The following is a 119507-nucleotide window of genomic DNA, read 5'->3' on the forward strand; positions in this document are numbered from 1 at the left end:
AACATTCAGGGTAACTATTGAGAGATATGAATTTAGTGCCATTGTATTGCCTGTAAGGTGACTGTTACTGTACATGGTCTCTGTTCCTTTCTCATCTACCACTTGTAGGCTCTCTCTTTGCTTAGAGGACCCCTTTCAATATTTCCTGTAGAGCTGGTTTGGTATTTGAAAATTCTTTCAGTTTTTGTTTGTCCTGGAAGCTTTTAATCTCTCCTTCTATTTTCAATGATAGCCTAGCTGAATATAGTATTCTTGGCTGCATGTTTTTCTCCTTTAGTGCTCTGAAAATATCATGCCAGCTCTTTTTGGCCTGCCAGGTCTCTGTGGATAAGTCAGCTGCCAATCTAATATTTTTATGATTGTATGTTACAGACTTCTTTTCCCGGGCTGCTTTCAGGATTTTTCTCTTTGTCACTAAGACTTGTAAATTTTACTATTAGGTGACGGGGTGTGGGCCTATTCTTATTGATTTTGAGGGGCGTTCTCTGAACCTCCTGAATTTTGATGCTCATTCCCTTTGCCATATTGGGGAAATTCTCCCCAATAATTCTCTCCAGTATACCTTCTGCTCCCCTCTCTCTTTCTTCTTCTTCTGGAATCCCAAGTATTCTAATGTTGTTTCGTCTTATGGTGTCACTTATCTCTCGAATTCTCTCCTCGTGGTCCAGTAGCTGTTTGTCCCTCTTTTGCTCAGCTTCTTTATTCTTTGTCATTTGGTCTTCTATATCACTAATTCTTTCTTCTGCCTCATTTATCCTAGCAGTGAGAGCCTCCATTTTTGATTGCACCTCATTAATAGCTTTTTTAAATTTCAACTTGGTTAGATTTTAGTTCTTTTATTTCTCCAGAAAGGGTTTTTATATCTCTCGAGAGGGTTTCTCTAATATCTTCCATGCCTTTTTCGAGCCCGGCTAGAACCTTGAGAATTGTCATTCTGAACTCTAGATCTGACATATTACCGATGTCTGTATTGATTAGGTCCCTAGCCTTCGGTACTGCCTCTTGTTCTTTTTTTTGTGTTGAATTTTTACATCTTGTCATTTTGTCCAGATAAGAGTAAATGAAGGGGCAAGTAAAATACTAAAAGGGTGGCAACAACCCCAGGAAAATATGCTTTAACCAAATTAGAAGAGATCCAAAATCGTGAGTGGGGAGAAAGGGGATAAAAAGAGGTTCAAAAAGGAAGAAAGAAAAAAAAAGAAAAAAGAAAAGAAAAGAATTTTAAAAAAAGAAAACACCTAAGAAAAATGTAAAAAAGAAAAAATATATATATTAGATAAACTAGTAAAAAAGCGTTAAAAAAGAAAAAGGTAACAGTTAAAAAAAAAAAAATTTTAACCGAACGCGAGAAGAAAAAAAAAAAAAAAACAAAAAATGAAAAAGAAAAAATTAAATTAACTGCAAGACTAAAAAAAATTTTAAAAAAATAGCCATGAGTTCCGTGCTTCGCTTTCTCCTCCTCTGGAATTCTGCTGCTCTCCTTGGTATTGAAACCGCACTATTGGTAGGTGAACTTGGTCTCGGCTGGATTTCTTGTTGATCTTCTGGGGGAGGGGCCTGTTGTAGTGATTCTCAAGTGTCTTTTCCCCAGGCGGAATACACCGCCCTTACATGGTGCCGGGGTGAGTAATCCGCTTGGGTTTGCTTTCAGGAGCTTTTGTTCCCTGGGCGCTTTCCGTAGAGTTCCGGAGGATGGGAATACAAATGGCAGCCTCCTGGTCTCCAGCCCAGAGGAGCCGAGAGCTGAGGGCCCCACTCCTCAGTGCGCCCTCAGAGAACAGCGCCCAGTCACTCCCGTCTGCCTGACCTCCGGCCGGGCTCCGAGCTCACCGAGCCTGCGACCGGTTCAAGGTAACACGGAGCTGTGAGCTTACTGTCGGCTCTGTCTCTGTAGCCGGCTTTCTCGTTCCAATACCCGCAAGCTCTGCGACACTCAGACACCCCCGATCCTTCTGTGACCCTGCGGGACCTGAGGCCACGCTGACCCCGCGTGGGCTTCGCCCCGGTTTAGCCTCTGGAGTGATGTCCCTCAGTGGAACAGACTTTTAAAAGTCCTGATTTTGTGCGCGGTTGCTCCGCTGCTTGCCGGGAGCCGGCCCTTCCCCCCGGGGTCTATCTTCCCGTCCCTTTGGATTCACTTCTCCGCCGGTCCTACCTTTCAGAAAGTGGTTGTTTTTCTGTTTCCAGAATTGCTGTTCTTCTTCTCTTCGATCTGCCGATGGATTTTCAGGTGTTTGCAATTTTTAGATAAGCTATCTAGCTGATCTCCGTCTAGCTGAAGCAGTCTCAGCTTGCTACTTCTCTGCCATCTTGACCCCTTTTGGCTCATTTTTAATCAGGATTTTCCCCCATTGTTGAGTTTTAAGGGGTCTTTGTGTATTTTTTATTAACAGTCCTTTGCCAGATGTGTATTTTGCAAATTTTTTCTCATAGTCTGTGCTTTGCCTTTTCATTCTCTTGGCATTGTGTTTCACAGAGTAGACATTTTTAAATTCAGTGCTTGTGCTTTTGTAGCTAAAGTTATTGCCAAAACCAAGGTCATTTAAATTTCCTTCTATATTTCCTTCTACATGTTTCATGTTTAGGTTTATAATCTGATCTGAGTTAATTTTTGTGAAGAGTGTATGATATCTGCCTGGATTTATTTTATTATTTTATTTTATTTTTATTTTATATTTTTACATTTAGCTTCACCATTACTCCAGAACCATTTGTTTAAAAGATTGTATTTTGCCCTCTGGTATTGCTTTTACTTTTATATTATATATAAAATATAATTGATAATATATATTTTGTTCCTTTAATCTAGTCTTTCTGTGATATTACAATATCTTGCTTACAATTATTATGGTAAACTTTTTTTTAAGATTTTATTTATTTATTTGACAGAGAGAGAGATCACAAATAGGCAGAGACACAGACAGAGAGAGAGATGAGGAGAGGCAGGCTCCCTGCTGAGCAGAGAGCCCAATGCAGGACTCGATCCCAGGCCCCTGGGATCATGACCTGAGCCGAAGGCAGAGGCTTAACCCACTGAGCCACCCAGGCGCCCCATCGTTATGGTAAACTTTGAAGTCAGTCCTCAGACTTTGTTCTCCTTCAACACTATGTTGACTATTGTGAGTCTTTGCCTCTCCATATAAACTTTAAAATAAGTTTGTTAATATTAAAAAAAAAGAACTTGCTGGAATGCATTAATTGTATGGATAAACTTGGAAACCAGTGACCTCTTGAGCTTAGCAAGAGATAGAACATGGACATCAGTTGTCACAGTGGTGCCTCTGGCAGAACCTATTGCAAATCCCTAGGCAAAATGAGACCTCAAGGATCTGAGAGAATGTCTAAGAAGTACTTGATACATCCCTTGAGTATGGTTTATTGAAGTGTCCACCTGTCTGAAAGCTGGGGAATCTAGAAAAGAGACGGAAAATTAGTTATGATAAAAGATATCAGAAACATCAATAAATTTTGTAAAACTAATTGTCATGGCTCATATACAATATGACCAACAGAGGGACCATCAGAAGGAAAGCATCAGTTATGTTATTGTAAATTTTTTATTCAAAATAAAGAAATGTGAGGGGAAGATACAATGAGAAAATTACCATTTTTAAGTGGTAAACTTCTTACAAAATGGAATAGGTTTTATATTCTAAGAAGTATATTGAAAAGTAAAACATTAAAAAATAAAATTTTAATTTAAAAAATTATGTAATTTTAAAAAAAGGTTAAAATAGCAGAACCATTTTTCTTATAACTGGAAAATACATTGTATATATATATCTATCAAAAATAACTTGTCGTGGGGGCGCCTGGGTAGCTCAGTGGGTTAAAGCCTCTGCCTTTGGCTCAGGTCATGATCCCAGGATCCTGGGATCGAGTCCCACATTGGGCTCTCAGCTCAGCAGGGAGCCTGCTTCCTCCTATCTCTCTGCCTGACTCTGCCTACTTGTGATCTCTGTCAAATAAATAAATAAAATCTTTTATAAAAAATTAAAAAAAAATAACTTGTCATGTCTGGAATCAGGAGCATATGGAAAAAAATAATATCTGAGGACAATACTTCTGCCATGTTTTGTGCCTTGTTAATATTATTAAACAGTCAGGCAACTTTTAGCTTTATTGAAATACCTGCTAAGATACCAGCAGTGACTTTTGGAACCCTATGACTATAAAAATTAATTGCAAATATTCAAAATGTTTACTATGGTGTCACTATTTAGGGCCACCACCAAGTATGTTTCAGAAGTAAGCATAACTGTTACTCTTCCGTAAGGCAAAAGGGCATGCTTTCAGGAGTTCCATCTGCTGTACCAGGAGGTGAATCAGGTAATGATTTTTGTCTATAAAATAATTCAGTTTTCAATCTAAAATTCCTCATTCCACCTTATAATAATAAAAAGTAGGAGGAGACTAAAACAAACAAACAACTACAACTACAACAACCAGCTTTTCCTTTAGTGGAAAAGTAAATATAACCTTATGAGTAGCCTGAAATTTATTTTTAAATATTTTTAAGATAAACGTTTTTGTTAGAAAACCATATATTTTATATTACTAAGAAATAACAGGCGAAGTTTTATTAACTTCTACAAAGTCTAGTTACTTTTATTTATCTATGAACTCATCTCTTTATGAAGTAGAACATGATCACATCTATTGTATCTACCCAAGTTTGTTATTTGTTATTTGATGTTTGCTATTTCCTTCCTTAATTTTTACAATATTTGATACATAATAGTATCTTTAAGTCCATCTATGGTTTAACAGAATTTGTTTGAACTTCATAAAAATGTACCATACTTTTTGTACTGTCCTTGTTTTCCTTCTCTATTAACTTTCCAAGATTTATTCACTTTAGAGTGTATAGCTATCGTTTATTTTTATTCCTCCATAATGCTATGTTTACAAATTTGTATTTATCTGTACTTTTAAAAATATCTTAATTATATACCATTTCTCATCTCATGTAACACTCATGTTACTTCTGCACTTATCAGATATTATGTAACTAAAAACCACAACTCAGCAACAATATAACACCATTTTTCTAAATTAAATGGCTTACCAGAATTCTTTAATTCTATCCTTTATTTGTATTAGATGACCCTTTATTCTGGTATTTGGCATTGTTCATATGGAGGAAAGCTTATAGGTTGATATTCCATAAATAGAAGGATTTATTATGATTGATTAATTATTTTCATTTAGAATGCATAGAATATGGTTGATTTAATATTTCTATCTTACTCTCTGCCTGGAACATAGTGCTATCTATGTAATAGCCACTAAAATATTAAGTTAATTACCTAGACTTTAAACTGCATATTAATAGGCATAACATACAGAATTCTTCTCGGATTGGGACACCTGGGTGGCTCAGTCAGTTAAATGCCTGAGCCTTTAGCTCAGGTCATAATCTTAGGGTCCTGGGACTGAGTTCTGCAACAGATTACCTGCTTAGCCGGAAGTTTGCTTCTCCCTCACCCTGATGCTTCCCCTGCTTGTGCTCTCTCTCACTCTCTCTTACAAATAAATAAAATTTAAAAAACAAATTCTTCTCAGATAGCTAATATAGAATATCATCTTTGTATTCATCAAAGGGAAAGTGCCATATGATAATGAAATTCAGACCACTTCAAATTCATTTTTTAACCAGTAAGAAAGTACTGAAAACAAGCTAAAAATGTGTTCAATAAATTAAAGAAATAGACTGATTTTCAATATCTTAATGTTTCTAAAATAAATTGCAAGATTTTTATACTAGATATCAGGGTAAATATTCATTATGCAAGGATATTCTAAAAATAAACCTGAGAAAACTACTTGCCATATATGATGACAAAAACGAGTTTGACAAAGTCAGTTTGGGTAAAACTTACAACAGCTACCACCTGAAACTCTTGTTCTTTAATTTAATTATTTTAATTTACAAAAATACAAAAATAATATATCAGAGTAAGTATATTGATAGCTTTGAAGGTATGTGCTGGTTGTGCACTGTTTACTATTTAAAGGGGAACGGAATATGTGATGCTTATGGTGTGACTATATTAAAATTCAACAAGTTCAGAAGCATACAAGGAATAGAATAAAGACAAAAGATGACCCCTACTTATCCTAAAGATAGACAATGGTATATATGTGCTAGTTGGGGAGAGAATCCAGTCAGTAGATGGAGGATGTGGTAGTGGAAAAAAAAAAAAAAGACACAACGTTTTGGTTGAAACTTTAGCACTATATTTAACAAAGTGAAATTGTGTGTTAATAGCCTTGAATAAAATCCAAAAAATATTTTCAATTCATTGAAGATTATTTAGGAAACACTTGAAAAATACAACTTGATAAGGATTCCAATAAAAGATTCATAAGCAATATAAGTTTCAGAATTTTCAGTATATTTTCCCTAAAAAGCCATTTGATTAAAATTAAAAAGAATTCTATTTTCCTGCCACTTAAATAAGAGGAAATTATTGGGTTTTGTAATAAGTCAATAAAATAAAGTAACATATCTTTAGAAAACAGACATGCACACTGATTTAAAAATAATAGTGCTTAATCTGTTCAGCAAACATTTGTAAAATTCCTTGCCAACAACTAGCTCTGGAGTTCTGCTAGGTGAGTAAGGCCATGTATGTTACTGCTCAGAGTACTGACGCGAAGCAATTGTCCCCTTCACATCCATTTTTTGCTGTTGATATGTCATGCTATGTTGTTTAGAGATCCATAGATGGCCCTACATGAAGGCTTTTTTGTGTGTGTATATGGGTGACTGTTACTTAACTTTCAAATAAGATGGCTCCTGATTTACAATGATTCAACTTATGATATATTTTGCAGGATGTGAAATTGAAAGTGATTCAGTAGAAACTGTACTTTGAATTTTGAATTTGGGTCTTTATATGGGCCAGTGACATGTGGTTATGGTGCCGTCTTGTGATGCTGGGCAGGGGCAGTGAGCCACAGCTCCCAGTCAGCTAGAAGATGACAGGGGTGAACACTTGATATACTTAGAACCATTCTATATATAACCATTCTTCTTTTTTTTAGTGTAATATTTAATAAATTGCATGTGATATTTGATACTTTGTTATAAAATAGGCTTTGCTTAAGATGATTTTGCCCAAATGCAGGCAAATGTAAGTGTTCTGAGTATGTTTAAATAAGCTTAAGGTAAGCTATGATATTTGATAGTTTAGGGGTATTAAATGCATTTTCAATTTTTTATGTATTTCTCTGTACATAGCCCCCTTGTAAGCTGAGGAACATCTCTATATCAATATGTAGCCTTGGTATGGCTTACATATTATTGGCATGAAACATCTAGAACAGTACGTGTGCCATATAATTGTCTACAACATCAAACAAGTTTCTTGAAAACTTGTGCCAAAGGGGTTATATCTTTATGGATTCTTATTTCAGAAGGGTTCTCTCTTTTCAGAAGTTAAGTGAAAATCTGACCAAACTAAACATTTTTCCATTTTCCTTAGTGAGCAAAGAGAGCTAAAATCTATCTGCCATTTTCAACACTGTACTCAATGATTGTAATTCTAATTTAAGAACAGATTATTTATATCAAAACCACATGTTGGCCTAATCTTATACAATATTCATAAATCTCACTCAGAGCCTTGGATACTTTTATTTGTTGAGTCTATATGGTACTACGGACATTCATCTTTTTTGACCTCATAGCTTCATGTATGTCTATACTTTTGAAAATATATGCATCATAGTTCCATTGTAAAATGTCTGGGTTATAAAATGTGCTATGCTATCAAAATGGTAATAAGAACATACAAATGACCTGATGTAATGAACTGGACCAGATTGCCGGATATCACATTTCATACCAGAAAGATTCAGTGGTAAGTTTTAAAATGGCCAGCTATACTTCGACTGAATTATAACTCATTTAACTTCTTTCTTTGTGTACAGTATTATACATTAGTCAGTGTTATAGTAAATAAGTACTTTGGACAGATGTAAATATGCTGTAATAAAAATTTTTTTCTTCTTTCTTTTAGTCCTTTTAACTTGTAAAATTAGCCACAAATACCATGCCTCCCCCAAAATAATTTGCAATCCAAATTTATCTCTAAATAAATTTATTGCACAGAAAAAAATATATATATATAAATACACATTTACAGTAGACATGTTCAAAAATAGTTACACAACAACAGGGCCTTAAATGTAAGCAGTATAGTTGTTTTGTTTTGTTTTGTTTTTTTCTTTAAAAAAAAGAGGTTATGTGAAATATTGGAATTTTATTTCCAGGCCTAGTATTTCAAGACAGTTAACTACACTTATGGTGTCAACAGCCTCTTGTTGGCAGTATTATTATATTGGCTCCATGGAATAACAGCAAGAATTTACCATTGCTTCTTTCTTTTATGACACACACAGAAAAAAGAATTGACACATTTGCTCAAGACCAACCAGAATCATTTTAACCTATCAAAATTGATGGGAGGCCTTCACTGCCAAAGTCACTGCTGGGTTTTCACAATTCATTGCAGACAGTCTGATACTCCCATTATGATAAAGGAGAGAAGAGTCATAATCAGGGAAGAAAGCTAGATTAATACTTGTAATTATCATTGAATTATTTAGCCTGCTATAGGATTATTATTATTAGTGTCATTTGATGATTTTCTCTCATTTTATTAAACACAACTATGAGTAATTACCCTATCTAATATTTCTCTGTATTGGCTGACTAGCTAGCAAACATTCATGAAAATATGCATTAGCCACACATATAAAATGCTGCATTATGATGCTGTTGAATCAGAACATACAACTACCTGATCCTGTAGCTCTTTGAGGATTTGCAAATCAACTAATTATATGTTTCTTGGATTCTTCCCATACAATTAGAAAATTTATAATAGAGTCCATGAACATTATTAGTTTTACCATTTTAAACCAGCAATCACACTTTGATTTTTACAACAAAAGCAGAAATATAAACACACACATTTGTATCAGTTTTCTGTTAGTCTGTCCGGACTTCAAAATCCTATTCCTCAAGATAATGCCACCAAATTCTAGAGTAAACAAGAAATCAGATGGCACCTGAACACTCGGTTTAATATTCTCAAAAGGACTATGCAACTTATTTCTTACATTATGACATTGTTTTACAAACATCCACACTTTTATAATGTTAGTATTTTTAATAATCAATAAAGTCAATTAATCATGATTAAAAATCAAACATTAAAATGTCTACTTATTGCTTTTGCCCCCTCCATTTGGAACTTATCTATAGCCTGATAATTCAAAGGTCCCTATGTTTATGAAAATCTGGACAGAAATAGCTCTAAGATCCCATTCAGAACTTGATATTAATCTAAGTCTTTTGGCTCCATTTATCCTGAGAGCAAAGAGTAGGACAAAGGATTTGAGTACTGTTAGTTTATCTGGGAGATTATCCAAGGTAGAAAAGAATGGGAAAGTGAGACAGTGAAGAAGCAACTTTGTCAAAAAGGTATATTGTTGATATAATTGTTGTGGATAGAAAATGAAGGCTTGCTTTTACTGAAAGTTCCTGAGAAACTTCTTTAAGTTGTCCTCATGAAGACCTGAAAACTGACAATTTTATCTATGGTTCTTATTTCCACTTCACTGAGAGCTGTCCTCAGAGGACATTAACTCTCCTACACTTTTGGGTTGTGTTAGAGGCATTCTAAAATGAGAGATAGAACATGAGATGCTATCAGTGTTAAGTAACTGTAATTTCCCATGGAACTATCCACCACAGGTGTGGCTATAATCAGGTGTTGGGCCTTGATATCAGAGGTATTTGAGGCAGTATCATTTTAGGTTAATCACTATATCTGAAATTTCCAAAAACTTCAACTGATGAAACTTTGATTACAAATCTATAAATATAACAATAAATCTACTGTATTCAAATTATTTTTCATAGAAATTTACAAAGCATCAATTGATTAATATTTAAATGTTACAAAATACTGAACTGAAAGAATTTGGTCATGTAAAAAGTAGAACTTAGGTTTAGGTTAGAACTCAGGATGCATTTGAGACTCAGTTAAGAAATTGAATGGAGGGACGCCTGGGTGGCTCAGTGGGTTAAGCCGCTGTCTTCGACTCAGTCATGATCCCAGGGTCCTGGGATCGAGCCCCAAATCGGGCTCTCTGCTCAGCAGGGAGCCTGCTTCCTCCTCTCTCTCTGCCTGCCTCTCTGCCTGCTTGTCATCTCTCTCTGCCAAATAAATAAGAAAAATCTTAAAAAAAAAAAAAGAAATTGAATGGATGTCTGACTATCTTATACGTTTGCTAAAAATCAGTGACTTTGTGTTCACGTGTGGCTATGCAGGAATTTTTAACTTTCTCTAAGAAGTTATTAGATTTGATTATATAATGGCAGTAAAGGATGGGGAAACACAAAGTACAAACCCCATAAAGACAAAGACACAGAGTATGAGAAAAGAGTAATAGATAAGAAGTATCAATGCATTTGAGGAAAATGGGAATTGAAATACACAATGATTGTTGATTTTTTTTAGATGGAGAAAACAAAACTAGCTTGCAAGAAGGAAATAACAGAAGACATGTTGTATTGTGATACAGAATCCTGGAAAAGGCAGTAACGTGGAATAAAGGAGTAGGGAGAGCATCTCAGGTCATTTGGATAGGAAGGAGTTAGGAGATAATTGCTTGATAAATTTTATATGGCCCACTTAAACGCACAGATTTCTCTTCTTTAATTTATATGGAGAACAGGGTGTCCTTTCTCTTCCCTCTCAGAGCACCAGAGGTGTACTCTTTCAGACTGAAAGCCTCAAAAGCTCAGGAATCAGTTGCTTAAGCACAGCTGAGAGGACATATTTCAATTAAGGTTTACATTTTGCTGTATGTAGTAGACTGTCAAAAGTGGTTTAACCATATTTTTTCATTTAACAAGAAGACTACAGAGAGTGTTTTCTGGTGTTGGTTCAGAGTCTTAAGAAAGTCAAGTGAACTATCTTAGAGGTTTTCATGGCTTTTTATTCACGGTTGCAAAAATTGCTGTTGGAGTTCTCACTATTAAGCCCACATTTCTGGCAGAAAGATAGAGGTAAAAGAGAATGATATCTTGTAAGGCTGATACTTTGTCATATGGTTACAATGTAGCTAGAAAAGAGACAATAAAATATTTGATGTTGTTTTAAGTTTCCTTGTTGTCAATCCCTCAGTGCTTTCTGATATGAAAGGAAAAAGTAGATGGATATTGACCTGGCAACTATCAACACCTGTCAGTCTCTCTTGGATAACCAATATCTCTATAATCTCTTCTTCCCAGTAAAAAAAATAAAATATATTTATAACCCACACTGTGCCATCTCAAGTTACTGCACCAAGATAAAATTACAATGATTTTCAGTCATTCCAAATGGACAGAATACCCTTCCTTATGATATCATGTCTTATAAGATAGATAATTGGCTTGCTACCAATATACCCAGATGTGACTGTGGAAGAGACAGGAAAAAAATAATAATATTTATACATTCCTTGGGTTGACCCTGTTTACACAGATGCATTAGTATTAGAAAAGGTTGGTTTGGGACATTGGAATGAATTTACTTACTGGGTCTGTTTGTAATTGGGTTGGAGGAAATTTTTAATTTCTACAAAAATTATTAGAATTCTATCTTATTCTCTTTTGTTAATTTTCACATGGTAACAAAGCCAACGTTTTTGTCTAGCAGACAAGATCTTAAATCCTAAAAAAACTCAATTTTTTCCTTTTTTTTTTAAGTTTGAGAGCCTCATGTTCTTTCATGCTGCTTTAAATACAACTCCAAAAAAAGGAGCTAAATGAGGCAGTAAGACCAGAATTTTTATTTTATTTTATTTATCTTATTTTTAATTAAAAAATAAAGATTGTATTTATTTGAGAGAGAGAGAGAGCATGAGTGGGGCAGGGGGAGGTTGCTGCAGAGAGAGACTGAGAAGTATATTCCCTAATGAGCAGGAAGCCCGATATGGGGCTCGATCCCAGGATCCTGACTGAGATCATGACCAGAGACAAAGGCAGACATGTTCAGAAGCCCGATATGGGGCTCAATCCCAGGATCCTGACTGAGATCATGACCAGAGACAAAGGCAGATACATGTGCAAAATCCCCTTTTTCGGGGAAACAATACTTTACAAGAGATGTTTGAAAAAGTACTGGGGAATCAACTTTAATCGGAGATACAAAAATTTAATTGACTTTTGTAAAGCTACAGGGATCCAAATGATGGGAATACAGGCCCGTTTAGGTTGTGGAACACAGAGTATTCTTCTCTGTAATATTTTATTTTCTTCCATGTCTACTAACTCCAGTCCAAGTTCACTGATCTCTTTTTAGATAGTGCAAAACATGGCAAAGAATACCAAACAAGTGCCCAATATTCTACATTTATTATATCATTTCTAACATATAGAAGTGTCTTATCAAGGCTGGTTCTGTGAACGAACATAGTTATGCTAAAGTGTGTTTTGTTCTCCAAGAAATTAAATGCATGATTATCACACAATTATAAAATACTTGTGTCAAGAATTTTTATTCAAAAATTAATAAGAGAAGCAGATATTAAAACTAGTTCACATGGTAATTTGGGATATAAGCAGAGTTGTGCAGCAGAAGTTCTCTGGGCCCATAATTTGGGCTATAGAATTTATGTTTTTCTAATGAAAAATCATTAACTTGCATTATTGTTAACAAGAATCTTGTGCATTACCATCAGTTTTCTATATTATAACCTCTTGCTCTACAGTTTGTAAATAACTTTGTCAATAGCAAGCTAATAAACAGTGTGACTTAAATGGATTGAGATAATCTCCAGAGTTTCTGCTACATAATGCCCAGGACGCCATTGAAAGGACACCTAAGAATTTATTTTGCCCAAAAATTTGATCATTTTTTCCACTGTCCTTACCTGTTTTCCAAACCTAGTCCTTTTGCTTCACCTTTCAGTCTACGGACAACCCTGTATCTGACTGACTTGTTAATTCTGGGAATGTTTTGTAGATTAATTTGCTTGCCAGAGGTGGTTCCTCTAATTGATGTCTAAGAACCCTAATTAGTTAATAAAACTGTTTTTTAACATTTTCATTGCTATTTATTTTTATTATTATTATTATTATTGCTAATATCTCTATTATAAATAATTCACAAGGGCATCTTTCTGACAAAAGACAAAGAGCTGCTACTAGTAGAAAAAGTACATTTGACTCTGTCAGTGAAAATGGTAAAGGGATTTGAGAAAATAAGGCAAAGCACTGGAATTATGTGTTAAAACTTTAAATATTATAGACACATTTACTTAATTTCTAATACTGTTGTTGCTTATAATTAAATAAGACGTTGTCCATGAACCACGCATTACAGCAAATATATTGTTTATACAGATTAAATTTTCATCAAAAGGGACGCCTGGGTGGCTCAGTTGGTTAGCAGCTGCCTTTGGCTCAGGTCATGATCCCAGCGTCCTGGGATCGAGTCCCGCATTGGTCTCCTTGCTCGGCCAGGAGCGTGCTTCTCCCTTTGCCTCTGCCTGCCATTCTGTCTGCCTGTGCTTGCTCTCTCGCCCACTCTCTCTGATAGATAAATAAAATCTTAAAAATAAATAGATAAATAGATAGATAATAGACAAAGCAAAATAAAAGCAGATTATGAAAATAAATATAAAGATTTTGAAATGAAAACAAGTTCAAAATAAAATAGAGAAGGCCTACACAGCTAAAAGTTCATTCAGAAAATCTACTATTAAAGAAGTCAGTATGACACAATGTTAAGATATCAAAAGATTTGAGCATGTACTTTACAGAAAGGGTAATCCAAATGGCCACTCATATATAAAAACTGTTTATCTTTATTATGAATCTGGAATTAAATTAAATTAAATTAAAATTAAAACTCTAAGCAATAGAATGGCATACTATTACACACTTGCCATATTGGGCAACAGGAAAAATGTCTTGCAAGAATGTGAAAGAATGACAGTGCCCATAATAAATACATTTGAGGTAAGTTGGACAATATTTAGAAAACTTAAAATAAAAAAATAATTTGGCTCATTCCTAGAAATACAATATGGAACTAAATGAATATTTTCACCAGGATATGCAAACAGATGATTATAGTTATTTCATTCAGAATGGCAGATCAGTAGTGGTATATTTGCACAATGTTACATTAAATAAGAGAGAATATTAACAAACTGGGAGGAGGGGCTAGGTTGTTATCATAAAGAGATCTTCTATGGTGCTGATTTTGTTCTATTTCTCAAAATCTTGAAGTTAAAAAAGTTTTCAAATTTATATCTAGATAGATAGGTAGATAGATAGATGATAGATAGACAGATATACCAGAAGCTTCAATGCTAGGCTAAGACCAGGCTTTAAACGGCTTTTCTATACTCTACTAAATAATTTAAACCATTCATTATATCATAGCTCAGTGTTCAACTCTCCATTTGTTTCCTCAGTTTCCTAATATTTATCTTAAGGTGACCTGATCTAGACTTTTGATCACCTTTGTCTAAATATTTCTATTTTAACAAAGTCCTTTTAAACACTCAGAGACTAAAACTTAGAAAAATACTCTGTTATCTCACTAGAATGGAAAAATATATAGTTACCCATTAACTAATGATATCCATGTCTACATTAGATCCATGACATTTTTAATTCTTGGGAGCTTTTGGTTAAATGAATTTTTTAAGCTTCCTTTAAATGAAGCTTTAAGCCATCACCACATGAATAAAATTAAAGAACTAAATGAAAACAAGCCATGTATTTACAGAGGAATAGAATGTGCAGTGGAAAGAGTACAATTCTGAAATCATAAAGCCTAAATTAGTGTGATGCATCTTTACTATCCATGTAATCATAAACCAGTTATCTAAATGTGTTAGCCTCAGTTTTTTCACCCATGAAATGGTGATGATAATAGTTATTATGCAGAGTTGTTGTGTGGATGTAATGAAGCATGGAGCATGAGAGTCTCATATTCCATGCTAAAATGATAGCTATTTTTATACTTATAATAATTCTAATAATAGTAGTTAAATTGTTCAAAATGTTAATATTCATTTATATTGAGGCATTGTATTGACTATTCATAGACACATTTACCAAAATAAATTTCATTTTACTTTACCCCCTCTGAGGATATATATTCCATAATTCAATATGAATCTCACTATGAATAATAATTATCAGAATAAATATGCTGATTTTTCTTCGATATTTTTAGGGAAGCTTTACTGTTGAACATAAAGAAACTTAAGCAAGTCTGTCTTATTCAAAATTTGCATGCTGCTTTCTTATGAAACTAGATTATAGAGTTCTATGAAATAAATTCATGCAGTTAAGACATTTATGTTTGGAAAACTGGGTGGTCAGTTTAGTATTTCAAAAGAAGATTTTAAATTTAAACCTTAAAACTGAGCTCTTTCAGCCTTATTTATAGACCATCCTGCATGCTTCATAAGTATTCCTTCATTGTAAACTAAGTAATAGTTTTTGTCACAGTGTATATAACTAAAATGGATTTTATATTCTATTATTTCAGTTAGTTGCAGTTTCTACTTCCTTACTTCCTTTTTTGAAAAATAGATTAATTCTACAAAAAGTTTTTTCTAGCTTTATTGAAAAATAATCGACATATTATAATTTGTAAATTTAAGAAATAATTTCTTATAACATTGCAAACTTTTAACATTGTGTAAATTTTGTACAATTTGATAAATTGGTATACATCTGTATTGCAATATAATCTACATAAAAATGTTAATACATCTACTATCTCATATAGTTGCCACTGTTTTTTATGCATGTATCATAAGGAATTTTAAGATCTACTCTCTTAGCAACTTTTATGTATATAGGACAGTAGAGATAAACTTCAGAGGTCTTGTGGGTTTTGTTCCAGACCACCTCAATAAAGCGATTATCTCAATAAACTAAGTCAAATTATTACTATTATTATTTTTGGTTTCCCCGTGCATATAAAAAATTATGTTTCCCAGTGCATATAAAAAATAAACACTATACTGTACTGTTCAAAAGCATTATGTCTTTAAAGAAAAACAATATATATACCTTAAGTAAACTAGTTCTGAGTTTTCAGTGGGTCATAATTACTAATCACAGATCACCATAACAAATACAATAATAATGAAAAAACTTGAAATATTGCAAGAATTACCAACATGTGACAGAGAGACACAAAATGAACAAATGTTGTTAGAAAAATGGTGGCATCAGACCTATTTTATACAAGATTGCTATAAACTTTCAACTTGTAAGAATGTGATATATGCAAAGTTTAATAAAGGGAAGCACAATAAAAAAGTATGTATATATTATTAACTATGATCATCATGCTGTACATTAGATCCCCAGAACTTTTTCATATTATAGTTGCAAGTTTGTACCCTTTGACCACCTTACTCCACCCCAGGTTCACCCCTTGTCAACTCAACTCAACTAAGCTTCCATTAGTTTGCCTTTTCTTCAGATTCTGTATGTAAGGGATATCATAATACATAAATTTTAAAAAATATATAAAATCTTTGAAATATTTCACTTAGTACAATACCTTCAAGATCCATCCATGCTGTTGTAAATGGCAGTATTTCTTAATTTTTCATGGTTAAGTAGTATTCCATAGTATATATTAACCATATTTATTTTATTCATTCATCCATTAATGGATACTGAAGTTATTTCCATCTCTTGCTTAGAGTTAATAATTTTATAATGAACATAAGAGTGCAGATATGACTTCGAATAGTGACTTCGTTTCCTTTAGATATATACCTAGAAGTGGGATTACTGAATCATATGGTAATTTTACTTTTAATAATATGAATAATATCCATACTGCTTTCCATACAAATTTATATCCCTATCACAGTGCATAAGTTCCCCATTTTCCCCAATATTTACCAAAATTTGTTAGTTTTAATTTTTTGGTAGTATATATTCTAATAGGTAGTAATAGACGTAAATAACAACAACAACATAATGGCTTTGCCCTGAGTTTTTACATTGAGCACTTTTTAATACTCCTGTTGGTCATTTATATACTTTTTGGGGAAAAAAAGTCTATTGAAATCCTTTTGCTATTTTTTAAATTATATATTTTTTCTATTTGTATCTGTTGGTTATTAACCTCTTTTCAGATATAAGATTTGTAAGTATTTTCTTCCATTCTGTGGATTGTATTTTCATTCTCTCTCTCTCTCTCTCTCTCTCTCTTTTTTTTTTTTTTTGCAATGCAGAAACTTTAGTTTGATGTAATACCATTTATTTATTTTTGCTTTATTTGCTTGTGTTTTTGGTCTAGTATCCAAAAAACTATTGGCAAGACCTATGTCAAGGAGAATTTTTCCTATGTTTTCCTTTAGGAAATTTAGTTTCATGCATCACATTTAAGTCTTTAATCTACTTCAAGTTAAGATTTATGAGTGATATAAGGTTCCAGTTTCATACTCTTTTATGTGACTATTCAGTTTTAAATATCATTTATTGAACAGACTATCTTTACCCATTACATATGTTGGCCCCTGTCAAATATTAGGTGACTGTATGAAAGGATTTATTTCTGGACACTCAATTCTGTTCTACTTGTTTATTGGTCTGTTTTTATGCCAGTATACTTTATTGTTTTGAGCAAGAGGGCTTTGTAGTATAGTTTCAAATCAAGAAGTGTAATTTCTCTTCTTCATTCTTTCTCAGAACTGCTTTGATTATTTGTTGTCTTTTATGGTCTCATATAAATTTTAGGATTCTTTACTTACTTCTGTAAGAAATAATATTGGATTTTTTTAAAAAAGATTATTTATTTAATTATTTGACAGATTGAGAGAGATGACAAGCAGGCAGAGAGGCAGGCAGAGAGAGAGGAGGAAGCAGGCTCCCTGCTGAGCAGAGAGCCTGATGCGGAGCTCGATCCCAGGACCTTAGGATCATGACCTGAGCTGAAGGCAGCGGCTTAACCCACTGAGCCACCCAGGCGCCCCTAACATTGGATTTTTGATAGGAATTGAATTTACAGATGGTTTTCAGTAGTATGGACATTTTAACAATGTTAATTCTTACCTTTCATAAATATGGGCTATCTTTCCATTTGTGTCTCCTTCAATTTCTTTATCAATGTCATAGTTTATGGGGTACAGATCTTTCATCTTTTTAGTTAAATCTTTTCCTAAGTATTTTATTATTTTTGATGCTATTGTGAATTAGATTGTTTTCTTTATTTTTTCAGATAGTTCATCATTAGAGTGTTAAAATGCTCCTGTCTTGTGCTTACTTTGGCAGCACATATACTAAAATTGGAATGATGCAGAGAAGATTAGCGTGATCACTGAACAAGGATGACATAAAAAACTGGGAAGCATTCCATATTAAACAAAACAAAACAAAACAAAACAAAATTCTTGTCTTTTATATATTGATCTTGTATTTGGCAGCTTTACTAAATTTGTTTATTCAAATTTTTTTGTGAAGATTTTAGAATTATTTTACATGTAAGTTCATGTCATCCAAAAAAAGAAAATTTTTCTTCTTCCTTTTTTTTTTTTTTTTGGAGTCTTTTATTTCTTTGTGCTCCTTGTTTCTCTGGCTAGGACATCCAGTACTATGTCAAATGAGAGTAGTGAAAGTGGACACACTTGTCTTGTTTCTGATCTTTAAGGGGAAAACTTTCAAACTTTTTTGATTGAATATGAGATTAGCTCTGGGCTTGCAATATGTGTTTTTTTAATGGATTTTTAAAATTATTTTTTAATTTTTTTATAAACACATAATGTGTTTTTATCCCTAGGGGTACAGGTCTATGAATCACCAGGTTTACACATTTCACAGCACTCACTATAGCACATACCTTCCCCAATATCCATACCCACACCATCCTCTCCCAACACACCTCCCCCCAGCAACCCTCAGTCTGTTTTGTGAGATTCAGTCTTTTATGGTTTGTCTCCCTTCCAATCCCATCTTCTTTTATTTTTCTTTTCGTACCCACCAAACCGCCTATATTGCATCTCCACTTCATCATATCAGGGAGATCATATGATAGTTGTCTTTCTCAGATTGATTTATTTCGCCAAGCATAATACCCTCTAGTTCCATCCACGTCATCACAAATAGCAGGATTTTATTTCTTTTGATGACTGCATAGTAGTCCATTGTACATATATACCACATCTTATTTATTGATTCATCTGTTGAAGGACATTTAGGTTCTTTCCATAGTTTAACTATTGTGGACATTGCTGTTATAAACATTTGGGTGCATGTGCGACTTCAGAATGCCACGTTTGTATCATTAGGGTATATACCCAGTAATACAATCACTGGGTCATAGGGTAGTTCTATTTTCAGCTTTTTGAGGAACCTCCATGCTGTTTTCCAGAGTGGTTGAACCAGCTTGCATTCCCACGTACAGTGTAGGAGGGTTCCCCTTTCTCCACATCCTCGCCAGCATCTGTCATTGACTGACTTGTTCATTTTAGCCATTCTGAAAGGTGTGAGGTGGTATCTCATTTTGGTTTTGATTTGTATTTCCCTGATGTCGAGTGATGTGGAGCATTTTCTCATGTGTCTGTTGGCCATTTGGATGTATTCTTTGCAGAAATGTCTGTTCATGTCCTCTGCCCATTTCTTCATTGGATTATTTGTTCTTAGGGTGTTGAGTTTGATAAGCTCTTTACAGATTTGGACACTGGCCCTTTATCTGGTATGTCATTTGCAATATCTTCTCCCATTCTGACAGTTATCTTTTGGCTTTGTTAACTGCTTCCTTTGCCGTGCAAAAGCTTTTTGATCTGATGAAATCCCAATAGTTCATTTTTGCCCTTGCTTCCCTTGCCTTTGGCGATGTTCCTAGGAAGAAGTTACTGCTGCTGAGGCCAAAGAGGTTGCTACCTGTTCTCTCCTCAAGGATTTTGATGGATTCCTTTCTCACATTATGCTTCTTCATCCATTTCCAGTCTATTTTCATGTATGGCATAAGGAAATGGTCCAATTTCATTATTCTGCATGTGGCTGTTCAATTTCCCCAACACCATTTGTTGAAGAGGCTGTCTTTTTCCATTGGACATTCCTTCCTGCTTTGTTGAAGATTAGTTGACCATAGAGTTGAGGGTGTATTTCTGGGCTCTCTATTCTGTTCCATTGATCTATGTCTGTTTTTGTGACAGTTCCCTACTATCTTGATGATGACAACTTTGTAATAGCGCTTGAAGTCTGGAATTGTGATGCCAACAACTTTGGCTTTCTTTTTCAATATTCCTCTGGCTATTCGAGGTATTTTCTGGTTCCATATAAATTTTAGGATTATTTGTCCCATTTCTTTGAAAAAAATGGATGGGATTTTGATAGGGATTGCATTAAATGTGTAGATTGCTTTAGGTAGCATAGACATTTTCACAATATTTGTTCTTCCAATACAGGAGCATGGAACATTTTTCCATTTCTTTGTGTCTTCTTCATTTTCCTTCATGAGTACTTTAGAGTTTTCTGTGTATAGATTCTTTGTCTCTTTGGTTAGGTTTATTCCTAGGTATCTTAGGGTTTTGGGTACAATTGTAAATGGGATTCACTCCTTAATTTCTATTTCTTCTGTCTTGTTGGTATAAAAAAAATGCAACCAATTTCTGTGCACTGATTTTATATCCTGACACTTTACAGAATTCCTATACAAGTTATAGCAGATTTGGAGTGGAGTCCTTTAAGTTTTCCACATACAGTATCATATCATCTGCAAACAGTGATAGTTTGACTTCTCTTTTGCCAATTTGGCAAAATTTGGATGCCTTTAATTTCTTTTTGTTGTCTGATTGCTGAGGCTAGGACTTCTAGTACAATGTTGAATAGCAGTGGTGATAACGGACATCCCTGCCGTGTTCCTGACCTCAGCGGGAAAGTATTCAGTTTTTCTCCATTGAGAATGGTATTTGCAGTGCGTTTTTCATAGATGGCTTTGATAATATTGATAATATGTGCCCTCTATCCCTACACTTTGAAGAGTTTTAATCAAGAAGGGATACTGCACTTTGTCAAATGCTTTTTCAGCATCTATGGAGAGTATCATGTGGTTCATGTTCTTTCTTTTATTAATGTGTTGTATCACATTGATTGATTTGCAGATGTTGAACCAACCTTGTATCCCTGGAATAAATCCCACTTGGTCGTGGTGAATAATCCTTTTAATGTACTGTTGAATCCTATTGGCTAGTATTTTGGTGAGAATTTTTGCATCTGTGTTCATCAAGGATATTGGTCTGTAGTTCTCTTTTTTGATGGGCTCCTTGTCTGTTTTGGGGATCGAGGTGATGATGGCCTCAGAAAAAGAGTTTGGAAGTTTTCCTTCCATTTCTATTTTTTTGCAACAGTTTCAGGAGAATAGGAATTAATTCTTCTTTAAATGTTTGGTAGAATTCCCGTGGGAAGCCATCTGGCCCAGGGCTTTTGTTTGTTTGGAGATTTTTGATGACTGTTTCAATCTCCGTACCGGTTATGGGTCTGTTCAGGTTTTCTATTTCTTCCTGGTTCAGTTGTGGTAATTTATATGTCTCTAGGAATGTATCCACTTCTTCCAGATTGTTGAATTGGTTGGCGTAGAGTTGCTCATAGTATGTTCTTATAATTGTTTGTATTTCTTTGGTGTTGGTTGTGATCTTTCCTCTTTCATTCATGATTTTATTTATTTGTGTCCTTTCTCTTTTCTTTTTGATAAGTCTGGAAAGGGGTTTATCAATCTTATTAATTCTTTCAAAGAACCAGCTCCTAGTTTCGTTGATTTGTTCTATTGTTTTGTTGTTGTTGTTGTTGGTTTTATGTTTTTTTTTTTTTTGGTTTCTATTTCATTGATTTCTGCTCTGATTATTATTATTCCTCTTCTCCTGCTGGGTTTAGGCTTTCTTTGTTGTTCTATCTCCAACTCCTTTAGGTGTAGGGTTATGTTGTGTATTTGAGATCTTTCTTGTTTCTTGAGAAAGGCTCGTACAGCTTTATATTTTCCTCTCAGGACTGCCTTTGCTGTATCCCACAGATTTTGAACACTTTTGTTTTCATTATCATTTGTTTCCATGAATTTTTTCAGTTCTTCTTTAATTTCCTGCTTGACCAATTTATTTTTTAGAAGGATGCTGTTTAGTCTCCATGTATTTGTGTTCTTTCCAAATTTACTCTTGTGATTGAGTTCTATTTTCAGAGCATTGTGGTCTGAGAATATGCAGGGAATGATCCCAATCTTTTGATAATGGTTGAGATCTGATTTATGACCCAGGATGTGGTCTATTCTGGAGAATGTTTCATGTGCACTAGAGAAGAATGTGTATTCTGTTATTTTGGGATGGAATGTGTTGAATATACCTGTGATGTCCATCTTGTCCAGTGTGTCATTTAAGGCCTTTTTCCTTGTGTATCTGTTGCTTGGATGATCTGTCCATTTCAATTAGGAGAGTGTTAAATTCCCCTACTATTATTTTATTATTGTTGATGTGTTTCTTTGATTTTGTTATTAATTGGTTTATATAGTTGGCTGCTCCCATGTTAAGGACATAGATATTTAAAATTGTTGGGTCTTCTTGTTGGACAGACACTTTGAGTATGATATAGTGTCCTTCCTCATCTCTTATTATAGTCTTTGCCTTAAAATCTAATTGATCTGATATAAGGATTGCCACCCTAGCTTTCTTCTAATGTCCATTAGCATGGTAAATTGTTTTCCACCCCCTCTCTTTAAATCTGGGGGGTATCTTCGGGTCTATGATGAGTTTCTTGGGTAGCATATTGACGGGTTTTGCTTTTTATCCATTCTGATACCCTGTGTCTTTTGATTGGTGCATTTAGGCCATTGACATTCAGGGTAACTATTGAGAGATATGAATTTAGTGGCATTGTACTGCTTATAATGTGACTGTTACTGTATATTGTTTCTGTTCCTTTCTGATCTACTACTATTAGGCTCTCTCTTTGCTTAGAGGACCCCTTTCAATATTTCCTGGAGAGTTGGTTTGGTGTTTGCAAATTCTTTCAGCTTTTGTTTGTCCTGGTAGCTTTTTAATCTCTCCTTCTATTTTCAATGATAGCCTAGCTTGATATAGTATTCTTGGCTGCATGTTTTTTCATTTAACACTCTGAATATATCATGCCAGTTCTTTCTGGCCTGCCAGGTCTCTGTGGATAAGTCTGCTGCCAATCAAATGTTTTTACTCTTGTACAATACAGACTTCTTTTCCCAGGGTGCTTTCAGAATTTTCCCTTTGTCGTTAACAGTTGTAAATTTTACTATCAGGTTACGGGGTGTGGACCTATTTTTATTGATTTTGAGGGTCATTCTTTGCATATCCTGGATTTTGATGATTGTTCCCTTTGTCATATTAGGGAAATTCTCTACAAAAATTCTCTCCAACATACCTTCTGCTCCTCTCTCTCTTTCTTCTGCTTCTGGGATCCCAATTATTCTAATGTTGTGTCGTCTTATGGTTTCACTTATCTCTCAAATTCTCTCCTCGTGGTCCAGTATTTGTTTGTCTCTCTTTTGCTCAGCTTCTTTATTCTCCATCATTTGGTCTTCTATATCACTAATTCTTTTGCCTCATTTAACCTAGCAGTAAGAACTTCCATTTTTTTATTGCACCTCATTAATAGCTCTTTTGATTTCAACTTGGTTAGATTTTAGTTCTTTTATTTCTCCAGAAAGGGCTTTTATCTCTCTGGACGCGGTTTCTCTAATATCTTCCATGCCTTTTTCAAGCCCAGCTAGAACCTTGAGAGTTGTCATTCTGAACTCTAGTTCTGTCATATTACCAATGTCTGTTTTGATTAGGTCCCTAGCCTTTGGTACTGCCTCTTGTTCTTTTTCTTGTGGTGAGTTTTTCCACCTTGTCATTTTGAGCAGATAAGAATATATAAAGGAGCAAATAAAATGCTAAAAGGGTGTTAAAGACCCCGGGAATATGTGCTTTAACCAAATCAGAAGACCCCAAGTTGTGGGAGAAAAAAAGGGGATAAAAAAGAAGTTCGAGGGGAAAAAAAGAAAACAAGGGAAAAATATTAAAAAAGAAAAGTTATATATATATATATATATATATATATATATATATATATATATATATTAGACTTGTGATTAGAATTGGGTCACTCACTTAATTATGGGGGTATTTCGGTCTCTTAGAAGAAACTACCTCCCAAGATTTTAAAGGATGAAAAACATATAAGGGTAGGTACAATGAAGAGATGGAATAAACCTATAAAAACGAGGAAAAAAATTTAATTTCTAAAAAATAAGTGATAGAGCAAGTTGTTTGTGACAATAAAGAAAAATAAACTGGAGAGAATTTGCTTAGGCTGGACACTAAAACAATCCTGGAGCTAGATTAAGGGTATATTTTGATCTATTCGGAGAAGTTATACCCCAAATTTTTTAGAAGAAAAAACCCTATGTGTAAAAAAATATATATAGTTAGATACAATGGAGGATAAAATATGACTATAATTTTAGAATTATTTGTTCTATTTATTTTAAAAAGATTGATGGTACTTTGATAGGAATTGCATTAAATGTGTAGATTGCTTTAGGTAGCATAGACATTTTCACAATATTTATTCTTCCAATCCATGAGCATGGAAATTTTTCCATTTCTTTGTGTCTTCCTCAATTTCTTTCATGAGTACTTTATAGTTTTCTGTGTATAGATACTATGCCTCTTTGGTTAGGTTTATTCTAGGTATCTTATGGTTTGGGGTGCAATTGTAAATGGGGTTGACTGGTTAATTTCTCTTTCTTCTGTCTCGTCGTTGGTGTAGAGAAATGCAACTGATTTCTGTGCATTGATTTTATATCCTGACACTTTACTGAATTCCTGTACAAGTTCTAGCAGTTTTGGAGTGGAGTCTTTTGGGTTTTCCACATATAGTATCATATCATCTGCCTTTCTATGTCATTCACTTACAGTTAAAGTAATTATTGATAGGTAAGGACTTAACTTGCTGTGTTTTTAAGAGGTAAACAACTTCAGACAATCCCGTCACCACAACATAGCAATGAATAGAAATCATACATGCTCTGTAATGGACATATGGATGAGATAGAAGGGGATGGGTCTTAATATATGCAGAATCTTTATTAATTACATTGTAAAACATAATATGGAAAAACAGAATACAATTTTAGAAATACGCAGGTCACCATCATTGTTTTATTTTTGTATGTGTAGATAAGGAGTTTAGTAAACAATCCATGACTATTCAACTTCTTATATTTTGAAAATTTTAGCAAAAGTAACAAACCTAGCAACTAGAAAATTGTATCTATCTGCAAAATACAGCTTTACTGCATGGTAGAGGAAAAGCAAAACAAAATAAGTAAGAAAAGTTTAACATTTCACAAGAGATTTATTTTTATTTTTTTATTTATTATTTATTATTTTTCATTTAGTATTTACTTTTATTTTCTACTTTATTTTAATGAAAATGCCATAACCATAACATAAGAGCAGAATTAAACCAAGATGAGAAATTATTTTTTCATAAGTTATAATAAACTAGCTTGGTGATAAATTCAAAAATTATATTACAAACTTCAGTGTTCTTGCAGTAAGTATCACTTCATAAACAAATGAGTCAGAAGTCATAAACTAATAATGATTCTAAATGTTATTTAGAGAGACATTCTGTTCTTAATATATTTCAAATATTCTACACAAGGCAAAGTGGATCCAAGTAAACTGTAGGCAAAATAAGATTTTAAAGAACTATATATTTCCAACAGTATTTATAAAATATTACCTTTATGTAAGGCATCATCCTGGACTTTGTGGAAAATATACAAAGGAGTAAGAAGTGGCCCTTCCAGAAACATATACAATATCAAGGTTTAACATGAAGCAGCATGTCTTCTCTAAGTAAAAAAACATTGTACCAACTGACTTTACTGAAACTTTATATTTATTGCTCTCATTTTAGGTCATATTGTCCTTCTGCATGCAGGCTGCTTTAACAGACATGATATAGACTGAATAGCTTATAAAGAACAGGAATTTATTTCTCACAGTTCTAGAACTGAGAAGTTCAAGATTAAGGAATGGGCAGATCCAGGAAGAGCCCACTTCCTCATAGTTGGCTATCTACTCACTGTAAACTTACACGATGAATGAAGCAAGAGAACTCTCTGGGGTCTCCTTTAAAAGGACTGTAATTCGACTTATGACCTAATCACCTCCCACAGGCCCCTACATTTTAATACTATCATTTCCAGAGTTAGATTTCATAATATGATTTCGGGAGACACAAACATTCACACCATAGTATATATAAACAAAAAAAGACACAAAAACAACAAACAACAAAAATTATTTTAACTACCTATTATTTTCAACTATATAAAATTTTAATTGTTTCTATATAATATTAAATAAGTCATTTGAGTGATTCACTTATATCCAATGCATCTGAGTGCAATTAAATTTGCTTACCCAACATATCCAGCAGCATATTTCTTCAGACTATCCCATTCCCCACCTTACAGAATTTACCACAATTAGAAAATAGGGGATAGAGGATAGATAGATAGATGTATACATAAACACACTTGTACATACACATATGCATATTTTTCCTGTTAATGATACTCTTGCAAATAAAATTTAAGCTCAAGGAAACCTGTCTTGTTTTTTACTTAATATCCAGTTTTTAGTCAACATCCAAAAACAAATAATCCAATAAAAACATAGATAGAAGACATGAACAAGTGTTTCCCCAAAGAACACATTCAAATGTTCAGTAGATACATGAAAAGATGTCCATCATCATGTATCATCAGGAAATTGCAAAGCAAAACTAGAAAGAGATACCACCTCACACCTGTCAGAATGGCTAAAATCAACACTACAAGAAACAAAAGGTGTTGGAGAGGATGTGGAAAAGTAACACTTGTGGGGGCTGTCTGAGTGGATCAGTGGGTTAAGCCTCTTCCTTCAGCTCAGGTCATGATCTCAGGGTCCTGGGATCAAGTCGCACATTGGGCTCTCTGCCAGGCGGGGAGTCCGATCCATCCTCTCTCTCTCTACTTGTGATCTCTCTCTGTCAAATGAATAAAATTAAAAAAAAAAAAAAAGAAAAGAAAAAGTCACAATTGTGAACTGTTGGTGGTAATGCAAACTGATACAGCCATGCTGGAAAACAGTATGGAATTTCCATAAAATTTAAAAATAGAAGTCCTTTGTGATCCAACAATCCTGTTGGTGTATATTTACCCAATGAATATAAGAAAACTTATTCAAAGTGATACCAGCACCCCTATGTTTATAGCAGCATTATATATAAAGCGAAGATATGGAAAGACCCCAAGTATTCATCAATTGATGAATGAATAAAGAATAAGTGGTATGTATATACAATGGAATATTATTCAGCATTAAAAAGGACTGAAATCTTGCCATTTGCAATAACATTGATGGAACTAGACAGTATAATGCTAAAAGTGAAGTCAGTCAGAGAAAGACAAATACCTTTACTCATATATGGAATAAAGGAAACAAAACAAACAAGCAAAGGGGAAAATAATAAGACATAGAAAGAGAAACAAAGCAAGAAACAGACATTTCATTATGGAGAACAAACTGATGGTTACTTGAGGGGATCTGAAAGGAGTGATGGATTAAATAAGTGATGGGGGTTAATTAGGGCACTTGTCATGATGAGCACTAAATGATATATATTATATTGTACACATGAAACTAATACAACTGTATATGTTAACTAACTGGATTTCAAATAAAAACTTTTTTAAAATACCCAGGTTTTAGCTCACATTCTGGCATACAAAAGGGATTTAGTCAGGAATTTGGAGATTAGTTAATGAACAAATAAAGGGGTGAACAGGCAGTTGTTAGATAAGATTACTATCCTTTCTGGCATGATCTTATACCTTTTATCTAGAATTATTTTTAGCACTTTAGACTATTCCTATTTTATTTTGAGTCATTAAACAAAAATTTCCTCAAAGGACCTTAGACTCCATCCAATTTGAGCAACAGTGTGAGAGAGGAAATGGTATCCAGGAGGAAAAAAAAAAAGATGAAACTACTTTTGTTTACTAGTGAATGCATAGGTCTTCCACAGAAGAAGCTCTAAATGGTAATGGCTCCAGCTTTATATGTGTTAAGTTATATGTTCAGAAGTAGGTAACACTATCAAAAAATATAAAGCATCTGAGATTATTTTCCCTTATTTGAAAGCTGGTGTATGAGTCTGCCATGGTTTCTTGGGTGTTGATAGAAGATGCAGACTCATGGTTCAGAAATAATATAGTTTATTATTCACAGCAATAGAGGTAGCCAGAATATTAACAGTATTTGTGTGTGTGTGTGTGTGTGTGTGTGTGTGTGTGTGTGTAGGGGTGGGAGTTATATATCAGTTCTGAGCCTCAGTTCCCATAAGAAGAATCTAAAGAGAGGCCGATAATATTTGCAAACACAATAGGTTAAGTTAAAAAAAAAAGATACTATTTCTGTCTTCCAAGTCTATTCAATACAACCATCTTCAAAGGATGGTCTAGAACAAATAATAAATGCAGAAATGTAAGCAACCAATTGAAAAGTGTCTCCCAAGAAACACACTTTGAGAGTCTTCATTTGACAAAAATACTATAGGATATTACATGGATCAGGTGCATTGAATACTGGAAGGTTAAAATTACAAGAAACCAAATATTTTTGAGCAGTTCTGGCATCCAGTAGAGTTCAAATAGGTTTTATAAGATTGAGGAAAGAAGCCATCAAAACCTGGGCCCAGGGGTGCCTGGGTGGCTCAATGGGTTAAGCCTCTGCCTTTGTCGGCTCAGGCCATGATCTCAGGGTCCTGGGATTGAGCTCCACATCAGGCTCTCTGTTCAGCAGGGAGCCTGCTTCCCCCCTCTCTCTGCCTCTCTGCCTACTTGTGGTCTCTGTCTGTCAAATAAATAAATAAAATCTTAAAACAAAACAAAACCTGGGCCCAATTTTCCCAAAAGTATGATTCTGATTCTAGTCTCTATGATGTTATCCCTTGAAGACAATGTCTCTAATTGAGTTGAATTAGTTTACTAAAAGCATATCCCCATTTGTTGTAGGAGATGAACAATATGCAAGAGGCAAAATGCCACATGGAAGCCACCTGGTCTTCAGTGGAATATAAAATCAGTTCCTTTGGGATGAATTTGTTCCACATTTGACTTCCCACTTAAGGGAAAATAAGAGTGCCTTCTAATAGATTTTAAATAGGAGATGACAACGGAAGCTTATACAAGATTATAAAATGGGAAATTTCATTTAGATAAGCAATAATTTCAAAGTCATCTTCTTAATATTAGAGACTCTTCACATAATCATAATTTTATTTTAGTATTATATGGTAATTTCAAATATAGTAAATATAAAGAATTTACCTCTGTAATTATAGCGAGTCTGGTGGTAGTTTAATGGCAACAAAACTTCAATTTATTTATTTATTTATTTATTTTTAAAAGATTTTATTTATTTATTTGATAGAGAGAGATTACAAGTAGGCAGAGAGAGAGAGGTGGAAGCAGGCTCCCTGCTGGGCAGAGAGCCCGATGCGGGACTCGATCCCAGGACCCTGAGATCATGAGCAGAGCTGAAGGCAGCAGCTTGACCCACTGAGCCACCCAGGCGCCCACAAAACTTCAATTTAGAAGTGTGGTCTACCAATTATTAATACATTTGTAAATGGTGTGTCATCTTCACTCCACTTGTCTCACTAAAACAGTGAGCCAAAAAAGTAGGTCCAAGCTGTTTACTATGGTCAAAATGGGTTGCTTTTGCACTTGGTAAAAAAGCAGTCATATTTTGGAAGAAGAAACTGAGGCTATTAATATTTTCAACGTATTTTCAGAAAAGGAAAGAAAGGATAATCTAAGCTAAAGCCAAAATCTTACACAAGGCAGCAAGAGGATGATCTTTTCCCAATAAAGGGTTTTTCAACTTAGCCATGTTAGGAGGAAGAAGAGATGAGACATTGTGGACTTGACTAAGGTTTGTACACTGTTCAAAAAATTTTCAAAATAATGTGTATTATTTTTCTTCTTTTAGTTGAACAAAACAAACAAACAAAAAAACAAACAAAAAACCACTAATGAGCTTACTCTTTAAAGGAGGTAAACAAGAAACTAGCAAAGATTGAGTGTTAGGTATTGTCCCCATCCTTTTTTTTTTTTTTCATTATGTTATGTTAGTTACCATTAGTTTTTAAAGTAATGTTCCATGATTCATTGTTTGTGTAAAACACCCAGTGCCCCATGCAATATTTGCCCTCCTTAATACCCATCACCAGGCTCACCCATCCCCACACCCTTCTCATCTTTAAAACCCTCAGTTTGTTTCTTGGAGTCCATAGTTTTTCATGTTTCATTTCCCCCTCCAATTCCCCCACTTCATTTTTCCTTTCCTTCTCCTAATGTCCTCCATGCTATTTCTTAGGTTCCACAAAAAAGTGAAACCATAGGATGATTGACTTTCTCTGCTTGACTTATTTCACTTAGCATAATCTCCTCCAGTCCCATCCATGTTGATGCAAAAGTTGGGTATTCATCCTTTCTGATGGCTGAGTGATATGCCATTGTATACATAGATCACATCTTCTTTATCCGTTTGTTTGTTGAAGGGGATCTTGGGTCTTTCAACAGAATGGCTATTGTGGACATTGCTGCTATAAACACTGGGGTGCATATGGCGCTACTTTTCAGTAAAATAGAGCTAGCCTATGACCCAGCAATTGCACTACTGAGTATTGAGCTCAAAGATACATATGTAGTGAAAAGAATTAGGTATTGTTAAAGCACAAATGCAGGGGATAGAAGTTATGGTACAGAAGAGGGAAGGGCAACCATATGGCAGAGTAGAATAAAGCAGCTCAGGAAGAAATTAGTCATATCCAGATATTGTAAGGCATGTGGGGTTGGCAGGGAGAGCATGAGCAATCATGAGAGCAGAGAGAGAAAATGGACCAGGCAGGAGAGGTTTATAACATTTTAACATCTATGGTAAGCATATGCAAAGCAGAATAGGGAAAGAAATAAAAGTTTTTATAAGACTCAATACATAAGGAATAACGTGGAGGACACTGGGAGATGGAGAGAAGTGTGCTGGGGGAAATCGGAGGGAGAGACAAACCATGAGAGACTGTGGACTCTGAGAAGCAAACTGAGGGTTTTGAAGAGGAGGGTGGCAGGTGGTTGGGTGAGCCCAGTGGTGGGTATTAAGGAGGGAATTTATTGCATGAAGCACTGGGTGTGGTGCATAAACAATGAAGTTTGGATCACTGAAAATAAATTAAAAGAAAAAAAAAGACTGACTACAGATATGGACCTCAGTGTAACACAGATATGAAACTCACTGTAATACCAGCCACTTCCCACCGACACACACACACTATGATAATAATAAATAATAATGCAATTAAGAACATTGCCTGCCAAATAATTTTTCCTCTTTATTATTATTATTATTATTATTATTATTATTATTTTATTTTTAAAGTTTTTATTTAAATTCCAGTTAGGTAAAATAAGGTTAATATTAGTTTCAGGTGTACAATAGAGTGATCAACACTGCCATACAATGGCTTAAATAAAAAAATGAAAAAAAAATTTTTTAATGTTTTTATTTTTAAACAACCTCTACACCCAAGGTGGATTTCAAACGTACAACCTCAAGATCAAGAGTTACATGTTTTACTGACTGATCCAGACAGGCACCCCAACAAATAAAAATTTTATAAAATTGTTGAATTTGTGGGAGTCTCATTTGCTCAGTCAGTTAAGTGTCTGCCTTTGGCTCAGATCATGATTTCAAGAGTCCTGGGATCGAGCCCCATATTGCTCATGCTCTCTCTCTCTCTCTCGCTTTTGCTCTCAAATAAATAAATAAAATATTTAAAAAAAAATTGTTGAGTTTGTTTAACTAGTTTTAAACTAGTAGACAGTGATGAAGATAAAGTATGATGTCATGGCAGGGAAAAATACGACTTACACGTTTTAAAAATAAAATGTGCAATGCAAGTTACATCACTTCATTTATCACCACACTGGGACTTTCCCTACTGAGTTGTTGTAATGTAAGGACCTATTTTATATTTTTATATTTTAGCAAGAGGCTTTCATTGAGGTTAAACAAAAACGTTGTTTAACCTTTAAAGTGTCCTTGCTCCCCTTCCCCCAGGGGATTCACTTAAAAACAAGTCCTGGAAATCAGCTCCAGGTAACAAAGCCCATATACAAGGGTGGGTCAGGCCAGGTGGAGACATCAATCAGCGGGATGGGTGGGGGAGGTGTTGCATACTGTCTCCCTAGATACTAAGGCGTATGCCCCACTCCTCTGCCCTTTGGGAACCTTTTTTGGCACCAATCCTAATCAAGGTACAATAGGCTGGGTCAAATGTCTATACTAGGCTAAATTGTACCTCAATTGGTCACCTAGCATCACTATGGAGTTTCCTGTGTGTGTTAAAATCTCATTGGTCACCTGTGCGTGGCCAGGCCTGACCGCATGGCCTTTGCCCTTAAAAGTTAGACTGTGAAACAGAGAAGGGTTGCCTTCTCTCGTAAGTGGCCCCAAACGTTCGGTTAGATTCTTGATGCTTGGTGTCAAATAAAGCTTTGTTTGACCTTCGCTTTATATCAGTCTTGCTCCTTTAATCATAGACCCATTATTGGGGCATAACAGTATTAATCTTATAGTTATAAGTCCACAATGCATTCATCATCCACCCTACCCCTTAACATTCCCTTTTGGACAGACCCATGATCTAGAACAAGCCTTAATTTATAGTGCCTTGTAGGAGATTTTTGCTGCTGCCTAAATTGCCTACTTTCCTCTCACCATTACCACGGAAATTGGGTCCACTGAAACAAAGGGTTAACAACTTCCATAAATATCTTTAAATAATAAAGTATAAGATAGTGATACCTTTTTTATTCTGCCACATAACCAATTCTTGCAAGAATAAGGACATATAAGAGAATTTACCACACATACTAGCATTATCCTACTGGACCCAGATCATTTGTATGTTTCTCTGTCTCTGAGAAATGTAGTTATTTACATGACTGAAACCTACAAATTCTTTGATATGACTACTAATATCACCTACATTATTTTAAAGCCTGTTTAAGGCTTCTGAAATACATAGGTTTTGTAAACACTTATTAAGCATCTTGTATACATCAAACACTTTAAAAATCTCTGCTTAAAAAAAAAAAAAAAACTCTACCTCAATGGAACTTTGAGTCTGAAAAAGATACAGGCAATATACAAGGCAACAGATAGAATAATTACATATTTGATTATATACTCCGAGGATGTCACATTAAATTGATGTGAAAATGATGAGAAGGATCTGAATTTCTTGTCAAAATTTTTTGCCTTAAAAAGAAATTGATATTTAGGGAATGTTGTTACTGAAAGTGGTCCTGTGTCAACCAAAAATGTTAAACCATGATCTGACTAAATTTTCCAGTTGTGATCATTGCTTTGTTTAGCTGTCTTATATTAAGACTGAATTTAGTAATTCAGTCTCAGATTTCAGTAAGGTTTTTTTAAAGATTTTATTTATTTATTAGAGAGAGAGAGAGTGGGCGGGGAGGGGCAGTTGGAGAGGAAGAACCAGACTCCTTGTTGAGCAGGCAGCTGATGCAGGACTGGATCCTAGTACCCTGGCATCATGACCTAAGCTGAAGGAAGACACTTAACCAACTGAGCCACCCAGGCACTCTAGACTGTAAACTTCTTAAAGGTAAAAAAGTTTATTCTTCTAGTAGTTCCACAGACATTTCTAACATCCATAAGAAAGCATGTATTGATGTAAAATGCCAGCAAATCAGATTATTAAAAAAAAAGAAAGAAAAGATATGTCTGGATAAAGAGAAAAACAGAAAATCTAAGAATACATTGAATTATTAGAGCAAAGAGTGGAGGAAGAGAAAATAAATATGAAATAGAGATTTCCACTAAAAGAAAAAAATTGAATAAGGCAGGAGATTTAGAAAATTATTATGACCGACTTGAGAAAAAAATAAAATAGGAATTTTTAGAAAATAGCAATCAATGAAAAGGTAAATTGTTCCTACCTCTATAATATTAACTTTGTTGTTGTTAATTTACCTATTTAAGCTAATAAACAAAGAAAGGATTTAGGGATAAGGTTTCATTTAGGGATAAGGTTTCTATATATATATATTTTTTTCCATTTAGGTATAAGGTTTCAATATATATATATAGATATAGATATAGATATCTATATCTATATATATATATTTTTTAATTGTTAGAAAATGTGTCACAGAAAGTGTTTAAACTTTAAGATACAGATGCAGCATGTAACGAACTACATTGTTTGAATGTCTAATTTGGAAATGCTGTTAGAGGAAACTTGGTGGAAATGTCCTTATGTGGTTGTGTTTCTGGAACTAAGTATATTTATTAATAAGGAATAGTTTAAAATTATGAAATGACCAGGAGTGGACAATTTTCCTAATCCTATCAGCTCTTTGCAGCTCTCTTATTAGCCCCCTTTAGGAATATCAGCTTTATTTATCTAATTAAATTTTATATTAATGTGCTTTTGACTTTTGGCCTTTCTCTTCCTTCTGTTCTTTTTTTCCTCCCTAAATTACATGTTTTTGTTTATCAGCTACTATCAATTCTTTGATATGAATTCTCAACATCAATTTACTAACTCCAGAGATGAAGCAGCACCAATATTTAGAAGCGAAGAATACAAAGCCTTGGGCATCTGGATGGCTCAGTCAGTTAAGCATCTGCCTTTGACTCAGGTGGTGATCCCAGGGTCGTGGGATGGAACCCCAGGTTGAACTTTCTGCTCAGCTGGGAGCCTACTTCTCCCTCTCCCTCTGCCTGCAGCTCCCTTTGCTTGCGTTCTCCCTCTCTTTGTCAACTAAATAAAATAAAATAAAATAATGTAAATAATACATTTATTTATTTATTAAAATGCAATTATTACACAGTAATGTATATCAAAATTATGATGATGATTAAATAATTTATTGAATATTTATATTAAATATATCAATTTAATTAAATAAATATATTTTAGAATTTAAAATATTTCAAATTTAGATTATTATATATTAAATCATTAATTTAATAAATAAATATCTAAAAGTAATTAAATAAAATAATTTATTTATTAAAATGAATAAAATAATGTTGTCATTATCTGAGCATGTATTTTTAAATAGTCTAATTAAAAAAACCATCTAATAAAGTCTAAATACATTGAGTTCAGATAATTATACAAGTTAACCCAGACTCTCAACCCACAGACAGTTTCAAAACATTTGTTTTTATCTACTACTCAAAATACGATTGTATTGTATTAATTTATAACTTTGACATAGCAAGAAAACTTGGAGGAAAAGGAGACATTTGCTTTTAATATTTGAAAATTATTTTGTTGATTTAAACAAAATAAAAACCTTAACAGGAACATTTCTTCTTAAATAACACTGTGAAGTTTCTGAGTCGCATTCTTTTAAAAGTGCTGATAAAATGGCTTCAGTTACTCATTTAAATTATCAGCTGAATGGGTAACAAATGAAATAGGGAGCTTTTTAATTATTTATGAATGTATTGCTTGTGGATGGAGTGCCACATAGAGTCACCTCTCTTTTTGGCTTTGTTTTGTGAGCAGCTGTGGAATCCATGAATGAGATTAAACACAAGGACATTCACAGAAATTCTTAATGAACTTCTGGGGAAGGGCAGTAAGTGCAGGGAAAAACTGCAGCAAGACTAATTACAAATTTCAAGTGTTCATTGCTTAAGTATAGAAGCTTTTAAGTTCAAGTAATATATCTTTTTTATGAGCCTATCATATTGTATTAATTACCACAAACTGCACTCTTGAACACTTATCTTTTCACATATTTCTTATTCTTAGTACTTAAAGTTACCCTTATGATTGATAAGTAAATGGATTTTACTGACAATGCATTTATTTACATAAATAATAATGCTGTTTATATATATAAAAACAATTGAATATGTGTATGTCTTCAATGAAATATTTTTTCAAATTAACATCTTAATTCTATCACATTGGTTACAAATAGATACAGACTTTATAGATTCATCAAATATTTTGTTCTCAAATTTATATCTCCTTTGTGAAGTAAGTGAAACTGTATATATTAAATATAATCCTATCACATGTAACAGTTACTACTGCATCCCAGGACATACATAGGTCAGGTCCTACTCAAGGCATCACGGATAACTGGACTTAACTTTCTATCCTAGGAGTCTTCTATATATTTCTGTGGCTTTTATACTACAATCAGGAGGAAGAATTCTTTTGCTAAAAGCTTCCAAATGACTATGCGAGTAGATTATTTGTAGACCAGTGATATAATATTATAGTTTAATATGTAAAGCATGATAAAATAAAATGCTATTGCCATATTTAATTTGTTCAGTAAAGCATTCATTTAGTTATCAAGCATGCATTTTCTTTTTTTTTTAAGATTTTATTTATCTATTTGACAGACAGAGATAACAAGTAGACAGAGAGGCAGGCAGAGATAAAGGAAGGGAAGCAGGCTCCCTGCTGAGTAGAGAGCCTGATGTGGGGCTCTATCCCAGGACTCTGGGATCATGACCTGAGCAGAAGGCAGAGGCTTTAATGCACCGAGCCACCCAAGAGCCCCAAGCATTTATTTTCTTTATACAGAAGAGATAGAACAATATTATATAGTATAAAATACAGTAAATAATCTAGAAACCTTGATCATTTTGTTTTGGCAATTTTAGAATATAAAATTAGCTAAAGCGCAAGTGCAAGTTATATTTGTATCATAGGAGGAAAAAAGTTAATTAAAAGTTTGTTTATTACCGTAGTTAAACACTTCAACAAAATGATAACGAGCCAAAAATTAATGAATATATGAAGTATACAATAAAAACAATAATCTTGAGTGTATGTAACTCACTGTAGGTATTGATAGGTTAGAAGTCAAAGGGAAAGTATCTATAGGGTTTGTTCAGTTCCATGCTCATCAGATTAATAAGCTTTCTCATATTACTTCCTTCACCACATTAATTTGTCTAATGAAGTTTTCAAGAGTTAAAGACAGTGATAGGTTCATGGCTGGAGAGAAGGTACAGAATCTAAGATAGTTTAGCAGTGCTTATTATTTAAGAGAAAGACAGTGTGGGAGGTGAGGGGTGGAAGGAAAGGGATAAGAAGAGAGAATCTTAAGCAACCTCCTTGCCCAGCACAGAGCCTATAGGGGCTTGATCTCATCACCCTGAGATAACAACCTGAGCTGAAATCAAGAGTCAGATGCTTATCTAATTGAGTCACCCAAGTGCACCATTTTTTTTCCTGTATCTTTATTTTCATCTCCTCTGTAACTGAGTTTCCCTTCAAAATCAGGACTTGCATACACAACCTAAATAAGTATTTTGCGATTTGATCACATGGAAGAGGAGAGAATGAGAAGAGCTAAGTGGTCCAGGAGAAACATATATGTGTTCAGACTGAGTGGATTATGATTGTGGACAACTGAGCATCAATCCTAATGCACAGAATACATCTCAGAATTATTTTCCTGAAACAAGAAAGAATCTGTTTAACCCACTGGCTTCTGCATCCTATCCACAGTGGTTAAAATTCATCCCAGAAGTAATTAATGTCCCTGACTTTACTATTACTGGGCATGAGAGAGGAGCTGAGTGGGCTTGGTCAGTGTCCCACCTAATAAAAGGCAGAGCAGATTCAGGCAAAAAAAAATTATTAGTTCTTTCCAAATTAGATTTAATGGGATTCTATTTTTCATTTATGAATTCATTTTACATTTTATATTTTATAAATTTTTCTAAGCTTTGGCCAATATTCACCGCATTTTTGAATAGCTTTTATCTATTATTGTAAATCATTTTTTTGCTACATTTGTTTAGTCATGGTTATCCATTTCTTCTTCCAAGTTTTTCAGATATGTGATATCAATTTCCAAATAAATTATTTAAAATGTTTATTTTTTATACTAAACTTCTATGAAAAACATTGATATATGTATTCTGTCATATTGTTCCCCTTTTAACTTATTTTTTTTACAATCTCTAAAAATACAATATTTATTAAGAGAAGGTATTTGGTAGAAAAATTATTCCACAGAAAATAAAATGTTTTCAATTTTACAGGGAATTTTTGCTAAATTATCAAAGGGCAAGTACTCTAAAAGCTCTTTTTTTAAAATTAAATTTATTTATTTTCAGCATAACAGTATTCAGTATTTTTGCACCACACCCAGTGCTCCATGCAATCTGTGCCCTCTATAATACCCACCACCTGGTACCCCAACCTCCCACCCACCCACCACTTCATTCCCCTCAGATTGTTTTTCATAGTCCATAGTCTCTCATGGTTCACCTCCCCTTCCAATTCCCCCCAACTCCCTTATCCTCTCCAACTCCCCATGTCCTCCATGATATTTGTTATGCTCCACAAGTAAGTGAAACCATAAGATAATTGACTCTCTCTGCTTGACTTATTTCACTCAGCATAATCTTTTCCAGTCCCATCCATGTTGCTACAAAAGTTGGATATTCATCCTTTCTGATGGAGGCATAATACTCCATAGTGTATATGGATCACATTTTCCTTATCCATTTGTCTGTTGAAGGGCAGAAAGATTCCCTTCTTTTTTTTTTTTAATAAACATATATTTTTATCCCCAGGGGTACAGGTCTGTGAATCACCAGGTTTACACACTTCACAGCACTCACTAAAGCACATACCCTCCCCAATGTCCATAATCCCACCCCCTTCTCCCAAACCCCCTCCCCCCAGCAACCCTCAGTTTGTTTTGTGAGATTAAGAGTCACTTATGGTTTGTCTCCCTCCCATCCCATCTTGTTTCATTTATTCTTCTCCTACCCACTTAAGCCCCCTTTTAATTTATTTTTAAAAATGTGAATGTGCCTTGGCAAATACATATTGTTTCTTTTTATGTTTATGTAGATTCTTCATAATTTTCCCAAGTTCATTGGCTTATGGTTTATATTTTTTTAATAATTTTCCTACTGCCAATTAATAGATTTTTTTCCATTACATTGTCTAAGTTGCTATTGCCATTATAAGTAAAAAGCATCTGGAAATCTATATCCCTGTCCAGTTTCCTCAAATCACTCATTATTTTCAGGATCTAGTTGGATTTTCTTACGGGTTCCAGGTGGACAAGCTTTTGAACTGGTGCTAATTATTATTTCTGTTTCTGGCTTCCTGCATTTACCAGCTTCAGGGATCATTTTTAACAATTATGATGAAATGAGGCATCATATTCTTATTCTCAACTTCATTAATAATGATATTAGTGTAACATGTCCTACAAGATAATAATAGATACATGTAAAATAATTTCATTGACCAAAAAAGTGGTGGAAAATGTAAATAAAACACAGTGGCAACCAACTAGTCATTTCAAGTTGAGCTATTTTTTTCCCCCTTTATCTCCCTGTCTCTTTAATTTCCTATAGCACATTCCTACAAAGTATTTTAAGGTGTTTTATATGCACATACATAGAGATCATCATGGAGTCTAAATCTAATAATTCCTTGTCAGTTTTAAATATTTTAAGTATTGTTCATTCCTATGTCAGTTGTCTATTAACTTTTTCTCCACACTGTACTTAATTGTAAGGAAATATTTAATTTTAATATAAATTAATTAATCAAGTTAATAAATATTTTTACCTTATGGATTTATCTTTGATGCTTATTTCTTAATTTTTTTAACTTTTAAAGTTTTATTTATTGAGAGAGAGATAGAGAACAAGCACAAGCAGGGGAAGCTGCAGAGGGAGAGGGAAAAGAAGAAGCAGGTTCCCCACCAAGCAGGGAGTCAAGCTCAGTCTCAGGGCCTTGGGATCATGATCTGAGGTGAAGGCAGAGGCTTAGCTGACTGAGCCCTGAGTCTAATTGTTATCTTTGATATTTAAGGAAATACTTTATCATCTCTAATTGATCCCCTATGTCACAAATACAGTTTTCTCTATGGTGCTATTAATTTTATTGTCTTAAAATTAGACTCTTTTTCTAGAAGCATTTTTAATCAGTTTCTTAGGTCTATAATTTAGTTTTTATACATTTCATTTAGTATTTTATTTTATCTTCATCATCTCTGAGTATTCCTGACCAGTACTCATTGGTCAAATATTTTTTATTAACCTATTCCACAAACTTGTTTGTTTCTATAATATTTTGTTATTACTGTTGTCGTTCTTAGGTTATGCCTTTATATTCTTTTTGTTTTGTTTTGTTTTGTTTTTTGCTTTGGTGTTTTTGTTGTATTGTTTTGTTTTCTTTTGAATTAATAAAATTAAACCTTTAGATTTCCTTAATACCTTTAATTATTGTCACTTATTTTCACAAATGATATTACCATAGTACAGTAATTCTAAATATTTCTGAATTAGCTGTATTATTTCTTTTTAGGTATAAAGTTAACTTCCAGTTACATGGACTTAATATTTTGGTCATTATATTCTAGTTTTATTGCCTTATCATTGGAAAATATAGCCTGATGCTTAACTCTAGGGAATGATGTGGGAGAGCTAGTTTCTTCTCTTTGAGTCAAAGAAGGAATCTCGTGGGCAATGGAGAGTGAGTACGTGATAGAAGTTTATCAAGTGAATATATAGAAAAAGCTCTCACAACTAAGAGGGGTCCCCACACAGTTAACAATGAGTGCCTTCAGGGTTTATATTTTTATAAAAAGGTAACCAGGCAACTTTAATCCTTTTAACGTCTCTATCAATATCTCCTTCAATGGCTTACCTCCTTTTTAGGGTCTGATTATTCTTTTTTGGTTACAGGTGATTATCATAGAGACACCCACCCCACATGACCCACCCCATACACCTAGGGCAGGGTGGTCCTCCATCCCACATGCCTAGATCAGGGTGCTCTTCCCTGGGGTAGGGTGGTCCAATTTATCTCTTTACTCTGGTTTTCCCACACCACATTTTGGGGATTTCTGAGAGCCTGTTCACAAAGTTCCCTATGGATCTCTTCCTCCCTAGCCCCACCTGTCCGTTACTCATTTTGAGAGTTGATATTACCATTGTACTGTAATTCTAAAAATTTCTGAATTAGCTGTATTATTTCTTTATAGGTATGAAGTTAACTTCCAATTATATGAATTTAATATTTTGGTCATTGTTTTCAAATTTTATTGCCTTATTCTTGGAAAATATAGCCTGATATTTAACTCTAGGAATTTATTGGCATATACTTCTGGCCTAAATAATGGCCTGTTTGTGTAAATGTTCAACTTATGCTTATATACTTACTGAAGACTATTGTTTTGGGGTCAGGATGGCTACATTTATTAATAGATCAGGACTATTAAATTCTCTAAATTTTGATGTCTCTTATTTAATCTAATTAAATTATCAGTTAATGAAAGAGGTTAAATTTTTTACATACTACTGCATCTAAACTTATCAAAGTCTTTTGCCATAATTAGACAAGTATGTCATCCTGTTTTTATACCAAGTCTTACATTAAAAAGAAATCATACTATCTGAAATATTATATCTTTATTATTATTATTATTATTATTATTATTATTTTAAAGATTGTATTCATTGGGGTACCTGAGTGGCTCAGTCACTTAAGTGTCTACCTATAGCTCAGGTCATAATACCCGGGTCCTGAGATAGAGCCCCGCAGGGGGTTCCCTGCTCAGTGGGGTGCTTCTCCCTTTTTCTTTTCTCTCTCTCTCTCTCAAATAAATAAGTAAAATTTAAAGATTATCTCTCTCAAATAAATAAGTAAAAATTTTTTTCTCAATGGGAGGGAGAAGCAGACTCTCCACTGAGCAGGAAGTCTGATGCAGGGCTCAATACCAGGACCCTGGGATCATGACCTGAGCTGAAGGCAGATACTTGAACCGACTAAGTCACCCAGGCACTCCAGTTGTTTATTTATTTTTATTATGCATATGTTTTATCTCTCTTTTCTTCAAGTCTTTTTTTCTATATTTTTACTTTTTTCATAAGACTGAATTATTTCAAGATGACTTGGTCGTCCTCTTTTCCCCCACCCCATAGGTCATAGAGTACATTTTAATTGTTAAAATAATATTAGTATTTAAGTGCTGCCTACACAAATTAAGGCAAATTATCTGTGGTCTGTATTCCTAAAAATATTTTTTTTATTATGCCTTCCTATTCCAATGACATTTTATAAGGATCTAAAAGTTTACATCTGTGATTATTTTTTTCAAGATAATAAAGCTATTACTTCATTCTTTTTTATATCTGATGTTATTTAAAAATTTTCTGTCAGTCTGATTCTTGTTTCTTTATTAATGAATTATTTTTTTTCTCTCTAACACTTATGATTTTTTTTTTTGTCTTTGGTATGTATGCCCTACTTTGGTATTCATAGAGTCAACTATAGTTATGAATATTCTTTTCTTTTCTTGTATGTAAGTTTTAATCCAGTGTCTTGACTATTTTATGCTTGAGAAATAGATGTACATTAATATTCAATATTTCTTTCCTTTTTTCTTTTTTCATTTAAAAAAAAGTCATTTATTTTATTTTATTTAAAAATATTTATTTATTTATATTTATTTGGAGTAGAGAGAGAGAGAGGTCATGAAGAGTGGCTGATTATATACTTTCAATTTGGGAGGAGGTTAGGGATAGCATAAGCCTCCAAGGTATTTTATAAACAAGGTTTCCAGGACCTTGAGGGGGCTAGCTATTGTTAGGGAAAGGTCATTTATTACTATTTAGTAAAAACCCAGGGAAGAGACTCTTCTGATGTGTATCAGTGGGTATATGCTTGGGAGATGATTGCCAATGTATATCTTGAGGGCAGGGGTGGGGAGTAGAGATAAAGAAGTTTCCAAAGTAATTTTTACATGTGAAAGTAGATTTTCAGTATCCTGGGGGGTGGACTAAGAATGCTTTTTGCCCTGAGTGGACTTGTCCACATTGAAGCAGCTGAGTCCCCAGAGGAACTTCAAGGACTTGTCAACAGGCTATGAGTAGTAATGAAATCTAATTTTTTCTCTAGCTTTTGTTCCACACACATCACCTACATCTTACATCTCTTTTATATTGATAATTTTAATGCTTTGCTGGTATCCAGATGACTATATCCTTAAGTGACTTCTTATCTCTATTGAACCCATTACGTATTCTATCCATTGTATTCTTAATTCAACTAGATTACATATATTTAATCTATTAGTACCACTAGGTTCTTATTTTTGTTTTTATTTCAAAATCTTTCCTTATTTCCTTACACTATTTATTGGGTATATTTTAAATCCCTGATATACTCACTTATTATATATAAGCTGTCAACCTTATTCTTATTTTGAGGTAGTTATATCTTTTTGGGTTTTAGGACATCATACCAACTATGCCAAATAATTTTCAGACAACAGCAGGGTCTCCATGAATTCAACTAAATTCTGACACTATCTACCTGAACATAGCGTAAGATTTCATCAGTTAAGGGATCAGTTCTACAAGACTATCTCCAACCCCACCTCAGATGCCAGTCTCACTGTAAGCCCCAGGTTATTACCTGTGCTTGTGACTGAGCAACTATAGGTTGGAGGTCCCAGTGGCCTATTTCTTACAATCTTTTAATTTGCCTCAGGGACTCACAAAACTCAGAAAAATACTTAATTTATATTTGCCAGCTTATTAAAAGATATAATAGAGGATTTAAACCAATAGCTAGATAAAGAAGTACACAGGGCAAGGTATGGAGAATGGGCACAGAGCTTCTATTACCTTCTGTAATACTGCTACCCTTCCTGCCTTTTCATACATTTAACAAACTAAAAGCTTTCTGAACCCAGTCCTTTCAGGTTTTCTGTGGAGGCTTCATGACATAGTCATGACTGACTAAATCATTGTCATTTGCTGATCTAATCTCCAGCTCCTCTTCCCTCCTCAGATAATCCTGAATTGGGGGAAGGGGAGGCATGTTGGGCAAAATGTTATAAAGGCTTTCACCAAGTGGTTGGTCCTTCAGGCAAACAGCCCTTGCCCTTGAGTGAGGTCTGAAGGTCACTTCATTAACATAACAAAACACACCTCCCTCACCCTTATCACAGGAAACTCCAAGAGTTTTAGGAGCTGTGAGTCAGTAGCCATGGTTGAAAACCAAATATTCAGATGACCAAAATATATTTCTTGTAAACCACAATATTACACTACATGCTTGAGTATTTAATCATGTGATCTTTTAAACTAATACTTTTCTAAGAGTATAAACTGTTCTGTCAGTAATCTGGATTGGGGAGTGATGTATTGCCAAATTTCTGTCCTTTTAGTCCAGGAAGTCAAAGAAAAACAACAGGAGAGCCCCTTAGGGCAGGAAGTTCCAAGTAACAATGTTGACTACTACTCCCTTTTCTTGATTTTTTTTTAAACAAGCAAATAATCTCTTCAGAGTTGCAGTTAAAGCCAAGAACATGCGGAATTGGGAGAAAAATATAGTTAAATTTGGAGACTTGCAGAGGTAGAATCAGAGTAGTGAAAGCCATTACAGTAACTGAACTAACTGAGGTCAGTCTTTGGTGAATCACAGAAACAGGTGGAGTTGTCAAACAAAGGAATCTTTGTTTACAACATACAAGGAGATCACAGGGAATAAGTTCCAAAGCCTTGACTGTTTGAACAGGAGAGGGATTTTTATTTAGTATTTAAGATGAATATTCAGAAGGGAGAGTTTTATTATCCCGTGTATGGTTGGTCATAAGGTTGTGAATGCATGCACATCCACATATTTATTTGTTCAATATGTATTGCATGCTCACCTGAATGAAGCTTGTATTCCACCGAGGGCAGAAACTTCAACGTCAGAATAAAGCAGAGGTAACTGTTGGACAAGGGAAAGGGACTCTGCAGGCTTCAAGAGCAGATATAAACTAGATGGGGTCTTGGGCTCATTTTCTGGGACAAGGAATGCAAGGCCTTGATTACTTTTGAAATAGCACTAGGAGTTTTTCCACTGATTTATTGTCTCAATAGCTTAGGCTATTTCCTGGTCTGGTGGTGACTGTTAGTTTTCCCATTGCCTTATTCCCTCAAAATCCTTAACTAGTGAGATTTTTGCATTTCTTTGTAAGAACCTCCCAGGAAGTTTTGGAAGAAGTGTGCTTGGGCAAGTACACAGGTGGGGTATAGATCATTAAAAATAGCTGAGGACAAAAAATGACTTTTCTTATGTCAGGAAAACTATATCTCATCTTTAATTTTCTGGGAACCTCTAACTTTTCTGCTGATGTTACCAGCAGGCATCTGAGATATTACTGATTGTTCTCTTGAACCTAAGGAAAAGGAAATGTAGAAAGCAAAAGACAAAACTTTAAAATCTATCCTGCAACTCATCAATTCACTGTAGCCACCTCTCTGTCTTTCTCTTTCTCTTTTCCTCTCTTTCTCTTTCTCTCTCATATACGCAAAACACACGCAAATCAACTTAAAACAATTTTTAATTTTCCGTATTCCGTTTTAATACACATGAGGCATGATAATTTTTCTTAGTAAATACAAGGAAAAAAATCTAGGATTCCATCATTCTGTGTGATTAAAGTATTGAGGAATTTACTTCCAATAGCACTTATAAAAACATTTTATTTAAGTAATATTATATAATCAGGTGCCTGCATTTTTCTTATTCTCCAACTACTGTTATTTGGCAATTAATATTTTGTCAATCAATATTCCCCTATATCTGAATGTGTGGGCAGTGAGAGATGAGTTAGAGGCAAGGATGGTGAAAAATGGGTTACACATTAGAAGACTGAGGGCACAACCTCCCGACTTTGTGACTTCTGAGATCCTGGGCCTAACAAACCAGGAGACACTGGTACTGAAAATATTATCTCCCCTTATACCTCTACCCCAGAGTAACCCCTAGATCTATCATAATGCATTTGCATTGCCATCCCCATGGAAAAGAGTTGCCATGATGGTTCCAGAACAAACCTTTTAAGGTAAAAAACAACTCTTTCCACCAGGCTCCCTCAAAAAAACTGAAAACTCCAGAATAAACCAGCTCTCTTTACACCTTAAAGACCTGGAGAATAAACAACAAATTAAGCCAAACCCACATGCAAGAAGGGAAATAATCAAGATTAAAGCAGAGATCAATGAGATAGAAATTAGAGATACAGTAGAACACATCAATGAAACTAGAAGCTGAATTTTGAAAGAATCAATAAGATTGATAAACTACTGGACAAACTAATCCAAAAGAAAAGAGAGAATACCCAAATTAATAAAATTATGAATGAAAAGGAAAAGATCATGACTAATAGCAAGGAAATAGAAACAATCATCATAAATGATTATTAACAGTTGTAACAGTTATATGACAGTAAGTTAAGCAACCTAGACAAAATAGATGCATTCCTAAGAACCTATAAACTTCCAAAACTGAATCAGGAAGAAATTGACAACCTGAATAGACCAATATCTAGTTAGGAGATCGAAGCAGTCATCAAAGACCTCCCAAAAAACAAGAGCCCAGGACCTGGTGAATTCCCTGGAGAATTCTACTAAACTTTCAAAGAAGAAATAACACCTATTCTTCTGAAGCTGCTTCCAAAAATAGAAACAGAAGAAAAACTTCCAGACTCTTTCTATGAATCCAGCATTACTCTGATCCACAAACCAGGCAAAGACACCATCCAAAAGGAGAATTTCAGACCAATACCCCTGATGAATATGGATGCCAGATTCTCAACAAGATCCTAGCTAAAAGGATCCAACTGTACACTGAAAAGATTATCCACCATGACCAGGTGGGATTTATGCATGGGATGCAAGGGTAGTTCAACACTCACAAATCAGTCAATGTGATAGAACAAATCAATAAAAGAAGAGAGAATAACCACATGGTCCTCTCAATTGATGCAGAAAAAGCATTTGGTAAGATACAGCATCCACTCCTGATTAAAACACTTCAAAGTACAGGGATAGAGGGAACATTCCTCAACTTCATAAAATCTATCTATGAAAAACCCACAGCGAATATCATCCTCAAATGGGAATAGCTGACAGCCTACCAATTGAAATCAGGAACACGACAAGGATGTCCAAAACCCTGTTATTCAACACAGTACTAAAAGTCCTAGAAACAACAATCAGACAAGACAAAAAAATAAAAGGTATTATAATTGGCAAAAAATAAGTCAAATTCTCTCTCTTTGCTGATGACATGATACTTTATATAGAAAACCCAAAAGACTCCACCCCCCCAACTACTAGAAGTCATAACAGCAATTCAGTAATGTGGCAGGATACAAAATTAATGTACAGAAATCAGTTGGTTTCTGTAGAAAGGGAAATTAGAGAATTGATTCCACTTCCTATAGCACCAAGAACCATAAAATACCTTGGAATAAACGTAACCAAAGAGGTAAAGGATCTGTACTTGAGGAACTACAGAACAATCATGAAAGAAACTGAAGAAGACACAAAAAGAATGAAGATCATTCCACGTGCATGGATTGGAAGAATAAACATTGTGAAAATGTCTATACTGCCTAGAGCCATCTATACTTTCAGTGCTATCCTGATCAAAATTCCACTGGAACTTTTCAAAGAGCTGGAACAAACAACAACAAACAATTCCAAACAATTTGTATAGAACCAGAAGAGACCCTGAAATGCTAAGGGAATGTTGAAAAAGAAAAAGCAAAACTGGGGGCATGATGTTGCCTAATTTCAAGCTTTACTACAAAGCTTTGTTCACCAAGACAGCATGCTACTGGCATAAAAACAGACATGTAGACCAGTGGAACAGAGTAGAGTGCCCAGATATGGACCATCAACTCTATGGTCAAAAAATCTTTGACAAAGCAGAGAAAATTATCTAGTGGAAAAAAGACAGCCTCTTCAATCAATGGTGCTGGAAAAATTGGACAGCTATGTATGGAAGAATGACACTCAACCATTCTCTTATACCATACATAAAGATAAATTCGAAATGGACAAAAGACCTCAACGTGAGGCAGGAATCTATCAAAATCCTAGAGGAGAACATAGGCAGTAACCTCTTGGACACTGGCCACAGCAAATTCTTTCAAGACATGTCCCCAAAGACAAAGGAAACAAAAGCAAAAATGAACTTTTGGGACTTCATCAAGATCAAAAGTTTCTGCACAGCAAAGGAAACAGTCAACAAAATGAAGAGACAACCCACGGAATGGGAGAAGATTTTCACAAATGACATTACAGATAAAGGGCTGATATCCAAGATCTATAAAGAACTCCTCAAACTCAACACACACAAAACAGATAATCATGTCAAAAAATGGGCAGAAGACATGAACAGACACTTCTCCAAAGAAGACATACAAATGGCAAACAGATGCATGAAAAAATGTTCATCATCATTAGCCATCAGGGAGATTCAAATCAAAAGCACACTGGGATACCACCTTACACAGTTAGAATGGCCAAAATTAACAAGGCAATAAACAACAAGGGTTGGAGAGGATGTGGAGAATGGGGAACCCTCTTACACTATTGGTGAGAATGCCAGTTGGTGCAGCTACTTTGGGATACAGTGTAGAGACTCCTTAAGAAATTAAAATTGGAGCTATCCTACGACCCTGCAATTGCACTACTGAGTATTTACCCCTAAGATACAGATGCAGTGAAAAGAAAGGACATCTGTACCCTAATGTTTATAGCAGCAATGGCCACAGTCATTAAACTTTGGAAAGAACCAAGATGACCTTCAATGGATGAACGGATAAAGAAGATATGATCCGTTTTTACAATGGAGTACTATGCTTCCTTCTGAAAGGAAGGATACCCAACTTTTGTATCAACATGGACGGGACTGGAGGAGATTATCCTGAGTGAAATAAGTCAAGCAGAGATTGTCAATTTTCATATGGTTTCACTTAATTGTGGAGCATAAAGAATAACACGGAAGACACTGGGTGATCAAGAGGAGAAGTGAGTGGGGGGAAATTGGAGGGGAAAACAAACCATGAGAGACTGTGGACTCTGAGAAACAAACTGAGAGTTTTGAGGGGAGGGGGCAGAGGTTTGGGTAAGCCTGTTAATGGGAGTTATGGAGGGCACATATTGCATGGAGCACTGGATATGGTGCATAAACAATGAATTTTGGAACCCTGAAAAAAATAAAATAAAAGTGACAACAACAACTCCTCTTCCCAACCTGTGGTAGGAGTCCCCCAAATGATTGGAAGCAGCCCCCATTAGAGATCACTCCACTGCATGTTGAAGCTCCTCCCACTTCAAAAAGACCAAGAAATATCCAATCCCAAAACAAAGTAAGGGCCAGCTCCACCTCATGGAATACCACCTGCTCTCCCTTAGATAGTGTGCTGTTGCTTTAATAAACCTGCCTTCTGCTTTCACTTTGGGCATTGGTCTCTAATACTTTATTGTGTGGTTGTCAAGAGCCAAGATACAATGCTTTTAGCACTGACACATACCTCATTTTATTAAAACTTCAAAGTTATTTAAATTTCCAGATGTAAATCCAGTTAATTTTTGAGCAATGTGGGGGTTAAGAGAACCCATATCCCACATAGTCAAAAATTTACATACAGCTTTTGACTCCCACCAAATCTTAACTACTAATAGTCTACTGCTGGTCAGAAGCTTTACCAATAACATAGTGTATTAACACATATTTTCTATATGTGTTATATACTGTATTCTTATAATAAAATAAGCTAGAAAATATTATTATTAAATTGTAAGAAAAAAAAAACATTTGCAGTACTGTATTTGTAACAAAAAAAAAAAAATCCACCTATTAGAGGATCCATGCAGTTCATATCCAAATTGTTCAAAGGTCAACTGTAATTTCTTCAAGGGTCTTCACAAAGCCTCTGTAGATGTCCTTGTTCCTGTATATTTTCATTCTGATCAGTCAGTGTTTAAAGATTGCAACTTACTGGTAGCAAAGGCTTAACTGTAATAAACAAAGAAACAAACAAAAAATAAGAGAAATATGTTTTCTCTCCTAATAGGATTTTTAAAAAGTGAAATTGATGGGTTGTTTAATATAAAGAATGCTGAAAATATTATGGAAGCTGCAAGATCAAATTTGGACCCTGTTAGATAACACTAGACCATCATTTTAGTTTTTTCAAAGGAAGTTTTGTCAATGATTTATATTTATTATTAATTTATTATTAAGTAAATATTAGTAAATATTAAGTAAGTAAATATTAGTAAATATTAAGTAAATGTATGTGTTTAATAAGAAGAATAATGTGTTTTATAAGTTGGAACAAACAGGCAACTTCTGCCACTGATTATTACATAATTAATACATAATTTGATACGTTTATGCTAATATAAGCAAACAATATTGATATATATTAAGATTGAATAACAAGCATAAGAACAGTGAATTAATTTGGAGTATATTATAAAAATAAACCATTTCCATGTCACAAAAATATCCTAACAAGTTTAGGCTTTCTTTTTATTAATTCATATGAATTGGTATTATTCTTCAAGTGTTATTTTTTTCTAAGCTCTTTCAGAGAACTTTTTAATAAAATGTTATCACCTAAAAATATATATGCTGCAATTGATCTGAATGCTGAATCTATTTGAATTTGTTTCTAGTCCAGAGTCCATGAATAATAAGCTATATCTCTAAAACAATTTTTTAAAAGAAAACTGGATCTCACTATAGATTTTCTTCAACATCAAAGAGAATAAAATTGCACATATCTTAGCAGGAAAATAGAAGTTGCTAGACAGCTATATAATATCAAATTTAGTACATTTACACATAAATCATTTAGCTTAGATGTAATAATAAACTAAATCAGAATGCTAGTAGTCTGTGGTTGAGTATCAAATATAATAAATGTATGTCTAGTAAAGAATGAAAAATAAATTCATTAATTAATAAAGTATCTCTCTCCTCACACATTTTACCATTGACCTTTCTGAAGTGTTGTTTATGTAGCTTCTTTTTGAATTTTAAAATATTAATTTCTTTCTATGGGGCACCTGTGTGGCTCAGTTGGTTAAGCCGCTGCCTTCGGCTCAGGTCATGATCTCAGGGTCCTGGGATCGAGTCCCGCATCAGACTCTCTGCTCAGCAGGGAGCCTGCTTCCCTCTCTCTCTCTCTTTCTGCCTGCCTCTCTATCTGCTTGTGATATTTCTCTGTCAAATAAATAAATAAAATCTTTAAAAAGTAGATTAATTTCTTTCTAAATGTATAATATGCTGATAAATCTCTATCAAAATTCATTTGAAAGATTAAAATACAATTGAATCACTTGTGTGGTTGATTTTTTAAATAATTTTAGATCATTTTGCTGAGGACAATAAAATATTTTAAAGATTTCATATTGTTTATGTACCAAGTTAACCCAAACCTAAAGGCTTGAAACAGCACATACTTATTACCATACAGTTCTGCAGATCAGAAGCCACAGTGCATCTCACCAGCTACATTTATCTTTGAAACCTCTAAGGGAGAATCCATTTTCTTGTCTTTTCCAGCTTCAGAAAGAATTTCTAGGTTTGTGGCCTTTTTCTTGAAAATTGAACCCAGCAAAGGTCAGTGGGTTCTTATGATGCCAGCTCTATTACCCACTCTTCCTCTCTTGTCTTCTGGGTTTAGGTGTATTCAGATAATCCATATAACCTCTTTACTTTGAAATTGTTTGTTTAACATCCCTGGTTCAAAGAGTTACCTTAATTTCCCTTTTCTTTTTTCTATTCACTTATTGTTGGGTTTTATTTTATTTTATTCTATTTTATTTCATTTTTAAAAATTTATTTAAACTTAACAACAACAACAACAAAAATTCATTCTTCCTCTACATCTCCCTTCCTCTAAGTCCTTCTCTGGCAACCACCAGTCTGTTCTCTGTATACACAGCTTGAGCTTGGTTGCCTGCCTGCCTGCCTGCCTGCCTGCCTTCGTTCCTACTTTCCTTCCTTCCTGCCTGCCTTGTCTCCCTCCTTCTTCCTTACCTCCCTTCCTCTGTACTTTCTTCCTTCCTTCCTTCCTTACTTTTATTCTCATTCCACATACAAGCATTACTCAGAGGTGTTGCAGGTTTAGTTTCAAACCACCACAATAAAGTGAATATTACAGTAATGAGAGTCAAATATTTTTTTAATTTTCCAGTGCATATAAAAGTTATATTTATACTATACTGTACTAAGTGTGAAATAATGTTATATCTAAAAGTGTAGGTATCTTAATTAAAATACTTTTTTGGGTAAAAAACTGCTGTCATCTGAGCTTTCAGTGACTCAGTCTTTTGCTGGTGGAGGTCTTGCTTCCTCATTGATGATTGCTAACTAATTAGAGTGGTGGCTACTAAAGGCTTGGATGGTTAGGGCTATTTCTCAAATGAAGAAAATAATGAACTTTGCATCATGGAATGACTCTTCCTTTTGTAAATGATTTTTCTGTAGAACATCTTTCAAAACTGGGTTTAATTTTCTCAAACCCTGCAACTGCTTTATCACCTGTTTATGCAATATTCAAAATGCTTTGTTGATATTTAAACAATCTGCACAGCATCTTCATAAAGAGTCGATTCTATCTCAAGAAGCGACTTTCTTTGTCCACCCATAAGAAGCAAACGTTACCCATTCAAGTTATATCATGAGATTACAATGATTCAGTCTCATTTTCAGGCCCTAATTCTCTTGCTGTTTCCACCAAATCTGAAGTCTTGAATAAATCAAAGTCATCCATGAGGGTTGGAATCAACTTCTTTTTTGTTGTTGTTGTTTGTTTGTTTGTTTTTAGATTTTTAATTTATTTATTTGACACACAGCGGGAGATCACAAGTAGGCAGAGAGACAGGCAGAGAGAGGGGGGGAGGCAGGCTCCCTGCTGAGCAGAGTCCTATGCAGGGCTCGATCCCAGGACCCTGAGACCATGACCTGAGCTGAAGGCAGAAGCTTAACTCACTGAGGCACCCAGGTAACCCTGGAATCAACTTCTTCCAGATTCTTGTTATTAATTCCTGTTGTCCATCTCTATTAGAACTCTAAGGTGACCCAGTGCATTGTCATTGAACAGTCATATTTTGAAAGGAATCTTCCCCCCCATGCCCCCAAGCAGTAACTTCCAATGGTTGGCTAAAATATTCAGGAAATTATGTTGTAAACAGATGTGCTGTCATACAGGCTTTGTTGTTCCATTTAAACGTCACAGGAAGAGTAGATTTAGCATCATTCTTAAGGCCCCTGGGATTTTTGGAATGTTAAATGAGCATTGAATTCAACTGAAAGTCATCAACTACATTAGCCTCTAGCAAAAGAGTCAGCCTGTTTTTTGAAGCTTTGGAGCTAAGTATTAACTTCTTTTCTATAGCTCTGAAAATCTTAGATGGCATCTTCTTCTAATACAAAGCTGCTTTATCTTCATTGAAAATATTTTGTTTAGTGTAGCCACCTATGTTAATTATCTTAGCTAGATCTTCTAAAAAACCTGTTGCTTCACCTTGTACTTTTATGCTATAGAGACAACTTCTTTCCTTAAAACCTTATAAGCCAACATCTGCTGGCTTCAGACTTTTCTTCTGCAACTTCCTCATCTCTTCAGTCTTCTCAGAGATGAAAACCAGGGCCTTGCTTTGGATTGGGCTTGTTTTGGGAATGCTTTGGTTTGTTTGATCTTCTGTCCCAAACCACTGAAACTTTCTTCATATAAACAATAAGGCTGTTTAACTTTTCATTTATGTGTTTACTAGAGTAGTACTTTAATTTCCTTCAAAAACTTTAATCTTTCACAATTGGACTATTTGGCCCAAGATGCCTACTTTTGACCTGTCTCAGCTTTTAACATGCCCATTTCACTAAGCTTAATTGCTTCTAGCTTTTGATCTAAGGTAAGAGATGCTTGACTCTGCTTTTCACTTGAACACTTAGAGCTGTTATAGGATTATTAACTGACCTAATTTCAATCTTGTTCTGTGTCAGGGAACAGGAATAGCTGAGGAGAGGGAGAGAGTTGGGGGCATGACTGGTCTGTGGTATAGTCAGAAATACTCAGCATTTATCAGTTAAGTTTACCATCTTATAGGGGCATAGTTTGTGGTCCCCAAAACAATTACAATAGTAAAAAAAATACCAATCTCTTATCATCATAACAAATATAATAACAATGAAAAAGTTTGAAATATTGTGAGAATTACCCAAATGTGACACAGAGACATAAAGTGAGCCAAGGTTGTCAGAAAAATAATACCCCTAGACTTGCTTGATGAAAAGTTGACACAAATCTTCAATTTGTAAAACAAAACAAAACAAAGCTATAATATCTTGAATGTGCAATAAAATGAGGTACAGCTACATATAGTCTTCTGGGACTGCAAGCATAAACCCTGTTGGCTACTAAAGCTAGGTGATCTGGAAGTATACTTCTGGGCAGCAGTCACAAAGATATGGCTTCCAGGTAAGTGTATAAGTTCTTTCCTGGGTTATGGAGGCAAGCTAAAACCAGGCAGAGGAATAGCACCAAAATGGCATTTCCAGCCTAAGTTTTTGAGAGAAGCTCTGTAAGCCACTAAATGTGTGCCAAACCTGAAGCCTGCCCCTCATGTTGAAGCTCTAAAGTAAGCAAAGGAACCCCCTTCACAGAAAGTCTTAGGAGTATTCCACAGTCCATTGTGTGTGCAGTGTCCTGGTGGTAGCCAGCCAAGAACGATCCTTCTAATTGCTACAGTCTCATTGGACACAAGAATACAGTCTTACCCCATCATCAGAGCCAGGCAATCAAGAGGTGTTCCCTGGATTGTGGCAGCTGCAAAAAAACTGGGGCACCAGACAAAAACCTGGACAATGGCTGCTTGTAAATCTCCCTCCAGGAGACAGTGATTCTCTGGAGCAAGCCAGAGGGTGAGCATGAAGACAGTGCCCACCCCCCAAGGTTTCTGGAAAGATTATAGTTTGTCCCTAGTTTCATGTTTAATTATAAGCCTGCCACTCAGGTCACAATCATTACAGATATGTAATAAATCTCATTTACAGAAAGACTTTAATTCTGTTGCATCTTGCCAGGCCCTGGGGCTAGTAGTCATCTAAGAACTCTTCCTCTGTTGGTTATAGTCCTGTGGGATCCAGGGCATAAACCCCACTAGCTATCAGAACCAGGTGATGTAGAGGTGTTCCCTGGTGGCAGTCATAAAAAATTAAGGCATAAGATGGGGATCTGAGCTCCTTTCTGAGTGACATCAACTATTACAGTTTCGTGTGACTTCTTTAGATTCAGGTAAATGGAAATATTTGTGCAATTATCCTGAGGTAGAATGGCAAGAAGGGGGAATTCTAGGAAATTAAATATGCAATGTCTCTATATTAGCATGTGGGAAATAGATGATAGTATAGTCAGTGGTAAACATGGGAATTAAGTAAAAAATCAAATAAGGAGGAATCTTTCTGTAAGAAGATGCTGAGATTATCTTAAATTCTGAAAGCTTTTGATAGATAATTAATTTAATCAGACCTATATTTAAGAAGATTGTTCTAGTAATTATTGGAAAATTAAATGGAGTTTGGGGTGGAATTATGAATCAATAATGATAAGTTTAGAGTTTGCAGCAGTAACAGAGAAGAGAATGAAATTATCCAGATGGGTGGAGAAAAACACATTTTGTGAAACAAGCAGGTCATAATCTATGAGCTCTCCAATCTAAAAGTATCTATCACCAAAGGTTTGCTCACTTGAACAGAGGTTTCACCTGTTCATGGTAGGACTAAGTTCACAAAAAATAAGTTCTACATGAACTAGCAGTGTTATGCTATTTCTATTAGTTCTCTTTCACTACATGTTAAACATTCTTGACTGCCATAGAAGTGTGGATTGTAGTAGTCACAAGTGTGTCTTTTCAAGGAATGGATACCATAGGAAAGGGACTTTAACTATTATTTTTATCATCCCTTTGACTAATAGGGTATAGTAATTTGAACTGTGTGCAGGGTAGGTGTCCTCTTCCTTCTTTTTTATATAAAATTTATTGCCTGGTTGAAAATGAAAATTTTCCTGGAAATAATTGATTTCAGCAGAAACATGCTCTCCTTGCTTAACATTCTTCATGATATTTTTTTTTTTTTAGACATTTGGCACGTTTTATTTAAAATTTTTTTTTTAACTTTTTATTTTTTATAAACATATATTTTTATCCCCAGGGGTACAGGTCTGTGAATCACCAGGTTTACACACTTCACAGCACTCACCAAAGCACATACCCTCCCCAATGTCCATAATCCCACCCCCTTCTCCCAAACCCCCTCCCCCCAGCAACCCTCAGTTTGTTTAAGCCCGAAGACACCTACATGATATTTTTATATACATTTACATACAAACAAAAGAATATTTGAGATTGGTTATTGCGGGAGGAAGTTAAAGGTAATGAGAAGGGAGAGGCTTTTGGTTTGTGATAATAAGGTGCTATTTCTTAATCTGGGTGGTAGTTACATGGATGTGACCAATTTGTGATAAATGTGATAAATGACCTATATACTTAATGATTTATGCATATTTCTGTGTATATATTATAATTCAAAAATATATTTGATTTTAAGAATATAAGTAATATATATTTAAGATATAAAGCATACAAAAAAACCTTTAAGGATTTCTTTAAATACTTAGAAGTACCAGAAAGCATTATCCAAATAAAGAACTTAAAAATGATCAATACCATTGAATTTATTATCTATATGCTTCCACTTTTATACATTTCTATCTCCTCATCTTAGAGGTAACTGATATACTGATTTGCATTTTTTATTTATTTTCCTTTTCTTGAAAAAAAAAAAGTTGCATCCCAAACCTATGTAACCCTAAACAAGATTTGTTTTCTTTTGCTTGTTTTAGAGCTTTACCAAAAATGCTTATACACTGTGTGTAGTCTTCTGTGATTTGTTTTTTCCATGTTGTTACATGGATTTTTCTTTCTATCAATTTAATGGAAAAACACCCTTATCGGCTAAATGTGTTGTAGTATCTTCTCCTGTTTTGTGGCTTATTGTTTTACTCTTTGAATGATGTCATTTGATGAATGGGGTTTTGAAATTATAATGTGGTTATATTTATTATCTTTTCTTTTCCAGTTAATAGTTTTGGTGTCTTATTTAGGAAATCATTCCTTATTCTAAAGTCATATAGATAATCTTCTATATTATCTTTTGAGTTTTGAAAGAGGTGTACTTTCACATGTAAATCTTAATCTCTCTGGAATTGAAGTAGGAGTACAATAGACTTGTTTTCCATATGGGCAATTAATTATATCAGCACCATTCATTAAACAGTTCTTCATTTTCTCACAGCTTTGCAATGCAACCTCTGTCATATAACAAATTTACATACATAGGCATGTTTCCAGGCTCTCTGTTGGATATTTATCTATCCCTATGCCAATATCATACTGTACTGTTACTGTAAATTCCTAATGTCTTGATAATTTGTAGGGCGAGGCTCTTCCACTTTTTCTTCTTCTTTAGAACTCCATATGCATTTTAGGATTAATTTATTGATCTCCTTATAAGATCCAGCCATGCCTATGATTTTAAAATTATTACATCTTTGGCTCAATGTGGGCAGGTTTGACCTCTTTATATTGAGTAGTCTTAACCATTAAGATTAGATGACTCTCTTTTACTTAGGTCTCTTTAATGTTGTTCTATAGAGTTTTATAATTTTCTCCATATAGGTCTTTGCCTTCTTTACATTTTTTAAGACTTGTTTGTAGGTACCTTACATATTTTGTTGCTATTGTAAATTTTTTGAATTGCATTTTTGTACTGCTTGGTTTTTGTGGCACAGACATGAAATTGAATATTTATTTGTATTTTCTCTAGCTCTCTTTAAACTTGTATTAATTTTAATAATTTATAAGCAAATATCTTGTGTTTTCTATGTAAAAAGTCATACATTTGTGAGTAATGACCATTTATTTTTTCCTTTTCAATCTTTGTGACAGTTTTTCTTATTCCTTACTATGTACCAGGATCTGCAGTAAAACTTTAAATAGCAGTGGTTATAGATTGTAACTGATTTTAATTTAAATACTTGGAGGGCCTTCTTTTATAAACGTGGTTTCATGACACCATCTCTCTTTGGAAATTGCTCAAAATTAACAGCAATTTTTTTAAATGGAAAAAAAAAGACCCACATTCTCTATCTTCATTAAAATTAGGGGACACATATAATTCATAAACATGAAAATACACATAAAATCTTCTCAAAATTACTGAGCAAAGAGGACCAAAGACATTCTAGAAGGCAAGAAATAGATATCTAAATGATGCATAGCTGCAGTATCTGAAAAATAAAGTCAAAACAAAGGAACAGAAATTAAGTTCAAGATATTATTCAAAAAAGCTTTCTTGAGATTTAAAAAACAAAATGAAACAACACTGGAATCTGTACATTGCAAAGGCACATTTTATGGCGAAAAAAAACCCTGGCCAGAAAACTCAATATTAGGACATGGCTAAGTAAATTACTTGGACTCTAAAGATAAGGAAGGAATCTTTTGGGTAGTGGTATAAAAAGAACAAGAGACTTGTAAGGGAGGAAAGAATCTAGCCATCCATAGATTTCTCCACAGCAACAGACAGAGGGGAAGAGCTACAAAATACTCAGGGGAAGAAATCGTGAGCCAAGGATTTTTTTTTATTCAACCAAGATGTTCTTCAAGTATAAAGACCTCAGATAAACAAGTTTGAATATGTAAAAAACCAAGGAATATTTTCCCATGAACCTTTCTTGAGAACAACCACTGGAAAATTAATTTAAATCAAGAGATGAGCTGGGGAAATTGTGGCAAAGGAATTCATGACATTATTTTGTTGAGTATTGAACATATGTAACTATAAAACCAGGACTTAAACAAATGTGGGGCTTATGGTGACAGAACAGAATGTGAAAGTTATATGCCTATATATGTAGAAATGTGAAAGTTATATGCCTATATATGTAGAAATGAGACAGCTAACTAAAATTGGAAAGGAGGAGGAAACAACATGAAAGATAAGATCACTGATTACAAAGGTGCTCTGTTAGGGGTGCCTGAGTGGCTCAGTGGGTTAAAGCCTCTGCCTTCGGCTCAGGTCATAATCCCAGGGTCCTGGGATTGAGCCCCACATGGGGAGCCTGCTTCCTCCTCTCTCTCTGCCTGCCTCTCTGCCTACCTGTGATCTCTGTCTGTTAAATAAATAAAATCTTTAAAACAAAACAAAACAAAAAACAAAGGTGCTCTGTTAGATAGGAGTTAAACCCTTCAGAGCTGAAAAACCAGTAATGTAATTATAGACGTATTTAAAAATATAAACATAAATATTGTTACAGTTAATATTATCAACTTAAATTAGGAAGTAGAGAAGAAGAAATAAAATGGAACACTTTTATCATTATTCAAAGTAGGGATAATTATGTCAAAAGACATAAATAAGTAATGACATGATATAAAGTCATAATTATGAAACAATGATTAAAACGAAAGGGCAAACCTCCTTTACTACCAGAGGAACTACACATAAAAAATAAGAAAGGGGACCAGGATATTAAGTGTCTTTAAAAATCTATAAAAGATCAACAACATTAAATTATATAATAGAAATAAGATCAGAACTATCAATAAATATAAATGAATATAATTTCAGAAAAATTTTTCAAGAAAGCAGAATACTTTATACACATATATATAAACACACACTCTCTATACATTAAAGATTCTGGTCACCAATTCCAACATGTGTGTTTGTATAGGGGTGTGTGTGTGTATGGACTTTCCCCACACGAACAAGCAATTTTCCAATGCCAGCTGAGTGTCATACTATTTAACTCAATTTCAACACTATCTACTCAAAGATAGCATTAGATCCCAAAGGTTAAGGGGTCTTCCTACAAGGCTGCCCCATCCACCCCTGCCAGATGCCAATTGCAAGTCCAGGTTGCCACCTGTGTTTCTGACCAATTAGCTACAGATTGAAGGTTTTAAAGACCCTTCCTTGGGTTTGATTACTTTGCTGGAGCAACTCACAAAACAAAGAGAAACATTTTGCTTACTAGATCACTGGTTTATTATAAAAGGATATAACCCAGGAATAGGCAGATGAAAGAGTTGCAAAGGCAAGATATGGAAAAAGGATTCAAAGTTTCTATGCCCTCTCCAGGTGTGCCACTCTTCCCAGATCTCCATGTGTTTACCATCCTGGAAGCTCTCTGGATGCTCTCCTTCTGGTTTTTTACTGAGGCTTCATTACATAGGCATGATTGATTAAGTCATTGGCCATTGGTGAATGAACTCAATCTCCAGCCCCTCTCCTCCCCAGAGATGGGGGGGGGCGGTGGTACTGAAAGTTCCAACCCTCTGATCACAAGAATGATTTTCCTGGCAACCAGCTCCCCATCCTTAAATTACCTAAGGGCTTTCCATTATTGCTCTTATCACAGGAGATTCTAGGCGTTTTAAGAGCTTTGAGTCGGAAACCGTGGACAAAGACCAAATATATATTTTTTATAAATCACAGTATCATAGTATACATGATAAATAACTAAAAGAAGTAATTTAGAAGGACTGAAAATAAAAGGAAAGCAAATTATACAAGACAAAAGCAAAGCTGGAGTCATATGATATTAGTCAAGGCAGAATTCTGGCCAAAAAGCATTAACTGTGACAAAGAACACTCTATAATGTTAAAAAGAGTCATTCACAATAAAAATATAATAGTGTCGAATATCTATGAGCCAAATGTCTCAACTTCATAAAACAAAAACTATAAGATAGAGAAATAAACATGTAATAGATGGCTAAACTTACCTCTTAGCCCATGCTAGTGGTTAAAAAAGAAAAAGATACAAATGAATGAAATAATAATTTTATAAGAAAGTATAATTTACAAAAAGTAACCAGTAAAGAGATATAAAAAATTAGATTAATTTTCATGGAGGAAATAGTGAATGTTGTCAGTTTATTACCTTGTGTAGCTTTTCTTTCTACCATACCTTTGAAGAATAGATTATGAATGCTATTTCAACAGCTCCAAAGAATACAATATATGTGCAATTGCATTTTAAAAGTTAGTCAGAGGTTCACCTGGGTGGCTCAGTTGTTTAAGCTCCAGATTCAGGTCATGATCTCAGGATCCTGGGATCTAGACCCACGTCAGGCTCTGAGCTCAGCACAGAGTCTGTCTGTCATTCTCCCTGCCCCTTTGCTTCCCCCAGCCTCGCTCCTGCATGCACACATGCTCTCTCTCAAATAAATAAATAAAATCTTTAAAGAAATTAAAAAATAAAAGTTATTTAGATGTCATTTAGTTCACTAATATATCTGTGGGATGTCAAGATGATCAAGGTCTTTGAAGACTAGCTTACCAAGAGCAAGAGAGTCGATATAACCCCCAAATGAAGATATGTTGCTGACCCTTCCTGGTAAAAGAAAATTGCTCTGGTTCTTTATATTCCAATTCTTTATAATTGGTATAGAGGAAATAGCACAGTTAATTTCTGAATTGATTTGCTTCACATCTAGACCATATCTGAAGATCCTACATATAGATCATCAGATGCACTTAGAACCAGCACATAATCAAATCTATCATAATCTATAGTTATTCTTCAACATCCACCCGTCCCTTGTACATATGTGAATACTGGGAGTTGGTAGATATCATCACTGTAATATTTCTTTTATTTAAAGATTTTATTTATTTATTTATTTATTTGTCAGAGAGAGAGGGAGAGTGCGCACGAGCACTGGCAGAGGTGGAGGCAGAGGGAGAAGCGGGCTCCCCGCCGAGCAAGGAGTCCAATGTGAGACTCGACCCCAGGATGCTGGGATCGTGACCCAAGCTGAAGGCAGCTGCTTAATCAACTGAGCCACCCAGGCGTCCTTCACTGTAATATTTTTCAAGGTTTTTTATTTTGTTCGTTTTGTTTGTTTGTTTTTTTAGGACTAAAAGTTCTCAAATTTAATACCAAACCAACCTATTGGTGCAAAGGCATAGTAGCAGAAAAATCATTTCCCTGATAAAACATGTCTGTTGGCCAGGTAGGAAGGATATTTACAGAGTGATAGGATAGAACACATGATCTTCACACAGTTTAATAAAATACGTGATGCCAGTTAGGTATGTCATTTCATGACATGTGATGCCTTATAGGCCCTGCTTTGTTCTTCTCCAGTGCCTCCTCTTGGAGTTGTACCTGATTTTACTACCAGTTTTCATCCAAATCCACTGGGTAATGGGATGATTCTGCTTTTGTTTCTTGGCCAGGAATCACTTGATTCTGAAAGTCTTGTGAGAAGACATGGCCAGAAACAGTCAGCCACACACAGCAGGACGGAGGAAAAAAAGAAAAAAAAGTTTTTAAGGTTTCAATGATAACAATAATTTTGTCAATTTCCATGAAAATAAGGTATTGCTTTTGTTTTAATATTCTGGGGTGTCTCGCTCCAGGGGTCAGGGAGTCAATGTGAAAATTCTACTGATCCATTTCAGTTATATATTCTAGAGCTGAAGAAATAACTATGAGTATCTGAACATATTATAAGGAGGCAAATCTAGGTCCAAATTCTGTATATTATCTAGCTTCATAAATTCCTACTTTGACAAATGGTACCACAGTGGCATTTTGGATTCCTAGAGTTGTTTTTAGATATATAGATTGGTTAATAAATCTACTTATTTCATTCCTAAGAACACCATAGTTCTTTAACTACCACCAAATATTTCTATCCAAATAGAGATTTCTGTCTGATTGTCATTGTTTCCTTCTGCCCGTTTCATTAAAGTAAACTCATCTTTTCACTGTTATTTGGCCTCTGTCTCTTTAGTTCTTGTTTCCCATTGAAATCAGGAAACTTGGGTCAGTGGGGTATCTCTCAACATTATCATCTTTAGTCTTCAGAGGACAGACACACAGAGCTTTTGCATGATTTGGTTCTCTCCAAAATAAAGCATTTTTTTAATGCTTAAGAAAATGAATGTCTTTTGGGACCCCTTAAGAAATAGGGAGGAAATGTGATGGATCATATATAGTAAATCCATGCTAACATTTCCATCTGTCTAGGTTTATGGATTCTTTTCTCTATGCTAGGGAAATTAAATACAGGTTACCCACTGAGTCCTGGTTTAGTAAACTAACAAAGCCAACTATCAGAACATTTTTAGTTGTTCAAGTTAACCCATTAATTTCAGTATCTCAGATAAGTGTATCCAGAGTAAAAAACCTGGTTCCATGCATTATTATATTCTATTCTCCTTGGCTTACCACCCTTGGAATTTATTTCCTCCATATTCTCCAGGTATCTGCTGATAAGAATTAGAGAAATGTTGTAACTATTTTGGTGTTTCTTTTTTCCTGGGTTAGGTTTTGTATTTGCTCCCATTGGGGTATATGCAAAAAGATTCCAGTTAGGGATATAGAGATAATGATGGGTGTTCTCCTTATCTTAAGGAGAACAGTTACCCTCTTACAAGGCAACTGCCTGGGGAAATTTGTTACCCTATCTTCAGCAAGAGATTAGTGGTTTTAATAATAATAATAATAATAATAATAATAAATAATCCAATATCTGCCTGGCACTGAAAAAAATAAGTGATTTTTTTCAGGGATACTTTTTGATGATGTCTTGTTCTAGGAGTTTAAAGCCCTGTGATTATGATTTTATTTCTGTAAACTCTCCAAAAGCAGACACTTCACCCCACAGTACGTAAAATCATTTCTACCATAAGAACTCAATGTAACACCCAACTGTTCTCCCAAATTATTGCCTTCTATAGGCAATTGATCTCAAATAATCTCAGTCGTTAATTTAAGAAATCATGAATCCAAAGCATGCCATAGATTATAAGTATCCAGTTTTCCTGTGGGATTTATGACATCTCTGCATTTAAAGTCGCATAGCTCAGGAACTCACTCTAAGAATTTAATCTTGGTGAATCTGTTTTGTGGGCTGACTGTTGCTAACAAGGATTGAATAATTTAGGGTCTAGTCAGTAAAGTGCTTTGTTTTTCAAACAGAGGTGTTTTAGGTGACTGGTTACAAATGTGTTGAGGAGTTCAGAGAACAAAAAACAGGAGCTGATGTAATCCAGAGATGAATGCAGAATGAAGCTTATGTCCTTAAGTCTGGGAAACAAAGGAGAAGAGGGGGTGTGTTCTTAGAGGTCAGGGACACTTCTCTACCTTATGACTTGGTGTACAAAACAGGCCTGGCACCCAAGGAAGTGCTTGAACCTAATCAGTGCTTGAACCATGGAGCAATTGTTGAGAAGCCAGGACCAGTGATGCTAAGGGTGTTCTAGGCAGCCAGGTTTTAGGACTGCTGAGAGCATGTGAACACTGGAACCAGGACCGAAAAAGAGACTCGACTCTGTGGGTGCCAGAAGTGCTGAAAGGTGCTCTTGAAAGGAAGGCTTGAAAGAAAAAAAAAGATTTATTTCCCCTCTTTTTCATCTTCCAATATCCACCAGTACCTCAGAGTGGCAGAATCTAACAAGAAGCCAGCCAGAGAGAGGTTGTCATGTCCCAACAGAGTCAAACACAGAAGGGTGGCGAAGGAGGTGAGGACTGCTCATGCAAACGACTGTCTCACTTTGTCTTAGCTTGTCCAGTAGCAGGAGGGAGTTCTGTTCTCCCAGAATTTGTAGTGTAGGGCATCTACTTCTCTTTATACTAATTTTGATTCTTACTTTAAAGCACCGTTCTGAGTCATCTCTTTTTCTCCATTTTCAGCATTTTTTAAAAGATTTATTTATTATTAGAGAGAGAGAGAGTGTGTGAGTGAGCAGGGAGAGGGACAAAAAGAAAGAGAGCAGAGCATGGAGCCAGGCATGGGGCTACATCCCAGGACCTGGAGATCTTGACGTGATCTGAAATGAAGTCAGCAGCTCAACCACCTGAACCACCCAGGCACCCCTCACTATTGTTCTCTTACTCTAAGTCCCTTCCACCTAACACTTGCCTTGTTTTAACCTTCCAGATAGAAATACACCGCAAAGGTCCATGAACTTTTATCTTCAAATTCTTACTATTTTTTTTAAACATATAATTACTGAACTCTATGTTAAAGTATTATTGATGCATTGGTCAGGATGAGTAGCTATGAATTTATCCTTTATGGTTTGTTTTATTGTGAAATGGATATAAACATGGAGGTATTTAGGAAAACAAGGACTCTAAATAAAACCAAGAGCTCTGTCATTGTCAAATTTAAAAACATAAAGTTCAGAAGATAGATTTATTACATCACTGAAACCTATTAGGTCAAAGATTATTTAGCTACTTTATGCTCTAATTGCAATTCTTTATTTACTTCCCACTTCCCCATCCCTATTATATATCCCCAGCTGTTGTTCACAATGGGCTATCTTTCTTCAGATGTGACATACTCTCAAATCTCCATAGATCATGCTGACCCAATCTCCCCTTTCCTTCTTTCCTTCTTAGCCGAGTAAGTGCTCTTCACTGACTGAGGCCCTGCTCAGTTGTTCTGACCTTGGTGAAACCTTTCCATGTCATTTGGAACATTTCCAGAGTATTTGGTTCATACTGTTTTGTTTATAACTCATCACATGATGTTTTTAACACTTTAGTACCAAAGTGGCCTAATAAGGAAGATGGGTTTTCCATAGTAGGGTCAAGTGAGCCCAACCGAACAGGAATTTCATCTTTGTATTCAATCTTCAATGAGTTCTATCTCCTCCATTAAATTATGAGCTCCACTTTGAAAGCAAAAAATAAATGTCACTTGTATTTCTATTTCTAGCATCTATTTCAATGCTGGGTACATAGTGGGCTTCAATAAATGCCTAATGTAATTTAATTATACATTAGGTGGAAGAATGCCAGAGTCACATAATATAGTGCTTTTGGGTGGTGTGCATATTTCTGATTTTCCTACCTGTTCTGGTATGACAAGTACCAATTTTCTAACCTTTGTAAACATCTGACATATATTATTTTTAAAAGTTAATATTCCTTCCCGAGATCATTTAACCATTTCTTGCAGACATTTGAAATCATAAAGAAGCATATTTATTTTTCCAATTTTTATGACCATGTATTAGTTTTACCTGATTAGTATTGGTTAGATTTGACCCAATTTTAATATTATACTCATTGTGTCACTAATTTATGCAGAAAATATTGCAAAGCCTCTTTTAGAACACTGGCCTTTTTAGACCGGGGACTTAGGTAGTCCTTATCATGTTCTTGGTTGCCTTACACTATCATTCTGGATGGTGGTTAATAACGCTTTATATTTATCTTTGAGGAAAGGCTTTGAGATGACTCTAAGCTTAGGAGGCACAGTCAAGAACTGCACCAGGGTTTTCAAATAGCAGCTATGATCATGAGACCAAAGGCAATCTTTGGCCAAATGCTGTGGAATCACGATGCAGGGCATTTTTCTCCAAGCTCTGCTTACTCATGTGGACCTCTGTTGTCAACTGTGCTCTCATCTTAGGGTATGGACTGCCATATAAGCTCCGTGTTGGTTAGGCTCTTTTGTTGCCCTTGATTTCTGAGTATTTCCATTCTTAAGATCAAAAGCCCACAAAGAAAAAAGTACTAATAAAAGAGAATTGCACTCTATACTTAAACATGGATGGGGCTTAGAGAATTAGGGTATCTCGTCTTCAGAAGCTTGTATGTTATCATAGTGAACAAACGGACTTTCTGTCTGGGCAAATGCCTGTTTGCCCTTCCAGCTGAATCTACCCTGCACCCTAATGGATATGAGGCTAATAGAGACCAGTTTTCTCTTTCTTTCTTTTTTTTAAAGATTTTATTCATTTATTTGACAGACAGAGATCACAAGTAGGCAGAGAGGCAGGCAGAGAGAGAGAGAAGAGGAATCAGGCTCTCTGCTGAGCAGAGAGTCCGATATGGGGCTTGATCCCAGGACCCTGGGATCATGACCTGAGCCGAAGGCAGAGGCTTTAACCCACTGAGCCACCCAGGCGCCCCCAGTTTTCTCTTTCTTAAACTCATTTCTTTTCTCTGCATTTTGACGCCATATCCGTTTGAGGCAAGCTGTGGCAGGCACATTTACTAAAAGGATACCCATGTTGGGAAGCAGCAGCCAAAGGCTCAGTGCCAGGATTAGCCATTAGCAGTAGGGGAAAAACATTCTTGTTGTAGTCTTGTTTGCTGGAAGGGTACCCACTGGCATTTGAAATAGTTCTCTCTTGTCAATCAAACAAATTGTCTTGCAGATCTACTGGGTGTTTAGAGGATACAGAGAGAGAATTTTCAGATCTTTAGGTGCTTTTTCAGAAGGTGATCTGTGTTCTGTAGCAATATCTGAATTTTTTTTTTAAGGATGGTTCTTCCTTCAGCACTGTTGTTGATGTACCCCTCATGCCTAGAGATTATAGGAAATAATAGTTTTTAGACATATCATTAAAACTGCCCCCCATTTTGGAGAGTATTAATGAAAATCTGGCTGTGGGAATATCTTTATCTTGATGTCCCAGGATATTAAGGTAGCCTGAGTTATCAGACCAAAGGATAATATTAGGGTTAAGAATAACTATGGGGGCACCTGGCAGACTCATTTGGAAGAGTGTGTGGCTCTTGATCTCAGGGTCATGAGTTTGAGCTTCACATATACAAGTATACAGCCAGTGTACAGGATAGGCTGAGAGGAGTGCTCATAATAACACATAGATGTACCTTAATGTATTAAAATTCTACTTATATAAAAAAGAAAATCGGTAAGACCTGTAGTGAATAGCCACCTTTGTAATGCAAATACTCCCCCATCTCTAGCATGGTTTCAACTGGTGGTGTTCAACTTTAATCTCTTTATTTCTTTACAGTTCCCCATAGAAGCCCCCCTTTATGTTTTATTAATTCCCACCTCTGATTAAGATTTCATCTGAAGAAAGTGTTGTGCTACTAAAAAATTATTTTTTAAAAACACTGAACTATACACATTATATGGGACAGAATGAGGTAAAATATCATTCTTCAAAAACCTTTGAATTAAGGATTCCCATTTGAATTGTTTATCCCAATGGGAATTATCCTGTGAAAGGCAGAGTCCTTTGAAGAGTTCATCACTCTTATGACATTCCTTATGAAAAGTTCCGTGATGCTGCCAGGCACATGCTCTCTCCTTTGCATTTACCAAACTCCCCTGGGCCGTAAAGACATGAATAGTGTCTATCTATATACCACAGGTATATTTTTATAGTGTTGATGAGTTATTGGCCCCCCCCCAATTATAGGAGTAACTCAGGATAATTGCAGTCAGTTTGAGAACATGGATTGGTGATTTTGTACTGTCAACATACCTAATGTGGAGCTCCATATCCTAGACATCTTTTCTCTGTATGTTTTAAGTTTAGTGCTGACCACTAGACGAATCTGTGTGGGATTTGGAATATGAATGTAAAATAGTTATGATTATACTCCAAAGCATGGTTGGCATATTGTGGCCCACAGGCCAGATTCAGTATGCCAACTGTTTTGGTAAATAAAGTTGTATTAGAACCCAGACACACTTGTTTATATATTGTCTTCTGCTATTTTCATGCTACAATGACAGGGCTAGGTGACTACAAACCACATGACCTGCAAAGTCTAAAACGTTTTTACCTTATGGCCTATCAATTCTGTACCTATTAATAGATATTTCATAAATTTAAAAAAAAATTGGCTGATCATGTCTCTCCAGGTTGGTGCAAGGCTCCACGTGCTACTTACTGAAACTCACAAAGGCTGGTTCATCTCTTCGACAAGGATGTGCTGGAGCTCCTCCTTCAGCTTGGGATTAGATATGGTGGGAGATAGTTACAGTATGTAGTTTGTCTTTGTCAGTTTTAATTGTCTTCATGTGTTCCAGGTGTCCTAAATTTTCTAAGCTATGTGTCCAGTTTTCTTTCTAACTATCATCCTTGTTGAACTGAAATGACTTAAGGCCCACCATCAGATGCCCTCCACTTTTTTTTTTTTCAACCAGGAAATGGGTCTACTAGCATAGTAAAAATGATCTCAGGGTGGGATATCCCAAAGTAGTTTGGAAAATACTGCTATTTTTATAACAGATATGTAGTTTGTGAATATATAATGGGTTTATTATGGTTATTATAAGTAAAGTAATAAACACATTTAAAAAAAGAAATTTAAATAAAATTAAAAATTCAGTTACTTATCCAAAAGTCACATTTCAAGTGTGCCATAGCCACAAATGCCCACTGACTACCATATTGTACAGTGTAAGTAGACCATACAGTAGGCTCTCAAAAGTGTTTTGCATTGATATCGAGGACTCTATCTATGCTGTTGATTACATTTCTCATGACACACAGTCTCACAACCATGTGCACTAACTGCACTAACAGTTCACTAACTCCTCTTATCTAAAAGTAATTTTCTTCCTTTCAGTTCTCCCACATCCAACCTGAGAAATAATTATTTATTTTTCAAGTATCATCTATCAATGAAATATTTTGACTCTTTCTTCTGAAAAGAATCAATTATTTCATCCTCTTTGTTCCACTGTACATCTATGGATTTTCCTTCTAGGATAATTTTTCATACTTTATTGAATTTCATACTTTATTGGAGGCCTCTGGATGGCAGGAACTGGGGCTTATTTGTCTTTGTATTTTCCATATCTGGCACAATTCTGGCATACAGAAGTCACTCAGCAGATGATGGTTTAAGTGAAAGAAGCAAAAGGATCTCTCTATTTTTATTTTTCATTTTCTTATGACATCTATTACTTCTACCCCTTGAATTTTGAATCTCAATTTCTCTTCTTTTGCATGTAAACATGCTAAAGTCTTTTCTGTTTGTTAAAAAATGACATTTATGAAGCTTTCTCAGGTCATATTTAGAGGTTACATGATTGGATAGACCAATTTCCAGACATGTAGATATCTTGTTTGACAGTAATCATAAACACAACTCTTTATTTATAATTCCAAAACCTGACATGTTCTAAAAATCAAAAGATTCCTTAAAATTCATCTGGTACTACATGGTAATAAACCCTGATTTGGTATGCATAGACATGAGACTATTCGTAGTCTACTGACGTTAGTTAATGTGAATTTTCAAATGGTACTTGAGTATCTGTGCCATACTACTTTTTTTTTAAATTGGAAAACTTCTGAGTTCTGAAACACGTGTAGCCTCAAAGGCTTGGCATTGTCTGTGAACTTGTCCATCACTCTGGCTATTTATGTACAGCAAATACATTTTTTTACAGAAACATAAAAACAATTCATCAAAAACAGTTCACTTTTTATATATAAAAGGAATTCTAAGGCTAGTTATTGAAGTTGCAAAACCAGAACAAAATTCTGTTCGATACTTAATAAAATAAACTTTTCTCAAGATTTTGAGGGCATGCCTTATTTTTTAGTCGGATAATGACCAGATGGCTATAAGATTTAGTTTCATCATTTTAAAAAGAGAACACACTTTTATAGAGCCAAAAATAGTTATATAGCCAACAATTACAGAATCGTTCTGGAATTTTCTGTACTTACACTGTCTATATTCAAAGTTGCAGGATACTCTGTCTTTTTGATAGACATAATTCTACCAGACAGAATAAAATCATCTTGAAATGATATGGCAGATACTTGACTATTCAGTCACACACAGAGGTTCACACTCTAGAAGCAATCATGGAAACTTAAAACATGATTCATGCTCAAAGACTGTGAATCTTCCCCAAATTTTGACTGCATTTCCAGTAAATAACTCTGCATTTCTTCAGTAACCGTGGTTCCATTGACTACAGGGAAGTTTAGCAGTAGAAGTGAATGGAGTCTCCAGTGGACATTGGCCCAATCCACATGAACAATTTGAGTGTGAATGCACTCACTTCCTGGAACAAATCAGCAATGTTCTTACATTTTCCCCTGCAGTTTCAAGTTCAGTGTTGAATTACTCTATCATATCAGTAAAAAATACAAGCTGTGAACCTCTGGCAGGCGAACAAGTTAGAGATCTAAGACATGTCTGTTTTCAAAAAAGTACCTTATTTGGGGAAGCAGTTCAGCGAATCTCTATCAAGTTACAGTGACCAGGTCAGTTACTAAGCTATGGTCTGGCAGCGTTAGGCCCACATGGCCACTGGGAGCTTTGGGAAGCTGGGGTTGGTATTCTGTAAACTGCATTCTTGTAAACTGCATTTAACTCCTGCACTTGGCCTGTAGGAGGCACTAGAGAGAGACCAGGAGCCTGGGTGGAGCAGAAGGGACAGGCTCCTTCCCATATATCCCCCCCCCATATATTTTCTATTCCTGATTTTATGTTTTGCACCTGTCATTGTTATCCTAACAATGCTTCCTCACTCTAGAAGCAATGTATTTTTTTTTCCTAATAGCAACAGGTGTTTCAGTCTGCTATTTTTCTGACACTTCCCCAAACCAGCCTCACTGAACCTTGTCAGAGATACCATCACCAGCTGACAGGTTCCTCCTTCCCAAAGTCTAGGTTCTGGCTGCAGAGTCTCTTCTTTGACCTGATACCAGCTGGCCAGAGACCCAGCATCCCCAGGGACTCAGCAAGCCCACCCTCTCTGGTGCCTCTCAGTCTCCAAGTTTCTTTCTTTCTTTAATTTTAATTTAAATTAAAAAAAAATTTTTTTATAAACATATAATGCATTTTTATCCCCAGGGGCATAGGTCTGTGAATCACCAAGTTTACACACTTCACAGCACTCACCATAGCACATACCCTCCCCAATGTCCATAACCCCATCCCCCTCTCCCAACACCCCTCCCCCGAGCAACCCTCACTTTGTTTTGTGAGATTAAGAGTCACTTATGGTTTGTCTCCCTCCCGAACCCATCTTGTTTCATTTATTCTTCTCCTACCCCCTTAACCCCTCATGTTGCATCACACTTCCTCATATTAGGGAGATCATATGATAGTTGTCTTTCTCCCTCAATCTCCAAGTTTCTAACTTTTAACACAAATTTTAGCCCCATTTCTTCCCTCCCTAGCCTAGGGGTAGTAGCTGCTCCTGCTGTTACTATCTCCTTGATGCCTTCATATTCCCTCTTTGACTTTGGAGTTTTCGAATACCTGAACTAAACATTCTTTTTTTTTTTTTTTTAAGATTTTATTGATTTCTTTGACAGAGATCACAAGTAGGCAGAGAGGCAGGCAGAGAGAGAGAGAGAGAGAGAGGAGGAAGCAGGCTCAGTGCCGAGCAGAGAGCCCGATGTGGGACTCGATCTAGGACCCTGGAATCATGACCTGAGCTGAAGGCAGAGGCTTTAACCCACTGAGCCACCCAGGCGCCCTGAGCTAAACATTCTTTATGGTAAATCTCGCAGTTCAAATAACAAGTCTGACTTTTGTCTTCTGAGTGGATGTTGGCTCATAAAGCTGATAGCCACAGGATTGCATCAAAAGAAACTCAGACATAAGATTTCAATCCATCTTCTCCTAAATACTCTTTATTTGTTAAGACCTCAAACTGAAGGCACCTCCCTGATTACTTTTCCATCAAAGCGAGTAGTGAGTCTCATGTGCTGGCCCAGAATACTAATTCTTGTGGTGAAGTTCTTCTTGTAATTGTTAATTATCTGTTAAGTCATCTCAACCCTTCATTTGTAAATGCTTGGTGTAGCAAGTAAACTCATTTTTCTCATATTTAGGCTAAACTCAAATTTGTTACTGAAAAAACACTATTCCTTATTAGCTAATGTTATGCTGATATGATTAAGAACAATTTCCCCTAAAATCCCAGGTGATTCTCCTCCCCCACCCTACCATGAGGTCACATGCTGGGAACTCCTTATATAGGAAAATACCCAAAGCAAAAGTTTGCATTGTGATGTTTTTGTTTGTTGTTTTGTTTTACTGTTTCAAAATCAGATTGCACCTGGACCTTTGCTCTCAAATAGGTTAACTGGGAGCTTGCTTTAGCGTTTCCAGTTTTCCTGAGGCCTAAGTTCAAATTAATACCAATATCTGTTTCTGTATATCACAATTACACTTTTAAAGATTTTATTTATTTATTTGACAGACAGAGATCACAAGTAGGCAGAGAGGCAGGCAGAGAGAGAGGGAGAGGGGGAGAATCAGGCTCCTCGCTGAGCAGAGAGCCTGATGCTGGACTCTGGGATCATGACCTGAGCTGAAGGCAGTGGCTTAACCCGCTGAGCCACCTAGGCGCCCCACAATTATACTTTTAAATCAGTTCTTAGAATTGCTTAGTGAAGATTTAAGTGTGTGGAGAAGAACAGAGATAGCAAAGAAAACAACTCCAAAGTCTTTTGGCTTTGTGGAAGTCACGTTCTGTAAAGCTTTTTGTTTTTAATTTTTATCTATTTATTTAATTTATTTTATTTTTCTTATTTTTTATTCATTTTTACTTTAGTTTTACTTTATATAAGCTATTCCTAAATTCCCTGAATTGAGAAGTAAATCAAAACAAATCTCTTGGATAATTCTTACTTGTATCACATTGTATATGTAAACACTGTTTTCCACTTGGTAAGCACAAGTAAGACCGATCCTGCCCACACAGTTTACTGGTTTACAGGGATGCTACATAGGAGGAAAACAGAGAAGAGGCTGTTTTGCTTTTGTTTGAGATTCACAACAGCTGTTATATTCTTCTTGACTGCTTCCAAATTTAATAAGGCCCAATAAATCTCTAAGAAAACAGCCCTGAGACACTGCTATTGGTTTTATTTTGCTGTTGAGCTCATAGTACAAGTCTCTCTCTCTGCAGCACTCTTTCTGGCTCATTTAAGAGTGACTCATGCCAGTTATAACCCCCAAAACACGAGCCCGGAAAAGCACACAGGAAAAGCACATCTCTGGCAATGGATGTCCACTAACAGAAATCTTCACTTAAATCCCAATTCAGACTAGTAACTTGTGCAAGTCAGGTGTCTGAGATTGCTAGTCTGCCTGTCCTCAGAGCCTTAAATGCCCTTTCCAAACCATTGCTTCAAATTCCTGGCTATTCTCTTATAAACCATTTGCAGGAAAAATATCATCAGAAGCTCATGTAATTTCCTGGTCGGCAAAATGCACCCTAGCCTCCTTCTTTGGGATCACTGTCATGGAGATTACACACCCAGTGTAGGAAGCCGAAAGGAGCATACTACTGATGTGAGTAATATATTTTCAATTTTTAATGAAGTGTTACTTGTCTGCAACATTATCTGTTTTAGGTTCCAGGCTGTGTGCCAGTGATAAACTGCATAGCTCAACATCTTATCTATTTTTAAGAGACCAGTCTTTAAAGGTAAATTCCCTGTTTTCCTCAGTGAACCGATCCAGTGTTTGGCTACCATTATACGCTTTAAAAGTGTACGCGAGGGGCGCCTGGGTGGCTCAGTGGGTTAAGCCACTGCCTTCGGGTCAGGTCATGATCTCGGGGTCCTGGGATCGAGTCCCGCATTGGGCTCTCTGCTCCACAGGGAGCCTGCTTCCTCCTCTCTCTCTCTGCCTGCCTCTCTGCCTACTTGTGATCTCTCTCTGTCAAATGGAAAAATAAAAAAAAATCTTTAAAAAATAAAAAAAAATAATAATAAAAAATAAAAAATAATATAAAAAAAATTAAAAAAAAAGTGTACGCGATGTGATTTTCTTGATATGTGTGACGATGGGGGACTTAAATATATTTCTGTTCCATCTTTCATGCAAAAATTGAAGTGATATGCACAACTGATTGTACACAACTGAGGCCAGTCTTCTAATGAGCTAGAGGCTCGTGGGATTTCTGCCTCAGGTGGGCGACAATTAAACACGTTATAAAGGTAAGTCTGGCTGCTGGGTAAGCGGGTTGAAGGAAGGAGAGTCATCTTCTTTGCTGTAAGTTACTTGTGAGTAAGCACTAGCTACCTTCAGATAAGCCAGAGTAAGTCATCCAACTAAAGCTAGGCCTAAAAGAAACCCACATCCTCTGCTAGGGTGGTAGAGAATGAAGACCAGTGTCTTCACTGGCTTTTGGATGGAAGAATAAGGCTGAGGGGAAGGAGGAAGACTCTGAGCCAGTCTGTTCTTAAGAATCAGACTAATAAGGAACTTTCACAGGCGCCTGCAAATGTAACGAACAGGGACAGACCTCAGCAGATCTCTTTCCTGCGGAGGCACACAAGGTTGCTGCATCCAGTTTTGAAACGACTTGTTGAAAGGTGAGTGGGGTATTTCTTGAGTAGATATCGGAGATTTGCTGGAGAGCCCAGTGAAATTTATAAAACTCATGGGCTACTGGCCAGTTTGACTGACTAAATGATACTGTGAGAACTTTTCTCATTGATTCCTTTGGCAAGTCAGAAGTCCTGTTACAAAGCTAAAGGTTAGGAGGAGGCAGGCTGTACCATAATTTCTCTTTTTGTTGATTTTTATGCTGTGACTTTGGAAAATAAACAAGAGGGTTTAAGACGTGAGAATGTGGTAGATCTGCCCGCTCACGTAGGGTACCAAACAATAGAATTAGAAATAGATTTAGTTCTAAGTGAAGTAATTTTATAAACTGGAATTTGAGGGGATGGCATTAATAAAGAAAGAGAAGTAGGTAAATTTGTGAAACTTGCTGTGTGGTCGACATTGGTTATATCATGAATTAATAAAGGACTGAGTAGTGTTTCACAGAAGAATAAAAAAAAAAAGAATGAAAAAAGAGCTGCACCAAGAGGTTCAAATAGGTGTTATGTCAATATACAATAGAAGATACAAGATGTGCTTTATTTTTTTAATTTTAAGATTTTAATTATTTATTTGACAGAGAGAGACACAGCTAGAGAGGGAACAGAAGGAGGTAGAGTGGGAGAGAGAGAAGCAGGCTTCCCTCAGAAGAGGGAGCCTGATGCGGGGCTCAATTCCAGGACACTGAGATCATGACCCGAGCTGAAGGCAGATGGCAATGACTGAGCCACCCAGGCGCCCTTCAAAGTTTGCTTTAAGTTTGACAGGTAAATATTCTCATAAAGGGGGTACCACTGATTCTTGAAGTTGGGACAGATAACCTATAAGCATTTAAATAAGACTTTGCCTAAGAAGTAAATGAAATAAACAGGAAAAGGAGATGTAAAAAAAGAAAATACAAAATTTTCTAGAATAAATCTGAAGATAGAGCCCTCCTAGACATATTTGAATAATAATAAAAATAGAGAAAGCCATAAGGTTGAAAAAAATCCTATACATTTTAGGTGTAATGTGATTCTGTTCTAATGTAAAATCTCAACTGTATTATCAGTGGAAAGATGCCAACATTCAGACATGTGCTGAAGCCCCATTCTGCCTCAAACAAAATATCTGATAAATTATTGCCTTGCTTAGTTGGTGATTTGTTTTTTACTCAGAGATGAAAACAACCAGTACAGCTGATGTTCTAGATCAGTGGTGGGAGAGGATTTGCCTTTGCAAAATCCCCACCACCACCACCAATGTCCCCCACCAAACACTCCCTGTTGAGGGAGGGGAGCGGATTCAGATACATTTTTCACATCTGCCTTAGATCATTAAAGCATTGCTAACAGTTGTTAAAGAACATGTAGTTACAGAATTAAACCTAGTTTTAGGTGAAGTAGTACTAGATATTAGGAAAATAGATTTTGAAAAGTTAAGAAGAAGGGTGGATACTCAATGATTGTTGAGCAATTGTTTTGGTCTTGGCACTGGGCTAGACAAATGATTAAACAAAAACTGTCTACTATTAAGTCACAAGGATTACATTGCAACATATTACTATCAAGTTACAAAGTGGGGGTAGGGGATGAAAATTCAGAGATTAGATCACTTGCTCCAGCTCCTACAGGCAGCCAAAGCAGCGCTATAATCTGAACTCATCAGTCTAGCTCCAAAGCCCAGGCTTTATGGGTGTGACCTGTTGACCTGAAAACCTTGCAAGTCTAACCACCTTTTGAAAAGCCTCTACAATAAATAAATCCTTGTAGTGGTACAGGACTTCTCAGAGGAGTTCAGATTTAAAAGGTCCACCTGCAAAAGATGCAAGGTGGGCATTCGCAAGGGTGGAATAATCCAAAGATTTTCCAAATTAAGAGGACTTTATTGACCATGTTTTAAACATGAGAGAGAGAATGAAAGAGCAATTCATTACTGTTGAGGAAAGATAATATCAAATCACAAGGCAGCAACAGCCTTCTCCTCCTCTGCCTTCTGTATTCTTCCCATATTTCCAGGTATAAACAATAGGAATCTAGTATGCAAATATCCAAGAACTGTAAAAAGTTTGCATTCCATTACCCCCTCCTACTGCTCAATCTTTAATAGCATTTGTAATCTCTTCTGTCATCAGAGGTTTTTTCAATCTTAATTTACTTTTTCACGTTTCCATTGTGCTCAGTCAGACACCGTCTCTAATTAACTACCTAAGAAAAGTCACTGTGCACCCACAAAGAGATCCACAATTGGTTAGAACCCCAAAAAGCCCCCACTATTAAAATTAAAGTTTCATCCTGTGCCTCTGTGCATATATAAGCCTTTTATGTATGGAAAATGCTTGCATTTCGTCCTTTTACACACTGGCGGTAAATTATGAGTTTTATTCTCAGCACGAGGTCAGTTGAAATGTTCAGTGTATTATTTCTACTAATTACCTTGGCTGTTCCTTATTTCTGTCAGTCTTAGCATCCAGTAACCAGTGGTTGTTGACAAGTAAAAACTAGAAGTTCTCGTTAGCAGTGTTAGAATCGTAGCTGAGATCAGTACTGCTATGATCGAGGGAGAATGTCTCTTCTTGGTATAGCTCTTTCTACTTGTTTATTTGTTTAAATAATTTCCTATTTCCAATGTCTGGAATTAGAAAATGATGGAAAAGCTGTAAGATTACCCCTCAGCTTGAGCCTAAACCCATTCTTCAACTGTTATTGAGTGTGCCCGAATGCAGTGTCTTTCCCAAGCCAAGCCTTAGTGTGTTTCCCTGGATAACTCTATGGACTCCCAAGAGTCTTGTCTCACCTGCTACATTACAGAGCTGAATCCCTCCACTGGCCATCTGTACCCTTTCCAGTGGAGCTTTACTTCTCTAGGCATCTTTCTGGACCAAGCCTGCGCTGACTGGTGAGAATCGAGTGTTAAATTTTCAGGAATTTTGTGCACTGTTGATGTCCTGCGGGAGCTTGAAATGGACTATGGTTAGAATATTTACACCACTGAAATCAGTGAATGCTAGAAATCAGCAAACGTTACAAATCAGGGCTCCAAGAGCCTGTTGTTAAAACACTGACCAGCACTCAGGGCTAATTGGAAGGATCATTTGACAACCCAGAGAACAAATTTTCTTGTTCCTTATTTCTGAAAATAGCAAGTAGCTGCACTAATGCAGCTGAAAATCTTTTAGGAAAAAGTTTCCTTTCCCCCACTATTAATCTCTCTCTGTTCCCAACCCTCATTTCCAGTCTTTTTTTGTATTTGCACCAGGTCAGAAATGCTCCAAGTTGGATTTTGTGTGTGTGTGTGTGTGTGTGTGTGTGTGTGATATCTTACTAGATGGTCTTTGTGCTCTCTGTGTGGTTTCTATCACATGCCAAATGTGGGGCTTTGTATATAATAAGTCTTTAAAAACTTCACTGCTACACTAACATAAGAGCCAAACAGTCACCATTCAAATCTAGAGAGACCTCTGAAGTCAGGTTGACTCTTTTTCTCAAATCTGCGGAATCATTTTACGAAGGCAAATATATTAAGAGAAGTCTTGGTGTTAGAAGAGGAGTCTGAGCACCGTACATTCTGTGCTGGTTGGTAAGGTGCCGGCTGGGCAACACTTGTTCCTTGCATTTCCTTCCCTGTAGAGGGAGCTCCACTAGGGCAACTCTTCTGATTTTTCTTAACTCCCAGGCATACTACTGTCTAGGAGAATGCAGTGGCTTATTTTGTTCTTGAGTGTCAAAATGCCAGCTATTTCTTCCTCTGTGTACAATCCAGTTGCCAAGGAATAAGTCATTTTGGTTTCTCTTCCCTGCTCTATATTTTACATGATGTGCACTCCAATTCCGTTGTCTGAGAATGATAGGAACATCTACTTTTAGAGTTCTATATTAGGAAGCCCTTGGTTCTTACAAACCTAGACCATGTTCTTTAACTCAATCTTAATAATAAAGATAACATTCTGGCTTCTATTTTTAGACTCCTTTGTCTTCATTAATGGTTCAGAACTAAGGAAACGAGGAGTGTGATTTGTTGGGTCCCTTCAAAAACAAAACTGATGTGATTTTGGAAAAGTCACTTAAGTTTTGTTTCTCAATTAGTTAAAAAAAAAAAAGAGGAAAGTTAATGATGTGGTAGGGTTCCCTGATTCGGCAAACATTGAATACCTGTTACATTTAGTAAATGCCTGATGCGTGTCAAGCATTACCTAAGGTACTAGGAATATCCTGTCCCAGGCAATATAAGGGCAGTTATAGACATGCAAAAAATCTACTTGCAGAGTTCATAATCTAGGAATGAGCTATAATATACTCTAAGTGCCATAGGAAGAGCATGAAGAGAGAGGGCCTAACTCAAATTTGAATTCAAGAAGAGGAAAGAGATGTTTTTTCTTAAGTAAACTCCCAGCAACAAATGTTTTACCAAATTGATTTTTCTTTTAATTCCTATTCAGTTTATGGGAAATATGTTAATGAACTAGAAAGGGAGGAAAATTAGCTGGAGAACCTATGTACTGATTATTGAAAAAAAAATCGAGTTGACCATAGTAACATTTTCCAAACTATTAGTTTGGAAGGCCTGCCATTTAGCAGAATATCTCAGTCTTACAAGTAGCTGAAACAACAGAAATGTGTTTCTCATGATTTTGTAGGCTGGAAGTTCAAGATCAAGGTACTGGCAGGTGGGTTTCTTCTGAAGTCTCTCTCCTTGTTTGTAGATGGTCATCATCTCCCTGTATCTTCACATGGTCTCCCCTCTGGATGATTGTGTCCTAATCTTCTCTTATCTTCTTATAAGGATGCCAGTCATACTGAATTAGAACTTTCCCTAATGACCTTATTTACTTGTTTTATTCTTCAGAGACCCTATCTCCAAGAGTCACATTCTGGGTTCTTGGAGGTAAGGACTTCAATGTAAGAATACCAGGGGGAGACAGTTTAGTCTGTAACAGCAACCTTGCATGAAAACTTCTCTAGCAGTAGCAAGAAACTTAGTCATAATCTTGAGAATCAAACATTCTCTAGCACCCTTTTCCAGATGCTAGTGATTTGCCCAATTGTCCTTAGTAAGTACATCTTTTTCCTCACCTAAAATTCTGTCTTTTCTGTATGACCTACTGGTTATACTGGCCTCTTTCAGATGATTATTATGTGTGGAACTGTATAATTAAGAAATGGTTAAAATTTGCTGACTTATTAAAATTCTCCTGTTACTTTTTATTGGAAGAATTATGTCTAAGAGACCTTAGTATAGCACGTATTTCTTTATCTCTTGTTTAATTTTTCTTTTTCTTTTTTTTTTTTTTCCATTCTAATACTTAGAACTACCTTGGGGACAAAATGAGGGAATTGGAGATCAGTCAAGAAGAGTTGAATTCATGCAGCTGTTTGCATCCAGCTGAGTTCTCTGTTTATGTATTTTTCAGGAAATTATAGAAACTGTTAAAAGAGAGTGCTGCAAAAATGGAAAGTTTTTAGCAGATAATTTGCTTTGGGTATGAGACCTTGTTGGAAAGCTCTCTTGAATCTGATATTACCCTAACTTGAGCACAGAGCTTAAAGCATGTTAGAAATCCACTGATGAGAAATCTGCCATATCCTTTGCCATCTGTGCTATGCCCACAGATGAGACTGGAATTTTACCATCAGCCCTTGCAATATGTATTGAGTATAGAACAAATTCCTACCCCTCCCCCACACCTTGTGCTTTGTCATTCTGACTCTTTAACACATTTTATTTTTCTGTCTTTATTTTTGTTGTTGTTGTTGTTAATTCTGCGGGGGGGGGGGACCCAACAACAACAACAAAAAAACCAGCATGACTTCTGATTTTAATCACACATTTCTTCTGGAATCTCATGTGGATTAAGGATGCCAGGGACAGACATTTGAAGTTTATGTTTCTCTTCCTGAGCCTGTCGAAGGGCTGTTTCTCTTTCTTCCAAAAACAGATCAGAAGTATCTTCACCTGCAAACTCCTTTATTTGTACTAGGAAATCCCTAAGATGTTCCTTGAAAGCAGGAATATCCTGATTTAAGCTGAAAAGCCTCTTGTAGATGAGGGAATGCAGATTTAAGGAGATTTGCCACATATTCCTGAATGAACATCTGGTTGTTAACTGGATTTCCAGGATTTAATGGTGTACTTATTTTTCCTTCTTCAACCAAATTAAACATATATGCAAGTATTGACGCATGCATTGTCAAACCAGCAGTATGTGAGGTGTCTGTCACAACAGAAAAGATATGCTGAAGAATATCACAAAAATAAGTCTGATAGAAACTCTGAGCTGCAGCTTCTTCTTGTGCAACATTTTGTAAGAGTGTAAAAAGTATCTGTAAGCCTGTATCTGCAACGTTCCTCATAGTATGCTTAAAAGCCCAAATAATGGAATCCAAAACAAGTTTAAATTGTGCAGGTGGTATAGCCAGGAATGCTGGGAAACAATGAGAATTGACAGCCTGAAGTAGTAAGAAAAAGTTCGTTCTGTGTTCAGGATATTCTTAAAAGTCCTTATTTATCATATTCAATGTGCATTCAAAAACAGCATCAAATATTTGAGGTATTTCAGCTGTTATATGTCCTCCTAACTTGTTGACAATAATAGCCATAGTACTAAGCACTTCTGGTTCTCTAGCAGCTGGGACATTTCTCTGATAATCAATGAGAACTGCCTCCAATAGAGGAGGAACAAAATTTTCAGCTACCATCTGTGGATCATTGGATTGGCTCACCCAACCAGATATTAACTTTAAAGTTTCCCTTTTTACTGTTCGCATACTTCTAATCAGCGGTTGCTTTGTAACCATCTCACCATTAGCTTGGATAGCTGCTGAAATATTTTCACTGAGGCACTTGTATACATTAAGCATATCTAAATAAATTCTCCCAAGCTGAATTACAAAGGGATGTCCGACAGCTTTGCAGGCTCTAACATTTGTTTTCAATATGCTACCGAGCTGCTTAACTGTTTCAGGATCTTTAAGTATATCCACATTTTTGGTTGCCTGCTGGATTATGCTATCCCAAACCTGATTAGGGAGTAGCATATATTTTTCTATCAAATGTTCTTGTACTGTTTGGTCTGTTTGTGCACCAATCATGTACCCGACAGCTTCATAAAATGTACGGACCTGTTGAGGCTGAAGATCACAAATTATAGTGTTGATATTGTTCAAAATTTCATCAATAAATGGCATTACTTCTCCAACCTGAACCTGAACAAAATGCCTGCGGCATTTCTGAGCTATTTTAATGAAAGTATCACAAGCCATGTCTTGGACTCCGTCATGGGTCTCGTGCATGAATTCAAACAACTTGTTAACTACAGTCTTCAAAAACTTCCAGTGAGCTCTTAAAAACCTTGGATATTGACCTACTATGTACATGATATTTGATGCAATAATAGCTTTATTATCTGTGCCTCTTTTCTGTTCACATAATCCTAATAGATCCTTTATAACAGCAACAAGAGAGCGTTTTTCATCCTCTTCATGCATTGCTCCACTAATGGAGCCTATTGCCCAACACAATGTATTCAAATTTTTCCATGACCACTCTGTACCATTCACTTGATTGTGAAGTTTCTCAGTCATTATTCTTTCTGTATCTACATAATCCAGATGAGTAAGATAAATTAATGTTTCTCTCATATTCTTATACAAATTAATGGAATCTGTATCCTTCATGAATTCTCTTACAACTTCTCCCTGATCATTTTCTACAACCAATACTTCCTCTGGTTTAGCCATACGACTAACCATCAATAAACGGACCTTGGATAACACGGGCAAATACAGCTGTCTCCTGGGAGGAACATCAAAATGTTGACTTCCAGATAGCAATGGAGAAGCAGATGTAGAGAATGGGCTCTCTCTATAGAGTTCAGCTGCCAAATGATTCCAGTACTCAAGACAAATCTTAAAGATTTCAGTTTCCTCCACTTCTGATACCAACAACATGTAATGAAGGGCCTCCATGAGTGTTTCCCTGAGATTTAACCTTTTCTCTATAAGTTGACCATGTTCCTTAAGAAAGGTGCAGAGAAACAAACTGAGATTTTGAATAAAGTTCTGTTCATCATCTTTTCCATTTGAGTATGCAAGTTGAATATTGGTATTTAAAGGAAGCATCTGTTTTAGCTGCATCATTGTCAGTGTAAATAGCGTTACAAATTGTTCCTCATACTGGCTTACACTTACACCAGCAATCTCAGTGAGGCACTTCAGAGAGACATTTCGAAACATTGGAACATTCAGGAACTTATAAATTAATGTGCTGATTAACTTGGTCTCAAAAATATATCCCAGTGGAATCCAATTAAGAAATCTGAGCAATGTTTCCAAAGTTGCATGTACAAGTGGAGCATTCTGGGAATTTTCCATCACAAACTGACACAGCTGAAAAATTTGTGAGAATTCATTGCACATGCTGTCTTTTAAATGCTTAGCTTTCACTTGAGTTATCTGTCCACTAGAGAAATCAAATACTTCTTCACTCAAGAGTTTGAGAATCACCATATTATTCTGACAGAGACTTTCACTGGTTCTACTTGCTCCAACAATGTCACTGATAAAAGTTGGCCAGTGTTTTGGCCATTCTTGTTTTAGTATCTGAACAAGAATCATATTTAATTTCCCAATATACACCTTTTCCTTCTCTACACAAGTTGGGTCAGATGACGTCTTGATAATGAGGCCAACAACATATTTTTTAATTCCATCACACTGGTTCCTTGGAAGAATCTTCCACCTTGTTTTTATCACATTTTCCAAAATTTGTAGTCCATAATATTTCGTGTTCATATTCTGTGAAAATTCCAAAATTGTGTCGACTCTTGTCCACGCATCAGGATGCTCCTTTAAATGTGTCAGTACTTCTTGAGCCATTCTTTGCTGGGCTCCTTCTCCATGGTATAAGCAATTCACCACATTGTCTAGAAGGTTGATATCCAGTTTTTGGCTGAAATCGAGCAGCTGACGAGCTGCATGGTCTGCTAACATTGTCATAATTGCTGGCATAGATTACCAGAGATTGAACCAACTGCTTCTTCTTTCCTTGTCGGGGGATTAGGGCGAGGGAAGGTGGGGAGGGGGGAGAGGGGAGGAAATCAAGGTGGGTTTCACAGTTTTCCCACCTTAAAAAAAAAAAGGAAATTAAAAAAACGAAGATAAGGGCAAAAAAAGCTCAACAATATTTACTATTTCAGGGATACCCCCCACGACACACACCCACCCGCCCCCCCAAAAAAGGAAGGGGAATTAATCCGTGGAATAAATGCTCCCGCCTGGCTGGGGAGTGAGGGAAGGGGGAGGGGAAAGGGGTCAAGTCCCAAAGATTCAGCCCCAGGGGGACCCTCCAGCCACAGGCGGCAGCAGAAGCGGCAGGAGTAGGGGGTATAGAGTCCACAAGGCCGGGGGACGCTCTGCTGCCAGTTGCAGTCCGACTCCCCCCTACCAAAATACAGCTCCCTCTCTCACGCGGCTCCGGCGCTGGGCCCCCCCACCCAGGCTCGCCTAAACTTTCCCCTCTTCTCCTGCTCCTCAGCGACTGGTGGTTCCCCCCTCCCCCTCTGGGTGGTTGCACGGACTGCAGCAGCAAAGACTGGAACAGGCACCGCCGCCGGGGCTGTAGCTACTGTTGCTCTTGCTGATGCTGTAGCTCCCGCTGCTCCTGCCGCGGCCGCTCTGTCTTTATTCTAAAATGTATTTTATCTTTGTTATTCTTTCTCTCAATTTTATTTTCTTATTTTGTATTTCAATAGATTTCCACTTAAAGTTCTGGAGAGTTTTAAGGAAAATAGTTGTGACAGAAACCTAAGGAAAGAGATTTCCAAATTAAATACCCTCTGTTTCACGGGCAAATGAGACCAAACCAGCAATTCATTTGGAGACCCATATAGTAAGTTGTTCATACTTGACCAGGTGAAAATCTCTAATAGAGAATATCTTAGACTTAATAAAAAAATGAAGATTTTGTTTTTCCTTTAATCTTGATATTATTAAAGGGTCGAGTTCTTTGAATTTGGAGAACAACCAATCATTGTATGTCAGTTTCATGAGGCCCAGTTTTTTAAAAGAATTTAAATGTTACAACCACATCAATTGATTTTATTTTTATTTTATTTTTATTATGTTCAGTTAGCCAGCATATAGTACATCATTAGTTTTTTGATGTAGTGTTCAACGATTCATTAGCTGTGTTTAACATCCAGTGCTCATCACAACACATGTCCTCCTTAATACCTATAACCCTCAGTTTGTTTCCTGGAATCCAGAGTCTCTCATGGTTTGTCTCCCTTGCTGATTTCTTCATTCAGTATCCCATTCAGTTTTCCCTCCTTCCCCTGTGGTCCTCTGTGCTATTCCTTATAATCCACCTATGAGTGAAACCATGTGATAACTGTCCTTATCTGCTTGAGTTATTTTACTTAGCATAATTCCCTCCAGTTCCATCCATGTCAGTGCAAATGGTGGGTATTCATCCTTTCTGATGGCTGAGTAATACTCTATTGTATATTTGATTTTTTTAAAAAAAAGATTCTACTTACATACTTGTCAGAGAGAGAGAGAGTGAGAGAGAGAGAGCACAAGAGCAGGAGGAGTAAACAGGGGAAACAGGATGATTCTATACTTGTTACTCCCCTTTCTCTAGAAAAACATCTTTTAAATCCTATCCATAATACTGACAATAAAAATAATAGTAATATGTTGATATCTGGCATTTATTGTGAATTTATTGCCTGTACTATAACCTCATTTAAACTTGACATTGGAAATGTACTATTACTATACTAATTTAACAAAAAACTCAAACTAAAGACCTGGGAATTATTGGCAATACCAAATACTCTATGAGCAGTCTCTTACCATTTTTCACCCTTCTAATAGCCAATAGACATATCTAACATGGATTATCTGTTCATTTGAAAAGGAAATTTTTGATTTAATACAAAAACAAATTACTGTCTCAAAACTCTACTTCTCTGAAACTTTTTTTTCCAATAAATATTTAAGGAAAGGTATTTTATACCATTTTATAAAAATGTAAATTGACTTAGAAGAAATTAATATATTTCTCAAATGCAGGTAATAAGGGAAATGGGAATTAGGTATTCTCGAAGAAGAGAGAAATTGTGTGAGAATATTAAAATTTTAATAATGTTCTGCTCCTTGCCACAGATGTAGTACTTATGTTTGAATCTTGGACTAAGCCTGGGGAGTTTTATTTCAAATTGGCAGAGATTTTCTTTTAGCTTGAGCTTTCTTATTTTCTAGACTTCACCTGTTTCGTTTATCTGATTCTGTTTTTATTCTTTGTCTTTTCTTTGATTCTTGCTTTCTCTTTCATTTTCTTAGCTCTTTTCTCAGAAGATTTCCTTTCAGAATATAGGCATATTTCTAAGAAAATGTCTTAGGGAATGGGCTCCCCAGAGCTCAGGGCTCAAGAAATGAAAGGGTTCAATATAAATAAAACAAGGAATTGGCTCCAGACCTGGTTGAAAATCCTGAAAGAGATACTAGATTGTTGGCTTGCTATTTTCTAATTTCTTCATACCAATTAACACTTCATTTGTGTGCAAGTATCGGCAGTCTATGGGAATGTGAGGGTAATTAAGATTTTAAGACAACTGAGTGTTAGCATTTACTGTTGGGTTTGAATAGCCCAACTCCAGAAACTTTCCTTAAAATACCTCAGGCCCCCAAATATAGCAGTCTGTCCACGTTATCGAGACATATCATGGAGAAACCTAGACCAGCACATTCGTCTTATACAGAAGTGACAGTACATGTCAAGATATTATTGAAGTTCTCCCTGAGAGGAAAAGTTTTAAATAAAATAACACCTAAAACTTTCATGTTATTTGGATGTTTTCCAATAACTACATAACTAATAGGTAACTTCTAATGGATTATTTATTGTGATTTCAGACCTGCAACAAACTTGAAAAATAAAGTGATCAGCCTATTTACACTCATAGTGCTGTGACCACAAAGAGATGCTTCTAACTGTAAAGTTTTCTCAAAGTAGCACAGTTTCAATATTAATGGGAAAGGTGAATTAGCTAAGGTAAAGCCTCTGATTTTGGACCGCTGATGTTCATGGCTGAATATGATTTCTTGAGTTATGGCAACTGCTGCCACCTAAGGAGAGGCCCACAAGGTGGGGATGGTTTCTTTCTCAGACTTCTGACAAATTTTTCCTCACTAATTCAAAATGGCCTCTAACATAGACAAGCGTTTACATTGGTGCCCCTTTATTATAGGCATTAGGAAAGTTCCAGAACTTGATATATAGGCAAGATTTAACGGAAAATATTTTCTGTTTTTGAAGGTATTGTAGTTGTTGATTACTGAGGACCATCTCCTTGAGAATCTTTGGACTTTGTGATCTAGGGTCAACTTTATTTCTCTTTGTTGTGGCTTACGTTCTTCTTTTTGAAACAGAAATAAAATCTCTGTGTGTCTGATTTAACTGATGTATTATTTTATTTTATTTTTTTAATATTTTATTGGCTAGAGCACAAACCTGCAGAGGGAGAGGGAGAAGCAGACTCCCTGCTGAGCGGGGAGCCCGATGTGATGCTCCATCCCAGGACCCTGGGATTGTGATCTGAGCCAAAGGCAGATGTTTAACCAACAGAGCCACCCAGGCACCCTGGGTAACTGTATTTATGCTTACCACATGAGTCTTGGCCAGGCAGTGGTCTTCTATCCACAGATGTATTTGTGTTTTTTTGGCGGTTTTCCAGTCTCCTTCAGTGGTTTCTTCAGACCTAAAACATTGTGGCTTTAAAGGCTCTACTACTTACTTTCTTTTTCCACTTCAGAACCTGAGATTTTTACTTGTTTGTCCTCTATGTTCTATTCACAAGCTTATGGTATTTGTGACCTCTTATGGAAAGATGTTTTTACTGCATTCTACTCTTTCAGGAATGGTTGTAGTGTCTCAAATCTGCCTAAACAATCTGGATTTAAATATTTAGTGAAAAATATTTTGTAAGCAATCTTTCAGTAGCTATAACCAAAGCTGCTTGAATTTAAGGAAGTAGATACTATCTCAAAAATGGTAAAATATGTTTATATTTGTATCTGTGTCTATACATACAAATGTCAATAAGTATATGTAATAAATATATGCTTATTCATATTTTCTTTAAGCCTGAAAAATTCCAAGATAAAGTTATAAGTCTTTCTGGGCATTAGTATTACCTGGTTGATCTTCTTTGCTTACTTCCATAAATTTTTAGGACCTCTACTTGTCTGGATGCCTCTACTGAGATTGTTTCTCTACTATGGTGAATGTTCTAAGAAGATGTTACTCCACAGAAATGGTTATAGATACCATTGTTTATCAGTGACAAGATTTATCCAAGTACTTGGCCCTAAATCATTGTTCTGGAGAATATTATGGTCACTCCCTCCCTCTCTGCATCCCTGTTGCCACCTAGAATCTTTCTGATCTAACTATTCCCACATCTTTATCCTTGGATTGTTTATAGCACAAAGACAATTGTGTGGTTTTTAATTTGCCAAATACTTATTCAGCCTAAATAAGTAGTCTGGAATGTTGAATAGCCTATTTAAATGCTTCTGCAAATTTGTCTTATTTTTCCTACCTATAGTCAAACATAGATTATGGGAATAACAAATCAGCTTAGTTTGGGGGAATTCTCTTTACTGGATTATCAAGAGTATTGGATAAAATGATGCAAGCACTGACACATGCGTAAGTGTTTACAGAAAAATATTGTGTGGTTTTTAAAATATTTGATAAAATATGTTGAAATATAATACACTGGAACAACAGAATGGATTGGAATTTTTTTAAATTGTTACTTAAGATCATTTTGGAATGATAGCTTATTGTGTAAAAGTCTTGTGATTCAAAAATATAATAACAATGACAGAGTATAATTTGAGATATATTAATGACTGAGAATCTTTGCCTTTTGCAAAATGTTAGGTAGGAATAGAAATGTTAAATGGGGTTTGACCGAGTAAGTTAGACTATGAAAAGGAAAGTGATATATACAAACTCAGAAGTGCTATAATTTAAAAAGAATTGGAATAGGCATCTCATAAAATACTTTGCCAGTTCACTCCTTAACGAAGCATAAAAACAATCAAATTCATCATCTTATTCTAAATATTTTGAGTTCCTCAAGCAAAATGGACACTTCAGTGGCTACTGATGTTATAACATTTTTTTCCTTAAATGGGGGGGGGGTGTTACCCATTAATTAAACAAGTCATTTTTGAATATTTTATTGAGCACCTATCATGCTGATGAGAGCTCGTCTAAGGCTGAGGTTTTTACAGACTAGAAACCTAGATAGTAATAGAGCTTGAAGGAATCTTGGGAGATTGCACTTAAGTAAAACATTTTTAATAAATGAGAAAATAAAACTAATGTCTGAACATAGATGTGAAAGAGCTTACAAGCTACATCGGTTAAAAAAAAGAAGAAGAAGAAGAAAAAAAGACATGTTCTTATGAAGAATTATATAAAAAAGTTAAGCTAGTCTACCACAGTGGTGAAAATAGAAACTTTTTTTTTTCTTAAGACCACACACATATATGCAGGGGCTAGGGGTAGAGGGAGAGGAAGAGTCCAAACCAGTCTCCATACCCAGCATGGATATTATGGGGCTCCATCTCACAACTCTGGGATCATGATCTGAGCCAAAATCAAGAGTCCCATGTAAAACCAACTGAGCCACCCAATTGCCCCAAAAGTAGGGACTTGTGAATTGAACTCATCTACTTACTAGCTGTGTGACCTTTGGTGGTATACTTAACTGCCTCAGGGCTTCAGTTTCATTATCTGTAAAGACCATATCTTGCAGAATTGGTTTGAGAATTAGATATGATCATGTTTTTAGAATGATATATCTTGCCTGTGGTGGGTGCTTAACAAATGGTGTTGTCATTACTACTGAGCTAATGCTATCTTGGAATGCCATACTAGTATGATAGATACTAGCCGCCATAGGCAATAGGAGTCCAGGGAGGCAGTGTCCAAGAGAACTCAATCTTTTCCCCTTGTTCTCTCTTCCCTTTTGTTTCTTCCTTCTCACCCCTTTCTTAAATAAAATGACACCATATAATTACTAAAAACACACTTTCGGGGCACCTAGGTGGCTCAGTTGATTGAGTGTCTGCCTTCAGCACAGGTCATGATCCCCAGGCCCTGGCATCGAGCCCTGCACTGGGCTTCCTGCTCAGGGAAGGGCGGGGGACCTGCTTCTCCCTCTCCCTCTGCTGCTCCCCTTGCTTGTGCTCTCGTCAAATAAAATCTTAAAACAGACAAATCCACACTTTCCTTTCATCTTCTATCCCATTAGTGTCCTCTGTATTGCCACCATAAACACATATCCACTAAATGTTTACTAGGATAGAGGCACAAACTCTCAGGGTATGGCAACAATTTCTTTATAGATGATAATGGTTTAGCCATATTGGCTTAGTCTTTTTGAACAATAGCATGATGATTCAGATCTTCAATTACAAGTGGCTGTCACTTCTCCCTTTCAGATAAGCTTGAATTTCTCTGATGTTAGTGTTTTTTACAAAAAATCGTTTTGAACTAAGTAGTTGCAAAATTAATTTCACAGCAAGCCTTATTTTCTGAGGACCAGGGAAAGCCATTGCACTATAGAGATGGAAATAAGATCAGTGCTCAGAAACTCTATCCCTGCCGCAGGGCCACAAGGTAATGTTGTGCTCATTTCGGATAGTGACGTGGAAATTCTTTTAACACCATTCTTCTCATTGTATTTCATTTTTCTATCTATAGGACCAATCCCTTGCCACTCGTTTTGCTGGAGGTTTTGATTGCCTTGCTATATTATTTTTCAATCTTTTTACATATTTATTGTTCCCTAAACCTAGATGTTAATTTTCTTTCATATTTGATTTAATTTATTCTGTGAGTTTGTGTTCAATTTATGGATTTTGAGATAAATCTCTCTCATTGGTTCTTTACATTATAGACTGCATAAAATTTGATTTATAAAAGTTTACTTTGTTTTTGATATAAAAGCAAATATCACATTTGATTTGGCCTCAGTCTCATGGGGTTATTAAGAAGGGGAAATGTTTTTGATACTAGTAAAATTAGCCCTTTTGATTTTCAGTTGAAGCAAAGAAGAGGGAAATGGACATTTGCCTGAGTTTGATATTTGAGCTCTGATCTTTGATTATTTTAAATGTTTATGTAAATCTGAGTCCTGTCTAAGCAATCTAACATTAGCAGGATTTTAACAAATCAGCAGTCACAGCAGGCTGCTGTGACTTGTTTTTAAAATTAAAGCCACTTCTATACTTTCTAAGAATTGTATTTTATAAAGGTAAGAATAGTTGTAATCAAACAATTTCACTTTGGAGTCTGTAAGATTTTCATAAATGAATTAGGTCCTATTCTTGCACTGGTTCAGGGCACCCATCTTTTGCCTGTGAGGACCTTCCAAAATAAATGTTGTAAGATATACATAGGTATTAGTTAGCTTCAGACCTAATGCCAGCAATTAGTCTTTAAGATATCTGTGGATATATTTTATTATAATTATTCACTATCATAATTGTGTTTATTTTTCACCTGGATTTTTGCACTGCTTAGCAAAATTCATTTTATCAGTTTCCAAACTTTTTTTGTTAACAATTTCTGTGTTGTCCAGAGAGGCCCCCACGCCCCAGTGTTTTATCTGGTTTATTTCTTGAGGTCTCAATTATGCAGAGACTTGCTGCCTTCTTTCTAGACAATTTTTAAAAATGTGACTTGCATTATTTTCAAAAGATCTCTGTTTAGAGCAATGGAGGAATAAGTGGTAAGTGGTAAGCCTTCTACTGAAACAACTAAAAAAGATGAAACACAAAGAAAAAAAACACCCAATATAAAATAATCTGATTGGAGCTATAATTGTTAAAGAAATTGAGTTCACAGGTGTAAAACTCTAGAGCAACTCCAGTTTATCTGAGTTTGGCAACATTGTTTGCAAACCCAGCCAGAAGCTATGCTTCTGACTTGTCCAGTCTCCTCAGGATTCTCTGGGATGGGGCAGTTGGGGGCAGAGTGCCAGGGCTTAGCTTTTTATTTCATGAGTTAGTGGATTAGATCATTAAATCCTGAATTGATCGTTCAGTAAAAATACCCAAAACTGGACAAAACAGTGAAAAACAAACAAAAAACAACCAAAACCTTACAGGTGATGATCTCTAATGAACATAGCTCAAAAATACTCAATAAGATAACAGCAAATCAAAGCCAGCAATTAAAAAATTATATGCCACAACCAAATGCAAAGCTAGTTCAATATTTAAAAAAAAAAAAAAATCAGTCCTTGTGATCCATCACATCAATAGCCTAGAGTCAGGCGCCTGGGTGGCTCAGTGGGTTAGGCCACTGCCTTCGGCTCGGGTCATGGTCTCAGGGTCCTGGGATCGAGTCCTACGTCAGGCTCTCTGCTCGGTGGGGAGCCTGCTTCCCTCTCTCTCTCTCTGCCCGCCTCTCTGCCTACTTGTGATCTCTGTCAAATAAACAAATAAAATCTAAAAAAAAAAAATAGGCTAGAGTCATATGATTGTATCAATACAAGAAAAACTTTTGATAAAATTCCTCACTTATTGATGATTGAATCTCTCCACAAACCTAGGAATAGAAAAAAAAAACTAAATTTGATGAAATCATCTTTAAAACACCTGCAGCTAACATACCTAATGGTGAAAAACTGAATGATACACCCCTAAAATCTGGAACAAGGCAAGATTTCTACCCTTACTACTCTGATTCAACATAGTATTGGATATTCTAGCCAGCACAATAAAGCAAGAAAAGGAATTTAGACCCACAAATTGGAAAGTTAGAAACAATGCTATCTCTATGAGCAGATGACATGTCTATGTAGAAAATTGTGAGAAACTTAGTCCTCCAAAACTCCTAGAACTATGTGAGTTCAACAAATGCTAGGATACAAGATCAATTAAAAAAAAATAAACTGCATTTCTATATATTAGCAATAAGCATGTGAAAATGGAAATTAAAATACCACTTACAATTAAATGGTGAAATATTTGATATAAATATGATAAACCAGGTATGGGAATTATATGCCCAAAACTATAAAATGTTTATGGAAAAAAAATTTTTAAAGAACTAAATAAATGGAGACACATACAGTGGTTGTAGATTGGAAGAATGAACATAGTAAATATGTCAGTTCTCCCCAAGTTAGTTGATCTACAAGTTTCATGCAACTTTTATTAAATTTCTAGTGGATTTTTGTAGATACTGGCAAGCTTATTCTAAAATTTATTTGGAAAGGCAACAGGTGTTATAATAGCTAAACAATTTTGGAAACGTGGTAGAAATTACTATATCTACTAAAGGAAACAGTAATCAAAACAGGAAGTTCTGAAAGTCTATTTTATATCATGGTAACTCTAGTTAATACTGTGTTGTATACATACTATATTGAAATTTGCTAAGTAGATCTTAAAGGTATGTGTGTGCAGGTATGTGTGTATTGTGAGAACGTACGTGAGGTGACAGATATGTGATAATTTGCTTGTGGCAATCATTTTGCAAAGTATATGAAATGACTGTTATATACTTAAAATATATGCAATTTATCAAAAATAAAAATTAAGAAATGTAAACCTTAAAAGACTATAGAACTTGTTGAGCGGAAGACCAACCAATCAAAGGAATAGAATAGAGAACCCAGAAATAAACCCACAAAAGTATAGGACAATAAATTGAACTTCATCAAAGACCAATTTTTGTCCTCTAAAATGCCTTAAGATAAAAAGACAAAACACAAACTTAGAGGAAATATCTGGCAAAGAAATCATGGCTACAATACATAAAAAGGGGGCACCTGGGTGGCTCAGTTGGTTAAGCATCTGCCTTTGGCTCAGGTCATGATCCCAGGGTCCTGGGATCAAGACACACATCAGGCTCCTTGCTGAGCAGGGAACCTGCTTCTCCCTCTGCTTGCTCTGCCTGCTGCTGCTCCCCCTGCTTGTGCTCTCCCTCTGACAAATACAATACATAAAATAATGACAAAACCATAAACAACAAAACTGGAAAATGGGAAACACCAGGAAAGTACAGGTTATCAAAGACCAATGGATAACAAGCACATGAAAATATATTCAGGATCATTAGTCTTTAAGAAATGCAAATGAAAACCACAATGAGATATCACTATGTGGCTATTGAGACAGCTAAAATTAAGATGATCCAAATGCTGGGATGCAAGAAACTGGATCTTTCGTATCTTGCTAGTGGTAATGTAAAATGGGATAGTCTCTCTGGAAAATATCTTAGTAATTTCTTTAAAAACTGAATATACTCTTCTCATAGAACCTAGTAATCATAACCTTGGACATTTATCCCAGAGAGATGAAAAATTACATCCAGATGAAAACCTGTACTTGAATGTTTATAGTAACTGTATTTGTAATGATCTCAAAATGGAAACATCCTTATTGTCCTTCAATGGGTGAAGGGTTAAAAGAACATTACTCAGCACTGAAAATGAACACAATATTGAAACATATACCAAATTGGGTGGACAACAAGGGTATTATGCTTTGGGGAAAGAGCCAGTATCAAAAAGTTACCTACTACAAAGTAATAAACATCAAATTGTAAAGGAATGAAGGAAGTGTGGTAGGTTAATATGACTTTGAGAATCTGACCAATAAGAAGAAAAATACCAATTTGAATGATTTCTTGAATTTGCCATCTTTCTATTTACACCATTGTTATAACTAATAAGAGAATCAATATATTGTACACATGGATACAATTATTTTTAAAATGTGTCTTTTTTTCTTTAAGCCTGAAATATATGACTGAACTAACATCCTTCATAGTGAAAATGGTTTTGTGAATCACAAATTCTATGCCATATTGAAGAAACCCATCTGCAATTTTGTTTACAATATTCTCTCTTATTTAGAAGATTCAGTAAAATGGGAGAAATTTTATTTATCATTCTAGGCTCAGGAAGAAAGGGAAAAGAAAAAAATAAAGATTTGTTAAAAACCTGGGAGTAGTTTCTTCTATTATTCTCTATCACAGCACCCATTTATTTTCTTATAATATCATTCCTATTCTGCAATTTTTATTTTACATCTGTTTGCTTACTTATATTCTGTTTGCCTGCTGGTCCATCAGAATGCAAATTCCATGAACACTCAACTACTATTACTGGGGCCTATGCCCTTACATTATCCTTGTGTAGATGCGGGAAAATAATTTTCCTTTTACCCTCCTAGGTTATTGGCTGGGACCCTCCTGTAATAAAAAGACAATTTTGTTTTTGTTTTTGTTTTTTCCCTTGTTCGTCTAAAAATGTATGTCCTGTATACAGGGGAGAGACCCAGGAAAACTGAGTAACTCCCCAAAATGGCCCAATCTAGCACCTTAAATACTATCTTCAGCTACAGACAAAGATGTTGGTGGAGGGTGAGAACGCCAGTTATGAGAGGTTACTGGGAAAAGCACACTAAATAAGGGTAATGTTATGTAGATTTAAGTCTTTGATTTCTCCACTGAGGAGTTTCTAGAGACAGAACCCTCCCCATCTTGAAAAAGAGATGCCCTTACAAGGGGAAATTTCCCTTATAAACCCAAAGATCTCTTACAAAAGGGTAACATCTACTTGATTTTCAAAGCTTCTCCTGTGTCTGCTGTTTCTTAAATAAAATAAAATAATCCTTATGCCCAAAAGATCGATTTTTGGGGTGAAAAATTCTGTTCCCCTTCACCTGCTCCACATCAGACTCTATGTATCAGTACATATTTATGTATGCAGAAATGAATGCATAAAATATTTGATACTATGTTTTAAAAATCTAGCTTAAGTGAAAAAAATTTACTGACATTTATAAGGGAAGAAGTTATTTAGGTAATACTGAGTATCTGTATGTACCAGGCATTACTCTAATTGTTTATAATACTTATCATTGGGGGAAAATTGCAATCCACCTGAATTTGTTGGCCCTTATGGAGCTTACATTCCACTCTAGTGAGCTTACATTCCATATCCATGGAATTGATTAAGGGTTCTGGAAATGGATCATCATATGTAATAATACTCTGCTGGGACTAGAAGAGGAATAAAACAAATGGTTTGCTCTCTGATTAAAGGAGATATGCCAGTGTCCTTGATCTTTCTTCTCTTATCTACAGGAGGAAAATTTGGAAGGATAACTAAGAGGAAGCGATAGCCTAACCTCTCTTTTCCAAGTTTTTGTTTTGAACTATTAGCTGATGTAAGTTTGGCACACTTGGAAACCTTTACAATGGAAATGTGGAAATGAATTTTAGGCACTAAAGTAACGGAACTACTTGATATTCAGAGTGATAGTAGATGTAGAGAGCTGAACTGCAAAGTGACATAGGCTAGACCAGGAGGAAAAGGCAGTAAATCCAGTATGGTACTGTTTCAAAGCTATTAATTTTTGAAAGGAACCATGCCCCCGCCCCAGCATTATATCTGCTAAGTATATCTTAAGATTGTCTTTCCTCTTAATACAGTAGGTCAAGTATTAATAACTTTAATAACCTAACATTTAGGGAAAAAACTAGTAAGAATATTTTGTTCTAAGACTTGATATCTAAAAAAAAAAAAAAAAAAAAAAAATGGCTGTAATAGCATCGTCACTCTAACAGCCATAACAATCCTCCAAATTGCAGGCGTCTTGCGGCGTAGTCTGTAGCAAAGGCATAATTCACAAGTAGTATCACTTATTGACCATTTACTCATCAGAAATTAATAGCAAACCTTTGAAGCCACTTAGATCTCCATGATACCATCAAGAAACATCGTCTTCGAAAAACTTTCCTCCGTATACTTTTTTCAGAGGGGGACACTGGAGTCACTTGAAATCTAAGTTCCCAGAGGTGCTTGGGAAAACAGTAGCCTCGCTCAGAGAGACAAGAAAATCAAATGGAAATTTCTAAACAAAAATGCTTTGCTGTTTTTTAAGATCTCATATAATTATTTCTACAATAAACACAGATTATTAAAAGATACATAGGTGATCTGGTTTGTCTTGAGATGGTGTAAATCGGGGTGCCTGGGTGGTTCAGTGGGTTAAAGCCTCTGCCTTCAGCTCAGGACATGATCCCAGGGTCCTAGGATCGAGCCCTGCATCAGGCTCTCTGCTCAGCAGGAGACTGCTTCCTCCTCTCTCTGTGCCTGCCTCTCTGCTTGCTTGTGATCTCTGTCTGTCAAAAATTAAAAAAAAAAAAAAAAAAAAAGATGGTGTAAATCTTTTGCCTTTCAAAGAAAGATGTATGGAGCCCTTTCCACAACTAGGGTTGTATAGGGAAGTCAATGAGCAAGACATTCTTGAGGGGAACATCAGGAAAAATATTATGCTGAACACTCATTGTTAGGGCAACACATTAGGGTCATTTTTAAAATAGAAATAGGTCAAAGGAATATGGTCATGATTTTGTTTCTGAGACGTTCCCTGCTCTGGGATCTGTGGTGAATTGCGAGATTAACCTCGGGAGGTATCCCAGAGCAGCAGCAGCTTCAATTAGGCATTTGCACGTAGGTGTGTGAGGGTGTTTGTTCTTGGGTGTGCGTGTGTGTGTATGCATCTGTGTACCTTCACCAAGGCTGAGGAAAGTTTCTATTTGTCACATTGCCTCTCCCTTCTCGAAACAAACGTCGTTCTCCCAACCTGACTCTCTACTTGATAGATCAGACTCGTAATGCTTACTGTGTGAATTGTCCCATCCAAAAGAGGCCTTATAAATCCAAACTCTGTTTATATTTTTACACCCAGATTCCTCAATCGGCACTCCATTGTATTTATGGTGTCTAAATTGCTCCACCAGATGAAATTTTATTCAGGGGTCATTGATGTTGGCTTCACAAGGTCACTTTAAAAAGTTTATTTCCCAGATCCTATTGCCATGAAGGGGGTTTCCTAGGCAATAGCCAATGTGCTTTGGCACGTGGCTTTCTGGCCCTGTAGAACACAGGGCTGTTTGCCTCCCAGCTTGCTGTTCTGAAGTAAACATTCCTTGTTAGAAGATGGGATGCTGCTTCAACCTTGAAGGCGGAGGGAAGGAAGAAATAGCATTTTCTCAATATAAGCCTCTGTGATAACACCAAAATGTGAAACTTTATGAATGCTGTTTGAGAGATTCTATTTTTTGATAACTCAGAAATTGCATTTTTGGCAGGGTGGCTTCAAAAAGAGAACACTAGGGCTTTGATTTGGTCCTCTGTTTTTATCTGCAACTTTAATCTATATACGGGGAAGGTTTTCTTTGACAAGTGTGTGTGTCTTCTTTATGGCTGAGTAGTTAATTTGTGTGTGTGTGTGTGTGTGTGTGTATCTTTATCCATTCATCTCTTGATGAATGTTTAGGCTGCTTCCATAGAGTTTGGCTATTATAAATAATGCTGCAATAAACATGGGGTGCATGTAATACTTTGAGTTAGTATTTTTTTATTCTTGAGGTAAATACGCAGTAGTGCAATTCCTGGATCAAAGGGTAGAACTATTTTGATTTTTTAGAAGTTTCCATGCTATTTTCCATGCATCAATTTGCATCCCTACCAATAGTACATGAGGGTTTTTTTTTTCTCCACATCTTTGCCAATATTTGTATTTTCTTGTGTTATTGATTTTAGCCATTCTGACAGGTGTGAAGTAATATATCATTGTGGTTTTGATTTGCATTTCTCTGCTGATAAGTGGTATTGAACATCTTTTCATGTGTCTGTTGGCCATCTGGGTATCTTTGGAGAAGTGGCTCTTCATGTCATCTGCCCATTTTTAATTGGATTATATGTTATCTGGGTGATGATTTATTTAAGTTCTTTATATATTTTGGATACTAACCCTTTATCAGATATGTCATTTTCAAATATCTTCCCCCATTCAGCAGGTTGCCTTTTCATTTTGTTGATTGTTTCCTTCACTGTGCAGAAGATTTTTATTTTGACATGGTACCAATAGGTTATTTTTTGTTTTATTTCCCTTGCCTCAGGTGATATAGCTAGAAAAATGTTGCTATGTCCAATGTCAAAAAGATTACTGCTTGTGTTCTCTTCTAGGATTTTTATGGCTTCAGGTCTCACATTCAGGTCTTTAATCCATTTTGAGCTTATTTTTGTGGATGGTGAAGAAAGTGGTCAATTTCATTCTTTTTCGTCAAGATTTGACTTTGACTTGATCCCTAATGAGTCCAACCTGTAATATGTCAAGTCACCCCTTTTCCTGCATAGTATTTACCACTCTGTATAATTACATGTTATTTGTGAAGCGTTCCTGTAATTCACACCTAACTGTTTGTGGGAAATACTTTCAATCATATATTCTGAAGCTAAAGCTCTGAAGCTTGCATTTCTTGAGATTTCCCTTATAGTTTTGTCAATTTTTCTGACTTGGTACATTGGAACAAGAACAGGCCTCTTACTTCTATAAATGCTTTTCTCTTTAGTCAACCTTATTTTTACTATAAAGTTTTAAGATTATCAGGTGGAATTTTTGTCAACATGAGTATGTGTGTATACTTCAAAATGTACCTATCTTGGTGGAAGGGAAGATGGTAACTTTAAAGCAGGGATTGGCCAACTACACTCTGCTGAATTTACGTCAATAAAGTTTTATTGGAACACAGCCACACTCATTTAGGTGTTGTCCATGTCTCCTTGGGTGCCAAACAGCAGAACTGAGTAATCGTGATACACCATGTGTCCTATAAAGTCTTAAATATTTACTGACTGATTTCATACAGAGAATCTTTGTCTACCCTGGTTCAAACTCTACCCTGGTTTTGGTACATTGGAACAAGAACAGGCCTCTTACTTCTATAAATGCTTTTCTCAGTACCTAAAAGGTACTGGTTATTTAATAATATTGATTAAAGATGCTGTTATTGTGGTGGCAAATTTTGGCTCTGCTTTTCCCTGGGGCAACATAAGAAAGTAGTCTTTTAGTTATGAAACAAATATTTTATGTGTAGAAATTATGTGTGTGTGTGTGTGTTTAGGGTAGACAACATGAGTTAACTACATGTATTGTGAGATGAGTACCACAATCAAGTTAATTAACATATTAACTTGTTAATTTGTAAATTTCACCTCACATATTTAGAACTTTTGTGTATGTGTGGTGAGATCACAGAAGATGTATTCTCTTAGCAAACTTCAATTCTACATGGCATTATTAAAAAAAAAACGATATGAGATCACAAGTGTTGGTGAGGATGTGGAAGACAGAGAGCCCTTGTGCACTGTTGTCGGAAGGTAAACTGATACACATGGAGAACAATATGAAGGTTCCTCAAAAAACTGAAACTAGAAGTATTATATGACTCTGGGTATATATATCCTCCCAAACTAAAATCAGCATTTCCTCACTCCCTTGTTCACCTTAGCATTATTCACAGTTGCCAAGATGAGGAAAACAATCTAAGTGGTTATTGAGGGGTGAATGGATAAAAAAATGTGAGACACATTGAGATATGAGTTAGGCATCTGGAGAGAAGGAAATCCTGCCATTTTCAACAACATGGCTGAACCAGGAGGGAGGACATTAAATGCAGTGAACTAAGTCAGAGAAAGCAGTTTTCTTATGAAACATTCTTTTCACATCAACCTCACAGTTCCATTCATGACTAGAATTTTTCTATGGCTCCTCTGACAAAAATGTTAAAAATTCAGTGTCTTAAAAATGCTTTAAGGGGGGGCGCCTGGGTGGCTCAGTGGGTTACAGCCTCTACCTTCAGCTCAGGTCATGATCCCAGGGTCCTGGGATCAAGCCCCACATCAGACTCTCTGCTCAGGAGGGAGCCTGCTTCCTCCTCTCTCTTTCTCTGCCTGCCTCTCTGCCTACTTGTGATCTCTGTCAAATAAATAAATAAAATCTTTAAAAAAAATGCTTTAAAAGTATTTGTAAACATTACCAACCAAATGTTTCCATCTCAGTCCCTTAGTGGAACGTGTGAGATTTTCCAGTCACATCTTACACTTCGATGTGCTTAGATACTACCGAGAAGGCTCATTTGTGTTCTCTCTCCTCACATGGTGTTTTCTAGGAGCTGCTGCGGTTGTTTCCCACACAGAGGAGCTCTCTCATGGAGTGACTTCCTGGGTCTTCAGGCAGCCATGGAGGATAAACCGTCTGTCTGGGGCTCTTTGAAACAGCGGAGCAGGCCTTTGTTAATCAACCTGAGCAAGAGGAGGGTGAAAAAGAACCCGAACAAGCCCATAGACCTACGGGCAAGGCGTTCCCTGGACCGCCGCCTCAGCCTCTCTGTCTGACCTCTTGGAGGCTGAGGCCTTGGCCCCAGAGGGCAGGCCTTAACTCTGGGCCCCAGTCATCGTACACCTCAGTGCCCAGCAGCCTGTCCACAGCGGGGATCTTGCCCAAGAGCAGCAGTAGCTCCTTGAAACAGTCTGAGGAGGAATTGGACTGGAGCCAGGAAGAAGCCGACTACCTCCATGTGGTGGAAACGGACTCCGAGGAGGCCTATGCCTCTCCCACCGAGGACAGGAGGCCTTCTAGCAATGGCATCCTGGATCTGCTGCAGAAGACGCCGGCTGGAGACGAGGCCCTGGAAGAGCCAGAGGTGAGACCAGGGCTGGGCACTTTCCTGCTCCTTCTTCTGTTTTTCTCCTTTCTATGTGTACTCCTTGCCCTTGGAAGATTTGGTTTGGAGTTATTTTTGTGGTTCGCTTGGATGGAGAGAATGTCATTTATAAGAATTTAAATTCAGGTAATATTGATTGCACCCACTGTTCCCATTTGTTTTAGGGTTGACCTCTATGTATTTTAAAACTATTACAAATAACCTCTCTGGGATACTTTAAGGCATTAAAAGCCCTATTGGATGAGTTTTCCTTTTCCCATGTTCCTGGCAAAGAAATTAAGAGCATAACTTTTCTTCGAACTTTTTGCTTTAAGTGTGTGTGTGTGTGTGTGCGTGTGTGTGTGTCTCCACCACTGCTCAGTGTTATGGTAGACAAAAATGCATGTTAATATTCCTTTAAAAAAAAGATGAACCATGAAAGACTGTGGACTCTGAAAAACAATCTGAGTGTTTTGGAGGGGCGGGAGGTTGGGTGAGCCTGGTGGTGGGTATTACGAAGGGCACGTATTGTATGGAGCACTGGGTGTGGTGCGTAAACAATGAATTCTGGAACACTGAAAAGAAAATTAAAAAATTAAAAATAAAAATTAAAAAACATTAAATAAAATAGATGAAAAGTGTTCCCCAAATGTGGAAGAGGGAGTTTGAAGACGTGGAGTCAAAGTACAATTTTTGGATGTCCTCTTGCTGGCTTTGAAGGTAAATGAAGGACACATGAACCATCGAGTACAGGTGGCTCTAAGGCTAGGATAGAAAAGAAAACATAGTCTCCTCAGACTTCCAGAATGAACTCTTCTGTGCAGACAGTGATTTTAGCTCATGAAGACCTATTTCAGATTTCTGACTTCAAAAACTATCAGAGAATAAACTGATTTGTTTAAGAAAAAAAGATTTTATTTATTTATTTGAAAGAGAGAGGATGAGCAGAGAGAGGGGGAGAAGCAGACTCGCCTGCTGGGCAGGGAACCTGACATGGGACCTGATCCCAGGACCCTGGGATCCCAACCCGAGCTGAAGGCAGTCGCTTAACTGACTGAGCCACCCAGGGACCCCTGCATATTCATCTTCCTAAGAAATGTATGAATGTGTGTCTCCGTTTGACTGTCAGAGGGTTTGAACTTGCTCCAGTCTCACTTGTATGTGTGTGCATTTGTGTGTGCTTGTGAACACGTGTGCATGTTTGCCTGTGGACAGCTTCACTTGCATTCTCTAAAAAAAAACCTGAAGGATGCAAATTCTTATGGTTTCATTGATTTTTTAATGCTTTAGTATTTTGATGAGATAAATAGCCAAATACAATTATGAGAAAATCTTGTATATCTAGAACACGTTTAATATAAATTCAGTCCCAGATTAGTAAATCATGGTGACTGGTTTAATGTGTTTTTTTTTTTTTTTTTTTTTTAAATTCCCCATCAATGACACTAAAGTATGTTGCAGCTTTGAGGGAAGACGTGAATTTTTTTTTTTTTTTTTTGTGGAGACTCTATGTTTCTGTTATAATTGCATACAAACCTGGATCTTCAACTGGGATTTTTGTTATTCAACCAAATTTTTTTATTTAACCAAAGACTGTTATATATTGGGGTGTCATATATTTATATTTAATTTTGTCATATATTTGGGTGTCATTATGGAATGGATCTGGGATATCTGGAGTACATTGTGACCAGATTCCTTTGGAAATTTGATGATAAGTCACGATTAACCATTCAATGACTTAACTATTTTTTCTTACCACTTACTTTTATGAAATTCTTTTCATAACCATGTTACAGTTTTTACCATTGTTTATAAATTTGAAATATGTTTTTCCAGTAATCAAAATATAAATCAGTAGGATTATTAAACATAATTCATAATTCATAGTTTGGTGTGAAGGGGGTAAATATATCCAATGTAGAATTGGATACTGAAGTTTATCTTCTTGTTACATTATTAACTGATCAGAAGAAAATGTGTGGGTTTTTTGGCTTTGATAGGCTAACACTCTCGGATTAGAATTCTTTTAAGATTACTTTTTTTTTTAAGATTTTATTTATTTACTTGACAAAGATCACAAGTAGGCAGAGAGGCAGGCAGAGAGAGAGAGTGGGAAGCAGGCTCCCTGCTGAGCAGAGAGCCCGATGTGGGGCTCGATCCCAGGACCCTGAGATCATGACCTGAGCCGAAGGCAGAGGCTTAACCTACTGAGCCACCCAGGCGCCCATGATTACTTTTTTAAAAAAGACTTTATTTTTATTTATGGGCAAGAGATAGAGAAAGCAGGAGCATGGAGGGAGGAGGGGGGGAGAGGGACAAGCAGACTCCCCTGAGTGGGGAGCCTGACGTGGGGATCAATCCTAGGACCCTGAGATCAGGACCTGAGCAGAAACCAAGAAACAGACACTTAACTGAGTCACCCAGGTGGCCCCAGAATTTCTTTTTTTAGGTTAATGCCGTGAAGTTGTTTTGCTGACTATAAATATTCGAGTACCTACTCTAACTCAGGCACCATAAAGGTCATGACTAGAAATAGAGATGGTTATGAAAGTAACCCTGCCTTTAAGTTATGAGGTATTAAGAGACAGCTTTGTGTAGCTCTAAAGGAATCTTAAGAGGCAAGAAGATATTGGAACTGTCTGTGCCAAACATCTAAGCCTTGCCTCTTGGCAGCCTGGTGGTTGGAGGATATCAGTGCATGGGGATGGACACACATTGTGACAGGACGTGAGGGCTTGCCCAAGCTGGCATAGATTTGATCGGTGAGGAAATATGGTGGACACAACCTGAAGTGTGAGTGGGGTAGTTAGGAGGTGGTGAGAGTTTTGCTGCTCCTGACATAGGTGTTTGAGGAACTTTCTGGTGTGATGTGTGCTAGGAAGGGTGGTCTGTGTTGAGGGGCTGTTTATGGATGGTAAATGGATGGTTGGTAGTGGTTACTTTCTCTTCTCTGGGCTAAATGCAAAGCTCTTGGAATAATTTATTTTAAATAATTTTCCTTTTTAACTCACCCATGAAAAGAAAGCAAATTCTTTTTTTTTTTTTAAGATTTTATTTATTTATTTGACAGAGAGAAATTACAAGTACACTCAGAGGCAGGCAGAGAGAGAGAGAGAAGGAAGCAGACTCCCTGCTGAGCAGAGAGCCCAATGCGGGACTCGATCCCAGGATCCTGAGATCATGACCTGAGCCGAAGGCAGCGGCTTAACCCACTGAGCCACCCAGGCGCCCCAGCAAATTCTTTTTTTAATATTTTATTTTGAAGTCATCTGTGCCCTGAATCTGAGGTTCGAACTCACAACCCTGAGATTAAGAGTTATGTGCTTCATCAGCTGAGCCAGGCAGGTGTCTTTAAACCTCTTTTTTGAATACAAATCTTCTGCTTCTATTTTCCTGTCCTAGGACGTGCAAAGTAGAAACTGAGAAAATCCTCCCATGGTCACTTGAGTGCTACGTATCTGCTTTGCTTGCAGAGGATGGCGGGACTGGGCTATAGCTAATCAGGCCTATGGGATCACATGTGGTCAAGTGCATTGCTCTGTTTATCCCCCTTTTGAGCTCCCTTCCACCATATTGAGTGGGCTTCTCCCACGACCCGAGGATCTAGACTTTATTGCATGGTATAGAAGTTACCACTCCCTTGCTTATCTTCCCCACTAAGCTGTGTAATTTGGTCTGTGGGTAGGTCTAAAGGAGTCATGTCTAATTTGTCTTTGTTTTCTTGGGGCCTTGCTGTGTGCCTGACACAGAGCATGTGCTCAATCACTATTTACATATGAGGAAATCAACGATAGTAATGAATCCATTCAGGTTCATACAGTTTTTACCAGTGTCTTTGTTGTAAGTTCTCTTCAGTTTATAATTTCATTAAAGTCAGAATTTCTCTGTTTATTTGTTTAGGATTTTTTAGAAAGAAACATACTGGAAATGAAATTTCTATCTATATGATTTCACTGAAAACAGAGAGATTTAGACAGGTATAGACTTTTCAGCCCAAGTATGATACTAGCCTTAAATCTGAATGTGTTCTTCTGTCTTTTTTTCAATGAAGATGGAAGTTCTGGTGAATCCATGTCATGTGAGTTTGGGGGTTGGTGAATCTGTCTCTAGGATACAGGTCATCTCTTTTCTTCCTCATGAATAGTGGACAGGTTACTATCACTCTCATGGAATGGGAGAAGCAATGAGGAGGGAAGAAAGGATTGGCGTGTACTGGGCTGTAGCTAGTCAGGCCTATGGGATCACATGTGGTCAAGTGCATTGCTCTGCCTATCCCCCTTTTATCTCCTTCCACCATATTGGGGTACCACAAAGACAATAAGATGTTTGCTGAGTATTCGTGGTGTGGCTGATATTATTTGTAGCTTTCCAGAGCGGGGAGGGGTAAACCAAGGAGCATCTGTGGTTCAAGTACCCATTGATGTTTGTCTCCCATGTTTTATGTCTAAGGGCAACTTCAAGGCTGAACCTGCAGCAGTGGGATAACACCCCAGATAATGATGTTGGCTGAGTGTCTTCCAGTTTTTTCCCCACTCCTGTCAGGGTCAGCAATGAAGTGAGGCGTGGGCTTACATTTAGGGGAAATGGAATGAGAAAGCAAAGAAAAAAATTAAGAGGGAAGAGGAAAAAGGGATGTGAGAATGTAGAGGCCACATGGAAGTCTGAAATAGTCAAGTATGGAACAGTCTCACTGTGGTGCTCAACCATCCCTAAGACCAAAGTGGAAGAAAGTCATTTTAGAATAAAGGATGCATTTGCTGGAAGAGGATTCTCCAGAATTTTCTCTTGGGTCCCAGATTCATACCACACTGGATAGTCCACAGAAACCTGATCACAACTGGTTCTGGCAGAATTCTGTCTCTCTGAAGTGCTCTCACAGATACAAACATTTGTTTCTTGGCAACATCACCATTATGCACCAGGTGGCACCCGTGAAATGACATGAAATGATGTTAGACTGTTCCCCTTTCCTTGCTTCTCATGGTCTCTGTAATCTTCAGAGACCCATCTCACATCTGTCTTCTCCTCTCCCATAAATTCTCTCAATCCTTCAAAGCCCAGCTGAAAATTTCTTTTCCCTGTTTGGGTTTCCTGACTATATAATCTGTATCTTCCCCCTACCTTTGTTTACACAGCATGTCACTTTTGCTATCATGGAACACTAACATTATTCTGCTTTCTCTAGAAATCTGTAGAGGGAGAAAGGGTTTGGAGCAAATAGAGGGAGTAGGGAAGGGAAGGCAAATGGGTAGTCGGCAAAGGTGTCACTGAGTAAGATCCTGAGAAGATCATTAGCTTCCAAGACCTGTATTAACTGTCCACTGGCCATCTGGCTCAGAGTACCACCTCATGATAACCCAATACCCATGAGACTGAGCTAGAAATTACAAATGGTGACTCATATGCAATGAGAATGAAATACTATGTAGACTCTCCTATTTATTTTGATATAAACAGCTCACTGTGTCATTATTGTCAAGTTATTTGGGAAGTCAAATCATAATGAGCATCAACTTCATTAAAGTGGAGTGAGCAATAATTATATCAGGGCCTAGAAATACTTTGGAGAGCCTGTTGGGTGTATTGGCTCTCTGAAGTCAGCCTGCATTACAAGTCACATAGAATCAGGAGACTGTTTTGTGGACTCAAATCCCTGAGAAGAGAATGGATAGGTTCTGCACTGAATGGTGTAGATAGCCATCCATCTCCCAATAGCGATTGAATTCTGAAAATTCCGAATGAGGACTTGACATACTCACATTTTGTTGGCTTGGGCCAATGACATGATGCCCACATGCCAACCTGCCTAGGCCATGAGGCCAAGGTTCTTAGAGTCCTGTGGGCTGGGCTCTCTCTTCCCTCCATAGGGTTCAGGACTAAGTCCAAACTTTCATCCAGGTCTTCTTGCATGACCTTGTCCTCTTTTGGATTGACACACTATTTGATTAGCTGTGTAATTATCACTTTCAGTCAGGATGAGAACCTCACATGGTTGCCCGGCAACCAGATTGTCTCCTTTACATGACTTTGTATGTCTGGCTTCTGATGGATGAAAGGTGGTCTTACAGTTTATCCTGCTTGATGTCATCACCAAAACTTGGGGATAGGAGGTGGTAAAGGGCACCTTTTTTTATTGCCAAACCCCTCCACCAATTTGTATTTTCATTGGTTGTTTAGAAGTTGGCATCTCTCTCTCTCTCTCTTTTTTTTAAAGATTTTTTAAAAATTTATTTGACATGCAGAGATCACAAGTAGGCAAAGAGGCAGGCAGAGAGAGAGGAGGAAGTAGGCTTGGCTGAGCAGAGAGCCTGATGCGGGACTCGATCCCAGGACCCTAGGATCATGACCTGAGCCAAAGGCAGAAGCTTTAACCCACAGAGCCACCCAGGCGCCCCTTGAAGTTGGCATCTCGTATTAGACTGGGATCTCCTGAGGAACAGACACCTTTTTTTCTTTCCATTCCAGCTTTCTGCACATCTCATTTATGTGGAAAAAAAAAAAAATATATATATATATATACACACACACACATTTAAAAATATTTAATTATTTAAATGGTGGGAAGAAGGAGAGGGAGAGCAAGAATCTCAAGCCAATTCTGCATGTTGAGCGTGGAGCCCTGCGTGGGGTTCAGTGTCAAGACTCTGAGATCATGACCTGAGCTAAAACCAAGAGCTGGACACTCAACGAACTGAGCCACCCACAGGCCCTTACATGAAATATATTGACTCATGTTTCTCCACAGCTGATTTTCAAGCCACAGGCCATGCTAGGTACTGTGGGGCTGCATGAATTTCTGCTGGGTTGGGGAAGGTGGTGATACATGGAGGCCTGGGGGAAGGAGGGCGGGCTCTAAAGGAATTCCTAAGTGTCAGGTTAAATACAGTTAAGGAGACCCAGGGGTAGAGTAGCTTCTTTTTTCTTCCCTTTTTCCCCCCTTGCCTTTGTTCTTCTCACTTCCTTCCCTGGTACTCATTTTATAAGATACTCTCTTCTGCTTTATAAAGTCAGGTATTTAGAAAATACAGAAAGTTGCCACTGGTTCCCCTCCTTGGTGTTGATGGTGGAGTTGAGCATAGGCCCAGATTTCACAAAGACAATGACAAAGATCTGAGGTGGTCCGGGCCCCTGATTCGTGCTGGATCACTGGGCAAGGTGAATGGGGAGGAGTCATGTAGCAGGTGGTCAGGAAAGGGCCTGAAGAGGGAGGGCATATCCGCTCCAACTCAGGCAGGGAATAAGCCAAGTTGCTGAGTTTCATGCAAAATTTTAAGGCCAAAAAAAAAAAAAAAAAGGCTCTTAGCTCAGAAATAGAAATAGGTTGAGGGCACAAGCACCTGACATGGTTTGCATATTATGTTTGTATTTATTAGTTATTATAGTGGTTTCTACCATTACATTTCCCAGAATAAAATGGGGGCCCGGAAGGTTTAATGACTTACCTAACATCATCAAGCTGGTGTTAGAGCCAGGAGCTAAATCCGGGACTGTCTGAATCCAAGTGCAAAACTCTATGTACATCAGGAGTTTGGAAATGAGATGACTCAGAGCCTCTGATCTAAAAAAGTTGGTAGTCAAAGGGAGATTTTTCTTTTTTAAGATTTATTTATTTTAGAGAGAGCTCACACAAGCAGGGGGAAGGGAAGATGGAGAGAGAGAAAGAGAAGCTCCAGGAGACTCCATGCTGAGTGCGGAACCCCCAATGCGGGGTTTGATCCCAGCACCCTGAGATCATGTCCTGAGCCAAAATCAAGAGCCGGGTGGGTGCTCAGTCGACTGAGCCACCCAGGTGCCCCTCGAATGAAGGTAGTTATTTTTGTGTGTCCACTGTGCCCTCTTAAAGGCGAGGATAATTATAGTGGTTGAATGGCCTTATTGTCGTACTCAGCGACTAATAATCCTGAATGAAAGGATTATTGCCTCCTACCACCACATTGTCCATGTAGTCGCCCACTGGGGACTTCCTGACATTTCATTTGGCAGTTGAGGTTTTAAATAACTAGCTTTGTTGCTAGCTTATACAGATGAGTTGAGTGGTTTAGAGAAGTACCTTACCTTATTGGCGGTTTCCAGAAACACTACCAGGCAACCTCAGAGCTTCAGTTTCATGACCACAGAGAAGCACAGTGACAAAGCAATACAGAGGAACTAGCTTACAGCTGGTACAACTGAACAGGTACATTAATTTCTCTACCTTTCAGTTATGTGTTCTGTACTGTTAGTGATTTATCTCCAGAATCATTCCTCAGCATCACCGTGTCCACGAGATGGGCACGTCAGCCGTGTTCCAGGATCTTCTGTGGGGTTGGCCTCTTTCTTCTTCTTTCTTCCCTCCTTTCTCCTCTGTTGAGTGCCTACTACTTGCAGATGCTGCTGTAGACACCAGGAACACAACCGTCAACCGAACAAACATCCACTATCTCGTGGAGATCTCATCCTGGTCCCAATGGGGGCAGGCTACAGATATGTTCAGAGAGGGCCAGGTGTAATAGAGAAAAACAAAACAGAGAAGGTGATTGGGAGTGCTTGAACAGAGAAGTCCCAAAAGACCTCTTCTGAGCTGGTCGCATTTACCCAAAGACCTAGAGGAGGCAAGGAATTCAGGTGTGTCAGTGCCTGGAGAAAGAGCTTCTCTAGAGGAGAGAAGAGTAAGTGTACAGGCTCCAGGAAGGCAGAGGAGTGCCTGGTGTGATTCAGGAATAGCAGGGCAGCAGTGTGAGGGGACAGTGGTTGGGGATGTGAGTTACTTTGGAGGCTGTGTGCATCATGTGGGCTTTCCTTTTCTGTTGGGCAAGCTTGCGAGATCATAGGGCTACCTGGGGGTACCAAAGAATGGGCTAAGAAGGATCCCTTTGGGCTCAATAATGGTGTTGCTCACAGGAAGGGGTAAGTAGTATACAGGTGGTGCTTATAACACCTGCTCTAGACCCTGGGAATAGCAGTAAGTAGAAGCTTTGCCTTGGAGGAGAGCCATGGAGGAAGCATGCACAGGTCAATGAGCTGTGCTTATGAGGATTGGGGGCACTGTCCTGAGACTTCATTACCAGCCCTCTAGCTCTGTTGTGATGAAAGTATCAGAGGGAAAGGGATGGTTGGAATGAAGGAAGGGTCTTGGTTGGCTGACCACCTTCATTGAGCTTTTTCCTCCAGTCTTCCTAAACACATCCCCCACCTTAATAACAATCATACTAGTAAGACAGCAATAGTAACAGAAAGGCCACACCAGTATCGCTTTCTGAGAGGTTACATATAAGGACCTGTGCTTGGTACAATATAAGAGTATTATCTCATGGGACCACATCTGTTTGGTTCCCTCTACATACAAGCAGCCTAGTAAAGTGTCTGGCCCAGAGACAGCCTTTCAATGAATTAATTTTTCTCCAAATAATCTGTAAAGTAAGTATCTTTTTTGGCCCTTTTGGAGATGTTCTCATGTCTTGAATTTTAAGTAAATTGTGCAAGAACCCAAAGATAGGAAGTAGAACAAGTAGGATTCGAAATCAGCTCTTTCTGACTCCCAAGTCTCGTCTCCCCCGCACAGAGCTGGGCATTCTAATTTTGGATTCTCCTGGATCTGGGCACCGTGAAAAGAGTGGAGGACCCAGAACACTCCAGTAAAAGCCCAACTCTTTAATCTCCCTTCAGCAACCAATTATCCTGTTCACGTCGGCTTCCTTATTCCTACATCGATGATACTGATGACAGCCTGTGGGCCCCTTAACAGGAGCATGTGTGTATTTGTAAATTACAAAGTGCTAAGAAAGTGTAATGGGGACCATTATTTTTTTAAGCTACCTGCTGGTAACAAGCGTGAAAACAGTGCATGCAAGGTGAGTGGACAGATATTACTGAGCGTGAAAATAAAGGTTGATTATACCAGGGGTTGGCAAACTTTTTCCACAAAGGGCCAGATAATAAATATGTCTAGCTTTGTGGCCCACAAGCCTTTGTTGCAACATCCCAGCCCCGATACGGTATCGTGAGATTAGCCATAGATAAACATGTCAATGAATAGATAGGACTGTGTTCCAAAGTTTAAACCTAATCTGTAGAAGCAGGTGGTGGGTTGGATGTTGCCGACCAGTGCTTTAAACTGACATGTGATTGAATAGAGCATATTTGTATGAACACATGCGCACACACACACACACACACACACATGCATGCATGTGTGACTTCTAGTTTGCATCTCAGTATCCCGGGGTAATCACTTATAGAGAACAATCTTGGGAGTGTGTGGGGGGGAACTAACTAGGTAGCTGACAATTGTACAGTAAATAGCCCCTTGAAAAGTTGTGTACAAATTTAATAGGCACGAACTCAGCCATTTGGTAGACCTGGATTTTTCTCAACTGACGTCTTAATTTTGTCCTCACATCGCCACGTGTGTTGTTTTGATTCTGTCACTGTATCCAGGCTCTGCGTTGGGGTCTGTCTAGCCATCCCATCTCCTTCGTGCATTTTGCTACTTCCTTTGTCTGGTAGGTGTTTGTGTGTATGAACGCTGCCATCCAGAGTGTCCCGATTCTCGGGAACCTAGATGCGGGTATGGTGGTTAAGTAAATCTGTATCCATGTACTGTTCGCTATAGTGACGTACTCTTGAGTGTTGTTCAGACACTGTAGAAGTGCTCTTCTCAGCCAGCGTTTTACTCACTTAGCTTTTCGGGATGTGGGTTTATGTCTCCTTGTATTGAGGTTTAAATGCCCAGCAATTGTTTACATGATTTATAATTTGGCTTCCTGTGTGTGCTTCATGGTGAGAGCATTCGATGAGCCCCATGGGAGGGGGTATTTGTACAAGATCACGCTTTGCACACACAAAAGGAAGATGTTTACTCTCATCTGTGTTTTGCTCTTAAGATCCTTGGTGAGTGAGTAGGGGAGATTTTCTTTTTTATATCATTGGCCCATCCATGCTCATTTCTTCCCATATCCTGCTGAATTTTAATAAACCTGCATTCGTGCAGATAGAGGACTCTCAACTAAAGAGAATGCAAAAGATACTACCTTCTCACCAATTTCTATTTAGGTAGAAAGGAAATACCAATGCAAAGTCTGTGTCTTTAAAAACCAAACCAAACCAAAAGCACAAAAACACTCACCCAAAAAGCAGCAATGAGAGTTGTGTGAGAGCTGGCTAACCTTATACTAGTTTTTATGCTAAAATATTGGTGCTATATTTTTTTAGTCATATTAAACTTTTTTCTTTTTTCTTTTTCTTTTTTTCTTTTTTTTGAGAGAGAGAGAGAATGCATAAGTGGTGAGGTGGGATGGAACAGAGGGAGAAGAAGAGAAAGAATCATAAAAAGACTCCATGCCCTGTTCAGAGCCTGATGTGAGGCTCAGTTTCACAACCCTGAGATCATGACCTGAGCTGAAATCAACAGCTGGACACTTAACCTACTGAACCCCCAAAGTGCCCCTGTCATAGTAAACTATTTAGTGTTCATGGTATTCAAAATTATTTATCATTCCCTGAGTCCTTGGAAATCATTTGGTTGAAATGTTTGAAACCCGCACTTGTTGGATAAATTACGACTCATGTATTCAATGGAATACTATTCAGCAATGAAAAAGGTTTAATTTAAACAATTTATGCAGAGGACCATGTGGATGGGTTTCAAAGGCATTGTGTTGAGTGAAATATGTCAGATGTCAGGTTTGCATACGGTATGAATCCATGTGCAGGATATTCTGGAAACGGTGAAACTACTTAGGGAAGACAGGCTGGACCCCAGTGGGCTTGAATGAATGAGTGCTATCAGGGAACAGAACTGTTCTGTCCTGATTGTTGTCATGGTCCCACAAGTCTATATGTGGCTTAAAAATTGTAATGCTGTACACAACAATTTTTGTGTGTTAACTTTTCAAAAGTCAAATGAAAAACAGAGTGCTTGATTATGCTTGTTGAGAACATCAACAATATATCCTCGTGATTATGGGATACCAGGGATTCCTATGAGGAAAGTCATCACTGTGCTCTTTTTAAAGAAGAACTCATTGATGCAGTTACTAGGTTTACAAACAAGTGAAATCATTTAACTTCTACTCAGTGGATAATACCTTCGTCTCTATGCAGAATGGAAGGGAATAGTCAAGGTTATGTGTCCCCCAGTGGCCGTAACTTGGTCCTCAGTGTCTATGTAGCATTTCTGCTCTTCTTTATGTGATTACTTTCCTTCGTTGGTGTGTATATATGGTGTGTGACAGTTACGGTGGCTGTGGGAACCATAACTTTAAGTTCTGTGACTTTTCTGTGAGTAAAACCAGCCATAATATTGAATTAATGTCATTCTTCACATTTAATTTCCATGTTGTTGTAAGTGGAAGACTTGTCACATATTTGAGTAAGAGCTCTGTGCTCATGTTTGATAGCGTGTAAGTGACGGTGGTTGTGTGGACTCATTTTGTCCCTTAATTAATGTTATCATTAAGCACAGAGAGGCCAGTTTGGGGCAGAGCATGTTGAGTGTGACCTCTGAGGGGTGATGCTTTAAAGCCCCTATCCGTCCACCATTCTCCTTGGTGATAGAAGATTCTGGGCCACCACAATCTTTGGATCTTTGGCTAGTAACTGTGCACTCTGAATGGAAACTTTGAGCCCAACAGTGGTAGGTTTGTGATAGGTTTGTGGGACTGCAAAATGGGAGACATTACCAGTGGGTCTTCAGGCTGCAGAGGATCAGACAGGAGATGTTTTTTGTTGGTTCTGCCCGTGAAGATGTGTCTGGTCTCTCTTTGCTTCGTAAATCAGGCAGAAGAGTTGCTAAGCTTCCAGGAAATAATAGTGTGCAGTGTAAAAGGCATGAGGGCAAACATTGAAATTGGGGGAGTAGAGTGAGATTCTGATTGTCTTCCTAACGCGGTCTTCAGATAGTCCTGTCCACACACCCTAGGATGTGTTTTTACATAGAGCAACAAGGGAAGTATGAAGAGCCAGAGAGGAGAGTGACTAGTGAAGGCCCCGCTGGTGCCTCCCTTTCGGTCTGCTAACAGGTCTCCCACATACAGGGTTGGGGATCCTTTCCTGTCTGGGCAGCGGTGGTCCTTCCAGGGCCAGGGGCCTCTAGTGGCTGTGGTGCTGGGGGCCTAGAGGAAAGGTCGAAGTGTCTGAAATCACCCTTGTGATCGTGATGAATGAATGAGAAGATGAATTATATACACAGTCAAGCGACATGAGGGCTGGGATGGGTGGAGAAAGAGGCCTGTGTGAGAACCACAGATGAAGGAGCCATGGGGCCTCCATTCTAAGTGGGGAGGATGTGTGATGCTTCAGGCCATCCTGGGATCAGGGCCCATTGCTGCCTGGTTGTAGCATTTCATGATGTCACTGCCTGCAGAGGGGGTGAACTAGAGGACCCCAGCTTGTCTGTAACCCCTCACATCCCTCCATCTCCTGGGGGCTGCTGCTTGGGAACCCAGATTCTGTCACTGCCTGAAGCTCTACTTGAGAGAGACACACACATACACAAGCCGTGTGTGTGTGTGTGTGTGTGTGTGTGTGTGTGTGTGTGTGTGTGTGTGTGTTCATGTCTTGGAAGGTAGCCTACCCTCCAGGCAGGATCTCTGACTTGTGTTTGGCTGTCCCTGATGAGCATTGTGGATGGGAAGGCCCAGTGAGTGACCACAGTGCTCCTGGTCCTCAGAGTGTCTACCCTCAGCGGTTCATGGTCATCAAAGCTGTCTTTGCAGGTTGACTGCCTGCCTCAGTTTTCCTGAAACTTTGGAGTTACCCAGCCTTGTTTGGAGGGAGAAATCCCATGTTTCTCACACAAGAAATCAGCCCTGGCTAAGGCACCAGCCCAGCAGGAACATATCCAAAATGCGGGAAGACCGTTAACTCATGTCCCTTACACTCTGCCTTTCTGTGCAGACAGCTGTCCTTATCTCCAGCCCAGAATACCTCAAGGGGTCCGATAGCTCTCCTGGACCCTGAATCTGCATCTAAAACCTGCACAGTGGATATGTTTACTGTATCCCACACTAACTACCGACCGTTTCCTTGCCCTGTGGGATCATTTCATAGGTATCTTCAGTTAGGAAAGCCACACCCATCCCATTCTGAGCTTTCATTCAGAATTCCATTTTTTACTTTTTTGCTTGGGGATTGTACAGACTCTGGAAGATAAGGTGGGAGGAAGGTCTTCTAGATCACATTTTGAAATGGTCCCTCCTGAGCGATGATCCCAGGTCTCCGCCATGTGATCTGCCCACTTCTCTTTGGTGGCAGAGGACCAGGGAGGCCCGCGGTGGGAGGGACCTGGTGGGAGGGCTCAGGTGCTCCCACTTCATGCTGCCTGCCCACTAGAGCCTGGTTGAATGAAAGATGGCAGAGCAGCCTGGTGGTAGAGCAGAGTCAGCCTTGTCTGTCCTCCGATCGAGGACTAAGTTGGCAGAGGCTGTAGCCAGACGGGCTCTACTGAATCCAACTGTTATCGCCAACCCTGGCCACGTCTGTGGGAAGGCAGCCTGCGCACTTGAAATTGACCATGCAAATGGCAGATTCAAAGCGAATGACCTGATAAAGGCTATCTGTCCTTGTAGGCTGATACCATTTTGCCTTTTGAAAGCGGGATTTTTTTTCTTTTTTTACAGAAGCTATGCGAAAGTGGCGATCTGAATGCTTCTCTGACATCCCAACAATTTGAAGAACAATCTGTGAGTGACGTTCCTTAAAAACAAACACTGGAGTAAACATGATTTCTTAGCAAATGTGTGGATCTGTATTTCTTTGCCTGTTTTTGAAGCACGCCGAAGCAGATCCACCTACAAAGGCAGGCCTTGTACATTATGGCTGGGAAAGATTAATTTGGGGTCTATTAATCTGTCATATTGGGACCGATTTTTCTAAAAATACAGAGCAGCTAGGCAGTTGAGTGGGATGGTAAAGGAGACAAAGCCATTCGGAAGTGCTTCGAAACCTGGATGGGGGAAACTTTCAAAAGAAGGCTGTCAAGGGAGACCCAGCCACAAAATTGATTAATTGAATGTTCAATAAGTGAACAATAAATTACTTTATCTGTCCTCTCTCTTTGGAAAGACAAAAATTTGAGCTAGAGTGCAAAGTTCTAGTTCAACACTTTAGTTGGATACATTGAGTAAATATTCAGAAATGGACTTGAGTCGACCTTGTGGCCGGTAGGAGTTGATGAATTCCTGGACAGGGAAGTGAGCCCTGTTGAGGGGAAGCAAGACTGAGGGTAAGTGGAGGAGACACCACAGGGGAGGCAGGGAATGGAGGACAATTAGCAAAAGGGAGAGCGCTCAAAATGTGTCACATGTGGACACGGGAGGGGTATGTACCCGACGGATGTGTGGGCTCCGGGTTGACGGTGGAGTGGTCGTGAACAGAAATGTGGAGAAGGTGTGCCAGGGTGGAAAGGTTTGGTGGGAAGGGAGAGAAAATGAGGAAGCTGCTTTGCATCTGAGTCTGGACCCATGTCTATGGGACACACGTGGAATCCGCATGTGCTACTCCCTCCCTCTGGGCTGCCCCTTGAGTTCCAGAAGAAAGAATCCTACCAGAAATCACTGAGCTTTAAGGGTATGTCAGATACTGGCTTACCACGTGTGTGATTATGTTGGGACAGAGTTAAGATTGCAAAGATATGATCAGGAGTTCTGGTAAAAAATCCCACTGGGGAGAAACATGAAGGATGTGCTAATAAATCATTGTAGCCAGGCCATCAAGCATGGGGTGTGGGAGATGCAGCTTGACGATTTGCCTCTGTAGTGAGTTTTGCTTCAGCTCTGAAATTCTCTCCCTCGATCGCCAAACAGCAGACTTAACCTACTTCTCTGTCTGTGTAGATGTTTGGGGAAGCCAGTGATGGCTTGAGTAACCTGCCCAGTCCTTTTGCCTACCTCCTCACCATCCACCTGAAGGAAGGCCGGAACCTGGTCATCCGGGACAGTTGTGGTAAGCCTGGCACACCTGCGTCTGTACTCTTATATCTACGTGATTAGGCAACAGAGTGGAGCTCAAATCTACACCTCTTAGGTGTCAAGGCCTTTGCAGCAAAGTATTTAAATCCGCTGAATCTTACTGTCTTTTACTGTTATTAAATTAATAACAATAATGATAATAGTAATAATCACATAAAGTTGTTTTAAATGAGATGAGACGACGGTAATAGCTTTATGCCTGGCATATAGCAACTGCTCAAGAAAATGTTCCTTTGATTCTACTTTAATTATGCATAAGAAAAGATGTGATTGCATCCATAGCATGAAGCCAAAACTGAGATCACTTTTTATTTCAGGGCAAAGTGAGAGGGCAACTGTGTTCTAGAAGCTGGCTGGCCTCCCCATCCCCCAATGCAACTGCTGTGCTCTGGTTGTCAGGCAACTGTTTACCTTAGAGGTAGAGCGCCCCCCAAGGTTCTGAGCCTTCAGTTGAGACCCAGAGAACACTGGCCTTTGGAGGCAGAGCTAGGGAGCTCTCCACAGCCGTGGATGGCCTCCTGCCTGCCATAGATCCATTTCCACTTGGTCCTAGACCACCTGTGCGGTCCTGCACTGGTGATTTCTGAAAGCTGGAGACACGTATCAGGTCTCCGTGGATTTCCCTGGGAGATCCTGGTATAAACTGTGAAACTGGTTTTGCCAGTGAAGAAACAACACATTTTGAGAAGGGTGAAGGTGTCAGGCGAAAGGTGTTTCGCCCACGCTGAAGTCTGTGGAAAAGGCAGTGAGAATATGGAACCGCTGACACAAGCTGATGATGCCCGAGGTCTGCCCGAGGCGGAGGCCAGTCTTCGCACCTTAAAATCCTCGTGCTTATCAGCAATAAATACAAACCACTGTAGGCTGTCTCTTCAGAATATTGTTGACTTTCTGAAAAAGTTACTGAAGGGCCAGCCTCCTAAATCATCTCAAGAGACTGGTCACAGACCCATATTCAAAGCCTCAGAAGAGAATGAAGACCTTGGGGAGAAAACACTGGGTGATGTGAATAAAAACCCTTCTGATCTCCAGAGTCCAGAACGGCTTGCCCAAGAAACTGCGAGATGGAAGCAGAGACTCCAAGAAATGGAGCAGGAGAAAGAAAGGCTAGAACAGACAAACGCAGGATTCCAACAGGCCCTGAATGAGAAAGTCAGCCAGTTAGTACCCGTGGGTGAAAACCTGCTGAAGACCTTCCCCGGGCCCACACACCTTGGAGATCATTTGGGTCATGTCAACTGTGAGGTCGAGGAAAAGAGGGAAACAGAAAATGACGATGGCCCCATCCACGGGTCAGAGTGTGATCTGAAGGGTGTCACTGATGATGCTGATTCCAATGTGTCCCTTCAAAGTGCTGAAGTGAAAAAGCAGGAACTAGACAGACAATTGCTGGAAAGAAAGCAAATGAATGAGGAGCTTATGGGACAAATAACAGATCTTCAAGCCAAGGAAACCTCTTATGCAGCGTGAAAATTTACGGCTTGAAGAGGAGATTCAGCAGCTGAAACAGAAGCTTCAAACTCTGCCTCAATTATATCAAGATTGCATCAGCCCCATTGAGAGAAAATGGTCTGAGGCAGAAGAGCAGTGCGCAGACATTAAGTGAAATCTTTCCTGCACACATAGAAACATCAAGGCCATGTCTCAGACTCGAGACATCTACAAGGAGATCGCTGAAGACACCAGGAGACAATTGGAGGAAAATGCCATACACTATCAAAAGGGGATCCTCTTCCATGCAAAGAGAGCTCAGGAAAGCTGG

The 119507-nt window shown here is 37.0% G+C and overlaps 1 protein-coding gene and 2 pseudogenes across 3 annotated transcripts; 1 reads left to right on the forward strand and 2 right to left on the reverse strand.

Moving 5' to 3' along the window:
• Positions 1-62227: 62227 nt before the first annotated feature.
• On the reverse strand, positions 62228-62383 carry LOC309867665 (large ribosomal subunit protein eL39 pseudogene; annotated as a pseudogene). Its single transcript has one exon. The product of its transcript is annotated as a large ribosomal subunit protein eL39 pseudogene (transcript).
• Positions 62384-80995: 18612 nt separating this feature from the next.
• LOC309867199 (exportin-1 pseudogene) lies at positions 80996-84862 on the reverse strand (annotated as a pseudogene). The gene has a single exon. The product of its transcript is annotated as an exportin-1 pseudogene (transcript).
• A 9515-nt stretch (positions 84863-94377) lies between these two features.
• Positions 94378-117822, forward strand: LOC309866675 (multiple C2 and transmembrane domain-containing protein 2-like; the record flags this gene model as incomplete). The annotated part of the gene is made up of 4 exons (XM_082734457.1): positions 94378-94471; positions 101371-101795; positions 116396-116458; positions 117611-117822. 4 exons carry the CDS (start codon positions 94378-94380, stop codon positions 117764-117766), a joined length of 738 nt encoding a protein of 245 aa, XP_082590583.1. The 3' UTR covers positions 117767-117822.
• Between the last annotated feature and the right edge of the window lie 1685 nt (positions 117823-119507).

This window comes from Mustela nivalis, assembly GCF_964662115.1.
Source record: "Mustela nivalis genome assembly, chromosome: 6".
NCBI classification, from domain to species: Eukaryota; Metazoa; Chordata; class Mammalia; order Carnivora; family Mustelidae; genus Mustela; species Mustela nivalis.